This window comes from Chiloscyllium punctatum, chromosome 45 (genome assembly GCF_047496795.1).
Source record: "Chiloscyllium punctatum isolate Juve2018m chromosome 45, sChiPun1.3, whole genome shotgun sequence".
Lineage (NCBI taxonomy): Eukaryota > Metazoa > Chordata > Chondrichthyes > Orectolobiformes > Hemiscylliidae > Chiloscyllium > Chiloscyllium punctatum.
In genome coordinates, this window is record NC_092783.1 from 62,136,401 (window position 1) to 62,259,031 (window position 122,631).

At 42.0% G+C, this 122,631-nt stretch overlaps 1 protein-coding gene across 2 annotated transcripts; it reads left to right on the plus strand.

The window, feature by feature from the left end:
• Positions 1 to 30,614: 30,614 nt before the first annotated feature.
• lrig2 (leucine-rich repeats and immunoglobulin-like domains 2) lies at positions 30,615 to 102,260 on the plus strand. Of its 2 annotated transcripts, none has more exons than XM_072563909.1 (19): positions 30,615 to 30,829; positions 58,973 to 59,044; positions 59,144 to 59,218; positions 63,330 to 63,464; positions 66,588 to 66,731; positions 68,146 to 68,289; positions 69,835 to 69,978; positions 70,979 to 71,122; positions 74,204 to 74,284; positions 78,456 to 78,527; positions 79,338 to 79,406; positions 80,842 to 81,005; positions 85,347 to 85,667; positions 87,011 to 87,292; positions 88,460 to 88,909; positions 90,291 to 90,443; positions 90,794 to 90,952; positions 91,338 to 91,622; positions 97,337 to 102,260. In XM_072563909.1, exons 1-19 carry the CDS (start codon positions 30,633 to 30,635, stop codon positions 97,567 to 97,569), a joined length of 3,324 nt encoding a protein of 1,107 aa, XP_072420010.1. In that variant the 5' UTR covers positions 30,615 to 30,632; the 3' UTR covers positions 97,570 to 102,260. The 2 variants fall into 2 exon arrangements, with proteins under 2 accessions (XP_072420010.1, XP_072420011.1); XM_072563910.1 differs by having other exon boundaries at positions 91,338 to 91,520.
• The last annotated feature ends 20,371 nt before the right edge of the window (positions 102,261 to 122,631 follow it).

Below are 122,631 nucleotides of genomic sequence, written 5' to 3' on the forward strand. Positions count from 1 at the left end.
GCTATCTAACAACCTACTTAATTAGCATCCCCCCCTTACCCACCTGGCACTGCACTCACTTGGTGTCCCAGCACTCTCCCCCCAACACGACATTACGTACTTATACTGTCACAGAGTCTGACTACGTGGCTGAACATTAACACCTTAGAATACACATTGACTGCTATGAGAAAGAGGACATGGCTTGACTTCCCTCGACTATCCTGAATGGGAGGGACCAGTTAGACTTAAAGTGCTCTCCTCATTTCTGTACAGAATCTCCGATTTGATTTGATTTATTATTGTCACATGTACAGTGGAAAGTTTTGTTTTGCATGCAGTACAGGCAGATCACACCATACAAAGTGCATCAGGAACAGAGTGTGGAATACAATGTTACAGCTGCAGAGAAGGTGCACAGAGAGTGTGATCAACATTAAATTTAAAATTTGGGAGGTCCATTCAGCAGTCTAATGACAGCAGGAAGAAGCTGTTCTTAAACCTGTCAGTACATGTGTTTAAGCTTTTGTATCTTTTGCCTGATGGAAGAGGTTGGAGGAGATTATGACTGAGTTGGGAGGTGTTTTAATGATGTTGGTGCCTTCCCGAGACAGTGAATCTCCTGTCAGAAACACACAGCTCCTTCTGCAGGTAATAAAGGAGCAGAGGAGCAATCTGCAAATGATTGCATCTCTCCAAAACTCTATCCCAATATTTTCCAACAACTCTCCTCCTTATTTTAATCCTTCAAAGACTGTAGACAATTTTGATTTGAGAAAGAAAAATTTGGGCATTAATTATTTCGTAATATGTTAAAAACTGTAACAAACACAGAAGTTGCTGGAAAAGTTCAGCAGGTCTAGCTCAGCATCTGTGCAGAGAAGTCAGAGATAATGTTTCGGGTCCAGTGACCCTTCCTCAGAAGCTCAGGTTCTGATGCTGCCAGACCTGCTGAGCTTTTCCAGCAACTTCTCATTTTGTTTCTGATTCACAGCATCCGCAGGTCTCTGGGAATTTGTGTTAAAAGCTGCCTCTGCCAGTGCAGTACCAAAGGAGTGCCACACCATTAGAGACGGCAACTTCTGGATAAAACATCACAGTGAGGCTCTGCCTGCTCGAGCAACTGGATATAAAAGATCATTTGGAAGAAGCGAAGCAGCTCTGCTCAATACTTATCCTTCAAACAGCATCACATCGTATGGTCATTATCATAACGCTGACTGAGAGAGCTCACTGGGCACTGCCTTGCTGCTCTGGTTATAACAGCATCTACACAACTTGAGAATTTTGTCAGCTGCAAAACTTTTTGGGAATTCAGACGTAGTGAAAAGTACGGAATAAATGTAATGTCTGTTTTAGTAACAGGATAAAGGAGGATATGGGGTGACAAAGTGGGAGGGATTAGGGGGTAGAGGATATGGTGGGAGAGGATACGGGGGAGAGGACATGGGGAGAGGATACAGGGGAGAAGATGTGGGAGAGGATATGGGGGAGAAGATACAAAGGGAGAGGATACAGAAGAGAGGATACAGGGGAGAGGATACAGGGGGAGAGGATACAAAGGGAGAGGATACTCAGGAGAGGATACCGGGAGAGGAGACGGGGAGAGGATGCAAAAGGAGAAGTTACAGGGGAGAGGATACTGGGGAGAAGATACTGGGGAGAGGATACAGGGCAGAGTATACAGGGGAAAGGATACAGGGGGAGAGGATACAAAGGGAGAAGATACAGGGAAGAGGATACGGGAAGAGGATACAGGGAGAGAATACAGGAGTGAGGATACAGGGGAGAGGATACTTGGGAGAGGATACAGGGAGAGGATACAGGGGGAAATGATACTGGGGAGAGGATATGGGGAGAGGATACGAGGAGAGGATACAAAGGGAGAGGTTACAGTGGGGGAGGATACTGGGGAGAAGATACTGGGAGAGGATACAGGGGAGAGAATACAGGGGGAGAGGATACAAAGGGAGAAGATACAGGGGAGATGATATGGGGAGAGGATACAGGGGAGAGGATACAGAGGGAGAGGATAGTGGGGAGAGGATACAGGGAGAGGATACAGGGGGAGAGGATACAAAGGGAGAAGATACAGGGGAGATGATATGGGGAGAGGATACAGGGGAGAGGATACAGAGGGAGAGGATAGTGGGGAGAGGATACAGGGAGAGGATACAGGGGGAGAGGATACAGGAAAGAGGATATAGGGGAGAGGATGCAGGGGAGAGGATGCGGGGAGAGGATATAGGGGAGAGGATACAGGGAGAGGATACAGGGGAGAGGATATGGGGAGAGGATGCTGGGGAGAGGATACAGGGAGAGGATACAGACAGAAAGGATACGAGAGGAGATGATACAGGGGAAAGGATACGGGGAGAGGATACAGGTGAGAAGATACAGGGAGAGGATACAGGGGAGAAGATACATGGGAGAAGATACGGGGAAAGGATACAGGAGGAGAGGATACGGGGGAGAAGATACAAAGGGAGAGGATATGGGGGAGTGGATACGGAGGGAAAGGATACGAGGGGAGAGGATACCAGGGGAGATGATACGGGAGAGAGGATACGGGGAGAGGATACAGGGGGAGTGGATACAGGGGGTGAGGATACAGAGGAGAAAGGATACGAGGGGAGACGATATGGGGAGAGGATACAGAGGGAGAGGATACAGGGTAAGAGATTACGGGGGAAGGTTTATGCAGAAAGGATACTGTGGGGTGAGGATATGGAGGGGAGAGGATACGAGGGAGTGGATACAGAGGGAGAGGAACTGAGGGGAGAGGATACGGATGGAGAAGGTATGGTGAAAGGGAACACAGTGGGAACTCGTCAAGAAATAAAGAAAGAAGTTGCATTCATGTAGTGCCTATTACAAACTCCAGCCCTATCTTTTCCAGCTCTGTATCTCCTTTGGTAGATGATTAATAGTCAGGCCAGGACAGCCGGTGATGGATAAATAATGGGACCTTGCTACTTGCATCCCTGTCCCAAGTACGATAATGATCTGTATTTATATATCACCTTTAAGATGTGATAAATTCCCACAGGTTTTCAAAGAAGTGACAGTCAAACGCAACATAAAATCAATCACATTGAGGTAAGTTTGGGGCGGGTTTGGTTCAGACAAAGATCTGGGTCTTGGGGAGGAGTGAGAGGTGGAGATGGTGAGAATTTAGGGAGAGAATTCCAGAACTAAGGATCCAGGGAGGCATCAGAGGTAGTCGAGAGGCCAGAATTGAAAGATCACAGATGTTGTAGAGAGTTCCAAGGCTGGAGAAGATTATAAAGATGGGAACACCATGCAGAAAATTAAAAACAAGGATAGAAATTTTAAATAGAGAGGCTGTTCAACTGACAGCCAATGTAGACCAGCAAGCCCAGAGGAAATAGGTGAACAGGACTTGGTGCAAGTTAAAAAATATTCAAAGTTTTATATGAGCTCCGGTTTGTGGAGAATCAACATATTTCAAGCAGTTGTTATTCGCTCCAATTCACCCTTAGCTGTTGTGCATCTTCCACTAAAACAGTGGCGGTGTGTTAAAAAATATTTAATGAGACATAAGACCTTTTGAGACATTCTGATGTCACGTTATACAAAACCACGTGTATTCCTTTATTGAGCTGATTTAACCCATTTGTTACCAGAACTCACATGACACCAGGTTATAGTCCAACAGGTTTATTTGAAATCACAAAGTTTCAGAGCACTGCCCCTTCATCAGGTGAGGTGAGAGAGAAGCGCACAGGCACATAATTTATAGGCAGAGAAATCAATGGGCAGAGGATCAAAATATCACATAAATAGTGTGATTGGAGTGATGAGAGGCTGAATAATAAGTCTCTGCAGGTGATCGAAAGTGTAAGACAGTGTGAGTAAAGTGTCAACAGCTGAATAGTAAATGAAGGGATGACCAGTCATCTGATTAATTGAGGCAGAGATATAATTATAAAAAATGAAAAATAACGTAGTGCTGGACACAAACCAAATGACTGGAAGAGTATGATAGGGATAAGAGTCACATACTGAGAGTCTAACCAAAGTAACAAGTAATCCAAAACAGTACAAGCTAATTAAGGGGGAGATACCATAACAAGATGATGGTGTCATAACAGAACATAAGTTGCTCATGTTGTCCCCCTGTACAAGAAGGGTAGTAGGGATACTCTGAGGAACTACAGAGCCTAACATCAGTGGTGGGAATGTTGCTGGACAAGGTACTGAGGGATAAAACCTATTTATATTTGGAAAAGAATGGGCTTATCAGTGATAGGCAACATGGTTTTGTGCGGGGGAGATTGTGCCTTACAAATTTAATATTGTTCTTTGAGGAAGTGACCAAGTTGATGGATGAAGGAAGGGCCGTAGATGTCATATACATGGACTTTAATAAGGCGTTTGATAAGGATCCCCATGGTAAACTAATGGAGTTCTTTGAGGAGGTGACAAGACAGGTTGACAAAGGTTGAGCAGTGGATGTGGTGTATATGGACTTCAACAAGGCATTTGATAAGGTTCAACTAGGAGAAAGTGAGGACTGCAGATGCTGGAGACCAGAGTTGAAAAGTGTGGTGCTGGAAATGCGCAGCAGGTCAGGCAGCATCCGAGGAGCAGGAGAATCGACATTTCGGGCATAAGCCCTTCTTCAGGAATGAGGCTGGTTTGTCAAATGGGTTGAGATAAAAGGTGGGGGAGTGGGGGATTTGGGGGAGGGGTGCTGGGAATACGATAGGTGGAAGGAGGTGAGGGTGAGGATGAGGGGTGATAGGCCGGAGAGGGGGTGGGGGCAGAGAGGTCGGGAAGAAGATTGCAGGTCAAGAGGGCGGTGCTGAATCCGAGGGTTGGGACTGAGATAAGGTGGGGGGAGGGGAAATGAGGAAGCTGGAGAAATCTGATAAGGTTCCCCATGGTAGGCTCATTCATAAAGTCAGGGGGCATGGGATACAGGGAGATTTGGCTCTTTGGATTCAGAATTGGTTGGCTGGCAGAAGGCAGAGAGTGGTTGTAGATGGAAAGTATTCTGCCTGGAGGTCAGTGTTGAGTGGTGTCCCGCAGGATTATGTTCTTGGGCCTCTGCTCTTTGTATTTTTTATAAATGATTTGGATGAGAAGATTGAGGGGTGGGTTACTAAATTTGCAGATGACACAAAGGTTGGAGATGCCATTGATAGAATTGAGGGCTATTGCAGACTGCAGCATGACATTGACAGGATGCAGAGCTGGGCTGAGAAATGGCAGATGGAGTTCAACCTGAATAAATGCGAAGTGATGCATTTTGGAAGGTCGAACTCAAGTGCTGAATATAGGATTAAAGTCAGGATTCTTGGCAGTGTGGAGGAACAGAGGGATCTTGTTGTTCAAGTACATAACTTCCTCAAAGTTGCCACCCAAGTGGGTAGCGTTGTTAAGAAAGCATATGGTGTTTTGGCTTTCATTAATGGGGGATCGAGTTTGAGAGCCGCGAGGTTTTGCTGCAGCTCTACAAGTCCCCGGTGAGATCACACTTGGAATAGTGTGTCCAGTTCTGGTCGCCCTATTATAGGAAAGATACAGAGGCTTTGGAGAGGGTGCAAAGAAGGTTTACCAGGATGCTGCCTGGAGTGGAGGACTTCCCTTATGAAGAGAGATTGACTAAGCTCAGACTTTTCTCTCTGGAGAGAAGGAGGAAGAGAGGTGACCTGATCAAGATATACAAGGTAATGAGAGGAATAGATAGAGTCAATAGCCAGAGACGCTTCCCCAGGGCAGAATTGACTGGCACGAGGGGTCATAGTTTTAAGATATTAGGAGAAAGGAATAGAGAGGATGTCAGAGGAAGATTCTTTACGCAGAGAGTTGTGAATGCATGGAATGTGTTGCCAGCGGTGGTGGTGGAAGCAGAGTCACTGGGGACATTTAAGCAACTGCTGGACATGCACATGGAGAGCAGGGAGTTGAGGGGTGCGTAGGTTAAGTTATTTTAGTTTACATTAAGATTAAACCTCGGCACAACATCGTGGGCCAAATGGCCTGTTCAGTGCTGTACTTTTCTATATTCTATGTTCTATGACATGAAGATTGGTGGACTGTCAAAGAATACAGAATATACATAGACTGGCGAGTTGGGTGGAGAAATGGTAGATGGAGTTCAATCCAGGCAACTGTGAGGTGATGCATTTTGGGAAGTCTAATTCTAGAGCGAACTATACTGTAAATGGAAGAGCCTTGGGAAAAGTTGATGAGCAGAGAGATCTGGGAGTTCAGGTCCATTGTACCCTGAAGGTGGCTACACAGGTGGATAGAGTGATAAAAAAGGCATATAGTATACTTGCCTTCATCGGACGGGGTATTGAGTATAAGAGCTGGCAGGTCATGTTAAAATTGTACAAGACTTTGGTTCGGCCGCATTTAGAATACTGTGTACAGTTCTGGGCGCCACATTACCAAAAGGATGTGGACGCTTTGGAGAGGGTGTAGAGAAGGTTTACGAGGATGTTGCCTGGTATGGAAAGTGCTAGCTATGAAGAGAGGTTGAGTAGGTTAGGATTATTTTCATTAGAAAAAAGGAGATTGAGGGGGGGACCAGCCTGAGGTTTACAAAATCATGAAGGGTATCGACAGGGTGGATAGAGACAAGCTTTTTCCCAGGGTGAAGGATTCAATAACAAGAGGTCACATGTTCAAGGTGAGAGGTGGAAAGTTTAAGGGAGATACATTTAGAAAGTACTTTACACAGAGGGTGGAACGCGTTGTCAACAGAGGTAGTAGAGGTGGTAGAGGCAGGTACGGTAGATTCATATAAGGAGCATCTGGACAGATACATGAGTAGGTGGGGAGCAGAGGGATACAGATCCTTCGGAATTGGGCGACGGGTTTAGACAGTGGATTTGGATCGGCTCAGACTTGGAGGGCTGAAGGGCCTGTTCCTGGGCTGTAATTTTTCTTTGTTCTTTGTTTAACACTAAGGTCTTTTTTACAAATATAGAACAGTGGGGTTACATGTAGCGTGACATGAATCCAAGATCATGATTGAGGCCGCCTTCATGGGTATGGAACTTGGCTGTCAGTTCCTGCTCGGCGATTCTGCATTGTTGTGTACCTTGAAGGCCACCTTGGAGGATGCTAACCCAAAGATCAGAGTCTGAATGTCCCTGACCACTGAAGTGTTCCCCAACTGGGAGGGAACATTCCTGTCTGGGGATTGTTGCACGGTGGCCATTCATCTGCATGGCCTCACCAATGCACCATGCCTCAGGGCATCCTTGCCTGCAGCGTATGAGATAGACAACATTGGAGGAGTCACGTGAGTATCTGCCGTGTACGTGGGGGATGGGGTGCCCACGTGTAATGGTAGTGTCCATGTTGATGATCTGGCATGTCTTGCAGAGGTTGCTGTGACAGGCTTGTGTGGTGTTCTGGTCAATGTAGTCCTAACGGCTGGGTAGTTTGCTGCAAACAATGGTCTGTTTAAGGTTTGGCAGTTGTTTGAAAATGAGAAGTGGAGGTGTAGGGATGACCATGGTGAGGTGCTCATTGTCATCGATGACCAGTTGAAGGCTGGGAAGAACATGGCATTGTTCCTCTGCTCTGGGGAAGTACTATTTGCCAAAGGGTACTGTATTGGTGGTGTACTGCCATAGAGTCATAGAGATGTACAGCATGGAAACAGACCCTTCGGTCCAACCAGTCCATGCTGACCAGATATCCCAACCCAATCTAGTCCCACCTGCCAGCACCCAGCCTATATCCCTCCAAACCCTTCCTATTCATATACCCATCCAAATGCCTCTTAAATGTTGTAATTGTACCAACCTTCACCACATCCTCTGGCAGCTCATTCCATACACGTACCACCCTCTGTGTGAAAAAGTTGCCCCTTAGGTCTCTTTTATATCTTTCCCCTCTCACCCTAAACCTATACCCTCTAGTTCTGGACTCCCCGATCCCAGGGAAAAGACTCTCTACTTATCCTATCCATGCCCCTCATAATTTTGTAAACTTCTTATAAAGGTCACCCCTCAGCCTCCGACGCTCCAGGGAAAACAGCCCCAGCCTGTTCAGCCTCTCCCTGTAGTTCAGATCCTCCGACCCTGGCAACATCTTTGGAAATTTTTTCTGAACCCTTTCAAGTTTCACAACATCTTTCCGATAGGAAGGAGACCAGAATTGCACACAATATTCCAATAGTGGCCTAACCAATGTCCTGTACAGCTGCAAGATGGCCTCCCAACTCCTGTACTCAATACTCTGACCAATAAATGAAAGCATATCAAAAGCCTTCTTCACTATCCTATCTACCTGCGACTCCACTTTCGAGGACCTATGAACCTGCACTCCAAGGTCTCTTTGTTCAGCAACACTCCCTAGGACCTTACCATTAACTGGATTAGTGGTGCTGGAAGAGCACAGCAGTTCAGGCAGCATCCAACGAGCAGCGAAATCGACGTTTCAATTTGCCTGAAACGTCGATTTCGCTGCTCGTTGGATGCTGCCTGAACTGCTGTGCTCTTCCAGCACCACTAATCCAGTATTTGGTTTTCAGCATCTGCAGTCATTGTTTTTACCTTACCATTAAGTCAATCCAATCGTTGACAGAGCTCAGTGCAGAGTCGAAAAGGGTGGTGCTGGAAAAGCACAGTAGGTCAGGCAGCATCTGAGGAGCAGGGGATATCAATGTTTTAGGCCTAAGCCCCTCATTAGGAATGTGATAAAGGGCTTATGCCCAAAACATTGATTCTCCTGCTTCTCGGATGCTGCCTGATCTGCTGTGGTTTTCCAGCACCACCCTTTTCAACTCTGACTCTCCAACATATGCAGTCCTCACTTTCTCCGAGAGGTCATTGCTAACACCAGGCGGCGCTGCAGCATCAGATAGGACAACCACTGGTGTAGACAGAGTTTATTTCTGAGAACTCTTAGTAATAATACCAATGAGAATTTCTTTTTTCCAGAAGAGACTTCAAACAATAAAGAGTTGAGGAGGCAGGAGGGGTGAAACCAGACAAATCTGTGGAGATTTACTGCTGAGAATCTTTATTTCCAGAACAATTCTTCCCTTTAAAACTGCAAGGGTTTGACTATATTCTCTAAAAGTCTTCTGCTATAAAATATATGTAATGTGTTTAAGTTATTTTAAATTATTTATTTAATATTATTTCAGTATACGGCAGAACAGGTTGGATTGGCTGAATGGTCTACACTTGCATCGCTTTTATTCCAAAAAGATGTTGATAGGTTGGTGCAGAGGGTAGATGGTCGGCAGGTGAAACCCAACACAGACAAGTGTGAGGTGATACACTTTCATCAGAGGAACATGGAGGCACAGTATAAAACAAAGGTACAATTCTTAAATGATGAACAGGAGCAGAGCGCCGAAGTTATTAACAATAACAGGACAGGTGAAGGGAGCAGTGGTAGAATACATTGTACCCGAGGTGTTATTAATGGGCCTTAGAGTACAGGGGCAAGGAGGAAAGAACAAAGAATAAAGAACAAAGAAAATTTACAGCCCAGGAACAGGCCCTTCGGCCCTCCAAGCCTGAGCCGATCCAAATACTGTCTAAACCTGTTGCCCAATTCCTAAGCATCTGTATCCCTCTGCTCCCCACTTACTCATGCATCTGTCCGGACACATCATAAATTAATCTTCCGTGCCTGCCTCTACCACCTCTGCTGGCAACACATTCCAGGGACCTACCACCCTCTGTGTGAAGTACTTGTTATGTGTATCCCCCTTAAACATTTCACCTCTCACCTTGAAATCGTGACGTCTCGTTATTGAATCCTTCACCCTGGGAAAAAGCTTGTCTCTATCCACCCTGTCTATACCACAGGAGTTGTTGAACATGTATAAGGCAGTGGAGTGTCCACAGCTGGAGTATTGTGTACAGTTCAGGGGGCCACACTTTGGGATGTGGACACATTAGGGTGAGTGAGGGAGAGATTTATGAGAATGAATCCGGGGACAAACAGGTTTTGGTTATGATCATAGATTGGACAAGCTGGGACTGTGCTCCTTGAGGAAGACAGGACTAAGGTCTGATAACAGAGAGTAAATGTTCCCAATCATGGAAAGATTGAGAATTTAGAAGGATTCAGAATAAGTCATCATATAGAATCCCTACAGTGAGGAATCAGGTCATTTGGCCCATCAAATCCACCATGACACTTCAAAGAGCATCCCAGCCAGACCCATCCCCTACCCTATCCCTGTAATCCTGCATTTCCCATGGCTAACACACTGAACCTGCACATCTTTGGACTATGGGAGGAGCCCAAGGCTGGAGTCAAACCTGGGTCCTAGTGCTGTGAGGCAGCAGAGCTAACCACTGAGTCACCGTGCCACCCTATGTGGTTCAACATTTTCATGCAAAACTGGTCAAAGTCTGGAAGGTACTGCCTGAGTCATTGCTTGGGGGCATTCGGAAAGGAGTTAGACTGTGATCTGTAAAGGAACAACGTGTAGGGTTCTGGGGAGAAAGCTTGAGAATGAGCCAGCAAGGACACAATGGACCAAATGAACACCTTCAGCCTTGTGACAATCCTGTGCCCCTACGTTTAGTGAGTTTAAATCACCAGGAAAGTTTTGGACTTTTTAAAATTGGAATTGTTTTATTTTAGCTGATGAGCTAATTCCAGCTGAGTTTGTTAAACTTCCGCAGGCTCTTGCTTTTAAACTCATCAATGGATCAGAAACACAGGCATTCATGAACAGCTTCATTGTGATGAGCTCCATGCACCTGTGTAAGACTTCTCACTAACACAGCCTGGACAAAGTCAGAAGTCACATGACACCAGGTTATAGTCCAAACGGTTTTTTTTAAACTCACAAGCTGATTTGAGCACAGCTTCTTCATCAGATATGGCTGGCTTCTGACTTTCTCCACCCCATTCCAACCCCAGCACCTCTGCATCAACACAGCGAGAGTGGTCCTCACTAAAAAGAAAATGGACAAGGCAGGGTTCCTCTGCAGCTGACCCTCAGCACTGGGACCTCAGTCCAAACCCTGTATTCTGATCTTGTGGAGAGCTGCAAACAATACTGCAGTTCCTGAGGAGTACTCACTCTACAGAGTCAGCTTCCGGGCATGTGCATGGGTTAAATAAATATCAAGAAGTACCATACAACAGAAATCAGGAGAAGAGTACATGATTATTTCTGACAGTGCAGTTTGAGAACAAGAGTAGGTAAGAGGTTGACAAGAGCCAACAAGATTCTATGCCATGCTCTGTCATAGAAAAGAGCAAGACCTAATGAGCAAAGTGACATTAGGATATCTAAAACATTCTTTCACTCCTTGATCCCAAATAGAGATTGACTGTAGAGTGAAAACCAACATCTTCCACACACATCATCCCTCCAGACAAGGTAATGGCGTAGTGGTATTATCGCTGGATTATTAATCCAGAGATACAGATAGCATTCTGGGGACCTAGGTTCAAATCCTGCAACGGCAAATGGTGGAACTTGAATTCAATAAATATCTGGAATTAAGAATTGAATGATGACCGTGAATCCAGTGCTGATTGTTGGGGAACAACCCATCTGACTCACGCATACCTTTGGGGAAGGAAACTGCCATCCTTATCTGGTCTGGTCTACATGTGATTCCAGACCCACAGCAATGTGGTTGACTCTTAACAGTCTTCTGGGATGGGCAATAAATGCTGGCCTAGCCAGTGACGGCCTCATTCCTGCGAATTAGTTAAAAAGCAAGGGAAGAATTGACAATAAAAAAGACAGAGCTGTGCTGGCCAGGGTACTAAGCAAGAGAAATGATCAATAAGAAATGCTCTCTAAATGAAGTCTGTATTATGGCAGAGATTTTCAAGTAACCCAGGCAACATCAGCAAAGCTTTCAATTAAGAACTGTGTGGAATTTGCACATTCTCCCCGTGTCTGCGTGGGTTTCCTCTGGGTGCTTCGGTTTCCTCCCACAGTCCAAAGATGTGCAGGACAGGTAAATTGGCCATGGGAAATTGCCCCATAGAGTCCAGGGATGTATAGTATAGGTGGATTAGCCATGGGAAATGCAGGTTTGTCGGTATGGAGCAAATTGAGATGGGATGCTCTTTGGAAAGTTGGTGTGGAGTTGTTAGGCCAAATGGCCTGTTTCCACACTGTCGGGATTCTATGAAGAACGTGCATTTTTGTAGGATCTTTCACAATCTTAGCCTGTTTCAAATGTGCATTGCAACCAATTAATAAGATCTGAAACCTGATTTCTGTTGTAAAGAAGGGAGTATGACAGACAATTAATACACAGCAAGATTCCGCAGAAAGCAGTGTGATAGTAGGCAAACAATTTACTTTCAGTAAGTGTTGGCCACAGGATAAATATTGGCTGGAGGTCTGGGGAGAATGCTGCTGTCCTTACAGAGGGATCGTTCACACCCACACAAGGACCTTGGTTAAAATCTCATCTGGTGGATGGCACTTCTGACAGTGCAGCACTCCCTCGGTGTGGGAACTGGAACTTGCAGATTGAGTTTTATCACTAGGTTTGAAGATCAGACTCAGAAGCCTGATAGTGCTACCCTCTGAGCCACCACTTCACAGGGGCTTCTCAATTCCAAAGGCCAACAGGAATAAAAAAGGCAGGCTTTGCTACATTCTGCATTTCAGAAAATCTGTGTGACTTTGCTCTCTGTCTCCGCACTGTGCACTTCCTTTCTGAAATGAAAAAGTCTCACTTGTTTTTTTTGCAGATGCTCTACAGGAGTTAATTAATGGGAACTGTGTCCCTTTACAGCAATCCACTGATTGTTACAACTCCATCTGCTGCTCTCCTGCTTGTTAACTGACACTAATCATCACTAAAATCAATTAGAAAATGGTCATGGAGGGGAAAGAAATTATTCACATTTTCGGCAGTTTAACACAGTTCGACTGAGTGAGACTTTTATTAAAGGCGTGTTGCTATCATTGACATCTGAGTTGAAAGCCAAATGATTCTCCTCACTAACAGGCAGTGCGCTGTAAAGGAGAGGTGTTTGAGATTATTTGCAGCATCTGCCACCTGACTGGGTCATGGAGAATCATTCCAAGTGTCCACCCTGGTGAGGTGAGCAGTTTTAAAATCAATCTTTACATCACAGCTTTTGAAGTAGCTCTTTAATATGGGCTGATAGATCATAGGTCTACGCTGGTGGATTGGCACATACTCTCCAACTTATAGACAAAGAGATCCTCTGCCTGTGACGACACAGGTCAGAGTTCTGCAAGGGTTTACACAGAGCGCTGATGCTACATTAACTGTTTCCTCCCCCTCAATGTGATTAAGTCAGAGACTTAAGTCTGTCTACCACCAGGGAATATAACATTTAGCGAGAATCAGCCTGCTATATCTGGATAATGATCATTGGGTGCCCAGCATAAATAAATTAATTGTTAATAAAAAAAGTTTCAATTTCTAGTGTAATATTTAAAGTCCAGGCTACAACCATTGGACTTATACTACAGGGTTAATGTCCCTACCTTTGGGGTATAAGGCTCTAGTCCTACATGCTCCAGACGTGTCTGAAAGGTTATTTAACAATACAGTCAGTTCATCTATAATGTCATGGTTGGGTTCTTGTGCGACCCTGTGTAATAGAAAATCATGCTTAAAGTGTTGGTGATGTAATTATGTTACAGCCAACACATGTTTTAAAAGTTCACGCTTTAGAAACAGTATCCCCAATTTGACACCCACGATACAGTGAATTCGCATTGATGAAACGTGCATTGTAGTTGAACAACCTGTATCTCCAATCTTTGGCTCAATGAAAGGAACTTTTAACCCACTGCTCAGTTCAACATTTTGGAAGCGAGAACAAAAGAATAGAACATTATTTAATTAGAGAGAAACTGTAGAAAGCTGCAACACAAAAGGACTTGTGGGGACTTGTGCATGAAATGCAGAAAGCTGCCACACAGGGGCAGCAGGGAGTGAGGAAGGGTAAAGGAATGTTGGCCCGTATTTCTGTGGGTCAGAGTATAAAAGTAGGGAAGTGTTACTGCAACCGTACAAGGTGCTGGAAAACCAGATCTGGAGCACTGTGAGCAGTTTTGTTCCCCTTATCTGAGGAAAGATATCATTTCATTGGAGGCAGATCAGGGAATGTTCACTGGGATGATCCCTGGTGTGGAAGGATTGTCTTATGAGCAATGGCTAAACATGTTGGGACTCTACTCACTGGAGTTGAGGAGAATGGGAGATGATCTCACTGAAACATGTCAGATTCCTAAGGGGTTTGACAGAGTCAATGCTGAGAGAACATCTCCCCTCATGGGAGAGTCTAGGAACAGAGGGAACAGTCTCAGAATAAAGGGGCACCATTTTAAGACTGAGATGAGGAGGAATTTCTTCTCTCAGAGGGTTATGAGTCTTTGGAACTTCTGGGAGAAGAATCCTTGTCTATATTTTAGGCTGAGATCGAGAGATTCTTGATCATTCGGGGAAAGAAGGGCTATAGGGATAGGGCAGGAAAGTGGATGAGAGGAATGTTGAAGCAGCCATGAACTAATTGAATGTGTGGAACAGGCTGGAAGGGCTGAATGGCCTACTCCTGTTCCTATTTCTTATGGTTTTATAGAAGGCATGGGTTTTGTCCCATTGGCTCCAGACATGTCTAAACAGGTTATCTAACTACGACTATTGGGTCATTTGAAGGATGTTTCAATACCAACCATTCATCCCACTGTCCCATAATCCATTTCAATGTAGCCCTCAACCCACCTCACTGTTTCTCACTACAACATAAGATAAAGGCACTGCAGGGAAAAAGTCCCATTAGAGAGAGCACGCTGATGGTTGTTTAACCTGAGGGTCACTACACATCAGGCAGGATTGAGAAAGTGGGACTTCTAGTAACCTCAACTAGTCTAGGAATTGAACCTGTGTTGTTGCTGTCATTCTGTATCATAAACCTACTGTCCAGCCTACTGAGCTAAACCACCCCTATCGTGATCCTTAACCCAACCACCCAGCTTGCTATAACCTCTCCCCACCTTCACTATTTTGCTCCAGTTTTGCCTGTGCTCTTTCTTGCTGTATAAGAAGGCTCTGGCACTGGGCGAATGTGAACTTTCTTTTAGCAAATTTCATCAGAGCGCGGACTCTCTCTGTTAGTCTTATCACAGCTACAATATCCTAGTTCTCACACTCTTTGTCAGACCCTGAGTATTAAACAGGGATTTTGCTACAACTCTGATGGAGAAACACTGACAGATTCCATGGATCAACTGAGGGGCTGAGATTTATACAAATAATCTGCAGTGTCAATGGTCAGCTCTTCAAAGGAGTTTTGGTGGCTAGCACATCATGCTGATGTTCTTAACAATGTTTAACTCTTTCTCATTTAGTTTCTGATTAGACACAAAACCCACAGTTCTACCTGGAGGGTACTGTCATTCTCATTTACACTGTCACGATGGTGATATTGGACCAGCCTGATCCCACAACGAAACCAGCTTTGCAGGTTGTATACTAGACGAACAAATACTGAAAGAACTGCAGATACTAGAAATCTGAATCAAAAACAGGAATTGCTGAAAAATCTCAGCAGGTCTGGCAGCATCTGTGGAGAGAAATCAGAGTTAATGTTTGGATCCAGTGATCCTTCCCTCAGATGGTAGCTAGGAAAAATGTATTTTTATACAGAAGACGGGTTTGGGGGGAACAAAGAGAACAATGAGAGCAAAGAAAATTTACAGCCCAGGAACAGGCCCTTCGGCCCTCCAAGCCTGAGTAGATCCAAATGTACTGTCTAAACCTGTCGCCCAATTCCTAAGCATCTGTATCCCTCTGCTCCCCACTTACTCATGCATCTGTCCGGACGCATCATAAATGAATCTACAGTGCCTGCCTCTACTACCTCTGTTGGCAACGCGTTCCAGGCACCCACCACTCTCTGTGTGAAGTACTTGCCGTGTGTATCCCCCTTAAACTTTTAATCTCTCACCTTGAAAGCATGACTTCCCGCTAATGAATCCTTCACCCTGGGAAAAAGCTTATCTCTATCCACCCTGTCTATACCTTTCATGATTTTGTAAACCTCAGTCAGGTCCCCCCCTCAATCTCCTTTTTCCTATTGAAAACAATCCTAACCTACTCAACCTCTCTTCATAGCTAGCATCTTCGATACCAGGCAAAACATCCTCATAAACCTTCTCTGCACCCTCTCCAAAGTGTCCACATCCTTTTGGTAATGTGGCGCCCACAACTGTACACAGTATTCTAAATGCGGCCAAACCAATGTCTTGTACAATTTTAACATGACCTGCCAGCTCAACTTTTCCCAAGGATCTTCCATTCATTGTATAATTCGCTCTAGAATTAGACTTACCTAAATGCATCATCTCATATTTGTCTGGATTGAAATCCATCTGCCACTTTTCTACCCAACTCTCCAGTCTATTTATTTTCCCCTGTATTCTTTGACAGCCCCTTATGCTCCACCAATCTTCATGTCATCTGCAAACTTGCTGATCATACCAACAGTGCCCTCTTCCAGATCATTTATGTATATTACAAACAACAGTGGCCCCAACACTGACCCCTGTGGAACACCACTGGTCACCTTTCTCCATTTTGAGAAACTTCCTTCAACTACTACTCTCTGTCTCCTGTTGCTCAACCAGTTCTTTATCCACCTAGCTAGAACACCCTGCACACCGTGTGACTGCACTTTCTCTATTAGTTTACCACGGGGAACCTTATCAAACATCTTACTAACGTCCATGTATATAACATCTACAGCCCTTCCTTTATCTATCAACGTGGTCACTTCCTCAAAGAACTCTATTAAATTGGTAAGGCATGATCTCCACCGCACAAAACCATGTTGCCTATCTCTGCTAAGCCCATTCTTTTCTAAATATAAATAGATCCTATCCCTCAGTACCTTCTCAGCAACTTTCCCACCACTGACGTCTGTAGTTACTCAGAATATCCCCACTACCCTTCTTGTACAGGGGGACAACATGAGCAACCCTCCAGTCCTCCGGCACCTCACCTGTATTTAAGGATGCCACAAAGATATCTGTCAGGGCCCCAGCTATTTCCTTTCTCGCCTCCCTCAGCAACCTGGGATAGATCGCATTCGGTCCTGGGGATTTGTCCACCTTAATAACCTCTAGTCTACCCAATACATCTTCCCTACTTATGCCAACGTGATCCAGACTAATCAAACTTCTATCTCTAATCTCAACATTCATCATGTTCCTCTCCTCAGTGAACAATGAGGAAGGTGAGAGAGAATTTTTTTCTCTCTCTTTGGATTCTATCCCCACCTAGCATTTATTCTTGCTCCCCTCCCCCACTCCAATTTCTGTATAAAAACCGTCCTTTTCCGAGTTACCATCATTCTGAGGAAGGATCACTGGATCTGAAACGTTAACTCTGATTTATCTCCACAGATTCTGTCAAGACCTGCTGAGATTTTCCAGCAATTTCTGTTTTAGACTGGTTGTACATTTGACTTTTTACAGTTGGTTAGTGTGGTGTATAATCATTGAAACATATTCATTAGAGGCTGCATATGTTCTTTAACAACAGAACAAATGTTTATTTTACAAAAGAGAGGCTTCAGTCAAGCAAAATGATAAATATAAACATGAAAAATTTTAACAAAAAGTGCCAAAATGATGTTTCAATGTGTTTCACAACTCCATCTATTTACAGATACTCAGTTCCACAAGTTATCACTCATATCCCCAACTCTTCAAGAGTTAACTTTTAAATCTTACATCTCTGATTCCTCCTAATTCCTTTCCCTTTGACTAAGGAGACTATTTTATGAATCATGTTTAAGTCTAAGGCATGAATCTTTCACAATGCTGACAGCATGGAGTTTTTTTTTCAGTTCTAACAACTTGAAAATTTCTATCCAAACTCCCCTGGCTTGGAAACTTCACAGACTAAGACAGCTCAGTAATGGATTACCCTGACCTGAAACTTAATTCTCTTGCTGGAAGAAATTGTTTTTTTCTCCTGAACTGAACACCTAATTCTTCTAAGATGAAATGAAAAGTTAAAACTAATGACATTTTGGTCTGTTGTAAACTCAGCAGTGTAAACATTCTGTCCATTAACACCACAGGAATTCTACCAGGTGCTTAACTGAAATCATGTGCTTTCTTCGAACTGACACACTGAGGTCACTGCTCGCCATGAGTTTCTGACTTGTTGCTTAAAAAAGAATTACTCTCACAGAACTGACCCACATCCATCTGCCTCCAGGTTAAAATCCAAATGCCAAAGTAAAAGATATAATACACCTTCCATCACAAAATGAAATGGATTAACAGAAGTTAATAGCATTGTTTCTGCAACATATTTTACTATCCTGTGATACCCAGTATAGCTCTTATTAGAAATGCAACAACTACCATTAGGTACAAAAGGCAGCAAAGGAAGATCCCACAGACAGCAAAGCGATCATGACCACGCTATCAATGTTTCTGATGTTGATTGAGAGACTAATTTTAGTTCCAGTGCCAGGAAAATGAACGGAATCTATTCCATCAGTTGGGACCACCTGAGACAGCATCTCTGACAGTGCAGCATTCCTTCAATGAAGCACAGTGAGTGTCAGGATGGGTTAAATGGCCCAGTCTCTGAAGTGGGACTTTAAACATGTAACCATGACTCAACAGCAGGGGAGATAGTTGTGGGAACTGGTAGTGTAAAAGCTGACTGCTGCATTTCCAAAATGATGGGAGTGACTGTACTTCAAAAGTGCTTTGTTGGCTGTGAAGCATTTTGGACAACTGAATGCAAATGCGAGTCTTTGCTTTAATCTCATATTCCCATGAAGTCACAAACATGGAGGGGGCAGAGAGAGGGTCCTCTCCAAGTGGATGTTTCTGGCACAATGTCATGAAACATGCTGGGTGCCAGAAAAGTGTAAGGAGATGACACTGAAGATCCTGACAGGTTTCTCTATGGGAGGATAGGCAACAGCAGAGCCAGGTCACTGCCACTCTCATCTCACTATCATCAGTCAAGTCCAAACTGGGGGAGGGGATTTCATAAAACAGTATAGCACAGGAATGGTCTCTTCAGCCCACCATGTCTGTGCCAACCTTAGTGCCATTCTAAACTAATCCAATCTCCCTGCACATGCTCCCTCTCATTCTATTCCCCTGCCTATTCATGTAGGAGAAAGTGAGGACTGCAGATGGTGGAGTTGAGAGCGTGGTGCTGGAAATGCACAGCAGGTCAGGCAGCATCCGAGGAGCAGGAGAATCGACGTTTCAGACAAAAGCCCTTCATCAGGAATGAGGCTTGTGGGCCGGGGGGCTGAGAGATAAATGGGAAGGGGGTTGGGCTGGAGTGAAGATAGCTGAGTGTGCGATAGGTAGATGAAGGTGGGGAAAAAGGGGACAGGTCAGAGAGGAGGGTGGAGCAGATTGATGAGAAAAATGATGGACAGATCAAGAGAGTAGTGCCCAGTTGGAGGTTTGGGACTGCGATAATGTGGGGTGAGGGGAAATGAGGAAACTAGTGAAATCCCCATTAATCCCATGGGGTTGCATAGTCCCAAGGTGAAAGATGAGGCATTCTTCCTCCAGGCGTTGGGTGGTAAGGGTTTGATAGAGGAGGCCCAGGACTTTGACGGAGTGGGAGGGGGAGTGGGAGTGTTCAGCCATGGGGCAGTGGGTTGGTTGATGTGGGTCTCCCAGAGATGTTCTCTGAAACAATCCACAAGTTGGCGTCCTGTCTCCCTAATGTCGAGGAGACCATATCTAGAGCAATGGGTACAGTAAATGACATTTGTGGAAGTACAGGTAAATTTCTGTCGGATGTGGATGGATCCTTTGGGGCCTTGGATGGAGGTGAGGGGGGGAGGTGTGGGTGCAGGCTTTACACTTCTTGCAGTGGCAGGGGAAGGTGCCAGGAGTGGGGTGTGGACTGGGGAGGGTGGGGGCCTAGATCTGATGTGGGAGTCATGGAGGGAATGGTCTCTCAAGAATACTGATAGGGCTGGGGAGAGAAATATGTTCCTGATGGTGGAGTCTGTGTATAGGTTTCTTCCTCCGTTTCTTCCTCTCCCACCATCCCAACCAGTATCCAACCATCGACACCCTCATCTGCTTGACTGAACTCGTCCTCACCCTTCACAACTTCTCCTTCCAATCCTGCCACTTGCTCCAAACCAAAGGGGTAGCCATGGGCACCCACATGGCATCCAGCTTTGCCTGCCTGTTTGTTGGGTATATGGAACAGTCCACCTTCTGCAGCTACATTGGCACCATTCCTCACCTTTTCCCCTGCTTCATCAATGACTGTATCGGTACTACCTCATTCTCCCACAAGGTGCTTGAACAGTTCATCAACTTCACTAACACCTTTCACCCCAACTTCAAATTCACCTGGACCATCTTGGACATCTTTGTCCCCTTCCTCTCCATCACCACCTCCAGCAACTGACCAATCACAGACATCTATTACAAACCCATGGACTCCCACAGCTACCTGGACTACACCTCCTCCTAACCTGCCTCCTGTAAAAACACCATCCCTTATTCCCAATTCTTCCGCCTCTGCCGCATCTGTTCCCAGGATGACCAATTCCACCTCAGACAGTCCTAGATAGCTTCCTTTTTCCAAGATCACAAGTTCCCCTCTCACATGGTCGATGATGCCCTCCAACTCATCTCCTTCACTTCTTACACCTTCGCCCTCAAACCCAAACCCTCCAATCGCAACAAGGACAGAATTCCTTGGTCTTCTCCATCCACCCCACTAACCTCCATATACATCACATCATCCTCCACCACTTCTGTCACCTACAAACAGATACTACCAGGCATATATTTCCATCCCCACCCCCACAAGTGTTCCAGACAGACCATTCCCTCCATGACTCCGTCGTCAGATACACACCTCCACCCTCCCCAGCCCACACCCAACTCCCAGCACATTCCCCTGCTACCACAAGAAGTACAAAATCTGCACCCACACCTCCCCCCCTCACCTCTGTCCCAAGGCCCCATGGGATCTTTCCACATCTGACAGAAATTTACCTGTACCTCCACCAATGTCATCTACTGTATCCGTTGCTCCCGATGTGGTCTCCTCTACATCGGGGAAACAGGACGCCAACTTGCAGGTTGTTTCAGAGAACATCTCTGGGAGACCCATACCATCCAACCCACTGCCCCGTGGCTGAACACTTCAACTCCCCCTCCCACTCTGGCAAGAACATGCAAGTCCTGGAACTTCTCCATTGCCAAACCCTTACCACCTGATGCCTGGAAGAAGAACACTCATCTTCCCCCTTGGGACCCTGCAACCACATGGGATCAGTGTAGTTTTCCTCATTTCCCCTCCCCCCACATTATCCCAGTCCCAAGCCTCCAACTCAGCACTGCCCTCTTGACCTGTCTATCGTTTTTCCCATCTATCTGCTCCACCCATCTCTCCGATCTATCACCTTCTTCCCCGCCTTCATCTACCTATCTCATTCTCAGTTACCTTACCCCAAACCCCACACCCCTCCCATTTATCTGGCCCACAAGCCTCATTCCTGATGAAGGGCTTATGTCCGAAAACTTCGATTCTCCTGATCCTTGGATGCTGCCTGACCTTTTCAGCACCACACCCTCGACTCTGCCTATTCACGTGTCTGTCTAAATGCCCCTTAAATGTTGCTATTGTATCTGCTTCTACCACCTTCCCCTGACAGCACATTCCAGGCACCTATCACCCTCTGTGCAAAAATGTTGCCTCACACATCTCCTTTACACTGTCCCCCTCTCACCTTAAACCTATGCCCCCTAGTATTTGACATAACCACCATGGGAAAGAGTTCCTGTTAGCATTAAGCCATTCACAATGCCAAGGACATATTAACAGATAATACCTCTCTTAAGGGGTAATGTATTATTAGAACTGGGACTGAGTTACTCTAATATTTTTTATATTGTTCACACAATCTGTTATTAAAGACCCTTTGTCATTAACGTGACACCCCATCCGATTTTCCAGGGGAGTGTAAAATATTTTGTGGCACACTTAAAAGATGAGCAGTGACCTACCCAATCTCTAAGCTCAAACAGCTGGCCATTAATTTAATTCCTCATCTCGACTTTGGCTGTGCACAGTTGCTACATTTGCAAATAAAACTACAATAACAACATTTCTAAAGTTAAGAATCACACAACACCATTTTATAGTCTAACAAGTTTATTTGGAAGCACTAGCTTTCGAAATGCTGCTTCTTCATCAGGTGGTTGTGGAGCAGAATCATAAGACACAGAATTTATAGCACATTTCTAAAGTCCTTCAATGTCCGTAAAGCACTTTGGGTCATCCTGAGGTTGTGAGGGCACTATGTAAATGCAATCAGTTTCTTTCTCTCTCTGTTTTATTGTTGAGCTTTGATAATAAGGTACTAGGTGAGATGGAGAGTTTTGTTTCCATAGTCCCCATCCCCAATTATAATGAAAATTATAACCATTTCTCTTCAGATCTCAGCAGCACGTCAGTACTAAATGAACTAAAAGTTTGCAATTAGAGAGTAGCAGATGGCTGTCTCTTGATAATGATTGTCTGAAACATATCAGACCAATCCGAGGCTCAAAACCATGCCCTGAACGTGGTAATTATATAATGAAATAGATAAAGTGATAGGTTAATGAGAATTTCATATTGGAGACCTAATTGTCAAAGCACAAGTTTGTAATACACTTTTCACATCCTCCGAAGTATTTTACAGACAGTGGAATGCTTTAACTTAGGAAATGTGGCAATCATTGATGGCTCAACAAATTTCCAATCTTCTAATGGCCACCCTAATCAGATCTGCTTAAGGAATAAATATTAACCAGAATACCAATGATAAAACTCCCATTATTCCTTTGGAAAGGACAGACAGGACCTCCACTTAATTCCTCAGTTGAAAGACTGAACCTCTAACGGTGTAGTATTCTCTGAAGAAGGGTCACTAGAGCTGAAACGTTGACTCTGTTTTCTCTCCACAGATACTGGCAGACCTGCTGAGTTTCTCCAGCAATTTCTGTTTTTACATGTAGATTCTGTCAGTACCCCACTGGAAGTGTCAGCCTAGGTTGAATGATTATGGTCGGATTCAGGATTGAGAGATCTAATAACAGAGGCATGGCCAGCTCTTGGTATTACAAAGGAGTGCGGATTAGAGTAGTGAGGACTGCAGGTGTTGGAAACCAGAGTCTAGATTAGAGTGGTGCTGGAAAAGCACAGCAGGTCAGGCAGCATCTGAGGAGCAGGAAATTTCGGGCAAAAGCTCTTCATCAGGATTCCTGATGAAGGGCTTTTGCCCGAAACATTAATTCTCCTGCTCCTTGGATTCTGCCTGACCTACTGTGCTTTTCCAGCACCACTCTAATCCAGACTCTGGTTTCCAGCATCTGCAGCCCTCACTTTTGCCTATTACAAAAGAGTGTGGTGACTTTAGTCAGGTCAGAGTTTAATTGTGTGCCTGCTTAGTTCTATGAGATAGTTGTTTCTTAACAATGTTGAAGAACTAGTCACAATGACATTCACTTTGTAAATACTACCATGTAACTAGGCAGTCAAATTGTGTAATGATATCTGTCTGTCTAGCCCAATCAGTACAGCATGGGAATCTTATTCCATCCCACTGCTGTACGTTCAAGCCCCATGCTTGCCAATGAATCATTTCCACTGGTGAAAAGAATGAGATTTGAAGTAATTGGCAAAAGCATTATGAGAAAGTACTTGTTCCACAGCTCTCAGTTAGGTTTTGGAATGCACGTTGAGTGTGGCACAGACACATTCAAAAGGTGTCGAGAGTGTGGTGCTGGAAAAGCACAGCAGGTCAGGCAGTGTCCAAGGAGCAGGAGCAGGGCCTGATGAAGGGCTTATGGCCGAAATGTCGATTCTCCTCCTCCTCCTCGGATGTTGCTTGACCTGCTGTGCTTTTCCAGCAACACACGTTTGACTCTGATCTCCAGCATCTGCAGTCCTCACTTTCTGCTAGCACATTCAAAGGGAGTCAGACTATTATTTGGAAAGGAGCAATGTAGAGTGAGAAGGCAGAAGGATAGCACTCAGTGAAAAGCTCATCCAGAGAGCTGGTGCAGATCCAATGGCCTGAAAGGCCTCATTCTGTGTTTAATAGTGCTAAGATGTTTATGACAAAAAGGAGAGCCAGTGATACTCTCACAAGAATCACTCACTGAAACAGAATGAAAAAGTGAAAAACCCTTGCATTTGCATTGTGCTTCTTGCAACCTTACGATGCCCAGAAATGTCCTATACAGGAACAGACTTTGGCCATTCATTCTCTCATTTCGATAAGATCATGACTATCTAATTTCTCCACATTCCCACTTACCTTCCAATAAAAAAAGACTCTTCCATACCAAAAATCTACTCACCTCTGCCTTAAAAATATCCAAAGTCAGAAGTCCCACGACACTAGGTTTATTTAAAATCTGAGCTTTCATAGAATCCCGAGAGTGTGGAAGCAGGCCATTCGGCTCTTTGAGTCCAGACCAATCCACAGAGAGCACCCCACCCAGACTCACCCTCCTACCCTACCCCTGTAATTCATCTAACCAGCACATCTTTGGACTGTGGGAGAAAACCCACGCAGATACAGGGAGAACGTGCATATTCCACACAAACAATTGCCCAAGATTGGAATCAAACCCAGGACTCTGGCTGTGAGGCAGCAGTGCTAACTACCGAGTCACCGTGCCACCCCTTCATCAGGTGAAGTGGAGGGAAGCACATAGGCACAGAATATATGACTGTGAACGGTTAAGTACAAATGGTATCAGTGGAGTGGCAACAGGCTGAACAGGCAACAGTCTCTGCAGGTGATCAAAAGTATCAGACAATGTGAGTAAAGTATCTACAGCTGAACAACAAGTGAAGGGATGACTATGAACTAATTGATTCAGGCAGAAAGATAATTACAAAAAGTCAAAAATCAGATGGTGCTAGAGACAGACCAAATGGCTGGAATAACATGAGTTATTCAAAGATTCTACTCCAACTGTCTTTCAGGAAGAGAATGCCAAAGAGTTGTGACCCTCTGAGAGAACAAGACATTATCCTTGTCTCTGTCTGAAAGGAGACATCCCCTATTTTAATTCTCCCACAAGAGAAAAGATCCTCTTCACATCCATGTGGTCAAGTCCTTTCAGGACTTTACATGTTTCAAACAAGTTATTTTTCCAAACTCCAGTGGGCTCAAGCCTTTTGTCATAAAACAAACCCCATATTCCAAGTGTGTGGTAAATCTTTTCTGAACTGTCTCCAACAGATTTACAGCCTTCCTAAAAGAAAGAGATCAATACTGTTCACAGAATTAAGAGTCTAATGATGACCATGAAACTATTGTCTAGTGTCAGAAAACCCCATCTGATTCACTAATATCCTTCACTAGTTTAGCCTACATGTGACTCCAGACTCACATTTACCTCTTAATAATAAAAATAAATAAATAAATAAACAAATAAATAATAGAGGCTAGCCTACCCAGTGCCACCCTCGACCCTGTGAGTGAATAACAGAAAATAGTACCAAAGACTTATGCCCCAGAATTGGCTTCTTTCCTAGCCAGGCTATTCCAAGTTACAATACTGGTATCTACCTGACAGTGTGGAAAATTGTCGAGGCATTTCCTGTACAGAAAAAGTAGGTCAGATTCTATCCAGCCAATTACAGCTCCATCAGTCTACTCTCAATCATCAGTAAAGTGATGGAAGGTGTCAGTAACTGTGCTATCAAGCAGCACCTGCTCAGCAATAACTTGCTCAGCGACACCCAGTTTGGGTTCCACCAGGGCCACTCAGCTCCTGACCTCATTACAGCCTTGGTTCAAACTTGGACAAAAGAGCTGAATTCCAGAGGGGAGGGGAGAGCAAAAGACTTTGACATCAAGGCTGCATTTGACCAAGGGAAGGGTAATAAATGCTGGCCCAGCCAGTGATGACCAAATCCCATGAGTGAATAAACAAACCCCCACAGTAATGGGTTTTACACTAAATGGAACAGCAGGAATAAGAGGAGACCAGTTCGCTCTTCAGCCTTGTCCATATTTCAGACTGGTTATTGTTTATGTGTCCTGGAACTCTAAAGAAGCATTGTTTCAATGCACACATGCAGGGAAATGCAGAACACCAATGGAATAGATGATCAGTGCTTCAGTGATCTTGGTACAGATGCTCTTGGACTTCTAGATGTTTACAGCATAGAAGGAGGCCATTCAGCCCACCATGTCCATGACTGTCAGCAAAGATCTGAACTACACGAATCCCATTTTATGACCCATGGCCCTGGAGGCTATGGCAATGCAAGTGAACATCTAAATACTGTTTAAATGTTACGTAGCTTCTGATTCAACTACCTTTTCAGACAGTGAGTTCCAGATCTCCATTACTCTCTGGCTGAAAAACGTTCTCCTCAACTGTCCTCTTAGCATTCTGTGTCTTACCTTAAATCTATGCCCCCCTGGTTACTGTCCATCTACTACTGGAAAAAAAGTGCCTTCCTATCCAATCCATCAATGCCCCTCACAATCTTTTACACCTCTGTCAGATTCTCACTCAATCTTTGCTGGTCTAAGGAAAACAACTCCAGCCCATCCAATCTTTCCTCACAGTTCAGACCCCTCCATCCGGGCAGCATTCTGGTCAATCTCCTCTGAACCATCTGTCGTGCAATGTTATCCTTCATATAATTGTAGTGAGTGCAAGGAGGTCAACCAGGTGGACTTCATAGAATATGGGTTCCCTGATCAGACCTGGTCCAAACAGGGAGCCCTGGCTGATAGAAATGAACAGCAGTGTCAGACAGCCTGTTCACTCTGAGAGTTGGCTCAGAGGGAGCTGGATCAGTGTCAAGGACTCTCCATGTCTAAATAAAGGGTGACTTGGTGGTGGGATACTGGTCCCTGTGAAGTTATTTCAGTGGCAACAAGAGATAAACACACTCCTGAAGACGTTCACTCACAACGGTTGTTTTGAGTTGGGGTAAGCATTTCTGGCATCATGCCTTTATTTGGGAAGCTCGACACATTCAATCCTACTGTCAAAGACCGGGCCCAGAATATGGAAAGAATAGGTTATTTTTCCCAGGCAAATGATATTGGGGCAGATGAAAATCACAAGTAATTCTCCTGACAGCTTGTGGAGCTGCAGCTTTTTAGGTTATTGGCAGCCTGACTTTCCTTGAGGCACCAGATACTAAAACATTTCAAGAGTTGATGGATTTACTTAAGAAATATTATTACCCTAAGACTCCTCTAATTCTGAGATGCTATCAGTTTTACTCAGCAATTTGACAATTTGGGCGGCACGGTGGCACAGTAGTTAGCACTGCTGCCTCACAGCGCCGGAGACCTGGGTTCAATTCCCGCCTCAGGCGACTGACTGTGTGGAGTTTGCACGTTCTCCCCGTGTCTGTGTGGGTTTCCTCCGGGTGCTCCGGTTTCCTCCCACAGTCCAAAGATGTGCAGGTCAGGTGAATTGGCCATGCTAAATTGTCAGTAGTGTTAGGTAAGGGGTAGATGTAGATGTAGGGGTATGGGTGGGTTACGCTTCGGCGGGGCGGTGTGGACTTGTTGGGCCGAAGGGCCTGTTTCCACACTGTAAGTAATCTAATCTAATCTAAAAAAACCCGGGGAATCCATATTGGGACTTTTGACCAGGTGAAGACGACTGGCAAAGGCATTTGACTTTGGTCTAACCCTAAAATAGATGTGAGAGACTGTTTGGTATGTAGGATTAATGATGCAACCATACAAAAGCACCTATTAGCTGATACCCAATTGGACTTCAAACAGGCATGATAACTGGCTTCATCATTGGAAAATGCAAGAAGTGAAACATATGAGTTGCAGGATACTCTGATGAAAGTAGACACTCTCACCAGTCTGACTGAGCTTGGGGAACACCAGTGCAGGGAATTGCATAGCCTCACTCTTGCTAGCCCACAGCAAAACCCCAAAACAAAGCCAAGCCTCGGCCGAAAGGTTAACATTTTTTTCAGGATCCGAAATAGCTAGCCATTATAGTGGATGTCAGTATGTGGACTGAGGGCAGTAAAGAGTTCCACCAGATCTAAATTGAATAATATGATTCATAGATCGGTAAAAAGGAGAATGCACACCCTGGAAATATCTGGTTTGGAACAGTTAAATTGCTTAGCAACATCCAAATCAAAACCAATCAAAACAAGTGTCTGTCTAAATGGTCACCCAATTTTAATGGAGGTTGATATCAGTACGGCCATTTCAGTGATTGCAGAACAACTCTTCAAAAAATTTGCATGGGACTCCAGCCCATAAGTTTGTGTAAGGCCTCAGCTAGACTGAGAACTTACACCAGGGAACCTTTACAGATTAAGGGTACAACTTTGGTTCCTGTCTCCTACGAGAAGCAGCCAGTTCGGTCACCACTGATTATAGTAAAAGGTTCAGACACAAGCTTGATGGGGCAAAATTGATGGAGAAAGATTCACCTAGATTGGTTCGGCAATTTTTGATTAGAAAATGTCTGTGTGAATGAAGTCTTAATTAAATATCCAGAGTTTTTCAAGAAGATCTAGAGATTATCAAAGGTTGAGAGTGTGGTGCTAAAAAAGCACAGCAGGTCAGGCAGTATCCGAGGAGCCAGGGAATCGATGTTTCAGGCATGAGCCCATTTCCTGATGAAAGGCTCATGCCCAAAATGTCGATTCTCCTGCTCCTCAGATGCTGCCTGACTGCTGTGCTTTTCCAGCACCACACTCTTGATTCTGATCTTCAGCATCTGCAGTCTTCACTTTCTCCTCCCAGATTATCATGACCACCTTGCATGTTGTCCAAGAAGCAATTCCATGATTCTGCAAGACCTGCCCAGTGCAATTTACCTTATGGCCAAAAGGTCGGCATGGACCAGTTTGGGCCAAAGGGCCTGTCTCTATGCTGTAGGACCCGATGTCTCTAGAGGCAGAAATCAAAAGATTAGAAAGTGAAGGAATCATCAAACTAGTCCAGTTTGTGGAATGGGCAGCACCAGTCATACTGATTGTGAAACCCAATGGGTCAGTTTGCCTTTGTGGTGATTTTAAACAAATGGTAAACTGATTTTTGCAGGTGAATAAATCCCCAATCCCTTGCTTAGAGGATTTATATGCAAAACTGGCAGGGAGGAGCTGTCCTTCATGAAACTGGACGTGAGCCATGCATACTTGCAATTGCGGTCAGATGAGGATTCCCAGAAGTATGTTATAATTAATACACATAAGGGTTTGCACCAATATACAAGACTGTCTTTTGGATTATCATCAGCCTGAATATTTTTTTCCAGTGAACGAAGAAAACATTTTACAAGGTCTGCCCCAGGTCACCGTTTATCTAGATCATGTGGTAACAATCAGAGAACTTGGACATAGTCCTTAAACATTTCTCAAAGGCCGACCTATGGCCTAAGAAGCAAAAGCTGTGTGTTCCAGGCACCCCAAGCAACCTACTTGGGCTACAGAGTTCACAAGATTGAATCACAACCATTGGAAATTAAAGCGAGTGCAATCAATGGTGCCCCTACTCCCACCTCTGTACTGGAACTTAGGTCTTTCTTTGGGCTGGTAAACAATTATGGAAAGTTCATATATAACCTGGCTTCCATCCTGCAACTTTGCATCAACTCTTAAAAAAGGGTCAGCCTTGAAAATTGTTGCATTGCCAAGTCAAAGCCTTCAGAGAAGTGAAGAAGTAGCTATCATCCGCTAGGTGTTAGCGTTAAATGATCCCAAATGAGACCCGGTATTGACATGCGATGCCAATAAGGACATTGAATAGTCATTGGATAGACATATGGATGAAAATGGAATACTGTAGTGTAGATGGGCTTCAGATTGGTTCCTCAGGTCGGTGCAGCATCAAGAGCTGAAGAACCTGTACTATTCTATGTTCAATCTCTGGCTTAAATTGGCACCCTTCCAAGACGATGCCCTCTGGTCATAGACGCTCCCATGAAGGGAAATATTCTCTTTGGCATTTCCCATTTAAGAATACTATACACTTTAATGAGATCACCTCTCACTTTTTAAGAGTATAGTCCCAGGTGTGATCTTATGAAAGTCCTTTAGATATTTCATAACCTATTCAGAAAGACATTATGACAAGCCTCTGGAGCAGGTGGGACTTGAACCGAGTCTCCTGCCTCAGAGGTAAGGACACTACCAGTGTGACCCAAGAACCTCCACTCTCAAGGCTCTGCTTAACTGCAAGCTGCATGCTCCAGGTCTGAACTGCTCTTTGATGAGCTGTCACCTGCGAGCGTGGCCTTGGCCTTTAAGAAGGCGGGTGCTCTGCGAATGATTGACGTCGATCCCAGCCAACCACCATCCAAGTGTGGGATCAAACCCCCATTGGGCGGGCCCGCAACTTTGATTGGCGTCGATGCTACGCAATGGGAGGTCCGAGGCCGGCCAATGGCGACGGGGCGGAGGCGGGACTCGGTTCGGGCACCCCGTGGGCGGGGCCGGGACAGGGGCAGGCCGCGGTGAATGGGAGCTTTGTGCCAGCGGTAGCCGCGGCGGATCCGAGGGTCTTTGGGCATCGGCGGAGAGCGGGAGGCGTCAGTGCGGGGAGCCGCGGTGTTATACGGCGGGGGGTGGGCGGGCAGGGTATGTGTAGGGGCCGGGGGCGGGGGGTTGTTGTGTTTTTTGTCGGTGGGGGATTCTAAGATGGCGGTGGCGGGGCCTCGGCTCGCTCCCTGGTTACTCGCGGCCGCTCTCCTCCTGGCAGCAGCAGCAACAACAGCAGAAGCAGCTTCTTCCTCGGCTTGTCCCCCGCAATGCTTCTGCGACGACGGCCTGGTGGATTGCAGCAGGCGGCGGGCGGCGGCGATTCCCCAACAGCTTCCAGTCTGGGTCAAGCAACTGTGAGTGTCGGGCGGGCGGGCGGGCGTGAAACTGCAATCAGGGGCGCGGGAGGGCCCGGCACACACCGCAGAGAGTATCAATGTATCAGCCTGAGCCCAGAGCAGGACAGGCACTTACACCCTCAGTAACTATTGCACCCTCAGTAACTATTGCACCCTCAGTAATTACTACTGAACATCCCCATTTACAAAAAAATAAATAATTGCTGGAGATCACAGCAGCTAGGGAGAGAGAGAGAGCGTTGAGTGCAGATTCCAGCATCTGCATTGATTGTTCCTACATCCCCAATAAAAACCTCCATTTGCAAACTTCATCAAAACGCTCGGCCTTCCTCTCCTAAGGTGTCAGTTTTGACCTTTCTCGCCAGATAGGGCTGGAGTGGAAGGTCATTAACGCCCCCCCAACTCTGTCTCACCACAGACGCTGCTTGACCCCCCCCAAGCACTTTCTCTCCATTACCCATTTCCAGAAGCTGCACTGGTTTGCTGCTTGTTATTTTGCAAGCTTTGTACGGTTTCCAGTGTTTAAGGGGAGTGGTGTGCCTCTGAGGAGATGCAAGATATCACCCAGAATGACCTGGCATTCCACCCTTCCCCCCCCCCCCCCCCCCCGAAGCCCTGACATTTCCCTCTTTCCCCCGCCCCCCCCTCCAGAAACCATGACATTCCCCCCCCCCCCCCCAGAAACCCTGACATTTCCCTCCCCCAACCCCCAGAGGTCCTGACATTCCCCTCCACCTTCCCAGAATGATCTGATGTCACCCCATACCCCTAGAATTATCTGATGTGTAACCCCCCCCCCCCCCCCCGCATTCCCCAGAATGATCTGGCTTTCCCCCTCATCCCCAGACTGGTCTGATATTCTTCTCCTCCCCCAGAATGATTAACAGCTCTTGTGATAAAAATAGAATTTGCAACCCCACTCCTCTAACCAGCAAGCTAGTGGCTGTGTTCATTTAGATTTGTAACTGAAATGTTTAACACTTTGTGACACAAAACATTGAACTTCCAGGTAGCCTCCCCATAATGAAAATTACATTTCCATTATTCAACCCCCCTCAGAACTGCTTGCCATCAAAAATAAATCCTATTTATTTCCCAGTTGCAGTTTCTGCAGTGAATCAAATCCATCCGAGCCAGCAGCTGTCATGATGCATATCAGCCCTAGTAAAATTTTATGATCTGGCTGACTCCCCTGATGGTGATTTGATCTCCCAATGCCGGCTGTGTATGAGCACATCCTGATACTTTCCCAGCCCCTTGTCACTGTTAAGTTGCAGTTTGGTCCTTGAGGGTATAGTAAATGGATTCTAATTGTTATGAGTTGGAGTGGATTGCTTAAGAGGGTAGTGGAAGCAGATTTAATAGAAACTGATTTAATAGTAACTTTAAAAAGGGAATTGGATAAATACTTGAAGGGATGAAATTGTAGAGGAGTGAGACTAATTGGTTAGTCCTTTCAAAGATCCTTTAATTCTCTAATGTACCAAGTTTGTTCTGATCAGTTTGTGTAGGTTTCTGTAAGACAGCATTCCTCTCCATAATGTTGGGGAATTTAATTATGGTACATGACAAATTGCCTTCCTACACTTTAAGGCTCTGTGATTAGTTGTGGAGTGGGTACAAATTCGTCTTTATTGTTAACTGCTTTTTTCTGAGTGTTTCATATCTTGACCTTATGTTGAAGTACATTCACTGTTAACATGTAGAAAAATGTGGTAACCAAATTGTTCACAAATAAGAATAGGCTATTCTTTTCTTTGCAGAGATCAACTTTGCCCAGAGTTTCTTATTAAAATACTCATAGTATTCAGAATAACTAGTTTACTGATGAATGTTGGTTTTTGTTTGACACATTGGAAGTTTTAACCCCAAGTAAGAGTCTCGAAAGGGAAACTGGATTGTGGTGTGGATTAATCTCATTTGATAACTTCCTGTTTTATCGACTTCCTCAATTCTGATTCCATTCATTCATGCTGTCTTAAGGTTCCACGTTTCATTTAATCAGTCCTGTGCAAAAATTTGTTTCAACAAAAATAGAGCAACACATTGCATATACCTGGAAAAGCAAAATCCGATTGCGTTCATGTTCATGATGAGTATCTGGTACCCTTGCCAAGTAAAAATATGAAAGTTAAATGTGAGCAGCATCTAGGATGATGCCCACCACAGTTAAATGCCCTGTAACTCACATATGAAGAGTGGTCAGTTGTGAGTTGCCTGCAGGATGACTGGTGCTCGCTGAATTTTACTAGAGCACAGTTTTTGCTCTATTCTTTATTTTTAACCCAAGTGATAATGTGTACAACTGCTTAAAATGTTTTTGCAGAGCCTTGCAAGTGTTTTTCTTCTGTTTGGATGCCAGTGTCACTGGCTAAGCCAGTATTTATTGCTTATTCCTATTTATTGTTGAACTGAAAGACGTGCTAAGTTACTTCAGAGGACAATTAAAAGTCAGTCACATTAATGTAAAACAAAGAATCCTGGATGATGGAGATGTGAAACAAACAAAAACAGAATTTGCTGGAGAAGTTCAACAGGACTGGCAGCATCTATAGAGAGAAAAACAGAGTTAACATTTCAAGTCCAGTGAACTTTCAGAACTGTCCAGAATTTCTGAATTTCTTCCAAGAATCAGTCACATGTGAGTCTGGAGTCACAAGTAGGCTAGAACAACAAGTGTAGCAGGTTTTCTCCTTAAAGATCATTCATGGACTTTTAGGTTTTTACAACAATGACAGTAGTTACATGGTTGTCATTTTAATTGCAGATATTTATTGAATTCACATTTCACCATCTGCCATTATATTAGACTGGGACTCCGGATTACTAGTCCAATGGCATTCCATGACACCACCATCTCCCCGGCTAACTTAGAGTGACTTATGTATAGACTGTGCAAGGATCTTTGGGTGTCTATATGGCCATGCAACTTACAGGAAGCATTGTTTGGGGAATAAAGGAGCTTTCATGTTTTAATTAATGATATGCTAATGTTGATATCTTTCTGTAAGCCACAATGTTTAGCAACAAATTCTCTCTGACCCCACAGTCCTAACAGTAAAGTTTAATTAGGCAAGTTTTAGCAGGTGTAGTTATGAATGGCTAACTTGGTGCAGAGCAGAGATCGATTGCATGAAGTTCCTAGTGTACAGCAGTTACTCACTGAACATACTTGCTGTTTGAAATGGAATTACTTTTAAGTATCAGTAGATTAAAAAGGAAAATTGTGCTTTTATCTGTCTTCTTTCATCATTTAAGGATGCCCCAAAATGCTTCACAGCCAACAAAATGCCTATGAAGGGTGCATCCTTTTGTAAGGTAAAAGAAACACAGCAGTTAATTTAGGCACAGCGAGCTCCTATTAACAGAAAGCGAATAGGTTAATGATGAGATTTTTAATGTTTTAGAGATAAATATCAGCTGGGAGAATGCAGTATGTGCAGAGGTTGTGGTCTCAATGTGGACACCTAAGCCTTCAGAAATGGGCAGGCCTATGGCTTTCTATCACGGATGTACTGAGAAGCCCTTCAGTAAGATTTTATTTTAGTTTTTTGAAGTATGGTTAATGGCTACAATTTTTCCACTTGTGCAGTCAACAGTTCAGATCTGTCTACTAAAATAATCTAATGGAGGAAAGACTGCAAGCTGGCGATGGCAGAAGGGGGAATCATAATTTTTAAGAGTACTGGTGTGTTGTAAAATAGCAAAGTGGCACTGGGTGGATATTAAATCTAATATTTCATTTATTTAGCTGCTTTAACATTGTAAGACACCGATATTATCTGACAAAATTTGACATTGATTCAATTTGGAGTTATCAGGCCGTATAACCAAAAGCTCTGTCAAAGAGACAGATACTTTACTATCTTTAAAGGAGGAAGATGGACATGGAAGATGTAGAATGTGGGGAAACAGATGGTGACATCTTGAAATATGTTCAAATTACTGAGGTGGAGCTGCTAGATGTCTTGAAATGCATAAAACTGGATAAATCACAAAGACCTGACCAGGTGTGCCTGCAAATGTGGTACTACTGTCTAAGAAAGGTGGTAAGAAAAAGCCAGGGAACCATAGACTGGTGAGTCTGACATCAGTGTTGGGCAAGTTGTTGGAGGGAATCCAGAGGCACAGGATTTACATGTATTTGAAAAGGAAAGGACTGTTTAAGGATAGTCAGCATGGCTTTGTGCCTGGGAAATCATCCAAGGAGCAGGAGAATCAATGTTTCGGGCATAAGCCTTCCTTGTCTTGGACCTAAGTGGTATCACCTTTATTTTTAAATTGTGCTTCCGAGTTCTGGGCACTCTAACCAGGAAAAATGTCTTGCCTGAATCCACCCTCTGTATCCCTATAAGTACTTAGTAAGTTCCAGTGAGAACATCTTTCACTCTTCAAAATTCTGGAAAAACAAGGCTAAATTTGCCCATTTTCTTAATAAGACAGTCCTGCCATCCTAGGTAAAAGTCATTGTTCTCCCTCAGACAATAATGTGCTTCCTGAAATAAGCAGACAAAAACTGTACACAGTACTCCAGGTGCAGTCTAACCAACTCCTATACAATAGAAGGAAGACTTCACTACCCAATGAAATCTAATTATCCAGCCCTACTGTGTTTTCAGGGTTGTGGGAGCAAACTACTCGAAAAGCTGAATGTCAGTACTAATGTTTTACTGCAAAACTGGTTAACTGTTTCTCTGTACAGTAATAAGCTATCAGCATGAATAGAAAATTTCATCTAAGATATCAGGTGAAGAATGTTAAGTTTTATAGAACAAGTCAAATTCAGTTTGTCGAGAGTGGAGTGCTGGAAAAGTACAGCAGGTCAGGCAGCATCCAAGGAGCAGGAGAATCAACAAATTCAATTTGTGTCATATGTGTGCTTTATCATCCATCTCAATAGCTATGGATCAGTGGTGTCTCTCTGTTTCTACTGAGGAAGAAGGTTGTGGGGTTCAAGTCTTGCTCCAGATACTTGAGTGCACAAATGTAGACTGATGCTTCAGAGTGCCATCTAGTCCCTCAGGCAGATGCAAAAAAAACCCATAATCATAGCTTGGAAAAACAGGCAAGCTTTTTGGTGCCCTCAGCCAAAACAGATTATCAAACTTGTTATCACATTGTTGTTGTAGGATCTTGCTTTGTTCAAAAAGGCTGCCATATTGCAGACAGTGGGACCTTGTTGTGGCTCTTGTTGCTGTGTTCATTCTTCGGTTCTGTATGAAGGGAATACTGCACGAAATGTGCTGCTGCTTTTTGGAAAACTGAGGCCTGAATTGTCTTCTCTGGTTATCAGTGAAGATCCCCACAGAATTGATTCAAAGCAGAGTGCATGTCTGAAGCCAATATTTATTTTTATTTCACTTTTCAAAAAGAACTGAATATTGTTATGTTGCTGTTTATGGGAGCTTGCTCTGAAAATTTAGCTGCTGTGATCCGACATTGCAATTGGGTCTTCTTTTCAATGGGAACCTTTTAAAGCACTCTACAACCAAAGACCTGAAAGACGTAAATGAATTGCAAGTTTTTCTTTCCTGAAGGTTCTTACATTTTTCACAGGCACTGGTTTTCAAAAATTTTTTTAATTCTAACGTTGATATTGTTCTGCATTCTACTCCTGTAGTTCTCAGAGCCATATGAGCAGTTGTTGCTTGTATGATTTGCTGCATTAACTGTGGAAGTTAATGTAAATTAACCAAGGCTGTAAGTGGAGCTTGTCTACTCCATGTTTCGAAGTACCAGTGTATACGAACATTGTTTTTGCTAATTTGAAATGGACTGCTTTTTTCCCCTGTTTTGTTAATTGCAGATTAAAATGGTTTAGTTTTAATTTTTGTTGCAATTATTAATTTAGCTTTGAAAATGTCATCAGGCAGCAAATGTTTGTAGATTAATTTGTTGTATTGGCAGATACAGTTCTGTAAATGGAGGGATATGTTTTAAATTTTTATTGTGGTGGCAAATACAGCAGGCTAAGATGTTGTTCAACAGCAGTAGCACTTTTATATATAGCAGTCAATCATTACAAATTATTCACAAGACTTGACAATCAAAGCTACCACCTACTGGATATGACAATGTAATTGTTACATTTCTGACTTTGTAATCCAGATATCTGAGCAAATAGTCAAGAAAACATGAACTCTCTCGATATTATATGACTTAAAGGAATTGAATTTAGTTTTTAAACTCTACAAATAAAAAAACTGGCGACTGTGAAGGTGTTCACTAAACTATCTGATTATCTCACAAAGACAATTGGTTAACCAATGGCCTTTTAAAGGAGTGCATCTGCCATTCATGTTTGACTGGTCCAGTCCAAATTTGACTCCTGTCTCTTAGCCAGTTGACCTCAAAGCCATCCACATGTATTGAATATCTATATCAGGCAAATAGAAATGGGTAATAATCTTGGTCTTGACAGTGAGTCTTTTTAAAAGTTAAGCATTTAATTGCTTTGCACATTATTTTAAATCTGTGTTGGGAATATTTTGCTGTTTGAGTTTTACCTGCTGTGCTTATTGCCATCTTCTATTGGATAGTGTCATGTCAGAATTTTGATTATTATTTTGGTTGTTCTGTTCAAGTTCCAGACTACTTTGTCTGGATTGCTGCATGGTATTGTTTGATTTCAAACCTCTTGATCTGAGGGCTCTATAACTTCATCAGATAGGCTTTCTTCGGTGCCGTTTTAATGCCTAAGTAGACTTTATTGTTATCAGGCAGTATTAAGACTTCTGTGGTGTGAATTTTAATAGCTCTGCATCAGATATCTGTGATCTTGGCAGCTTTCTGTCAAGAACTTTGAACTCATAATTTAAAGGGCATGAAGCTGTCAGGTTAATGGAAGCTGGGTGTGTTTGGTTTATTATCTCAACTATGAAACTCAATGGGATTTACAGTGTGCACTTGAAGTGACCTTTGAAGGAAGCAAACCAGTCTTTTTGTAGGGCTATAAAAAGAATCTGTCAAATAGTGCAATATGAACTTAGTATGATCTGAAGAAGAATACTTTGGATGAGTAGTTGCCTACACCCGAGTTGTGAATTAATGATTATAGATCACAAATGTTGGGGTAGACATTAAGAGGCATTTTGTTAATTGTAGAATGGGTGAGTGGATTGAAACAAGGGAATTTTCTTGGGTTCTGACAATTGGGCTTGCAATAAAGTAAGTTTTTTGTTTTTCTAAACTCTGGTGTAATCTGACAGCCTCCAAGATTATAAAGTGTGAATAAAAACTGTGACTGGTTAATGAGATGGCTTATTAGAATACAAATTAAATTGAATCACAAAAATTGAAGTGACAAGCTTATGGAATAATTCATTCAACAGGGAAGAGTTGCAGTTAGAATGTGAAATTCTTGGCCACAAATTGTTGAACTAGGCTTTTTTCACTGGGGAATTAAATAGTTGGATAAAAGAACTGTTAAATATTTTGAACAGTGGCAGTAGAGTTGTGTGCAACAGTTTATAAAGAAAAGCTGGCACAAACTTGCACAAGAGTTAAATGCTGAACATCTGAAATAAAAACAGTAATGCTGGCAATAGTGGAACATAAACTCAGAGCATGCAGCTGGTCAAGTCCACTGTACCATTCACTTCAATCATGATTGATCATCTACCTCAATGTCACTTTCCTGTGCTATGTCCATATCCCTAATGGCATTAACTCCAGAAATCTACCTTTCTGTCTTGAACATGCTCAGTGAGCTTCCACAGACCTCTGGGGTGGAGAATGCCAAAGATTCCCCACTGTCTGAGTAGAATGTTTCTGCTCATCTGATTTTTAAATGACCTTCCCCTTATTCTGAGACTGTCTCCCTTGGTTCTAAATCACAGCCAGGAGAAACATCCCATCCACATATACCCCTCTCTATGGCAGATAGATCTTTCTTTAGATAAGCAGACCAAACTGTACACCACTCCATACGTGGTCTCACGAAGACCCTATATCATTGCAGCAAGATGCTATTACTCATATATTCAAGCTCCTTTGCAACAAAGACCAACGTACTGTGTGCCTTCCTTATCGATTGTCCTACCGGCATGGTAACTTTAGTGACTCATGAATAGAGACATCAAGGTCCCTTTGGGAACCAACAATACTTAACTTTACACTATTTTTACATGCTACTTTTATTATCTACCAAAGTGGATAACTTCACACTTTATCGTACTCTATTCCACATGCCCATGCTCTAACCCATTCACTTTACCTGTCCATGTCTGCTTAAACCTCTTTACAACCTCTTCCACGCTCTTTCTCATCTTTTTTTGTATCATGAGCAATTTAGGAAATATTCCACTTGGAATATTGTTCTCCACACTGAAGTTTGCAGACTCAGCAGGTTTAGCAGTATCTGTGGAGAAAGAAACAGGGTTGATATTTCTGATGAATGATCAACCTGAAATATTAACTCTGGCGTGGTGCCTGATTTCTGGCTTAAAGGGCAGTTTCGATGGGAATGCTGAAGAACCATCTCAGCCCGTATATTGTGGTATTTGTTTCATTGTCAGTGTTTTATAGAAAGGTGTGTAGCAGTCTTCCTCTTATTCTGTTTTTATTATAGTGGAGACATTTAAGTTCCCATGGTGTTGCTGTCAGAATTTATGACTGCGGAATTTTAGTACTGTTTCCAAATTCTGTAATATTTTGCAAGTATTATACAAAGAGAAGTATAACACAGGAACAAGCTCTTTGGCCCTCCAAGCCTGTGCTGATCATTGTGCCCTAAAGTGAAAAAACAAGCCTTCTGCCCTTATTCAGTCCGTATCCTTCTATTCCCTCCCTACTCATGTAACCATCCAGAAGCCTCTTAATTGTCACCAACATACCTACTTCCACCATCTCTTCTGGCAATGCGTTCCAGGCTCTTACTACTCTCTGCATGAAAAACTTCCCTCTCACATCTCCCTTAAACCTTTCCCCCTCTCACCTTGAACCTGTGCCTCCTTGTAATTATGGGGGTTGTGGTTAAATACAGGTTCCAGCAATTGGCCTGAACATATCTAGAAGGTTTACCTTGGGAGTTGCAAGGAAACTGAATATCAGAAATCAAGAGCTTTGTCAATCCATTTGAGTATTATTACATCAAGTACACCTGAAGAAGTCAGGCTCTATCCCAATATGATTTTACTCCTTTAAAAACTAATGGTCTTTCCTTCTTTTGTTCACTTGGCTTCTGTTGCCGGTGTGGCTGAATATTGTGGGGAAGTGCACTTTATGGTCTCTTTTCAATGCGTTGATGTTTGTCAATACACTAAAAAGTGAGGAGTGGTTGAAAGTATGATCCACAGTGTGTGAAATACTAAGCATATTGTTTGAAGAATTTATTCTCAAATCAGGCCAGTACATTGATGACTGAAGAATGAATGATGTTTTCATAGAGTCTTAATTTGTTAAAAATAAATTATGGATTAGAGGTGCTGGAAAAGCACAGCAGTTCAGGCAGCATCCGAGGAGCAGTAAAATCGGCGTTTCGGGCAAAAACCCTTAAGGAATACAGGCAGAGTGTCTGAAGGGTGGAGAGATAATTGAGAGGAGGGTGGGGGTGGGGAGAAAGTAGCATAGAGTACAGTAGGTGAGTGGGGGAGGAAATGAAGGTGATAGGTCAGGGAGGATGGTGGAGTGGATAGGTGGAAAAGAAGATAGGCAGGTAGGACAAGTCATGGGGACAGTGCTGAGTTGGAAGTTTGGTACTGGGGTGAGGTGGGGGAAGGGGAAATGAGGAAACTGTTGAAGTCCACATTGATGCCCTGGGGTTGAAGTGTTCCGAGGTGGAAGATGAGGCATTCTTCCTCTGGGCGTCGGGTGGTGAGGGAGCGGCAGTGAAGGATGCCCAGGACCTCCATGTCCTCGGCAGAGTGGGAGGGGGAGTTGAAATGTTGGGCCACAGGACGGTGTGGTTGATTGGTGCGGTGATGTTCCCTAAAGCGCTCTGAGAGGAGGCGTCCAGTCTCCCCAATGTAGAGGAGAACGCATTGGGAGCAACAGATAGAATAAATGATATTGGTGGATGTGCAGGTAAAACTTTGGATGTGGAATGCGCCTTTAGGGCCTTGGATGGAGGTGTGGCACAGGTTTTGCAATTCCTGCGGTTACAGGGGAAGGTGCCAGGATTGGAGGGTGGGTTGTAGGGGGGCGTGGACCTGACCAGGTAGTCACGGAGGGAACGGTCTTTGCGGAAGGTGGAAAGGGGTGGGGAGGAAAACATATCCCTGGTGGTGGGGTCCGTTTGGAGGTGATATTTCCTAAAGGAGCCTTCCACATCCATCAAAGTTTTACCTGCACATCTACCAATATCATTTATTGTAGCCATTGCTCCTGATGCGGTCTCCTCTACATTGGGGAGACTGGACGTCTCCTTGCAGAGCGCTTTAGGGAACATTTCTGGGACACTCGCACCAATCAACCACACCGCCCTGTGGCCCAACATTTCAACTCCCCCCTCCCCCACTCACCTATTGTACTCTGTTACTTTCTCCCCACCCCCACCTTCCTCTCATTTATCTGTCCACCCTTCAGGCTCTCTGCCTGTATTCCTGATGAAGGGCTTTTGCTCGAAATGTCGATTTTACTACACCTCGAATGCTGCCTGAACTGCTGTGCTTTTCCAGCACCTCTAATCCACAATCTGGTTTCCAGCATCTGCAGTCATTGTTTTTATCTTATTAAAAATAAAGGTAACCTAAGTACATTACAAGTTGAATTTGCCTTTTTGACAATGAATATTAGTGTATGTCACCTACAAAATTATAAAGATTACATGTGAGCTATAACAGCAACATGAGAACTTGTTAGTGGTCTGTCTTTCTTTGTTTCCTCCAAATGCTTCACAGCCAATAAAATATTTTGAAGCATTGTCCCTGTTGCAATGTGAGAACTGTAAAAGTTAGTTTGTGCACTGCAATCTCTGGCATACAGCTCTGAAATATTGATGATAGGAGCAATAAATGTTAGCAAGAGCACTAGAGAGACCTCTTCTGCTCTTTGCGTAATGCATAGCTCTTACGACCACCTAAGACGGTATGGGAGCTCAGTAAGGGCGCTAGTACTGAGCCAATTGGTCATTAATGTTCTGGGTGTAGGTTTGCTCGTTGAGCTGGAAACTTCGTTTTCAGACATTTCGTCAACATACTATGTAACATCTTCAGTGAGCCTCCGGATGAAGTACTGGTGGTGTAGCCCGCTTTCTATTTATATGTTCGGGTTTCTTTGTGATGATGTCATTTCCTATGGTGATGTCATTTCCAGTTCTTTTTCTCAGGCAATGTAAATGGGATCCAAGTCAATGTGTTTGTAGATAGAGTTCTGGTAGGAATGCCATGCTTCTAGCAATTAGATTAGATTAGATTAGATTAGATTACTTACAGTGTGGAAACAGGCCCTTCGGCCCAACAAGTCCACACCGCCCCGCCGAAGCGCAACCCACCCATTCCCCTACATCTACCCCTTACCTAACACTGAGGGCAATTTAGCATGGCCAATTCACCTGACCTGCACATCTTTGGACTGTGGGAGGAAACCCACGCAGACACGGGGAGAACGTGCAATTCTCATACGTGTTTGTGTTTGGCTTGTCCTAGGATAGATGTGTTGTCCCAGTCGAAGTGGTGTTCTTCCTCATCCATATGTAAGGATATTCGTAAGAGTGGGTCATGTCTTTTTGTGGCCATTTGCCATTTCTCAGCCCACTTCCCTAGCTGGTCAAGGTCTTGTTACAATTTGATAACCTTCCTCACTGTATGCGATACCGCCTATTTAGTGTCATCTGCAAACTTATTAATCATGTCTTGGACATTCTCATCCAAATCATTGATATAGAAAACAAACAGCAATGGGCCCAGCACTGACCCCTGAGGCACTCCACTGGTTGCAGGCCTCCAATCCGACAGACATCCTTCCACTATTGCCCTTTGCTTCCTACCATCAAGCCAATTGTGTATCTAATTTCCCAGCTCCCCTTGGATTCCATGTAATCTCACCTTCCAGAGCAGCCTACCACATAGAACCTTATGAAAGGCCTTACTGAAGTTCATATCGACTACATTTACTGCCCTGCCCTCATCAACCTTCCTGGTCACTTCATCAAAGAACTCTTAACAAATTTGTGAGGCATGATCTCCCATGCTCAAAGCCATGCTGACTATTTCTAATCAAAGCCTGTCTTTACAAAAGCATGTATATCTTATCTCAGAATTTTCTCAAATAACTTACCTACCACAGATGTTAGGCTTACTGGTCTATAGTACTTAGAGTCATAGAGATATGCAGCATAGCTCCGAGGTTTTCTTTGCAGCCCTTCTTGAGTAAGGGCACAACTTTCACTACTGGGACCTCACCCATGCCTAATGATGCAGAAATGTCAGCCAGGGCCCCTGCAATTTCTTTTCTAACCTCTTGCAGTGTTCTTGGATATATCTGGTCAGGGTCAGGAGATTTATACACCTCCATACATTGTAATATATCCAACACTCTACTCTACTGTGATATGTTCTGTCCCCAAGATATGACTACTAACTTCCCCAAGTTCCCGTGTCTTTCTCCATGGTAAAATATTCATTGAGGACCTCTCCCATCTCCTGCAGTTTCACACATACATGTCCACTTTGGTCCTTGAGGGGCCCTCTTTTCTCTCTCTAGTTATTCTTTTTTTCTTTAATATACTTGAAGAACCTCTTTCGAGTCACCCTAATCTTCTCAGCCAAGGTTATCTTATGCCCCCTTTTTGCCCTCCTAATTTCTTTCTTCAGTAAACTCCTGTATCTCCTATATACCTCTGGGGGTTCCCTCGATCCCAGCAGCCTGTACCTGAGCCATACCACCATTTTTCTGGTCAAAGCCTCAATCTCTTGTTCTCCAGGTTTCCTTTTTCCTGTCAACATTGCCTTTTACACTCACAGGAACACTTAGACCTTGAACTCTAGCTATCGCGCTTTTAAAGGCACCCCATTTGCTGGAGGTCCCAATGCCTGCAACAAATTATTCCAATAAACCCCTGTAGGTTCCGGTCTAATTCCTTCAAAATTCACTTTGCCCAAGTTTAGAACTTGAATGTGAGGACCAAATTTGTCCCTTTCCATAAATATTGTAAAATTAATAGAACTATGGTCACTGGTCCCAAAATGTCCCGTTTCTCCTCCCAGTCACTTCACATTCTCCTGTCCTGCCCTATTTCCCAAGGATAAGTCGAGTTTAACCCTTTCCTGAGTAGGATCCTCTGTAGACTGCACGAGGAAACTTTCCTGAACTCACTTAAAGCATGTGGGAGGCTTTCTTCTAATTACAATATCTAGATTTTGTTTTCAAATTGGGACTGGAACTAATCAGTTCCTGCATGTTGTTGAGTGCTTAGTTTGTGGACTATTTTGAGCTAGTTTGGATATTCCTGCTCCTCTGATACTACCTGACCTGCTGTGCTTTTTCCAGCACCACACACTCGACACATGTGCAGGTATTTGTTATCCTAAATCAGGCTGCAGTTATTTTGCAAAGCAGTGTGTGTCAGCAATAGAGTCATAGAGATGGAAATAGACCCTTTGGTCCAACCCGTCCATGCCGACCAGATATCCCAACCCAATCTAGTCCCACCTGCCAGCACCCGACCCATATCCCTCCAAACCCTTCCTATTCATATATCCATCCAAATGCCTCTTAAATGTTGCAATTGTACCAGCCTCCACCACATCCTCTGGCAGTTCATTCCATACATGTACCACCCTCTGTGTGAAAAGGTTGCCCCGTAGGTCTTTTTTTATATCTTTCCCCTCTCACCCTAAACCTATGCCCTCTAGTTCTGGACTCCAGGGAAAAGACTTTGTCTATTTACCCTATCCATGCCCCTCATAATTTTGTAAACCTCTATAAGGTCATCCCTCAGCATCCGACGCTCCAGGGAAAACAGCCCCAGCCTATTCAGCCTCTCCCTGTAACTCAGCTCCTCCAACCCTGGCAACATTCTTGTAAATCTTTTCTGAACCCTTTCAAGTTTCACAACATCTTTCTGATAGGAAGGAGACCAGAATTGCACACAATACTTAGATTGAATATGAATGTCTCTCTGTTTTTATCCGTAGCATTGCACCATATTTATGTATTAACTTTAGTAATGGTGCTTTGTAAACTCTTGTTGGTAAACAGCTTTTGAGTGTGTCTTGATATTTTTAGCTTGAAAGTAAAGTAGCTTGCCCTGCTACAAGTTAACTTCGGGCTTGGGTTTCTGGCAAGATTTCAATAAGTTAAACTGTTTTCTCTCCATTTTTAAAAAAAAGGTACTTCCTTCACAATTAAGCATATACAGTAGTGATATCAAATCATCTAACAAGTTGTATTAGTGTAGTGCGTTTCGTGTAACAAAAATCATCTACACTTGGCAAGTTCATTAGAATCCAAAAGTTGATACATGAGGTAATAGGACACAATAATTTGCTTTGGTCAGTTAGCTTGAGTAAACCGAGAAAATGTGTGAGTGAGATAGATGCACAAAGGTTTAGGGAGGGAATTTGAGTTTATAGCCATGACTGCTGATGGTAAGCTGAAGGCACTTTTGTGTTGTGCTCAAGTCCAAAATTAGAGCACAATGTCAAAAGAATTATGTGCTTGGAGGAATTCAATATGGAACGTAAGATAAGTAGTACGCAATTAGATTGAATGCACCTGCTGAACCATTAAATAAGAAATTGGCAGATCTAATCCTGGTCTTAACTCCATTTCACTGACTACCATCTTCCTCCTTTTAAACCTTCTGCTTCTTTGTATATCAAGACCTGTCTGACTTGACCTTGAACATATTTCATAGCCCAGCCCCTCTGGTCTCTGATGTAAGGAATTCATTTCATTTTGACATCACTTGGATGAAGTACTGGGGGTAACAAGGGGGCAAAATGTGGGAAATATTCTTTTTAAGTTTGTTTATGGCAAATGGGCAATGATAGTCATGTCTTGCCCTTCCCTGGTTGCACTAGAGAAGGTGGTGAGCTGTTGATTTTGAGTACATGTGGTATGGATGAGCTCTCAATGCTGTCAGGGAGGGATTTCCAGGATTTTGATCCAGTAAAACTGAACAAACAACAATATATTTTAAAATCAGGATGGTGAGTGATTTGGATGGAAACTTGTCCCATGTACGAGATGAGTAAAAGCAGTGGAGATGAGGAATTGATTGAATGTTTTCAGGACAGTTTCTCAGACCAACATGTTATAGCACAAACCAGAGAATGGGGGTTTTGACCAATGAGATAGGCTTAATTACTGACCTCATAGTGAAAGCACCCTTGGGTAGCAATGATCAAAATATTTCTGAAGTTTACATACTGTTTAAGGGAGAAAAGTGAGAGTCCAAGACTACTATTTTAATTTAAACATGAGCAATTATGAGGGCATGAAAGCAGAACGAGCAAGATTCAGCTGGCAGTTTAGATTAAGACTCCAAAAAAAGACATCATTGTGCAAATATAGGTGGCCGGTCAGAAGAATGGACTGAATATTAAAGAAAACCAAAGTAAAAGTTCTAAAGGAAGTTAGTCAAAAATATAAGAATACATAGGAAAAGTGTATTCACATGAATTAAAAGAAGTTAACAAAGTAAGTGTCCGTCCATATAAAATGAATCTGCCAATTAGTAATGGATGGGAAGGAGATGGCAAACAAATTGAACAAACGTTTTGAGTCAGTCTTCACTAGAGACAATACGAGTAACATTCTGGAAATAACTGTAAATCAGGAATCGAAAGTGCAGAGGCAATTCAAAATAACCAGGAAAGTAGTACTGAGTAAGTTGTTGAAAAGGCAAATTGACAAGTCCCCAGGTCCTAATGGATTTCGTCTTAAAATAGCAGCCCATAAGATGCTTGATGTGTTTGCTTTAATTCTCCAAAACTTACCAGATTCGGGATAGGTTCATTTTATATTAGAAGACAGTCAATGTATCTCCATTATTTGAAAAAGAAGAGAGGTAGAAAGCAGGAAACTACAGGCCAGTTATTTTAACACCTGTCATAGGAAAAGTAATAGAAGCTATTATTACGTTATGACAGGACACGAGTAAATTCAAGGTAATGCAACAGAGCCAATATGAGTAGAAAGCAGGAGCAGGAAACTGAATTAGATGATCAGCCATGATCATAATAAATGTTGGATTTGGTTCAAAGGGCCAAATGGCCTATTCCTGCTCCTATTTGCTTTGTTTATATTATCATTACATAATGCTAATCTCCTGCTTTTCCCCATCCCTTGCACACTACTACTGTCCAAATAACCACACAGTGTCCTCTTGAATGTCTGAATCGAACTTGCAGATCAGGCAGCATCCGAGTAGCAAGAGAATCAACGTTTGGAGATTCCTGATGAAGGGCTCCGGCCCGAAACATTGATTCGCCTGCTGCTCGGATGTTGCCTGACCTGCTGTGCTTTTCTAGCAACACACTCTCAACTCTGATCTCCAGCATCTGCCGACCTCACTTTCTCCTCCTCAATTGAACTCTCCTCCATCACACTTCCAGACAGTACCTTCCAGACCCTGACTACCCCCAAGTGAAAATGGTTTTTCCAACATCACCCTTGATTCTTTTGCACATCATTTTATGTCTATTCCCTCATATTCTTGTTCCTTTTGCCAGTAGGTACAGTTTCTCTCCCCCTCTGTCCAGTCCATTCATGATTATGAAAGCTTCTATCAAATTCCTATCACTGCCTTCTCTCCAAAAACAGTCCCACCTACTTCAATCTATCTTCATAACTAAAGTTTCTCACTGCTGGAACCATTCTTGTAAATTGATCTCTTCATTCTCCAGTGCATTCACTTGTTTCGTTTAATGTAGTGCCAACAACTGTAGACAGTACTCCAGCTGAGGGCAAACAAGTTCAACATCACCTCCTTGCTGTTGCATTCTATGCCCCTGTTAATGAATGAAAGGACACTATACTCTTTACTGTTCTTGCTACTTGGTCCTGTCACCTTCATTGATCTGTGCACATATAAACTCAGGTCCCTCTGCACTGCACCCCTTTTAGAATTGTTCCACTTACTATATGTTATCTTTCAATGTCCAAAGTACACCCAACTGTCACATCTCTTGTCATCTATTCGCCCACTCTTCTAATTTGTTGGCGTCCTTTTGGAGTTCAACATTGTCATTCTCACAGTTTGCGATTCTTATTGGACTAGCCATATAAATACACTGGCTATAAGAACAGATAGGAGGCTAGGAATCCTGCAGCGATAAACTAACCTTTTGACTTCCAGTGCCTGTCATCTGTTTATAAGACCCCAGTTCAGTTCCAGCAACACTCAGGAAGTTTGACACCATCTGGGGCAAAGTAACTGCATGAGCACATCACATCTTTAAATATTCACTTCCCACTACAGACAAACAGTGTCTAAGACATACTACAGTTCTTCAAGGTTCATTAGACAGCATCCTCCAAATCCTTGACAATTGCAATCTGGAAGGACAAGGGCAGCAAATGTCTGGGAACCACCACCTGCAAGTTCCCCTCCAAGCCGCTCGCCATTCTCATCTGGAAATAAATCACAATTGCTTCATTGCTGTATCAAAATCCTGAAACTCCCTCCCTAGGTAGTACATGTCTACCTACACCAGATGGACTGCAGCGGTGTATGAAGACAACTTGCCGCCACTTTCTCCAGGCCAATTAGGGATGGCAATAAATGCTGACGCAGCTGGTAAAGCCCACTATCTCCGAACAAATTTTTTAGAAGATCTGTTTTAAATTGATAGTCCCTTGTTCTGAAACTCTCAATTCCTCCATAAGGTGAAACATCCTGTCACCATCTATTCTTTGAGATTCATTCCAATTCTGATATTTTTCAATACAATCATCTTTCATTATTTAAACAGCAGTGACTATAGTTGCAAACTGCTCAACTTGTCTCAAAAGGCAGTCCCCTCCTTCCAGGAATCAACCAAATGAAACTTCTCTGGTTTGGCTCCAAACCAATTAAACTTGAAGATCACAATTGTACAATTGGTAGCAAGACCTCGCCTTCTATATCCCATTCTCCATGCAGTAAAGACTAAGACCCCATTTATCTTTGTAATTACTTGCTATACCAGCATGCTAGCTTACGATTTATATACAAAAACACATTATTCTGTTGATAACTGTGTAGTCTGGAATCATTATCAAATATAGTGAAAATTCATATTCACTGCATTTACCATTTCCCCTTTTTAACCACCCTTCTCTTTACATCTTCTAAAATTAGTCAGGCATCATTTTCCTTTCTTAGTTTTTCGTGTTAATTCTGTTTGATTGTATTGTGACTTTCAAAATGCCATGCCACTGCTTCCTCAATGGATTTCAGCATAAGAAGGGGATGTTCCTCAGTACTCCCAGTGAGGCCCCAATGATGCTTAGAATGTTCAATTGTTTTCTGTAAACAGTTGTTGACAAAATGTCCATGATCTATTTTCTGCTATTGAATGTGTTTCTACATTTTAAAAAAGGTATGATTTGAGCAGGAAAGTGGGATTTGTCCAGGGGAGGAGACTAATGGTATTGATGGGCCAAATGGTATTCTAAGATTCCGAGTATGTGAACCAGTCCTAAGTTTGCACACATCACTGCTAAAAGCTCAGTTTATTTGTAAGAAGTACTTTGGGTTGGATTGCAGTCCTCCACAAAGTGTCCTTATGTTACTCAAACAGATTTGTACTTGCCGTGAGCTGCAAATGGTTTCAGGCAATCGCCTGTTGAATTTTTGGTGTGCTGTACATTCAGCATTGGTTATACTGAGCCTTTTTTCTAAAAGCAAATACATAAAGTAGCACAAAAATTTCTACATATTCAACAAAATAAAGCTTTTTGACAGATATTGATGATTATTTCAATAGTGGCAGGCACATTGAGAATACGATACAGTAGTGGATGTTTGGTTCATCGTGCCTCTGGTGTTGACAGTTTTTCAGCTGGAACTATCTGATTATGATTCCCAGTGTTGTTTTCTCTTTTTTTTTCCCCCCACCAGTTGTCTAACTTAATTAGAATTACTTATCCCAGAATTGAAACACTGCAATTGTCAATGCTTGACCTTGTCTCTTCAAACAGCGTTCAAATAGTTTTGCCAATGCTTGAAGGAGAAAACATTGTCAAATTTTGATTAATTCATCTGTGTCACACTAACAAAGTCATCATTTATTTCCCATTACTAAATGCCCTTGAAAAGCTGCTGATTAGGGCACTATAAACCTACAACCACTGGCATCTACCTAACAATGTGGAAAATTGCCCAAGAATGTTCTTTGGTGTAAAAGTATGCAGAAATGTTGCAATACTGTTCAAAGCTTTTAGTTGCCGCTAACAATTTTTAGCGTGTGGTGGTATTGACCTTGGGTCCACATAGATTCAGCCAGATACACTCAAATTATATGTCGACTTATTATGCTAGCTTCAGTGAATAAATTGCTGACTGAAGTAAAACTTTTGCTCTAAAACAACTTCTTTTCCACCATGTTGACTGTCTCAGGTGTGATTAATTTCCAAAAAAACTCTTGTTTTATTTCTGTCACTAACCCTCTATAGATAAAGATACCATAACGGGCCATCTAGTCTCATTGTAGACGTTTCAGCTAGTGAACGAGAGATTTAGAATTCCAAATAGTGTTAATTTACTATTTCTCCACGATGAATTTGTTCAATTCTGTGGCTGTTAAGGCGTTTCTGTTAAGGCGTTTTATACAAATGTAATTGTAATCATGTAAGCTTGTTGGAGGAAGTTGTTCATTGTCAATAGGAAGTAATTAGACATCTGGAGTAACCATTGGAAACAGTTGAAATTTGCCAAAGCAGCCTCCTTTTTCCTTTGCAATCTGCAGTAAAGCATCTAGAAAAACTTTGTTTTGAAGAAGAAAATTTTTATTATCTACTGCTTTTGAAAATCCAGCACTCCTGTATATTGAAACTTCTTTAACATATACATGCATCAGTACATTGTTACTTCCCCAGAGAAGGCTGGTTGAAATGTTGCTCCCTGGGTCTTCATTTCTTTCTGTATGTTGTGATGAACAGCTAAGGAAACCTGCCTCACTAAGAACTAAATGTTTATTCGACTGGCCGCTTTAACAGAATCAGTGATGCATTGTGCACTTGTTGGCGCATTTTCTGCAACTGGCTGGGACCCAGGGTGAAGAGTGGAAGTGAAAACCACCGATATCAGCATTCCATGTGCAAAGTTAACTTCCCTTTCAGATATCAAATCCATTATCCCTTTTTCCCTTTTCTTAAATTGGTCCTGAAAGGAAAGTGCTGACTTGTGATTTTTTTCAGAGGCTGGAGCAGTTCTCTAATAGATTCCATTAGTTGTTTCATCTAGTGAGTTTGTACAGATAGTTTAATTGCATCACATCCAAACCTGATTCTATTTTACCCGGACTCCCATGAGCATAATTTCTAGCAAGGGTCAGTGGATAGAAATCAGGCAGAGCAATAAAAGCAAAAAATACTGTAACCACTGGTTTGGCAGCAACTGACATCAGAACATAATGTTAGTTTAAAAAAAACAGGGTGGGGGGGAAGATCTGTGATACAGTGGAGGTGAGGATTGATTACATGACAAAGATGTCGTTAGTAACAGGGCAATAAATAAGCACAAGATGGGGGGTGGGGGTAGGTTTGGGGAGGTTCACCTAAAACATCCCCACTGATAATAAAAGGAATGTAGACTGGATAATTCCAAAAATAACCCTGCTCTGATTTTTAAGAGACAGAGAAAGAAATGATTCCAAAGCAGCGTGTTGGAAAAGTGAGTTTTTATTTCAGATTTTCTGCATCCACAGTACTTTGCTTTATTTAAGAAAGATCATTCTTATTGTCTGACATCATGCAATAAAATTTAATTAGAAAAAAACTGGGAGAAAAATGAATATCAGTACGTGGGAGGAATGCTGAGGAAGGTAACTGAAAGCATGATCAAAGATTGACTTTTGAAAGAAGCCCTGGAAAGAATTGTGGGTGGGGGGGGGGGAAGGCAAAAGGCAATGCTAGAGCATTGGCTTTTGGCACCCAAATGAATGCCTGTAAGTGTTGCAGCAAATTAAATTCTGGAATTCCCTACCTCACAGCATTACGGGAATACTTCACCATAACAGGATCTCCAGTGATTCAAGAAAGCAATCCACAATGACCTGAAGATGAACTTGGGATGGACAATAATTGCTGGTTGTTTTGCCACCAGTGCTCATATCCCAAGAGTTGACATTTCGAAATGTATGGAAAAGAAATGTGCAGATTGAAATAATTGCAACTTGCAACTCAGGCAGCAGTAAAATGTGTACTTTAACTATTTTGCAAATCATTCTTTGAAACCGATGTATTAAAAATTGGCGAGAAGAGGCATTTGTGTTCAGAAAGGAATCAGCCCTCACCTGAAAGTTGGAGCTCTGGATAATGGCAGACCTTTTAAAGCTTAGAATCAGTAAGCTAGTGTTTCCCAGACACTTTCTGTGCTTCCAGTATCTGAATAATTCAGACATTGATGGCACTAAAAGGCTACATTATCAGCACCTGTGCCCTGTGTAATATCAGAGCTGTGAATAATTTATGACTCTATGCAGTTATGTACATGGAACTAACTATTGGTTCTGTAGCCACTTATTCAGAATTCAAAGCATTCTTCTATTAATTTATTATAAACGCTCGAATAATTATCTAATATTATTGTTTCTGTTCCATGGTAGGTTTAAGGATGCAAGAGTTGGCTTGTATGTTTAGAATATCCTCATTATTTAAATGTGGGACCATTTTGCATTTCCTCCCTGATGTGTTCAAATCTGATTAAGTCTCTGATTTATTTGTGTGTCAACAGTTATGTTGCATTTCCTGTGTTGCTCCATTTATAATGTAGAATATAAGAAAACACGAGTACAAAACAGGAAGGATTTTGTAGGCCATTAATACTGCTCTACAATATGTTCTTGCTGGATCACTGACTTTGCCTAACCTATTTAATCTCCTGTGTAAAGAATTCTTGATTCCTGAAGGTAATAAAGCATTTATTTTCATAACTGCTATTAAACCCCAGCTTGCTGTAATGGTTAGGAAGTACAGTTCCTCAACCTTGAACCCCTTTTAAACCATTGTCATATTTGAACATCGTGAATCAGGTTGTGCCTTTTTGAGTCTACTTTTAAAATGAGTTAATCAAGAAGGGTTCTGCTCTTATTGCTCTTATAACAAGCATTTTGTTTTAAATATCTGTTTATTTAAATTTGAGACTTATGTATTAGGTTCTGTTAGTTATATGTGTGAAACTATTCATTTTATCTGTATTCATTAAAGGAGCTTAAACTGTCATCAATAACTTGTATTTGATAAATATGACAGTGGTTCTTGCAGCTGAGCAAATCCTCACTCTATATAGACATCAAGCCATATGCCATCACTGGACCTACAGATTGTGAAATAATGTGATATCAAGAATTGGCGTGAATATTAGTCTCACTGGATTGCCACAGAAATGATTTTTCATTAGTTTAGTGTAAACAGTGTTCTGATTCTTTAGAAAAATGAACTCATGTTGTAATATGATATGTCGTATAAAGTTTCATTTGGGAGTTGAACTATGAAAAACCTAGAGGCTTTTAAGGGCTTTGTCGGTTTTTCAGCCATTGGTCAAAGCATGTTATGTTACAAATATACAGCCTTGGCCCAGTTGTAGCTCTCATCAGGGCCAGAAGGTTGTTTGCTCAAGCCACACAAAAGACAGTACCTTATATAGGCTTCAGTGCAGTATTGCAGGAGTGCTGCACTATCGGAGGGTTTTTTTCTACATTCTTGAATGGGATGTGGGTATAACTGGCAAGACCAGCATTTGTTGGCTATCCTCATTTGCTGTGGAAATAATTTGGCTTTTAGGGCATTTCAGAGGCAAATCTATTTTCAGAAGACCATCTCACATAGGAGCAGAAATAGGCCATTCAACCCATTTTGTCTGGTCCACCATTCAATCATGACTGATAGGTTTCTCAATTCTGTTCTCCTATCTTCTCCCTATAATTTTTGATCCCCTTACTAATCGAGAACCTGTCTACCTCACCCTTAAAGACACTCATGACTTGGCCTTCACAGCCCTCTGCAACAGTGAGATTCATCAACCTCTGGTTGAAGAAATTCCTCCTCATCTCTGTTCTAAATGGTCGTCCCTTCACTCTGAGGCTGTGCTCTTGGGTCCTACTCTGTCCTAGTGGAAACATCTTCTCCATGTCCAGTCTGTCTAGGCCCCCCTCTCCTGTCAGTTTCAACTTTCGGCCCAGCGTCGTTGTCTCTCGGCCCGGCATGATCTTTTGGCAGTATGTGGCGGTCTCTCAGCCCAGTGTGGACTTTTGAGGTGATTCCTCGAAGTTTAGTCCCACTGTAGCTAAGTGCTTAAGAAAGACTGTAATGTTTGAACTTTAAGCTTAATTTCTGTATTTTCTAATAAGGTCTGCAATGTGTAACTTTTAACCGTATTTCATATGTTTTACACTATACTATAATTACAAGCTTTCTACCTTGTTCTAAAGGTTCTGTACCTAAGCAGTTGTATTTAATGTAGCGCCTTGTGTGGCGACATTAAACACTTTTCACCATACTTTTTGTATTTGAGTGCATGTAAAATAAAATCAAGATCCCCTCATCTTTCTAAACTCCGTAGAGTACAACCGCAGGGTCCTTAACCACTCCTTGTATGGCGAGCCCTTCATTCTTGGGATCAGTCCTGTAAACCTCCTCAGGACCCCTTCCAAGACCAGCATTTCTTCGATATGGAGCCCAAAACTGCTCTCAATGTTCCAAATATGGTTTGACCAGACCCTTGTACAGCTTCAGTAGAACGGTCATGCTTTGTTTTCTAGCCCTCTCGAAATGAATGCTAAGATTGCATTTGCTTTCCTAACTGAGTCTGCGTGTTAATCTTAGGAGTCCGATTATAGGATTCTCTTGTTTCTTTGTGCTTCAGATTTCAGAAACCTTTTTCTGATTAGGAAATAGTTTACCTCTCTATGCTTACTGCCCTGGTTTATAACCTCACACTTGTCCACATTGTTTGCCCACTCTCCTAGCCTGACTAGGTGCTTTTGCAGCCACCCTGTTTCCTCAACTCTACCTGTCCCTGGAAGAGACAGGCACCTTAACTGGATGCAAAATTCTCATGACTTTAGTTGGAAAACTGTGAAGTTCTTTATCCTTGTCACTATCTATTCGTCAAACATTAGGTTGTGTTCTTTATGTGCAAATTAGCAGTCTTCTCCACCTAGGTGAAAATGACTGCTTTGAAAAAGTAAGTAAAGTATTTGGAATGTCTTGAATGATGATATAGATGCAGGTTAGTTTTTTTTTTAAACTGTATCAGTGCAGGTGATTAAAGGATTTTGCTGTGAATACTTTTTTTTTCCCAGTAGACAAATTGAGACAATTCTATACAACTTACTAAGCACTGTAGTAACCCAGTCAGTAAGTCATAATGTTTTAACTTTGTATTTTAGATTTTCCTTGTCTGCATTCCAATGCTAGTGCAGTGTTAGTGATATGGTTTACAGTTTAAAATAGAAAATGCTGAAAAAGAATATATGAAGATAGAGAGTCAATGCTGAAAATATAAAATACTGTAGGCTCTTTCTTAGAACAAAGAACGTTTCAGCACAGGAACAGGCCCTTTGGCCCTCCAGCCCTGCGCCGTTCCACATCCTCTATCTAAACCTGCCATCTATTTTCTAAGGATCTGTATCCCTTTGCTCCCTCCCCATTCATGTATGTCTAGATACATCTTAAATGACGCTATCATTCCCACTGTTACTACCTCCACTGGCAACGCATTCCAGGCATCCATCACCCTCTGTGTAAAGAACCTTCCACATATATCTCCCCTAAACTTTTTCTCTCTCACTTTGAACTCGTGGCCCCTAGTAATTGAGTCCTCCAGTCTTGGAAAAGGTTTCTTGCTATCTACCCTGTCTACACCCCTCATGATTTTGTAGGCCTCAATCAGGTCCCCTCTCAACCGCCTTCTTTCCAATGAAAATAATCCTAACCTACTCACCCTCCCCTCTTAGCTAGCGCCCTCCATACCAGGCAACATTCTGGTGAACCTCCACTGCACCCTCCCCAAAGCATCCACATCCTTTTGGTAATGTGGCGACCAGAACTGTAAGCAATATTCCAAATGTGGCCGAATCAAAGTTTATACAATTGTTGCTGAAAATGTGTTGCTGGAAAAGCGCAGCAGGTCAGGCAGCATCCAAGGAGCAAGAGAATCAACGTTTCGGGTATGAGCCCTTCTTCAGGAATGGCTCCTGAAGAAGGGCTCATGCCCGAAAGATCGATTCTCCTGCTCCTTGGATGCTGCCTGGCCTGCTGCGCTTTTCCAGTAACACTTTCAGCTCTGATCTCCAGCATCTGCAGTCCTCCCTTTCTCCTCCTTTTATACAATTGTTATATGACCTGCCAAGTCTTGTACTCAAAACCCCTTTTGATGAAGGAAAGCATGTCGTATGCCTCTTGACCACACTACTGACCTGCGTTGCCACCTTCAGGGAACAATGGACCTGAACACCCAGATCTCGCTGGACATCAGTTTTCCCCAGGACTTTTCCATTTACTGTATATTTCATTCTGGGATTGTATCTTCCAAAATGCATCATTCCTGCAAGTGAGCACACACTGTATTTTAAACTTTTACCACAGTGTTTTGTTTTACTCTATGCGTAGTTTGCAACCACATACTGAGCATTTTCCGGTTTTTTTGTTTAGTATTTTTTGCCCATCCTTAATTCGTACTTTGTTATGGTGAGATTTAAATTCATGATTTCTCAAAAAAAACTCTAGGGCAGAATTATTGTGGTACTCCATTGGGTAGATTTTACATTCCCTATGATTTTCAACAGGATAAGCATTTGGCAATTAGGCACAATCTGCTGTTTAATCCTGTGTGGGATAGGAACAGAAGATAAATACTTTATCCCTTTTGTGTTGCAATTTGGAAGTTAGCAATGTATGACTTTGTGATAGGTTCCCTGAGCTGACACCTTGCTTCCATTTCAGTCCAGTGTGTGAATGAGTCAGGGACTGGTTAAATGAGCTTCTCAAATGTGCAGATGATCAGCAGTGACTTCTGCCAGCTGCTGGCATAGAAAATTATTCAGCCTTTAGTGCTGTATTTCAGCTCATTTCCTGCTCAAGTCGTGTGTTGCAAGGAGCTTGGAGGTAATAATCCAATTATACTGTGTCAACTAAACATTTAGCAGATTCAGCGTTGGATAGACTTTTGCTAGGTTCCCAATGGGGTAAACTTTTATTTCTAACTATTTAAATATTTGACTGTTGTGTTCAGCTTTTAACTTTTTAAAATTATTTTCCTACTTTGTACTAAGAAGGACTGTAATGTTTAGCTTTTAACTTTGTGTCTTCATTTTTCTACTTAAAATTTTGTACCTTGTAGCCAAGAATGGTGACATTGTACACTTTTCACTGTCTTTATGTGCTTGTATACTTGAGTACACATGACAATAAAATCTAATTCTAAATGAGTAAAGCTGATTTGGAAAGTGATAATATTCATTCTGTTTTGATCCTGACCCCCTTATTTTACATTAGTTTCCTAAGATTTTCACGCTCTTATTTAACTCCGTACCACCACCCTCTATTCTTCCATGTGCAATTCATCATTGCTTGGATGTCCAGGACAGTTGGCCTACTCCCAAACATCCATTAAAATTAGACACTCTTGAGTGGAATGTGACCAACAGCCTGATTTGAATTGCTGCCTTCCGTCACAGCATAATTATAGTTTAGCAGTGATGTGGAGGTGCCAGTGTTGGACTGGGGTGGACAAAGTTGAAAATCACATGACACCAGGTTATAGTCCAACAGGTTTATTTAAAAGTACAAGCTTTTGGAGCACTGCTTTTTCATCAGGCAGCAGGGTAAACCTGCAGTTTTGGGAAATCAACATTTGCAGGCCGATTTCAGGAGCAAAATGTTTTTGAAGGACATTATCACTCTAGAGCTGATCAAACCATATTTAATTGATTTTCCATTCCTCAGTTGCATCCTGTGTTATTTCAGAGATGTCATTTGTATTTAACCAATTAAAAATAGTGTTGAAGCTGGCAGTGAGCCCATGAGTACTGTTGTACCACTGGCTGCATTGGTGGTGTAGCATACTTGGATACTACTTGTTACAAACATCCAACTTCTCTTGTTTTGATATTTGTATGCATGTGGTATATTTTGAATGATTACTTCACTATGTGGTGGTACATAATCATGGGCTGTGTCTGGTACACATGATCTCCATCTCTGGCTTGCACACGTGTTCCCATCGTACAATCCCCTGTAGGTCAAGTGGAGGTAGTTAAAGATTCAAGCATAAAAAAGAAAGGGAGAAAACCAAACTAAGTTTAGAGCAGCTTGGACCTTTGAGAGAGGCTAAGCTTTTACAGTAGACAGCACTGAAATGGTCAATAAAAGTGAAAAAAAATCCAGGTTTAATGAGCCTGTTTTCATCCAAGTGTTGAGTGATATCAGTGTTGTACAGATGAGCATTTTCTTAAGTGAAACGTGAACAGAGACTGAGGGCAAACTCCAGACTATACTTTAATAGAGACATTGTTCATGCATGTTCAGTCTGTCAGCAGCTGTGTGCAAATTGTGACTGTGAGCAACAGACTGTGGCAATCTCATACAGCATTGCCTCAGTTATCCATCTTGCTTTTCAGTCCTGTTAAGATTATGATAGACTTGGACTTGAATATTACAGTCAAGCTGTCAGCACTAGGAGCCGGCTGTCCTCTTTCCAGTAAGAGGTACAGGCAAAGAATGCAGACTTACAGAGTCTTCAATGCTTCTAACCTTCCAGTAAATGAACAGGGCATTTAGCAATTGCTGATGGATAGCTCATTTTAACAATTTGTCAACAATGGTCACTTCACTTTCCAGGGAATGATATATTGACAATTTGCAACAAGTGCACCTGTGCATGAATTTATGAGCACTCCTGAATTTTCTGTGCAGAAACATCATGATATGAGTTCCATGTGCTGGAACTATGGAAATAGAAAATTAATAATGCTGATTGATCCACTTGATTAGGACTGGGAAAATCTTATGAGACTTCAACATTGATTTTAGAATTCTTTCTTATTGCAGAGACTTGAGTCATAATCGATTGGTTTCCACAAAACACCCAGTATTCGAGGGTCTTCACACACTTCTGGAAGTGTAAGTAGTTTGAGATATAAATTCTGTAAATTACGTGAAAGAATTGAATGTTAAATATGAGAAGTTTTTAAACTGATTTAATCATTTGTGTTCTTCAAGGAATATCAACTACAATCTACTCTCTACAATTCCGACACTGGGGTCAGCCACAGCCAACATTACCATCCTGTCACTGTAAGTAAAATATTAGGGCTTAATTCTGAAACCTGCTTTGTATTTGTACTTTTTAAGAGAACATACTGTGTAACTGCTGACACATTTTGCCACTTCGGGGAGAGCTTGTGGGATCACGACATCATGAATATTACAGGGAAAATCTACATCACTAGTTTCAAATGAAGTTGTAACAGTTGTAAAAATCCCAGATCACCATCTCATGACAAATAGCTGACAATGATTTTAACTCCACCATTTGTGCTTTGCAATTGTTTATGACCTCTTTAAGGTGATGAATATTGGCACTTAAAAATGGAACAGTTTCTGTGTGTTTTAGTAGTTTTCCCAAGTCAAGTATGGGACAAGTATGTGAAGAACATACCTCATTTTATTACTGGCTCATCTGTAAGACTCAGCTACCCTAACCCTGAACATATTTTAACTTGCCACAACAACCATAATGTGATATATTTTCCCTGGGTAGCACAAATACTGCTAAATTAATGCTAGTTTGCAATTTCAGTTCTCATAACCAAAGTTTTATTAGATAACTTTGCCTGTTGTTTTGTGCTGGTGTTAAGCTAATCTTGATGCATCCTAATCTAACCAGTTGCTTTGGCATTCTGCATTTTAATTCGGCAGTTTTGAAAATCACTCATTTTATGTCTTCCTGTGATTCTAAGTGTTATAATTGTAACTATTTTTTATTTAGTTAAGGTTCAAAGTGAAAATTAGTTTGATAGATCATAAGATTTTTAAATTTAGTTACCGTAGTGGTCTGTGACTACATAGTCATAGAGATGTACAGCATGGAAACAGACCTTTGGTCCAAATCGTCCATGCCCACCAGATAATCCCAACTCAATCTAGCCCCACCTGCCAGCACCTGACCCATATCCCTCCAAACCCTTCCTATTCATATACTCATCCAGGTGCCTTTTAAATGTTGTAATTGTACCAGCCTCCTCCACTTCCTCTGGCAGCTCATTCCATACACGTACCATCCTCTGCGTGAAAAAGTTGCCCCTTAGGTCACTTTTATATCTTTCCCCTGTCACCCTAAACCTATCCCCTCTAGTTCTGGACTCCCCGACCCCAGGGAAATGATTTTGTCTTATTTATCCTATCCATGTGCCCCTCATGATTTTATAAACCTCTATAAGGTCACCCCTCAGCCTCCGGTGCTCCAGGGAAAACGGCCCAGCCTTTTCAACCTCTCCCTATAGTTCAAACCCTCCAACCCTGGCAACATCCTTGTAAATCTTTTCTGAACCCTTTCATATTTCACAATAGGCTGCCATTTTAACATTTGATGTTCAGTTTTAACAAAAGAACATGAGTTTTTTAAACAAAATAATAAGAAAAAAAATGAAAGAAAAATTTACAAATATCTTCTATGCAACCAAAACGCTCCTTTTTCTGAGCAATATCCTGTACAAACATTCTGCCTGGATGAATGCAGCACTAACAACACTCAAGAACCATCCAGGACAAAGCAGCCCCCTTGATTGGCACCACATCCACAAACATCCACTCCCTCCACCACAGATGCTCAGTAGCTGCGGTGTATACTATCCACAAGATGCACTGCAGAAATTCACTCAGGATCCTTAGCACCTTCCAAGGCTGTCCAAACCCATGACTACTTCCATGTAGAAGAACAAAACAGCAAATACATGGTCACACCACCACTTGCAAGTTTCCCTCTGAGCCATTCGCCATCCTGATTTGGAAATATACTGCTGTTCCTTCATTGTCACTTGATCAAAATCCTGGAATTCCCTCCCTAAGGGCTTGAGAGTCAACCTACAGTATGTTGACTGCAGTGTTTCATGAAGGCAGCTCACCACCACCTTTTCAAGGGCATTAAGGATGGGAAATAAATGCTGATCAGCCACTGACGTCCATGGGCGGCACAGTGGTTAGCACTGCTGCTTCACAGCGCTAGAGACCCGGGTTCAATTCCCACCTCAGGCGACTGTGTGGAGTTTGCACATTCTCCCAGTGTCTGCGTGGGTTTCCACCAGGTGCTCCGGTTTCCTCCCACAGTCCAAAGATGTGCAGGTCAGGTGAATTGACCATGCTAAATTGCCCGTAGTGTTAGGTGAAGGGGTAAATGTAGGGGTATGGATGGGTTGTGCTTCGGCGGGTTGGTGTGGACTTGTTGGGCCGAAGGGCCTGTTTCCACACTGTAAGTAATCTAATCTAATAAAAAATGTCCCATGAAAGAATTTTAAAAAACTAAACCATCACTGGAGGTTTTAGTTGAAATATTCTAGAATTAAATTGTAGCCTTTATGCTAGGGGATTGCAGTTTAAAAATAGGAAGTCTTGCTATAACAGTACAAGGTGTTGGTGAGTCCACACCTGCAGTATGATCTACAGTTTTGGCCCCTGAATTTAAAAAAGCATATATTAGCTTTGGAGATAAAAACAAAGTGCTGGAGAAACTCAACACGCTTGGCTGCATCTATAGAGTGAAAAGCTGAATTAATGTTTCAGTCTGACGAGTATTTGTTTTATTATACTGATGTTGGAGACAGTTCAAAAGAGGTTTCTTAGCCTGATTCCTGGTCTGAAGGATTTGTCATAACAAGAATGACTTAACTTATTAACCTTTGTTCATTAGAGTTTGGAGAAATGAAGAATGATCATATTTAAACATTCAGGATTCTGAGGGGTCTTAGCAGGCAAGGTGTTAAGAAGATGTCTTCACTATTAAGGGAAACTTGAAATAGGAATCATTATTACAGAATGAGGCAAAACCCATTTAAAACTGAGATATGGAAGAATTTCTTATGAATTTAATGAAATTCTCTGCCTTGGTTTGTGGAGGCTAGGTCACTGCAAGTATTCAAAGTCGAGGTAGTTAGCTTTTTGAAGTATTGAGAAGTTGAGGACTATGAGGAGCTGGCACAAGAGTCGAAGCCATGATATTACAGGTTGACTGGACAGGCCTGAATGTCCTCCTGTTTCTAATGTTCTTATCAACCTAATGGACTGGAGTTGAGAGAGTCATTCATGGAAAGCTTTGAACTAACTCTCAATCAATTAATTTACCATTTGATTCTACATAGCTAGGTCACCACAACATTATGCTGCTTGGCAGCTTATGCTTGTTTTGTCAAAGACTAAATTGTGAAATAATTATCTGGCCAGCATGTCGCCATCTTTTGTTTATTTGCCACAGAGTGGAGAAACTTTGTCAATAAGTAGGTCGCAGATCTATTTTTCTATCCTATACTTTAGAATTCCCTCTCTAAATGGCTTCTCTCCATCTCCTTTTCCATTACTTCTAAAAATCTACTCGTTTGAGCTAAAATCTTAGTTTTTTTGAAGATCTGTTAAGTTGGAAGCGTCATTTTTATTGTGTTGTGGAGGTGCTGGTGTTGGACTGGAGTGGGTAAGGTCAGAAGTCACATGACACCAAGCTATAGTCCAGGTTTATTTGAAATCACAAGCATTTGAAGCACTGCCCCTTTGTCAGGTGAAGCTTGTGATTTCAAATAAACCTGTTGGACTGTAACCTGGCGCCGTGTGCTATTTTTGTTTTGATTGCACTTTAGATGTGGGATGAATATTTTTCTTCATTAAAGGCACTGCACATTTTGCTACCATTTAGCCACGTTTGAGCCACATTCCTGATTTAAATTCTTTAACTCCCACAGGTGAAATTTGAGTCACTGACTTGATCTATTATATTGATAAAAAGATATCTACAATATTAGAATATTTAAAGCCAATTTAAACATTTAGAGAAAGTGGTCCTCAATTCCTCTGTGAGGGAAACATTTTTTCTTCAGTTGACCTATTTTACTTACTTTAATTGTATTTGAAAAATATTCTTTGAAATATGTTTTTGGAGTTGTGGCTGTTATCAACCAGATTTTAATGCATTCAAATTATATAGTGTTTTAAAATTGGCTTCACACTCCAAATATCTCCTTCCTTCAGGTTTTCAATGGCAGGTTTTTCTAAACTCGCAGTGGAAAAAAAATGGTAAAAATCCAGGCAGTAATTATGACGTCTTTTTTATTGGAAGCATGCTTGTGATTCTTTGCAGCATTGCAGAATAATTAGTAAGAAAGTTGAACAGTGACTTTTCTGGTATTACCTTTTACTTCTGCAGAACACACAATCGGGTAACAGAGGTAATTGCTGAGGACCTTCTACCATACAGCGCTTTGGAAACCTTGGATCTGAGCTCAAATTTAATTTCAGAAATCAAAACTTCCTCGTTCCCTATAATGCAACTGAGAAACCTGTGAGTAACAGATCTACATTACTTTTCTTCATGTTAGTGCTCCACAACATTGAGTGTGCTGAGCTTCAACAGTTTAGTTTAGGAATCACAGGCAGATAGAGTGTGGCAACATTGGTGATACATTGCAAACTAAGGAAGAGAGCTGCTCGCGGTGAACCAGAACATATTGTCCATATGGGACTGCCTTGCATTCCTCAACAAAACCTTGCCATTTTTTAGGGATATCACTTCATTAATCTGTGCTGTGTCCTGACCAAAAGTAATATCAGTTGAAACTTTGAAATTTACGTTATTTATCTGTTCAGAGACATAATTATGTAGAGTGTGTTTTTAAAAAAAATCGATTCATGTATTTTGTGGGAAAAGGCCAATGGCTAGCTGATAATTCAGCTCTTATATTGATTCTCATGTTATAATCAGCTGCAACTACATCATTATTTTGTTGCAGAGGAGAAAGGGAAAAGGCATGGAACTCTGGAGAGAGTATGTACCATTTATGTATTCCATTTTAGAGAAAATTCTACTAACATGCCTTTTTTTCAAAGATCCCATATGGTAACAATAAATGTCTTCATTTTACAGCATTCATTTTGTTGTTTTTGAACCTAATTCTTAGAATATCAGCTTGTAGACATCCAGGACTCTTGTCCAAAATCTGTTCAGCATTTCAGCTCATATAATGAATTTAAATCATAATGTTGCAGTAAAGATTATTGAATAGAATTTGCAACACAAGCAGTGTTTGTTCTGTACTTCAGTGCCCCGCCAATCAATCTGCAAATAATTATTATTGTGATCCTGTGTCAAACATTTTAAATGTCAAAATCAATTATTTTGCCTTATGTTTGTTTTTCTTTCTAATGTAATTCATTTTAATCTTTGCTTGTAGTCATTAAACATCAGTATTACCCTTATCTGTAGTTTGTGTTTACCATGATGGTGGATTTTCGCGTTGTGATATTTCTTTAAAATAACCATCAACACATTCAGAATAACATAAGCATCAATGAGAGTAACTTGAGCTGAATATTACAGAAGAATATTTCAATTAATTTAAATTATTTTGTAGTTGATTTCTTTTTAAACACTTAATAGACTTGAAGGCAGAAGAATAATCCTGATTCATAGCGGTGGATTAAATAGTATTTGTTGAATTGCATGCAAATGTCATTTCAATTATAAAGTGAAGTGTAAAACTGTCTGAGCTGCATCATGCAACCCATTCTAATGGGCTCTTTGGAGCCCAGTGTACATTATTCTGTGTCTTACCAGTCAACAGATAGCATATGCAGCCAGAACTCTAAGACGCACAGGGGTTTTCTTTTCAAGTGGTATTTTCTGATGTATGATTATCCTTAATAAGCTGGGCATTAAACGCTCTCCATTCACCTTTTGAAGTTTATGACCTGGACATATTCTACAATACATCATTTTTGCACAATGCACCCAGCTCAAAACTGTTTGATATACTGATTTACAGTATAGATTTTTCTCTGTAATCTGCTGTAAAATTTGCGAGTCCTGAGGATTCACAACATGTGCTTAGTTAGCTGAATAGATGACATTGATTCTGGAGGCTAGATGTATCGCCAGCAGTTAGGAGTCTTTCTACATAACACCGATAATAGTGGGTCTGGTGGCCCTTTCTGGACAAGTAGTTGAAAACTGTATGTCTTGTGTTAATAATTTGTCAGTTTAACTGATGAATCTCCAGCAGTGTCTGTTGCACACACGCATACACACGCTTAGCTCTGCTGACCTGAACTTGGACTTTCCGGGTTTGTATTATTGGGGTGTTTTTCTTGACGGAAAATGTTTGCAGTTCATAGGCAGATGAAATTTCTCCCTGTTTTGAATTTGAATAGCTTAATTTTAAAGCCTTTGAGCATGGTGAAAGAATTTAGTGCTTGCCAGGCATCTAGTTCTCTTAGAGTTAAGTGTAATGCGAGATATGTTAAAATCTGTCTGAACTTTTAATCTTGAGAACTGCAGCTTTGGTGCGAGTGGCGCATGGGATTTATGCTCAAGTTGCTGCTTTTTAAATTCATTATTATTGATTTCAAAAAGGAAGGCAAACATGTTTGCACTGTGAAATCCATTTGGGAACATTTGCATTGCCTTGACTAGACCCAGTGAAGTTCTGTACAATGGAACAGTTTTACACTTGTGTTTGAGATTATAAGATGCTTGTTTATAATAGCATCAGTTTTTATTAAAGTTTTTGATTGCAAAAAATGCTGCTTTTGTGGATATGCCAAGCAACATCCCTTGTGGCTGCAGACTTTTTCATTGAACCTTGGCAAACATGAGAAAAGATGTTCACTGCACTGTAAGAAGCAATTTTTTAAAAAATTTGGTATGTCAGGCAAATAGACTACTGAGGTCTGAACCAAGGCAGCAGTGCCCAGGCTTTTTTAAGTAGTTTTATTTTGCACTACTTAAGGTAAATAAAAACAGCAGTAGAGCATGGTGCCAGTTTGTGTCTTTTATTTGCTGAGTGAACTGTGATGGTTTAAGCCTGGTTAAGTCTTGTGTGTCACTTGTTATATATTAATTTCCTGTTGGAGTAATCCTTGTGCTTATCTCTCAAGTGTGATTGCTCATTTGAGCTGGATTAGTAGCTGCAACTCTCAAAAAGCAAAATTGAAGCTGTCCCAGACTCATTTCATAAATGGAATTTACTAACGAGAGAGTGGATATTTTCCCATCAGCGTAGGCTGGATTCAGCACCATAGTCATCAGTGAAAGCACATTATGTTGCCTCAGTAAGTCATCCAGTCATCAGATGAATATATTTAAAAAGGACAAGCAAACACATCTTAACCAGTAACTGAAAGTAATCAACTACCAGTCCTGTGACAGCACCAGTTCAATTCATAATAAAAATTGACTACTTTGTCTGTTATTCAGTGCAAAAGGTAAAATGTTATGGCTACAGTTGCAGACTTATCCCAGTAGGAGCTTTCCGGGTTACTCCAACCTCTATTACATTGGAAAGGCATGCAACTCCTAAGACGTACAGGCAGGCTTTGTTACTTAAGCTTTATTTTTAAATTTTGAAATACAGTATGAATATTTGACTTCCAAAATTTTTTTAGTAATACAGATATGTCTTATTTTCAGACACTTGAATAATAATCGAATTACCATCCTAGAACCGGGCTGTTTTGATAATCTGTCCAGCACCTTGCTCGTCCTCAAACTGAACAGAAATAAAATCACTATCATTCAACCAAAGAGCTTCCACTTGCCTCAGCTTCAATACCTGTGAGTGGTTTTGTGGCTTTCGTAGTTCGGAGTCTAGATGCATATTTCATTGACTTTTTGATTAAAAATATTGTTCCTTACGTAACAGCTTTTGACGGAGATAGAGGCTGGATCATCAAAAAACAACCCTGTGGTTTGTTCTGAGTTGCTTGAGTGCAAGTTGAATTTGTGGCTAACAGGATCAATTATAATATAAACTGAAAACACTGAAGAGTTTAGCAAGTCACCTAGCATCTTTGGAGAGAGAATGCAAGTTAACACTTTCAGTTGATTGTATTTTAACTTAAAGACATTGTCCTGATGATAGTAACTCTTGTCATGTACAGGTACTGCCTCCATAATTATAGTTCAGGTTTTCAGCAGTTGCAATATTTATCTTTATCTTGAGTACAAGATGAACCTACAACCAGTTTATCATGGAGTTTACCATGTAACTTTTAAAAGCTTCACTTTGCACTTGAAATTTTAGTTAAATTCTATTTTGGGAGGGTATCCAATGAATGGACTTTTAGTGCTGCTTTCTGTCAATTGTACAACTGTGTACAGGTGAAGAAGGAATTGTTGTCTTGTGCTGGATCTGCTCCTGTAGTAATTTTGTTCTGGGACTACTGACTAGATTAAAAATTTTCTTCTTGTGTTTTTAAGCATAGAAAAACATTACATTTGGAGCATTTAATAGGGACGAATTAATACTGGTTTGATAGATTTATTTATATCAGGTTGAGGGTAACTGGATTGAAAATCGTTCCAGTGCCTGCAGATATTAAATATTTGTTGCGATACGGTACTTTATCTTCCCCATTGTGAATTATTATAAAATGAGAAGTTTATTAGCGCAGATCTATGTCAGTAATGCTTTTGAAGTTATTGCTGAGCGTCATGAAGTCTAACAGGAAAGCTCTCTTAGCTAATTAAATCCTCTTTGCACACAATGTGAACTATGACCTTTTTGGCATGGACAGCATATGTTAGGCCTGTCTCTAAGTACAACTTGTTTATATTTAAAAATCTTGTCACAAGTGGTCTTTTTGTCCCTGTTCAGCTGTGTGTAAGAAAACAACTCCTAAGTATGTGGAAAAACAAACAGCCAAATGTAGGTAGGATTTAATTCACTGAATATGGCAGTTGTTAGTGCCCAGCCTTGGGGGAGGTGGGGATACTGGTGTGGTGATACCCTGTTGCTAATAATTGCCTCTGTTTTTCTTGTTTCTGCTCCAAAATATTCAAACTATGTGGAAGCCACATTGCAATTAGAATATCTAGAAGTATCTTCCAAAAGCAAATATATTGCAATATGCATTCATTCTTGCCAGTGGTCAATATGTTGGCTTTTTAACTGGTTCTTCATTTTTTTTTTCCCTTTTATCAAGTTTGATCACCACATTTGATGACTTTGAGTTTTATATTTAAACAGGGAGCTAAAACGTAACAGAATGAGAATTATTGAGAGTCTAACGTTTCACGGCCTCGACTCACTGAAGTCATTGAAACTGCAGCGTAATGGGATTTGCGAACTGAAGGACGGAGCCTTCTGGGGGCTGAATGAAATCACGGAGCTGTGAGTCCTTTTGATGACTATGCTGGAGTAATTACTTTTTCCCAGTTGTTGTCTAAATGACATTTGAAGTGCTTTAATGCATAACGAAAAAATGGTAATCTTTCATCTTCCTCCAGTGAGGTTAATGACAGTCTTATAATTTCTGTGCAATCTGGAGTAGTTACAAATTTTAAGCCATTTCTTTCCAACAATGACCAAGATACATATTCAGCCCGTGGAATGTTTGGATGTGGTAATTAACCTCCGAGCATCTGGCAAGGAAGGACAGAATTAGTCACCTGGCTGTCTAGTAGGTTCATTTGTGAGGAGTTACCTGAACACCTTCCAGAATTTCCTATTAGAGTTCAAAGCCAAACCTACATGATTACTCAGGATGAGAAACTGGATGTCACTGAAATTAAACCACATTAAAGGAGAGTTGGAGGGAACCTCCACCTTAAAATAAAACTCTAGCTGGGATACTCTTGATACCACGAGTGTAAAATTAGAACAACCTTAGCTTTTAACCAGTAATTGTATAATATCACAGTAGCTCTGTGAAAGTCTTTGTCAGCTCTTGAACTTGGTTTAAAATCACTAGTCTGTTGTCCGATTGCTTTTGAGTCAAAAATGTCTAAAAAGTAGTCTTGCTAAACTGGGCGTGGGATCTTATTTCATCTGTGTTAGAATATTGGATCTTATTTTTACCTCTGTTAGAATATTATGCAACTAGAACAAGGTGTGCACTATGCAGGGTTGTATCTCAATTCCCCAGGTAAACAAAGGTCTTAGATAATTTTATAGATTTTGAAGGAATATTTGAAGAAATCTGGAGTACTGCATGCAGTTTTGGTCCCTTTGCTTGAGGAAGGCTGCCTTGGCACTGAATGCAATTCAGAAAATATTCACTAAATTGATTCTAGCGATGAAAGTTTTGTCTTACAATGACAAATTAAAGAGTTTTGGCCTGAACTTGCTAGAGTTTAGAAGAAGTTTAATTGATGTATATATGATGCTAAAGAGGATTGATGAAAATGTAGAGCAAATGTTACCCTTTCTGGGGAAATCTCGAACAGCAGGTCATAGTTTTAGGCTAAGGACTGACAGATTTAAAACAGATGAGAGGGAATTGTTTCTCTGTAGGTCACAACTCTAGGAAATTCACTACTTCAGAGTAGACACCAGGACACTGAATAAATCTGAGGTGTTGGGCAGATTTTTAATTAGTAACGGTTTAAAGTGTTATGGGGTGCAGGCAGGAAAATGGAGTTGAGGCCGAGATGAAATCAGCCATGATCGTATTGAATGGTTGAGCAGGCTAGAGGGGCTAAGTTGTCTGCTGCTGATTATGAAAGTATGTTGCAGTTTGATGAAACTGGATCTCGAGTCACTATCAAGCAAAAGGTTTTTGTTCGAATCTGATCAGTTTTGGAATTGCTAACCATTTATTTTGCTAAGAATAATGATATGCATGGAGGCAGCTTAGAAATGTTCCAGTTAGTCTGAAACAATACATCGTTTCTTTTCTCTAATATAGAAATCAGCTGTTTCTTTTTTCCTTTCTAGAGACTTGGAACATAATAACTTAACCGAAGTCACCAAGGGCTGGCTGTATGGCCTCAAACTGTTGCAGCATCTCCACCTGAGCCAGAATGCCATCACCAGAGTCAGTGCAGATGCCTGGGAGTTCTGCCAGAAGCTGACTGAATTGTGAGTTTTTTTTTCCCTTTTTATCCTCTGGCCCTTCATTTCTGGCGCCTCATTCATCTTAACTGTGACAGTCCACCATTAGCAGGCATGCCACTCACTGCCTGAACCATGAGCTTTGAAATTCCCTATCTAAACCCCTCTGCCTTTGCACCTCTCTTTTTGTTTTGTCAGACATTCCTTCAAATCTTCCTCTTTAACCTTTTAGTTACTTGTTCGAATAATTAACAAAAATTTTATTTGATAATTTCTCCATTGAAGTTCCTTGGGGCATTATACTGTCTCCAGGACACTGTTGTAAAAAGATATTGATTTTAATACCGCATAACTGAATCCTCAAGAAAAGGCATAATAGCCGGTTTAATAAAATCTGGGAGCATTGCTTATTCTTTGCATTACTGTGTGTATGCAAATAAGTTACTTAATATCGTAGATTGAGCGCATTTTCATTTGTTGGTAAATCAAATTGGATGGTTAATTGTGACATAGAAGTGATTGATGCAGCTGTGCTTTGCTCTAACAAAATTTGTTCATGTATCTCTCAATAGATTATCATAAGTTCCAATCATTTCATGCCTAGAACACAGCTGAGTCTAATCTACAATGAATTGCTTTTTCTTCAGGACATCAGATTTAAATAAGGAAGCATCAGTTGTTCCTTCTCCAACTATTCTGTTTCTTCATTCATATTGTAGGCAGGAGGCTAGAAGAACTTCATTCATATACTCATTAATTTAATTTGGCCATTTTACATGGAAATTATCACCTACCAAGTGTGCATTGGAACAGAGCATATGATGCTGTCTGCGATAAAGAATCTACCTGCCAAACATAGCACTGAAATGTCAAAATAAGATTGTTTTTGAATCTGTATAACTTGAAATGGTGTTTTGGATACTGTAATATTACTGTATCCAGAACTGGTTGAAGAATTCCTGTAAATAGGATGGACGAACTGGATCAAATTGATTTATGTTGAAATTTTTGTTTCACTTTTATCCAGAGACATGACCTACAATCAGATGACTCGTTTAGATGAGTCTACTTTTGTCGGCTTGAATTTGCTTGAGAGTTTGTACATGGGAGACAACAGAGTAAGTTATATCGCTGATGGAGTCTTTAGCAGTTTGTCTAACCTGCTGACACTGTAAGTACACAGAATAAAATAGCATTATATGATAAATACAGAAAACTAACTTAACTTCAAGGCTGTGTTAGAGCAAATGTCTGTCGATGCTGGAATCTGTAGTGGAAACAAAAAATACTGGAGAGATCACAGTGGCTAGAGCAGCCAGGGAGAGAGAGAGAGCGCAAGCTAGATGACTATTCATCATGTGACATCAGCTCTGATGAAGACTCATCTGGACTCAAAATGTTAGCTTGTTTTCTCGCCATGGATGCTTTCTGACTTGCTGTGATCTCCTGCATTTCTTGCTTTCAGTTTAGAATTGAATCATTTGCTCCCACCCCACTAACTCTTCTCTATAAACTTGGTCAGCTTATAAGCTTGAAATTGGGACTGGAAATCATTGCTGGCCAGTGGGTAGCCAATGAGTCACATGTCCTCCATTAGAAACTACAATGCTCCACTGTAATGGGCAGTAAAGCTGTACCTTCTGCGTCACTTTGCATATGTTGGACTACTTTCTGGACTGAGTTTATGTCAAGATGAACAAACAAAAATCCTATTGTAATGAAGTTTTAAACTTGTGACAATGAGTTTGATCTGTTACTATAATGCATGTTTCTTACTTCTACTTCTGGTAGAAAGTGTAGGAATTGGTACATCTTAGACTGCAAAAACAAAAGAGCGAGGAATTTCTGTACACCAGGACTCACTAGTTATGATCCATCTGGTGTACCCAGCTGTATGAATAGGAATGCAGAGGACGGGCGAAGTTCATGCTGATTACACAAGAGATGAAGTTAACAGGCTGTAGATTGAACTCTAGCTTTATCTTTTCCTGTTTCAGTCTGCACTATCTGCTAGTATATTATAAATGAATCCTCTTTTCTGTTCTCCCACCTGGCCAGGCAACTGCAAGGCAGATATTATGTCAAAAGTCCTTAAGTGAGCTGAAGTGGGAAAAAGAAAGGTCCAAAAATAAATTGGATGGGGATGAAGTAACTTGGAGTTCTTTGTCCTTCGTGTAACCTTTAGTAGTAGAGTGATCATAACTGATCTGCTTTGGTTCAAAGTAACATTAAATGGAAGAACAAAGTAAGTTGTGTTGTTGGGCCCTAGGGGGGAGGCATGTAAAAGGAAATGACTGGCAAGCTTCAGTTCAGGGTCACTGAGTGTATTCATGTTTCAGGGCATTGCTGATTAATGAGGCTCCAACTATTCGTGCCTGACTAGTTGTGAGGAGAAAGGAAAACTAACTGATCAGTGTAAGGGCACGAGGGTGGAATTAATTTGTTTAGTCAAAGTGAAGTTAGAATAAAGCGTGATACATTTATTTTTCCTGCTCAAATTTTTGGACGGATTCATGTAAAGTGTGTATTTTTTGTGCATTGTGGTAAAAATTTGAAAGCTTGCGCTCTTAGTCTTTACCTCTGGCCATGGATTACACAAATCAAAGCAATAGAACATGTTAGGCTGAAACTGTTTCACACCGGTATGAGATTAGAGTGCCATTGACAATTCCTTGCTTATTGAGGGCTTTTTCACGTAAGGTTTACAGAATATGACCCAGAAATTTTAAATTGGAATTCACCAATTACCCCACCATTTCAAACAATACCAAACATGCATCTCCATCCAGGCGCTAGCTTCAGAATTCACCTCCAAATTCTGGCAAAAATTTTAATCAGCGGTGTTCAGGAACTGCCTATTTTACTGGGCTTTCACTTCCATTACAAGTATCTTATAACTGTTGATAGAATGATATAATGGTTACGCAAAAGAGGTGTCCGCTCACCTTGTTGAGTCCACGCCAGCTCACTGCAAGAGTAATTTCTTTGCCTGTTATCCTTAAACTTTTACTATATTTTTTAATCTTCGAGTGCTTATTAAAAAGCCTTTCATGGGTCACAATTAAATTTACTACACTTTTTCTAGGCAATTCATCCCTTGTGCAAGGGTAACTCCTCCCTTTTAAGAAGAAATGTAATTTCTTCAGTATCTATCCTCCTTGCAAGAAAAGGCTTTAACTGCTGCAGAAAGTTTTGTTCAAACATTTGGCTGCTTTGTGAGATGCAGAGGACACTGTTTTCACCGAGAGGCAATACAAATGTGCAATTTCATTCGCAAAGCAGTTGGGATTCCCTTTTGATGACCAGATACAGTTCCAAAATGTTTAGCTGTCTTTGCCATTTCTGATGTTAACAAACTTGTTTCTAACATTGTGTGTATTTACCTCAGACACTCAGCATCTGTGATGCTCTTTAATTTAACTCCTAGTGGTAATGGTATAATGTTATACCTCTTGTAGTTTCACGTTAAATAAATTGCACATAAGAAGCAAATTTGTGGACTATAGTCCAATTATCCTCTGGACCTGTAACTCCTCCTCTGAGATTACACTTGGTCTTGAGTTTTATGGTGGAATGGTAATATCCCTACCTCTGGGTCAGAAGATCTGGGCACAAATCTTATCTGTCCCAGAGCTGTTTCAGAGCATGCCTGAACAAGTTAATTGACTACACATGGTGTTGACTGTGCACATGCAATTTTTGAATTGTGATTAATTTTCAAACTTATTTTTCTGTCGTATAGTATTGGTATCAGAATTTGGTCTTTTGGTACCATTACATAGAGAGGATATTTTCAATTGTTTGAGATAAAATCTGGACTGGAGACTGCGAAGTGGGGATCATAAACATGAGAGTCACTGATCAAGCCAATAAAATTTCAGCAGAGTCCTTTTTACTCCGAGTAGTTAAAATGTGGGACTGGTCACCATAAGAAATATTGGAAGTGAATAATAGGTGAATTTAATGCAAAGATAGATAAACAAAAGGATGCAGGTTGAATGAGATGGAGAGGGAGATATGTGTGAAACATAAGTGCCATCATAGGCCAATTGGATTGAATGGCCTGTTTCTTGACCTTTTTATCAGTCTACCAGTGTGCTGGGTTGCTTGCATTCAGTTTGATGTCTCTTTTGTATTTTCAATTTATGCATGGTACTGTATTATTACTGTGGTCTGTGAAAATTGGTAAACTTTTAGATTATTTGATTGTCCTATTTATAAAAGTAGAATAACAGCAGTTTTCTTCTTGCAGTGATCTCAGGAATAATGAAATTTCATGGGCCATTGAGGATTCAAATGGTGCTTTTACCGGATTAGCCAAGCTACGAAAGTTGTATGTACTTGATAAACAGAAATTACTGTGGTTCATGGTGCTTTAATTTTAAATCCGTACTTTTGTACATAATAAAGAACAATACAGCACAGGAATAGGTGCTTTATCCCACCAAGCCTTCACAGATTGCTAATCCTTATTTAGACCTGCTATTTATTGCCCATACGCTTTTTCTGTCCATCTGTTCACCTCTCGTTCATGTGCCAATCAAGTATGGCCTTAAACAGTGTTAAATTGCCTGCTTCCACCAATTCCACTGGCAGTGCATTCCAGGCACCCACCACTCTGCGTGATACAATTTCCCCACAGTTCTCCCCTAAACCTTTCCTCCTCACCTTGAACCTGTCCTGTCTTGTAGTTGACCTTTCCACCCTGGGAAAAAGCTTCTGATTACCCACCTTATCTATGTGTCTCATAATTTTGAACATATCTATCAGGTCATCCCTCAGCCTCTATCTTTCCAGGGCGGTAGAGTAGCTCAGTGTTTGGCACTGCTGCCTCAGCACCAGGGTCCCAGGTTCAATTCCAGTCTCTGGTGACTATCTGTGTGGAGTTTGCACATTCTGCTCCTGTCTGTGTGGGTATTCTCCGACAATACAAAGTTATGCAGGTTCGGTGAATTGGTCATGCTAAATTCCCCATAGTGTTCAGGGATGTATAGGTTAGGTGCATGAGTCATGGGTAAATGTGAGGGAATGGGTTTGGATGGGGTACTCTTCAGAGAGTCAGTGTGGACTTGTTGGGTCGAAAGGCCTATTTCCACACAGTAGGGACTCTAATTCAAAACATTGAGTTTATCCAACCTCTCCTCATACCTAGAACGCTCCAAACCAGACAGAATTCTGGTAAAATTTCTTGGTACCCTCTCCAAATCATCTACATCCTTCTGGTATTGTGGTGACCAGAACTGCACACACTATTCCAAATGTGGCCCAACTAAAGTTTTGTACAGCTGTAACATAACTTGCGTACTTGTATATTCGATGCCCCAGCCGATGAAGACAAGCGTGCAGTATGCCTTCTTGACCACCTTATCCACCTGTGTTGCTAGTTTCGGTGACCCTGTGGACCAGTGCACCCAGATCCCCTCTGTATGTCAGCGCTGCTAAGGCTTCTGCCATTTATTGTGTAATTCACACCTGAATTTGATCTTCCAAAATGCATCACTTCGCATTTAGAGTCATAGAGCTGCACAGCATGGAAACAAAACATTCAGTCCAATGTTGAAAAATATGATGCTGGGAAAAACACAGCAGGCCAGGCAGCATCTGAGGAGCAAGAGAATCAACGTTTTGGGCCTAAGCCCTTCTTCAGGGCTTATGTCCGAAACGTCGATTCTCCTGCTTCTCGGATGCTGCCTGGCCTGCTGTGTTTTTCCAGCAACACATTTTTCAACTCTGGTCTCCAGCATCTGCAGTCCTCACTTTCTCCTCCATTCAGTCTAATGCTGACCAGATATCCTGAATGAATCTAGTCCCATTTGCCAGCATTTAGTTCCTATCTCTCTCAACCCTTCCTATTCATATACCCATCTAGATGCCTTTCAAATGTTGTAATTGTACAAGCCTCCACCACATCATCTGGAAGCTCATTTCAAACGTGTGTGACAGAGTTGGCCCTTAGTCCTCTTTTAAATTTTTCCCATCTCACCTTAGTTTTGGACTCTCCCACCCTGGAGAAAAGTCCTTGCCTATTTATCCTATCCATGCCCTTCATGATTTTATAAACCTCTATAAGGTCAACCCTCAGCCTCCGTGCTCCAGGGAAAACGGCCCAGCCTGTTCAGCCTCTCCCTGTAGCTCAAACCCTCCAACCCTTGTAAATATTTTCTGAACCCTTTCAAGTTTCACAACATCCTTTCTATAGTTGGGAGGTCAGAATTGCACACAATATTCTTAGATCAACTGTGATGTCCAGATACCTGAAACCAAACAGCAGACGCACTCAGCTGTGCAGGTTTATTTCACCATTTGATTCACTTCCCACGTAGTCACTGTCTTTATCTCTGTTCCTCCTCTTTAAAGTGCTGTTCTTTTGATATTTTTTCCCCAAAGTTCCAAAATAATGCAACAGCTTATAAAACAATAATTACTGCTCCTAGAATTTGAGGAAATCTGCCCCAACACGTAAAATACCTCAAAGGAGCAGCTCTTGCAGCCACATTTTTTTTCCTGCCTTCCACCTTTGTCTGAATTAAACTCCACCTACCATTTCTCTGCCGAAATCTGCAATCTATCTATATCCCATTGTTTCCTTTGATAGTCCTTCTCACTATCTGCAACTCTGCCAATTTTGGTTTCATCCACAAACTTACAAATCAGGCCACCTACATTTTCCTCCAGATCATTTATATATATATATATATATATATATAAAACAAACAATAAATGTGTCAGCACTGACCCCTGTGGAACACCGCTGGTTACTGATCTCCATTCTGAAAAGCACCCTTCCACTGCTACACTCTCTTTATTCCAAGACTAAGCCAATTCTGCAACCATCTAGCCAGCATACCCCGAGTCACATGAAACTTTACTTTTTATACCAGCCTGCCATGAGGTGCCTTACTAAAGTTTTGGTGGACAACTTCTACTGCCCTTCCCTCATCAATCTTTCTTGTCACCTCCTCAATAAACTCAATCAAGTTGGTGAGACATGACCTTCCCCACACAAACCCATGCAGCCTATAACTAACAACTCCATTCGCTTCCAAATGTGAATAAATCCTGTCTCCCTATCTTCAGCAGCTTCTCCACCACTGATGTCAGGCATAAACTTGCCTACTTAGTTGCCACCTTTTCAAATCCATGGCTGCAGTAACCTATTCCCCCATTGCTCATGTTAAGCTAAGTGATGCATAATTTTAGAAGGACAAAAACTATATCCATCTAACTTGTGTTTTTTGCTGCTGCTAATGTGAAACTATGTATAATGTGGTCTTTTAAAGATGACAAGGTCCAAGTTCCTGAAGTTAAATATAGGCTGCGGTGTGAGTGGGCTTTATTTGTGTTTTCAAATACCCACCATCATCTTGCTGCTACTTATCTCTGAAATCTCCTCCAGGCCCACAACCCTCCATAGTTTCTGTGCTTCTCTAATTCTGGCCTCTTGTGCATCCCACTCGTAATTGCTCCATCATTGACTGCTTAGGTTCCAACTTCTAGAATTCCCTCCCTACACCTCTGAGCTGTAACCTTGCTTGTCTCCTTTAAGAGAGTTTATATTACCTACCTACTGCACTGTATCATATGTTGTTTTGCAGTGCTCCTCTGAAGCACCTTGAGACATTTAATTAGTTTAAAAATTACACAACACCAAGTTATAGTCCAACAGGTTTATTTAGAAGCACTAGCTTTTGGAGCACTGCTCCTTCGTCAGGTGGTTGTGGAGTATAAGATCGTAAGACACAGAATTTATATCAAAACTTTACAGTGTGCTGTAACTGAAATTATATATTGAAAAAGACTGGGATTGTTTAAGTCTCTCACCTTTTAGAATGAACATGTTGGTTTCAGTTCTTTCGTATGTAAATTGAAGAACTTTTTTAAAGTTACATTCTCAAGTGAACTTTAACAATTGGTGTCATGTCGGCCCAGATACTGCATTAGTTAGGTTAACCTTCTGACTGTGGAGGCGAAACAGTTGGATATGAAGTTCCCCTTTGACCAAAATCTATAAATGTATACTTTATAGCTGGCTCACAGCTGAGATCAAGGATGAGAATCTTGAAGAATTTTTATTTTTCTTGCTTTTCGCACCTAATCTAGGGATGTAAACGCCATTTGTGGTCTACGCATTATTGCTCTGCCCTAGACTTGATCTTTTGCTCAGGTTTGTTCTTACTGAAAAATTGACAGTATATTCAGTGCTTGGTCTTTTTCTCAAAAGGCCTATTTGGTGCCAGTTGTATTTGGCTACAAGAGCTGCTTTTCTGTAAATCCAAGATGCAGTTTCCAATGTTTTTGTTAGACCTACTGTCTTGGTTGTCTTCATCTACATACGTACTCAGGAATGCATGCGTAATGGCACATACTGCATAGGGAACTTCAGAACCAAAGTTACAAGAACCATAAAGAGCAGCTAGTGTGGGAGAATATCTAGAAACCTTCTCTTTTGTAATGGTACTAATCCAAGGAGTATGATTTGATAATTACTGTTTCATTCTTTGTAGAATCCTGCAGGGCAGCAAAATAACATCCATCACAAAGAAAGCATTTTCTGGGCTGGAAACACTTGAATATCTGTGAGTATCCACTTCAAAATAGTCCTCCATTGTATAGTCACGTCACCAAAATAAAATTTAAAAGCATGTTCTTCTGCATTTATATTAGATGATAAATTAGTCCTGGGAGTTTCCATTTCTAATTGCACTTTGTCAAATAATTCTGTGGATGAAAGATTTCTGTGCCAGGTTTTAACTCCTCATGGTTGCAGCCTAGATCCTATGGTGTGCCAGTTGTTAAGGCAGAATGACACTGATATGTCACTGCTTATTGAACAGGAGGCAGAACATGAGAATTTAGATGTGGATCCGATTTTGTCATAAAGTGTTAATACTTTTTGAGCTTAAGCAGTGACCATTGTTTAATCATCATTGCCCACTTTAAGTTGCCCCACACAGCAATTGAGAAGGTACTACACCTTGCATTCTCATCCCCTTTAAGATGCGGTACAAGATTAGCACCACAAAATAATTTAAAGATATTTTGCAACAAAGTGAATAGGTCACACGTGTAATCATCCAGATTAAATGTTCACCAGTGAGATGAACTGACTCAACAAGCACTATTTCAAGAGGAGGTGGAAATTCTCTGTGTGTTCTGGTCAAACCCCATTCCCCTAAGCCACCAGAAACCAAATATTAACTAGTCCTTCAGCTCATCAAGTTTTTTTAAGATTTCTTGCTGTATGTAAAATGGTTGCTGACCTTTTGTGTATAAGTCACTGCACTTTAAAAATGAGCCATTGTGTGTGAAGTGCTTTGATATGTTAAAACTCTGGTATTCCTTTCAACTTCTAGTTTTTAAGCAAGTTTACTTTATCTCTCTTTTAGAGATTTGAGCAACAATGCCATCATGTCTATTCAAGAAAATTCTTTTGCCCAAATGAGCTTGAAAGAACTGTGAGTATTAAAAAGATTCTATTAAATCAATCAGTACAGCATGAAGTAATTTAATTAGAAAGCCTTTTTGTGGATGAATGCATTCCTCGTTCTTGTGTATAGCCTTCTCCACTGAATCCTGAATGATGCCAGCTCATTATTTGAGAGTTGTTGGGTTTGGGAGTGGGGCGAAGAGGGAAGGTAGGAAGGCAGATGGTCTTTGTACATATCCGAAATCAGGAGTAATGTCAGTAAGTTGGATGACTTTTAGCAAGTGTTTGAGTGGTGAGTGGTTTAATAAGAAATGTTGAGTGGCTAAATAAAAGGGGTTGCTTTTGCTTCCTTATGCAGTTCACCACATGCTGAGGAGGTTCATTTGGAATAATTGTTGTCTTTAAGGTTCAGTAGTAAAGGTGACTGAGTTGGGGTGAGCAGGTGTTGAAAGAGGGCAACATATTACACGAGTAATGCAAACGCCATAATTGCCAAGCTGTATTTTAAGAAAGACAGCTGTGGAGTCGAACTTGCTGGTTAAAATGTCAACTGAGGTTGGCTTCTCAGTTTCGGGGATGAGCAAATTCTGGTTTTTGAGTTTTGTTAATGGGATTTGAGCTTAAGAATGCTTAAATGTCCTTAATTAATCCACTTATTTTAAGAGGATTAAGGCCTCCATTAAATAGACATATTATTTCAAGGCGCCAGCAATTTTAGCAATAGGTTGCTACAAGTGGGTTGACCTGAGTGACTTGCTGGTGAGTTCCACCACTTGAGCCGATTTTGCTGCTTTCAGTGAGATCCGTTTCTGTATCTTCACTCTGTTTTCCTGCCTTGATTTGATATCCGTAGGTATCTTGTATGCACAAAATAAATTAATGGGAAGCAGCTTGTGTTTTGTTACACAAGTCTGTTGTTAGTTGTTATTAGTACAAGTGTTGGACACATGATCACTCAAAGATGTATTATTCAAATTGACTAACACCACCTTGATGTATTGAGGACTTGGCTACAAACAGTGTTCTTTTTGCAGTTTACCCTGTGCCAATATGAAGACTAATTTAAAAAGAGGATTGCAGTCTGCTGTCAGTGATATTGCTGGGAGGGTCCTTTTGTTTTCAATCCATAAACAAAATGCTCCTGTTCGAGCATTGCTAATGCTGTGCAGTGTGCTTATCACTTATCTACTACTAAATTGCCAGTTACTGTCATACATATGCATAACATCACATGTTGTGCCACTTACCTTGGGTTCAGTCCCCTCTTTGTTGAAGAGTAATGTCTAAATTAAATGTGGTCCAAGCCCTGACAGCAATTATTCCTCTGCCACAAAACCACTTTGTCTTCACCTTGTGATGAGTTAATTATTTTCTCAAAAGACTCCTGTAATTCACTGCCTCGCATCCAAATCTTCACTGTTACACATTTCTGAAGGATGTATATTTTTATTTGCTCTGTGCAGGGGCCTGAACACATCCAGTCTTCTGTGTGACTGTCAGCTGAAGTGGCTGCCTCCATTTCTGGTGGAAAAACAGTTTCAGCACATGGTCACTGCCAACTGTGCTCACCCTGTATGGCTGGCAGGGAGAAGCATCTTTAATGTTGATGCAGAGGACTACATTTGTGGTTTGTATAATTCATGTTTATTATGGCTTAATTCATAGCTCAAAGTCCTAGCAAGTGCCTGTCTGCCTCAGCTTGTTTTGTGATCTAGTTTTCTCTTACTCTTTGCTGAATCTGCAAAGTTAAATGAATGTGTCAATAATTGGAAGGTGCAAATTGAGCTGAATAACTGCTGGTGCTTATGATGTAACTTGTTACAGACATTGGATTGAAATTAAAAGACGTTAGACGACAGCTGTTTGTTTGAAATAACTATGTATGGGAAACATATTGACATTATCTCATTTATTCTTAAAACTACAGTTTGTAGAATAAAAGGGATAGTAGCAACATGGGTACAAAATTGGCCGTGTAATAGAAACAGGCTATTGGTCAATGGATAGTTTTCAGGCTGACAAAAGGTTTTTTTAGATTAGATTCCCTACAGTGTGGAAACAGGCCGTTCGACCCAACAATCCACACCAACCTTCTGAAGAGTCATCCACCTAGCCCCATTCCCCTACATTTACACCTGACTACCTAACACTATGGGCATTTTAGCCCATTTCACCTGACCAGCACATCTTTGGATTGTGGGAGGAAGCCAACGCAGACACTGGGAGAATGTGCAAGTTCCCCACACAGTCGCCCAAGGTGGGAATCAAACCCGGGTCCCTGGCACTGTGAGGCAGCAGTGCTAACCACTGTGCCACCCTTTGTAGTGAATGTCTCTGGGGTTAATGCTGGAATCTTTTTCCTGGTATATTTGAATGATCTAGAACTTGATATGCAGGGGACAACTTCAGATCTTGAGGATGATGCAAAATTTGGAGGCAGTATAAACTGAAGAGGGCGGTGAATAATTCCAAGAGGACATTAGCAAGTTGTTGGAGTGGACTGAAAGATGGCAGTTAAAATTCAATGCAGAGAAGTCTAAGGTTATGCATTTTGATAGGATGAACATAGACAGACAGTTGAAAATAAGAGTAACGATACTTGAGGGTGCTGGAGAAGACAAACCTGTGCAATGATCACTGGTGGCAGGACAGGTAGATAGTAGTTGAATGAAGTGCACAATCCTGAACTCTAAAAAAAATGCCTAGAGTACAAGAGCAAAGAGGTTATGCTGAACTTGTTAGACATTCCCTTGCGTATTGTGTACAATTCTGGTCATTGCGCTGTAGGAAGAATATGAACGCATTGAAGAGAGTGCAGAAGAAATTTAGAAAAAATTGCTCCAAGGATGCGAAAGTTCAGTTATGAGGATAGATTGGGACCGTTCTACTTGAAGAGAAGAAAGCTAAGAAGAGAGAAAATAAAGTTTTTAAGATCATGGGAAATCTGTAGATGGGGCAAAACTGTTCCCACTCGTAAAAGGATCAAGAATGTGATGATGCAGATTTAATGCATTTATAAACATAGCAAATGTAAAATGAGAGGGGGAAAAAAGTACTTTACACAAAAATTTGTTCAGACATGGAATGCAGTGGGTGGAAGTGTGGTGGAGGCAGGTAAAATTGAGGCACTCGAGGGCATTGAAGGATTATTTAAATAGAAATAATGTATATGGGGAAAAGGTAAATGGGTGGTTCAAAGTCATAATGCTCTTTGAAGAGCTGGTGCAAGCACTGGTTGAATGCCCTCATCCTGAACAGTACCAATCTGTGCTCTTGTAGGTTAAATCTAATCAATGTATATATTTATTCCCTGACTTGGCGAAGCTGTTATCTATGTATCAGGGTCATATTACATTCAGTGTTGGAAATTTCATATGTTCTCAACAGAATCTCTTCTGCAAACTTCTGTGTTCCTACAGTTAACTGATGATGATATTGTACATTAAGGCATGAAGACTGGTTGCACAGATTAGTCTTCCATTCCTTTTTAGTGTAGAAAATTAAGGGTCTTCTAACTGATGTTTTGAGATCATTAAAGGAATAAGTGCGACCTATTTTCTTTTGTGGGAATTGGAAAGTCCAGAATAAAAGTGGCATGATCTTGAAAGTAGAGCTAAGTTGTTCAGGATTTATGTTCTAAGTACTTTTAGTGTAAGGGTAAGTGAAAATTTGTAATCATCTTCACCAAAAAAGCTGATGCAGGAGTTCACTGCAAAATGGCAAAAGTGAGATTAGTTTTGTGCATAATGTGGGGTATGAACCCAAAGCAGTGACATTAGGATACAGATCCCTCATGATCCATTTGAATAGTGCAGACACAAGCTAAATGGCCTCGTCCCACCCTCATGTTTCTGGTTTCCTCTACTTGGCATGTTTAGTATGTCTTATTAACTATTTGGCATTTATATTGAATTTGCTTAGATGCCACTTAGAACATGTTTTATGTATCAGAATTTTGTTTTTCAAGTAAGCTGTACACACAGCAGCCCAGATGAATGTGTTGAAAATTATACTGCTGCGTGTCTTGTTTCAATGTACACTTCACACTTTTCATTTGATGGTGCTCAAGTCATTCCTTTTGAAGACCCAAACTCCATTTTGACTGAGTTTTCCCTTGTTAGGACCTTTCACCTGGCATCAGGGTCCAACCATTCCACAGTGGTTCAAGTACTAGTTGTAGCTCACCCACCTGATTTTTTTTAATGGCTTGAGTTATTCATTATCCAGTTATATCCAACTGACGAAGCTTGGATAATGTTGATGTGCCTGAGGAAAAATAAAGCAAAACAATTTTTGCATGCCGAATGAACTCTGGAAATATGCTTCGTATTTGCATGCATAGGATGTAATTGGTCAACAGGTCAAACTGATATTTTTGCTCCGACTTTATTTGTAATTATTTAGCTAATATCCATCTAGATTATGTATCAAATACTGAGATTTACACAGTTCCTGTCAACTTTTTCCTTCAATTTTCTTGTGCCCATTTATAAAGGAAGCTGTCTGTGTAAACTTGTAAGTGCAACCTTTCAACTATTGGGGGTAATATGACTACACTAATGACAAGTTAATAAAGATATTTTTTAGGGTTGAAAACATAAAAGGGTAGAATGTAACTGAGCCACATTTTGCACATCCTGGCCTAATTACCCATGGTCCTTCCCACCAGTCCACTCCACCCTCCTCTCTGACCTATCACTTTCATCCCCACCCCCATCCACCTATTGTACTCTTTGCTACCTTCTCCCCAGCCCCCCCCCCCCCCCCCTCATTTACCTCTCCACCCTGGAGGCTCCCTGCCTTCATTCCTGATGAAGGGCTTTTGCCTGAAATGTCAATTTTCCTGCTCCTCAGATGCTGCTGTGCTTTTCCAGCACCACTCTGGTTTCCAGCATCTGCAGTCCTCACTTTTGCCTAATTATCCATGGTTTCAAATTCTGCTTTACCTAAAGACTTGTGACTGTTCTTAATTTGCCTGGGATCAACTAATTCCTGATGGACCGAATACAGTTTTCTAAAAGGAAGTGTTTTACAAATAAAATTACTTTGAAGACATCACGTCTTTAGACAACATAATGTTTCAGAATAAAAGCAATTTAAGGCTGATAGAGATATAACTAGGTCACAATTATCCCAAGATCATGAAAATGTAGAGCAGCAAATGGGGAAGAGGATTTATTAAATCATAGAATCATAAAGTTTCTACAGTGCAGATAGAGGCCATTCTGCCCATCAAGTCTGCTCTGAGCCTCCGAAAAGCATCCCACCCAGGAACTCCCTGCATTTACCATGGATAATCTATCTAGTTTTCACACTTTTGGACACTATCACATGGAGGAAACTCACACAGACGTGGGGAGAATGTGCAGACTCCATGCAGACAGTCGCCCAAGGCTGGCATCAAACTTGGGTCCCTGAAGTTGAGGCAGCAGTTCTAACAATGTGCCCCAAATTAAAAGAGTTGGACAAAGATGATATGTGAGATGAATTTACTTATACATTCTATGGTTTGAATTTGCTGAATTCGTATGATCAGATATTGCAAATCTTTTGGTGCTGAATACCCACTTGTCCTGTTTATCTGCCTGTATTTGTCTAATTGGAATGTTTGAAAGTGACTTCACATTACTATCAGTTGACAGTAAAGAGTCAAGTGTCAAGGGTATGGTGCTGGAAAAGACAGCAGGTCAGGCAGCATCCGAGGAGCAGGAAAATCGACATTTTGGGCGTAAGCCCTTCATCAAGAATGAAGGCAGGGAAGCTTATGCCCGAAATGTCGATTCTCCAGCTTCTCTGATGCTGCCTGGCTGGCTGTGCTGTTCCAGCACCACACTCTCGTCTCTGACCTCACCATCTGCAGTCCTCGTTTTTTCCGAAGAGTCAAGTTGTGTAAAACATAAACAGGTGCAACCTGTTTTATTTTGTACTGTTGCCTAAAATTTTAGTGTTGCTTTTTTTCACTCTGCAGATGCTTTCCCTCGGCCAGTGATCACTGTCCATCCTGAAACCACTGTGGCATTGAGAGGAATGAATGTCAGCTTTAGTTGCACAGCTTGCAGCAGCAGTGACTCGCCCATGGCTGCTGCGTGGAGAAAGGACAGTGAATTATTATACGAAGCTGAAATCCAAAACTATTCTAGCTTGCAAGAACAGGATGGTGAATTCGTCGAATACACCACCATACTGCAACTACGGAACATCAATTTCACAGACGAGGGATGGTACCAGTGTGTCATCACAAATTACTTTGGCTCCAATTACTCTAACAAGGCAAAGCTAACGGTGAATGGTATGTTGATTTGTTTGCAGGCTGGGGGCGGAGAGGTGCGTAGTTTTTATGTCCTGTTCAACTATTTGCATTTTGCTCCATAACCTTATATGTGAATAGACATATCCGAAAGCAATAATGCAAATTTTATTCATTCAACCACTGAATCTAAACGAAGTTCAAGTTCCTGCTGGAAATCAGGTCTGTAAGTCTTATTAAATATTTTGTAGCTGTACTATCAGGTTTATTATGTTTTAAACAGTTTGGACAAACTCAGTTATGCCCAATTTTATATTTACACTTTCTCCACATTTTAAGGCATATTTTCATTTTCACTAAATCCCCAGTTTCATTCTCATCTCTCCACATTTAAACTGGTTCTTTATGTTAATCCTAAAGACATGAAAACAGAATGGATGAAAACAGACATGAAAACTTTCTCAGTTTCATTTTGTTTATCTTTAAAACTGTCCCTTGCTTTCATGTTACTCTTCCTTCCAGAAAAGAGTGAGTATAAAAAGTTGTAGATTTATCACCCAGCCTTTTTATTCCATCTTTGTTGAAACACCAATATATAGGTATTAATGAGCTGCCGAGTGAATTAAAGACCATGGCTCTACTAGTGATGTATCCATTAGTACATTCACAAAATGTATACTCGTAATAGGTCAAAAACAAAATGCTAAACTGAATGCCCAATGAATTAACATAAAATTATATGGTCATTGGGGCTATTGTGTACCTGCAATTGTATAATATAAAGTCTGTTCCCTTTTACTTTTTGGATTAATTTTTAGTAAAAATAGATATGCATTTATGGTTTGGAGGAATGCATAATGTGATACCTGATCTCTCAGACCCAAAACGCACATTACTGACCAACAATTTTCTTCAACTTGGATAATATTCAACCGATTAAGCAGATTTTCATTATCTTTAAAAACAATGCATTTTATTGAATTGTTGGAATCCAGGTATATCGACTTTCGGTTTCACTTGGGCTCCCGTGTTTGTTCTTGATTTTTATTCCCAATGCCACTGGAGAATAAACAAGTAGACAAGTTATAGATAAGATTGTTGTCCCAGTAAGCTTTAAATTGAAAAGTAAACAGATACTTGCCTCCAACCACCTGGAAAGCTCTGGAATTCTCCATCCAAACACCTCTAACCATCGTTCTTCTTTTAAAGCCTATTAAAATCCATGTCTTTGAGTAAGCTTTTGGTCATCTGAGTTAGTTCCTCAGTGTCAAATATTGTTTGAATGTGGTCCTGCATGGTGTCTTGATATTTTCTATATTGTGGTAAACTAATGACAGTTTCTTGTTGCTGACATAATTGTTTGCTGCTTGTTTTGTTCCTATTAGAACTCCCCTCATTTATGAAAACCCCCATGGATTTAACAATCCGGACGGGTGCAATGGCACGACTGGAGTGTGCTGCAGGAGGTCACCCGATGCCACAGATTGCTTGGCAGAAAGATGGCGGCACAGACTTTCCAGCAGCACGGGAACGGCGTATGCATGTCATGCCAGAGGATGATGTCTTCTTCATTGCAAATGTTAAGATGGAGGACATGGGCATGTACAGCTGTATGGCCCAAAACGCAGCAGGGGGCATTTCTGCAAATGCCACACTGACTGTCCTAGGTGAGAGGTTGGCTTTCATGAAAAATGTTGTTAACTTAAAGGCTACAGCTGCTTGAAAAAGTTAGTATCTAAATTGATAAAGGAGCAAAGTAATTCCAAATACAAGCGCACATTAAGATTGAATTTTGGCTGCTTGCTAGATTATTGTAGCCTTGACCAATATTTACTATATCTGACAGGGGAAGTATTCTTATTTCATAAAATAGATTAGATTACATTATATTACAGTGTGGAAACAGGCCCTTCGGCCCAACAAGTCCACACCGACCCGCCGAAGTGCAACCCACCCATACCCCTACATTTACCCCTACAGTAGCTTTGTGTCATCAGCAAATTTGGATATACAGAGGAATCGCGATTATCCGAACGAGATGGGCGGGCACTACTTCGTTCAGATAATTGATTATTCAGTTCATTGATTAAATGCCTTTCCTCTGGGACTGGGAGTTTTCTGTTAAGTCCACTGCCTGTTCGGGAGACAAGGCAGCAGCACACCGCTAGTGAGCACTCGCCCCCCCCCCCCCCCCCCCCCCCCAACACTGCACCCCACCTGCCATCCAACATTGCCCCGTCTGACCCCCATGCACCCTCCCGTTGGTCTCTGCCCCCTCTCCCGGCAGCCAGACTGCAGCTGCCTTTTGGAGGGGTGAGTCTCAGACACACGCAGCCACAGCCCTACACACAACTTTTTACTGCAACTTTTTGACAAGTTCCACCTTTGCCCTGTACAGGACAATGTTACAGAGATTACCTGGGGAAGGGGGATTCAGGGACATGCCTATGTCGAACTCCAGGAAATGTGTGGTGGGGGGAGAGAGAGAGGGCAGGAGGTCAGTCATTTAGAGACTGTGCCTGGGCTCCCATCAGTCCAGGACTGTTCTCTGTTGCATTTCAGGAAGTGGAGTTCACTTTTAATCACTGTAAACAAAAGACGCGATCAGTGTTGGAAACACTTCTTTTGATGTATGTTTCTATCGGGACCTCGAGATTTCCTTCAGATAATCTGATATTTGGATAATCAAGGTTCCTCTGTATAACTTTCTATGCCATTATTCTGGTTGGCAATAAACATTGTGAATTATGTGAACCTGAGGTGTTCGCAAAGTTCTTAACCCTGTTACCAGGCTGGACTAATCTGATTCCTCTGTTCCCTTCCTCTACCCTCAGAAACTCCCTCATTTGTGCGGCCATTAGAAAATCGCACTGTTGCGAGAGGAGAGACTGCAGTTTTACAGTGCATAGCTAGTGGTAGCCCCACTCCACGCCTGAATTGGACCAAGGACAATGGCCCTTTAACGGTAACAGAGAGACACTTTTTTGCTGCTGCCAACCAGCTTCTGATCATTGTGGATGCTGGCCCAGAGGACATTGGGAAATATACCTGTGTCATGTCAAACACACTTGGGACAGAGCGAGGGCACATTTTTCTGAATGTGATTCCAACTTCCAACTGCGACTCCATGCAGAAAACTTCTGTATTTGGAGATGATGGCTGGACAACGATTGGAATTGTAATCATAGTCGTGGTGGTTTGTGTGGTGGGCACTTCTCTGGTCTGGGTGATTGTTATCTATCACATGAGACGGAAGAGTGAAGATTACAGTATTACAAATACAGGTACACACATTTAAAACTGTTTTCATGTCTCCATAAAGTACTACACCATGACATTTTTATTTCTGTTGTAAGTTCTTACGTCTGCATTTATGATTGAAGTTACCTATGTAAATATTCACACTGTAACTACAGCCTCCTGATGGTGGTAGTGCTGCAGCACGTTTATATATGAACTCTAATGTAAATGCTGACTTAGACCATTGCGGTGAAGTCTGTGTGGGCTAATGCTCTCTGTATTCAGACTGGAACGTGAACAGTCTGTATGGTTCAGTAAAACGAAGCATCTACACCAAGATGCTAACCTACTATTCTTCTCACCAGATACTGTGTAGTTTTTCTTTTTCCTGTAGTGCCTGGCCTTATCCAGTTGGAACTCAAGTCTGCACTTGCTTTTTGTGCACAATGACAAAAAAAGAACATAGATGTGGTTTTATTATGTGCGTAGACAGTGTAGAAAAATATTGCCATCTGAGGAAAATTATAGACGTGTTAATAGATTCCAGGTGGTCTTAACTCAAGTTAGAGTCTGGCCACATGATAATTTCTTGGAATGAATTACTACAGAAACTGTGTTGAGGGCTACAAAAAGCAATAACAAATGTAATTTTGGTTCTCATCCTTTAAGTGGAGTCTCCAACCCATCCCTTGCCTGCTTTATCTAGTGAAGCAGGTATGGTGCAATATAATTTGCATAACTACATTGAATGGTCATGTTGAATTAACAATCAGCAAGGGTCCCCTCCACTATGGAGGATTATCGAGTATTTCTGTCGAAGGATGGTGTTTGTACTTGATAGATGACAGGAAAAAGTGAGGACTGCAGATGCTGGAGATCAGAGCTGAAAATGTGTTGCTGGAAAAGCGCAGCAGGTCAGGCAGCATCCAAGGAGCAGGAGAATCGACGTTTCGGGCATCAGCTGAAGAAGGGCTGATGCCCGAAACGTCGATTCTCCTGTTCCTTGGATGCTGCCTGACCACCTGCGCTTTTCCAGCAACACATTTTCAGCTTTGATAGATGATAAACTTGTCAGTAGTGATTTAAGGGCTTAGCTTGTAACTGGACCACTATCTCTGGCTATGTGATACACTTTGATGTGTAAAGCAGTTAGTGTACTCTTTGCTGACCCTGTAAGGAATGCCTCTTGTTTAAAAATGACATACCAAATTAGTTCAGACTCTTTAGTAAGAATCTGCTGAGACTTACACTTTTGTGTAAATTGGTGACTTTGAAATAAGACCAATGTTATTTTCTATATCAGTGGATGAACTATCCTGGTATAAAGAAAGGATCTCTTCAAGTGCAAGTTGTAATAGATGGACCTAAAGTATACATATTATTGCTCAGTGTAATGTTTTAACAAGCTCATTCTGTTCCTCCTAGATGAAATGAATTTGCCCGCTGACATTCCAAGTTATCTATCATCCCAAGGAACGCTGTCTGAGCCTCAGGAAGGCTACAGCAACTCTGAGGCCGGCAGCCACCAGCAGCTGATGGCCTCCACTGCCCATGGCTCCGTACATAAAGGAACTGATGGTGAGTCAGGTTGGCTGTTCTGATTTGTGCCCCAGCATGTTGGGATGGTGATTTGACTTCAGTGCCACAGCATTCTGACTATAGTTGATAGATTCAAACAGGAAGAAAGGTAAAAGTGGAGTTAGACATACAAGGGTACCTTCTTCACACACAGCTTAATAAAGTTGTGGAATAAATTACCAGTATGGGATTTTTGAAGCAAACAGGGGTGATGCAGGCTGGTTCAACATGTTCAGTGATATCTTCCTTCCCATTTGGGAACTTCCCCAGGTGAATGGATTTCTATTGTTCCAGTATTCTTAAATGATGTACTAACATAGCCTTTCAAACTTGTTGTTTTTCCCAAATAGGTATTTGCTATGTGGATACTGGGAGTGAGACGGATGCTGATTTGCTGACCACTCCCCTTGGTACAAATCTGCATGGGAGAATGGGATGTTTCTATGCAGGGCGAAGCAGCTTCCACCCGAGTGAGCCTCGTGAAGGACTGGCACAGCAGACCAACCCAGGTGTGTATTACAGCTGCTGTTCATGTTTGGGGGAACCAAGTAATACATGTTTGGACTGTGTAAACTGCAGCGCAGTAAAACCAAAATCAGCAGCCCAGAAAAATTAGTCTGTTTCAAAGACTCGCATGTTTTACTTCACTATTGGTTTGGCTAATTTATTTTAAACGTACTGGTTCAAGTATTAATCAAAGACTTAAAGTCAAGAGACCTTGTGTACAAAATAACAGCTGCTTTTGCCACTGCAGCAACTCTGAATGTAGTTCTAGGTGGTTATTAAGATTAAATTGTAGATATTTCAGTTTTACTAAGAATCCAAGAAAAACTGCCAACCAGAGAATTGGTGCTTAAATTATTTACCTTTTAACCCCTAAATCTGTGTTTTCAGGTGGTACTTCTGGGCCATTAGTGATCTGCTCAGACTGTTATGACAATGCAAACATATACTCAAGGAACCGAGAGTACTGCCCATACACATTCCTTGGAGAGGAAGATCCCCTGGAACATTCTCTGACCAACATTATGGGTCAGCTTCCAAAGGACAGCTTCACAGTACATGCTCAGCATGAAGGTATAGCCATAGACAGTCTGATGACAGAGGCCAACATGTCCGTTTATTTAACAAATCACAATAGGAAAAGCAATCCAGCAAGTGTACAGCAGCACCAGAAACGTAAGTTATTTGTTTCACTTATGAAACTTGAGTCTCTCCAGCAACAGCCAACTTTGAGGCAGAATGACAAAAAAATCTACAGCCCACATCTTACAACAAACATAGTTTAGAGGATGCCACTGTTATTTGTTTAAATTGAGTTTGAATATTGACAGATGGGGACATTGAGCTATACGGTTGTAATGTCTGAGTTTGAATTATCTAAAATGGAGCATAGATTGCTATCTGGTCATCTTCATTCTCTAACTTTAAGAGTTTGGACAGGCTAGATATCCTGGATGGAAATGATACCAGGTAAACTGGAGCAGTGGGCTAGCGTGGAGTAAATGATACCGGGTAAACTGGAGCAGTGGGCTAGCGTGGAGTAAATGATACCGGGTAAACTGGAGCAGTGGGCTAGTGTGGAGTAAATGATACCGGGTAAACTGGAGCAGTGGGCTAGTGTGGAGTAAATGATACCAGGTAAACTGGAGCAGTGGGCTAGTGTGGAGTAAATGATACCGGGTAAACTGGAGCAGTGGGCTGGTATATCTTCAGGTCCAGTTGGGCTTCATCCTTACGTCACAAGATTGTTTGCTGATGAAATAGTAGATTTACTGATAATTTTCCCAAATTCACTTGATTTAGTAAAAATTCCATCTGACTGGACAACAGCAAATTCAAGAAGAGAGGAAGCTAGGAACTAAAGACATGTTAGCTGGACAGATGTCACAGGGGATCGATTGTTCGTGAAATTATTGCTGGATATATAGTAAAGTTCAAGGTAATCAATAGTCAGCGTAGTTACCTTAAAGGGAAAAGAGTATTATGAGCAGAGAATACATTAGTTTGATGCTAGAATGCATTTAATAAAATGCCATGTTAAATGTTATTTCAGAAATGAAAGCTCATGCTATATGCTGTAACACTAACATAGATAAATTGGTAGACAAAAAACAGAATACAGTCTCCAGGTTCTATTGTGGTTCCATTCTGGAGTCCATTCACATGTTGAATTGTACTTTATCACAATACAGTGCAGGATAATATAAAGTAGTCATTTATACGTCCATAAAACATTTGTAATGTTGAATCTTTAAAATTGTGTCCGTGTACAGCATCACATTCATAAGTTGGACATTTGTAAATCGGAGAGCCCTTGTTTGCATAAGTGGGTCTTTGTCTAATTGGTCATAGGTTTTTTGAAAGAAAGGAATCTTATCAGGGGTCTCTGTTCAACATTGATTTAGATGAGGAAAGCTAAATATGCAGATGCGATCAAGATACGTAGAAACATACATTGTGAAGAAGACAAGAATTTGTAGACTGACATAGATTAAATGAGTAGGCAGAAAGCTGGCTGATGGAGAATAATGTGCGAAAATATGAAATTGGTCCACTTGGCAGGGAGGATGATCAAAGCACTTATTTACAGGGCGAATAATTGTAAGATTCAAACATACAAGGTTTTGGTGTCACAAAACATTCATGTGCATGTACAGTACATAATTGAAAAGGGTAATGGGTTACTGTCCTTTATTAGTAGAAGAAGGAAATCAGCATAAAAGATGTTATACTTTAGTTATAGAGGACATTGGTTGAGACTGCATACAATCATACACCACAGAAACAGACCTTCAGTCTAACCAGTCCATATCAAACATAACCTCAAACTAAATTACTCCCACCTGCCTGCTTCTGGCCATGTCCCTCCAAACCTTTCCTATTCGTATACTTGTCCAAATGTCTTTTAAACATTGTAATTGTACCCACATCCACCGCTTCCTCAGTGTGTAAACATATTTCCCCTCATGTCTTTTTTAAATCTCTCCTCTAACCTTAAAAATGTACCCCTTAGTCTCAAAATCCCCCATTCTTGGGAAAAGACAACTACCATTAACTCTATCTAAACAGTCATTATTTTAGAAACTTCTATCAAGTCCTCTCTCAACCTCCTTTGCTCCAGTGATAAAAGCTCCCAACCTTTCTTTATAACTCAAACCTTCCATACCTGGCAACATTCTGGTAAATCTCTTCTGAACCCTCTTCAGCTTAATAATATCCTTCATATAATTAGGTGACCAGAACTGGAGACCTAAGAAGAGGCCTCAGCAATGTCATTGAGATGTACAGCATGGAAACAAACCCTTCGCTTCAACTCATCCATGCCAACTGGATATCCTAACCTAATGTAGTCCCATCTGCCAGCACCCAGCCCATATCCCTCCAAACCCTTCCTATTCATATACCCATCGAGATAGCTTTTAAATGTTGCAATTGTACCTGTTTCCACCACTTCCTCTGGTAGCTCATTCCATACACGTACCATCTTCTGCGTGAAAATGTTGCCACTTGTGTCTCTTTTATATCTTTCCCCTCTCACCCTAAACCTATGCCGACTCGTTCTGGACTCCCCCACCCCAGGGAAAAGACTTTGTCTATTTATCTTATCCATGCCTGTCATGATTTTATAAACCTCTATAAGGTCACCCCTCAGCCTTCGACGCTCCAGGACGAACAGCCCCAGCCTGTTCACCCTCCCCCTATAGCTCAAATCCTCCACCCTTGCCAACATCCTTGTAAATCTTTTCTGAACCCCTTATAGATTCACAATATTCTTCCAATAGGAAGGACACCAGAATTGTACACCGTATTCCAAAAGTGGCCTAACCAATGTCCTGTACAGCCACAACATGATCTCCCAACTCCTGCACTCAATACTCTGACCAATAAAGGAAAACGTACCAAACGCCAGCTTCACTATCCTATCTACCTGCGACTCCACTTTCAAGGAGCTATGATCCTGCACTCCAAGGTCTCTGTTCCGCAACACTCCCTTGGACCTTACCATTAAGTGTATAAGTCCTGCTAAGGTTTGTTTTCGCAAAATGCAGCACCTCGCGTTTACTTAAATTTAACTCCATCTGCTGCTACTTAGCCCATTGATCCATCTGATCAAGATCCCATTGTAATCTGAGGTAACCTCCTTCGCTGTCCACCACATCTCTAATTTTGGTGTCATCTGCAAACTTACTAACTATACCTGTTATGTTCACATCCAAATCATGTCCTGTACACCTCAACATGACTTCCCAACATCTATAACCAAAAGACTCAGCAAGTGGGATACTGTGCAGTTTTAGTCTCCTTATTTAAGGAAAGATCCAAATGCATTGAAAGCAGATGAAGAGAACCTCAGAAGAGGTTTTTTTAAACGGATTACTTAGTGTGGAAACAGGCCCTTCGGCCCAACAAGTCTACACCGACCCGCCGAAGCACAGCCCACCCATACCCCTACATTTACCCCTTTTACCTAACACTACGGGCAATTTAGCATGGCCAATCCACCTGACCTGCACATCTTTGGACTGTGGGAGGAAACCGGAGCACCCGGAGGAAACCCACACAGACACGGAGAAAATGTGCTAACTCCACATAGTCAGTCACCTGAGTCGGGAAATGAACCCGGGTCTCTGGCACTGTGAGGCAACAGTGCTAACCACTGTGCCACCGTGCCGCCCACTACTGGCTGTGCAGGAGTGCAGGATCATAGCTCCTTGAAAGTGGAGTCGCAGGTAGATAGGATAGTGAAGGTGGCGTTTGGTATGCTTTCCTTTATTGGTCAGAGTATTGAGTACAGGAGTTGGGAGGTCATGTTGTGGCTGTACAGGACATTGGTTAGGCCACTGTTGGAATACTGTGTACAATTCTGGTCTCCTTCCTATTGTAAGAATATTGTGAATCTATAAGGGGTTCAGATAAGATTCACAAGGATGTTGGCAGGGGTGGAGGATTTGAGCTATAGGGAGAGGGTGGTACATGAGGATAGGACAGATTGATCTGGTTTTCACTGATGTTTAGAAGAAGGAGTGACTTAATTGGTGTGCATAAAATTCTAAATGGCCTTGACAAGGAGGAAATGGAAACGATGTTTCCTTTTGAGGGTCAGTCCAGATATAGTGAATGCAGTTTTAAAATTGTGTCATCCTTTTAGGGCAGACATGAGAAATGTTTTAGGGTTGAGAAGTTTGGAACTCTGTCCCAGAAGGCAGTGGTGGTGAGGTCACTGAACAAATTTAAGACAGGTGGATAAGATTCTTTCTAGGGGATTGGTGTAGATGGGAATGTGGAATTTTCAGTGAGCAGATCAGCTCTGATTTTATTGAGTGACACAGGCTTGAGAGGCCAAATAGTGTACTTCTCCTATTTCATATACTTGCAGGTTATATTAAAAAAAACTGACAAGTACTGAAAATTAGATTATATAGGATTCCCTATAGTGTGGAAACAGGCCCTTTGGCCCAACAAGTCCACACTGACCCTCTGAAGAGTAACCCATCCAGACCCATTTCCCTCTGACTCATGCACCTAATGCCATGGGCAGTTTAGCATGGCCAATTCACCCGACCTGCACATCTTTGGACTGTGGGAGGAAACCGGAGCACCTGGAGGAAACCCACACAGACACGGGGAGAACGTGCAAACTCCACACAGTCAGTCGCCTGAGGCGGGAATTGAACCCGGGTCTCCGGCGCTGTGAGGCAGCAGTGCTAACTACTGTGCCACCGTGCCGCCCATATATAGCATGAAAATGTTAGGAATTCAGTGTCTTAAAAAGTGGATTTGTGTTTATGGTAAAAATTCTGACATGAATCTAAAATAACATCATCATTCCTTCACCATAAATCAATCAGCATAAAATGCTTTGACCTTAACATTGGGAAACTAAATTCCTCTGTATCACAACTGCTGCACATTTTCGGGTGCTTTAAGGTTTTTTCCTTATCACTGCATACTTGTGTAGGTGTGCACCATACCTTTAAGAGAGACTGGAAGCTGGAACGGACTCGGAGAGGCACAGAATGTGATGAAAGAAGTTAAAATGTTTGACTGTGAAACCAGATGAGTTGCCATGATACAAACACAAATTCAAATTTGGCCAATCAATTTAAATTATGCCCCAGATATGAAAATCCAATTAAATATGAATTTAGTATTTTGACAACAACACACCAATGAAATGATCCAATATTTTAAGGGTATAAAACTAGACTTTTGAACAGTTAGGGGGAGAACTGTCAAAAACACCAACAAGTATAGACCGCTAGCTGAAGAGCTCTCCCAAAGGTACATGTTCATATGAAAGACCTGTGAAGCAGAATACCGAAGAAAAGATGACAGAAAAAAATCTACAGAGGAAAATTGACAAAGCTGACTGGTTTTGAAACCTTTTTTTGTAAATCTGAATCGGGGTTTTTTTTTATTGGACCAGTATGGTAGAGTGGAGGTAAAAGATAGGTTGAAGTGAAAGGAGTTGTAAATGGTTGTCTAATGTTCTCTTGTGGTTTTAAAGAATAAAGTTATTCATTTTTACTTAAATTGTGAAATCTGTGATAGTTCTTAGCCTCTCAAAATGTAAAAGATTATGGCACGAGGTGAGCTTCTGTATGTGTCGGATTTAAATTAGCAGAGGGGTTTACTCTGTGTCGTAACAAATCATAACACTAATTGCAATTTCTTTGTTATTTCTGATGCTCACTGAAATAGTTCAGTACAGTAAATAGTGTCTACATATTGAGTTTAATCATGTTCTAAGCATTGCTTAGGATAAATGTGTACACATATGAGGCTGAAAATTATTTCGTGACTTAATTTTAAGAACTAATGTTGTGTTAGAGTTAATTGTTGCATATTTATTTTCTCATTGTCTGTCTGTCTTTGCCTTTTTTCATTAGAATCCTGCCCACAGCCTCCTTGGGGTTCGAGTACAGATTCAGGACATTCTCATTATTCACAGCAACCTGTGACTATCCACGAGAATCCCCAGGCTTTTTTGGAAGGTGACAATGAGACAGAGGATGGGGCTGAACTCTCCGTAGCTAAAAGCAGACTGAGCCAGAGAAGCCTTGAGCAGAGCACTGGCAATGAGCGGACTTTAGACATGCAGGCTTATGGTGCCACTACGTAGATCATGTATGTGACGAATGCACATGTACTGTTGGTCCCCTGGGCATCAGAAACTCCATTCACTACCTCAAAGCATTGACACTGAGGCCAGAACTGGCTATGTATGTTTATGATTAGGCTTGACAGCTTATCTTCATATACAGCAATCCTTGGAAGGAAGCAACAAAGAATGGTTCGTTATTGAGTACATTTTTCTGGTGTAAGCCACATTAATATGAGACTCTAGTATTTCAGCCACTATCCTAGGGCAAAGATGACAATTGGAGTTGTGGAATGCTCCCTGAAATATTGGCAAACCTCTTGGAATCCCATAATAAAAATTAAAATTGCCTGCAAGCATTGGCTATGGAAAATGCTCCCTCCTGCTAAATAATTGGACCCCTTAATTTTCTCCCTGTGTACTCCAAAAATTCATCTTGTGTTCAGCTCAGTGTCCTCCTCCGTATAAGTCCAGCTTTGGAACACTAAAATTAGGTTACTGGATATCTATTTCATAGTTCCAGTGAATGCAGTGTGCCGAATGTTACTGACATTGTGCTGTCGAAACTGCAGAAAGTACATTTAACTGATTTGAGAGCAGCAAATGGATGAGTAATCATATGTAATTGTTCTCCTGTCTGAACTGACTTCACAGGAACACAATTGCGAGGTTTCCAGCTCCAGTTGGGATTTACCAATTAGCCTTTCGAAAAGAATCTCATCTTTGCCAAGACAGCAGTTCTCCGTTGTAAATGCATCCAAAAGAACATTCTCTCTTCTCTCCCAAGTGTGACAATTATGTAGGCAGTCAGCTGGCAGATACCACACTGAGTTATTAGTTATAATCCAGCTTCAGTGCACCAAATACAGAGCCATTACAGTATCTGGACTGCGCTTATAATGTAGGATATACTGATTGAATTGTGAGTTTTTGCACTGCTGCCAGAAGAAGATTTATGATGCTACATACATTCCTTTTTTTTTAAATCATTGGAGTTTTAAAAAGAACTTGCAGTGCTCCAGCTACAATGAACTGTGTGACATGACTGTTGTGTCTCGCCTGCAAGATTTGAGCAGGACGATTTTTGGATTGGCACGGGACTACTACTGAGAAAAAAGATTGTCTTCGACTGCCTGTCTGAGTGTGTGAGAATTTTAAAATGCCGGATATTGGTTGGCCAGCTGATGTGTTCATGCTTGAGGTTGTCCTTGGCTGTTCAAGACTTGAACTGGAACTGAAGCAGTGACAACAGCTGCACTTAATGAAATTGAGTGGCAAATGCAGTGAGCCTCTCCTCCTCGTGGATTGCCATATAATCTTGGCATGATAATCATAAACATACATGCTTGGATTTCATTTTGGCCCTACTGGTGATTCCTTGTTGGTTAGCGAACAGGAGAGAACGTGTTGGTGAGGGCAATGTCAAAGCATTAAATGGTTCCATGTGGCTGATAAAACTTTCCTCCCTGGTCACAATGTCCTTGTCTATATTGGAACCTTTGGTATAAATTGACTGTTGCATTTATAACTTTTATATATATTATATATATATACTATATATATATATATATATATATATATATTCTATACATATGCACATGTTAAAATCAAACGTGGAGCCTTACATATTGTAAATAAGTTTCCTTTTTTAAATTATAGATTTGAAAGCTTGTTGTGAGAACTGGTGCACATGATATACATAGCTGGGCCAGCATCTTCACTCCCACAGTCTGCATTGTCCTGAGTTAGTCCTGGTAGCTGCAACTTTAAACGATAGTTCCAGTTATTGATAACCAAATACTACAGGACAATGGAACATAATGAACAGTGGAGCTATTCACCACTTCCATGCTCAATTTGAGCCCTGTGCATATAACAACCTGAATGTTTCATAATTACCTGTGATTTTGAAGAGTGCAATCCCATGGTGTTAAAACATCAGTGTGAGATGGCAGCTGAAAACATCCATCTGAATCATCAGCTTCAGAAACTTTTAAATTCTCCCATTGAATCAGCACCTGTTAAACTTCCTGCATCTACATGGACCCACTCTTAATATCGATGTGATCATATTGAAGTTGTACAGTAGCGCCTGTTGCTAAAACTAAACATTAATGTTTCCATGTAGCTCAGTAGCAACAGTTGCATCTGCAGTCAGTGTGCTGTGTTGATGAAAGCAAAGTGCTGAAATAGAACCAGAGCATGCTGGAAATTCAGTACTCAACAGGTCAGGTAGTGTGTGAGGTGAGAGAAAAATAAACCAAGTTCATATTTCAGGCCAATGAGCAGTGAAAGCAATTCTGATGGAAGGTCACTGGCCTCAGATATTTAAACTGTAAAATGGAGGCGAAGAAACCATGGCTAGACCCTAACTTTGTTTAAGCCCTTCAGGATTTAAACTATTGTTGGTCACATTGCAGGGTATTAACTAAATAATCAATCCTGACTGAATGTTGCCTTCAGATGAACATCATTCTAATTATGGTCAAAAAGTCAGTTTTAGCTTAATATTGATGAACACCACATGTTTCTTGCAGGGAAGGCTGAAAAATCACTCTCGATACCATACCATGCCCACCATCTTATATAGCATTAGGTATTGCATAAGTCTGCATGTGATAGGCAGTATCCAAGTCTGAACATGTGGATACATTCATCTTGTTGTTCTAGTACAGGTCTCCAAATGTTTGGAGATTGAATTCAATAAAACTGTAAACTTGTGTTTTTAAATAGGAGAATTGTACAAAAACTTCCCAATTATTGTGGAAATCCAACAGATTGACTAATGTCTGTCAGAGAAGGGAAATTGCCATTCTTGCATCATCGGACCCTACACATCTTTAGCTCACACTGTAGTTGACTCATCATGCTTTATTAGTGTCACCCATGTCCATACAATTATCAGTCACAAAGCTGGAAAACCACAAACTGCCAGCAGACTATTTTTGACAAGTGATGTCTGTAATGGTCATCAGTGAACTAATTGGGTTTTTGTTTTGTGACAATCCAACACCTTTATAATCAGTTCATAATGTTTTCAAGGAATTTGATTTCATGTTCTCTGAATGTTTATTACAGGCTGCTTTTACTACTCTAGGAACAACTGCACCCATGACCAACCTGTTTGTTCTCTGTAGTACTTGCTTTTGACTGTCCATATCTTAATGTCTTTGCCTTGCTCTTGTGACAAGCTGCTACCTGATAATGTGTTAATTGCAATTTGCTTATTTCTGTTTTCTCTCTACTTTTGAACCACAAGTTGAGGAAATGATGTAATAGAATTTCATTAATAATTCTTCAAAGTTTTGTGGGTTTTTAAACAAGCCAGTGGTAATGATTAACAGCATATTTATTTGACCCGATACTGTCAGTGACTGTAGTACACTGATTTATTTCATTGATGTCAGGGTTTGTTTCAGTGATTAATGATTTACTTTGGCGAATTATTACATAAATATTCCATTCTAAAACATGCATTTGTGATTGTGAACATCTGCTAAGGTGGATTGGCTGGTTAGTAATAGATTTCTGACTTCTTCTTTAATTCATCCAAATTTCGGAATTTGACAGACAGGCCATTCAGCCAATTTGGTCTTTGTTAACGTTTATGTTCCTGAGCAGCTTCCCTCCCCTGACCCTACTTAATCTAACACAACTAGCAGAACCTATTTTGTAACCTTTCTGCTTGTCTAGCTTCCCCTTTAAATGTTAACAAATTCCATATTCTAAAATAAAGTATTGCTCTTGAGTAAAGAGGTTTCTACTCAATTCCCCATTAGTTACCATCTTCTGTTTATGGGTACTAGGTTTAGATTCTGCTCCACAAATTGAAACAACGTTGTCAAATCTGTCAAATACTTTAACCAGTTTTAAAGAACTCATCCAGTTGTCCCTTAAGTCTTCTCTTCCTCCAGAGAAGAGACCGAGCCTGTTGGCTTATTCCCAATAATTAGAATTTCTTGATTTTACATCCATCCTTGTAATGTAACGTTTGTGAAGTTTAATTTCTTTTAAAATCTACAACATTTCTCTGCTATTGAGATTGATAAAATGTGGAAAAAAGTTTGTTCAGGGACTGTCACCTGTATTACAGAGGTGGCCCTGTCACTAAAGTCAATTGGTTTCTGCCATCTAATGTCTTTGAGATGTTAACACTTTAACAGTTGTACTGTCGTTGTTGCTGAGCTTTCCTCTCGTTCTTTCTCAAGCTGAGTCTATTCTTGGTAGGTTAAGTGTGGTCTGGCCCTGACCACAGATACTGTCTGCATTTATTCACATTCTTGCCCTGTAAATTCCACCAATTTACATAAACCCATGCGCCTCACCCACAAGCTGTTCCATAGAAATTTTGGCAGGCCTGTCATTCCAGCTCTTCAGTATCAAGATATTCACTCATGACTAAAGGTCCCTTTATGACCTTGCCTCCTCTGCCCAACCTCTTGAACTACCTCTCCTAACAGACCTCCTTTGAAACTCCTCGTGAATAGGTACTGTGTTGTAAATCCCTCTTCCCAGCTACTGGATTCAGTGTCCCTCTAGAGATCATGTGCTGTGGGCCACCTGCAACTGCTGTGTGCGATGTGTGATCAGTGTCTGTCCTTGTGTATATTTGTTGCTCCGCAGTTATCTGTACATTATGTAAAGCATGTGTAAAATAAACTTCCTGTAAAATATCTTGTATTTCTGCATACAGTAAAAAATATGAAAACTGAGCTGTGGGTATTTGGAATGCTTAAACCACCTTGTGACATGGTGATCAGACACAATGGGATTAGAAGGTGAGAATTAGTTGGCCTAACGCGCACAGGCTATTTGATTTTATGTAAATGAGATGAAATTGTTCTTGTAGTCTTATCTGAGGGGTAATCTAAAGTATTTAAAATAACAAAGGTTTCAATGGGTAGATTAAAGATAAATATTTTTTCCTGGTGGAAATACGGAATAAGAGTGCAAAATCCTAAATTTAGTCATCGTATTTAGGAAAGACTTTTGCACACACACTTGAGAAATCTGGAATTCCAACAGGCAGTGAATGTTCGGGTTCGGTGAAATTTTCAAGGTGAGGGAATGTGGACAAAGTCAGAAGCCACACGACACCAGGTTACAGTCCAACAGGTTTGTTTGGAATCTCAAGCTTTCAGAGCACTGTCCCTTCACCTGATGAAAGCTTGTGATTTCAAATAAACCTGTTGGACTATAACCCGGAGAAAGTGAGGACTGCAGATGCTGGAGCTCAGAGTCGAGAGTGTTGTGCTGGAAAAGCACAGCAGGTCAGGCAGCATCCGAGGAGCAGGAGAGTTGATGTTTCGGGCATAAGCCCAGTGTGGTATGATTTTAAATTTTGCCCACCCCAGCACCTCCACATCATGGAATACAGAGCAAAGGAGGGAAGCAAAGTTGAGGGGAGGGTTTAGCTGGGATTTAATTAAATGACTAAGTGGGTGTGAGGCACTAAATGACCTTTTTTTTGGTGGGGATGGGGGTGTAGTGTAAAAAGGAGAAGGATGAGAGTTAAATTAGAAACCCAAATGCCTTTTTGCATGCACTACATAATATCCTGCAGCACACAATCCCCGCTCCCCCACAATGATAGAAAAGGACCCAGGACTGCTTTAAAATGGGGTTCTTCTGATTTACATTTCATTCCCATTTAATAAAACTATTGGAATTCACAAGGTAACTGATGAGCTCATTATGCCTGTACAAATGACAGAACCATCCGTTTTGATCCATTTCCACTTTTTTTTTCCCCATAACCCTGCAAATATCCATCCCCTTCAAGTATGTTTTCTCTAGAATTTGGCTAGTTAAGGATTCTTAAGGCGTGGAAACAGGCCCTTCGGCCCAAAAAGTCCACACTGACCCGCTGAAGTGCAACCCACCGAGACCCATTCCTGTACATTTATCCCTTCACCAAACACTATGGACAATTTCCCATGGCCAATTCACCTTACCTGCACATTTTTTGATTGTGGGAGGAAACCGGAGCACCCGGAGGAAACCCACGCAGACACTGGGAGAATGTGAAAACTCCACACAGTCAGTCATCTGAGGTGGGAATTGAACCCAGGTCTCTGGCGCTGTGAGGCAGCAGCGCTAACCACTGTGCCACCGTGCCACCCACAAGGAGATCTGATTGAAGTCTTTAAGGTATCAGCTAGAAGAGAGCAGGGACATAAACTGTTTTTACTAGTTGGAGATTCTATTGGCATGGTCTGTGAATTAGAGCCAGACCGTTCAGGAGAGATAGTCACAGAGATGTACAGCACGGAAACAGACCCTTCGGTCCAACCCATCCATGCTGACCAGATATCCCAATCCAATCTAGTCCCACCTGCCAGCACCCGGCCCATATCCCTCCAAACCCTTCCTATTCATATACCCATCCAACTGCCTCTTCAATGTTGCAATTGTACCAGCCTCCACCACATCCTCTGGCAGCTCATTCCATACACGTACTACCCTCTGTGTGAAAAGGTTGCCCCTCAGGTCTCTTTTATATCTTTCCCCTCTCACCCTAAACCTATGCCCTCTAGTTCTGGACTCCCAGACACCAGGGAAAAGACTTTGTCTATTTACCCTATCCATGCCTCTCATAATTTTGTAAACCTCTATAAGGTTACCCCTCAGCCTCCGACGCTCCAGGGAAAACAGCCCCAGCCTGTTCAGCCTCTCCCTGTAGCTCAGATCCTCTAACCCTGGCAACTTCCTTGGAAATCTTTTCTGAACCCTTTCAAGTTTCACAACATCTTTCCAATAGGAAGGAGAAACAGTGGCCTAACCAATGTCCTGTACAGCCACAACATGACCTCCCAACTCCTGTACTCAATACTCTGACCAATAAAGGAAAGCATACCAAACGCATTCTTCACTATCCTATCTACCTGCGACTCCACTTTCAAGGAGCTATGAACATGCACTCCAAGGTCTCTGTTCAGCAACACTCCCTAGGACCTTACCATTAAGTGTATAAGTCCTGCTAAGATTTGCTTTCCCAAAATGCAGCACCTCGCATTTATCTGAATTAAACTCCATCTGCCACTTCTCAGCCCATTGGCCCATCTGGTCCAGATCCTGTTGTAATCTGAGGTAACCCTCTTCGCTGTCCACTACACCTCCAATTTTGGTGTCATCTGGAAACTCACTAACTGTACCTCTTATGCTCGCATCCAAATAATTTATGTAAATGACAACAAGAGGGCCCAGTACCGATCCTTGTGTCACTCCACTGGTCACAGGCCTCCAGTCTGAAAAACAACCCTCCACCATCACCCTCTGTCTTCTACCTTTGAGCCAGTTCTATATCTAAATGGCTAGTTCTCCCTGTATTCCATGAGATCTAACCTTGCTAATCAGTCTCCCATGGGGAACCTTGTCGAACGCCTTACTGAAGTCCATATAGATCACATCCACTGCTCTGCCCTCATCAATCTTCTTTGTTACTTCTTCAAAAAACTCAATCAATTTTGTGAGACATGATTTCCCACGCACAAAGCCATGTTGACTATCCCTAATCAGTCCTTGCCTTTCCAAATACATGTACATCCTGTCCCTCAGGATTCCCTCCAACAATTTGCCCACCACCGAGGTCAGGCTCACTGGTCTATAGTTCCCTGGCTTGTCCTTACCACCCTTCTTAAACAGTGGCACCACGTTTGCCAACCTCCAGTCTTCCAGCGCCTCACCTGTGACTATCGATGATACAAATATCTCAGCAAGAGGCCCAGCAATCACTTTTCTAGCTTCCCACTGAGTTCTCTGGTACACCTGATCAGGTTCTGGGGATTTATCCACCTTAACCCATTTCAAGACATCCAGCACTTCCTCCTCTGTAATCTGGACATTTTGCAAGATGTCACCATCTATTTCCCTACAGTCTTAATCTTCCATATCCTTTTCCACAGTAAATACTGATGCAAAATATTCATTTAGTATCTCCCCCATTTTCTGTGGCTCCACACAAAGGCCACCTTGCTGATCTTTGAGGGGTCCTATTCTCTCCCTAGTTACCCTTTTGTCCTTAATATATGTGTAAAGACCCTTTGGATTCTCCTTAATTCTATTTGCCAAAGCGATCTCATGTCCCCATTTTGCCCTCCTGATTTCCCTCTTTAGTATACTCCTACTTTCTTTATACTCTTCTAAGGATTCACTCGATCTATCCTGTCTATACCTGACATATGCTTCCTTCTTTTAACCAAACCCTCAATTTCTTTAGTCATCCAGCATTCCCTATACCTACCAGCCTTCCCTTTCACACTGACAGGAATATACTTTCTCTGGATTCTCGTTATCTCATTTCTGAAGCCTTCCCATTTTCCTGCCGTCCCTTTTACCTGCGAACATCTGCCTCCAATCCGCTTTCGAAAGTTCTTGCATAATACCATCAAAATTGGTCTTTCTCCAATTTAGAACTTCAACTTTTAGATCTTGTCTATCCTTTTCCATCACTATTTTAAAACAAATAGAATTATGGTCACTGGCCCCAAAGTGCTCCCCCACTGACACCTCAGTCACCTGCCCTGCCTTATTTCCCAAGAGTAGGTCAAGTTTTGCACCTTCTCTCGTAGGTACATCCACATACTGAATCAGAAGAGTTTAGCTCAAAGCTGGTTATAAAGCAAGATCTTGCATTTGTGTTGCACAAGTTCCCAGAACACTTCGCACCTCAATGAGTCATAGAGATGTACAGCACAGAAACAGACCCTTCGGTCCAACTCATCCATGCTGACCAGATATCCTAACTTAATCTCGTCCCATTTGCCAGCATTTAGCCCACATCCCTCTAAACCCATCCAAATGCGTTTTACAAGTTGCAATTGTACCAGCCTCCACCAGTGCACCTGGTGAAATACATTGGAATAATGACCACTAATCAGATAGCCCTCTGTATCGTTCTGAATTAGGAAGCAGACACTCGGACTAGTAAGAGTTTTGAAATTTAAAAGCTAAGAGCAAAAACATTGTAAACATAAGTATGAATCAGTTTTGTCCAGTAGTTCTCTAAATTGAAACTAAACTTTTATCAACAACCTGTCATTATCTGCCTCCAGGATGGCTGGAGGGTAGTCATTAGCAGTGAATGGAAGTTTCCTTTGTTCACACACTCGTATGGTAGTGCGGAACTCATACATTGCTGGGAGAAAATATACACTCAGCTACGCTCTCAGTGCATTCCAAATTCCCACCACCCTCTGGGCGGGAAAACATTTCCTCCAATGCCATCCAAATCTTCTGCCTTTCAGCTAACAATTATGCCCCCTCATTACTGAGCCTTCAACTAAGGGAGGCAACTGCTTCCAATCCAACCTGTCCATGCCCCTCATAATCTTATACCTCTCACCCACCCAAGTCTTCTCTACTCTAAAGAAAATAACCCGAACTTGTCCAGTCTCTCTTCATCACTGAAATGGTTCATCCCAGACCAACATCCTGGTGAATCTTCTCTGCAGTCACTCCAATGCAATCACATCCTTCCTATAGTGTAGTGACCTGGATTGCACACTATACTTCAGTTGTAACTGAAACAAAGTCCGGTACAGAAAACAACAAATGCTGGAGATCACAACGGGTCAGACAGCGTCCATGGAGAGCAAGAGCAAGCTAACGTTTCAAATCTTGGAATGTTAGTTTGCTGTCTGACCCACTGTGATCTCCAGTATTTGTTGTTTTCGGTATATATTCCAGCATCTGAAGTAATTTGTGCCTACAAAATCCTGTACAGCTCCAACATAGCTTCCCTGCTCTTATTTATGCTGTGACTGATAAAGGCAAATCCTCCATATGCCTCCACTGCCCGATAACCCGATACCTGCCTTCAGGTATCTGTTGGGCTTTTGCCCGAAACGTCGATTTCGAAGCTACTTGGATGCTGCCTGAACTGCTGTGCTCTTCCAGCACCACTAATCCAGATTCAGGTATCTGTTGGCAAAGCCCTTCTACACCTTTGAGCTTCCTAGTGTCCTGCCACTTGTGAAGTGCTCGCTTGGCTTGTTACTTCCAATGAGCATTGCCTCATAGTTATCAGGATTAAATTCCATTTGTCCAACCAGTTGAAATTTCTACAAACGTTTGCTCATAGCCAAACTTTTACAGTTCGAAGTTTAAGAATAGCTGCTTACTACTGAATCGTTTCCATGTTGTATTGGCCAAGGCTGGGGGCACAAACAACTCATTGTTTTGTTGAGGCAGATTGTTGGATGGCTCTTGTGTCGGGTTTCTGGTGCAGATAGGGAGACCGATTCTTACCTCTGGGGAAACCATTGTCAAGGAATTTCTGTTTACAGTTGGAGATAAGTCTCTTGTGATGCTGCTTGAGATAAATACCGTCTGGTTTCAATACTTATTGAAGCCACAAAGGTAATCATTTGGTTCTGGGAACCATTTTATAAGATCCCCTGTGTATATTTTAAAGCCAAATTAACTTTTTATTTACAAAATATATGATTGCACGTTCATGATCGTGCATTTCATATTCACAGTTTAGCAGACTGGGCTTGTTTTCACTGCAGTTTAGAAACATGAGTGGTGACATGGTTAAAATGTATAAAATCCTGAAGGATCGTGTTAAGAAGGTGAATACAGAAAGGATGTCTCCCCATGTGGGTGAGTCCAGAGTTAGGGGACACTATTTAAAAATGAGTGTTCATACGTTTAGCAAAATTATGGAAACACTGAAAGGGTATGTTGGCTAAATTCAGACTGATTTCAGTACGGGTAACTGAGTAAATATGTTTTAATTCAGAAAGTAAACAACAAAATCAGGAAGAGTGGAGGTCCATCTAGTTTTTGGGGTCCACGGTTACATACAAACAGGAACAAAACGTCTGATGAAACGTTAAGACTTTGTACTATAGCCCCTAGTCACAGGGGAGGCGGAACCTTTTCGGAGTGTTGTGTAACTTTGGAACACTCTGCCTCAGAAGACGATGGAGGCAGGGTCATTGAACATAGTTAGGTGGGAGACAGATTCTCCTTAGGCAGGAGAATTAAAGTCATCAGGGCTTGTTGGGATTGGAAACGCAAGCAGATCAGCTATGATCTTATGGAATGCTGACACAGGTCTGAGGGACCGAATGGTCTCCACTACTCCCGATTTATATGTGACTACAGCAATTCCGTGGCTGCTCTGGACATTAATTTGTTCCAGGTTCCCTGGCCCAAAAACCCTTTTTATATTCTTAGATTCTGAAAATATAAACAATCTCAGTTTTTAAATCATTTCATGGGAGTGTTCTACGCTTTTATCACCCTATTTGTGAGTGTTTCTTAAATTCTGTCTGGAATGATCTGGCTCTGGTTTTAAGGTTATTATCCACTTGTCCTAGACCATTAACCATCTACATTCCAGGATACAGAGGCCCAATCTTAACTCTTACAGCCTTGGTAACGTTCTGTTGAATCTATGCTGTGTGTTTTCAGGAGCTTGTTTGTCCCTTCCATGGTGCAGTGCCCAGGACTGTAATGTACACGGTGTTTTATGGGAACTAACCAGGTATGTAGCTGAATCAAAACTACCTCCCTCTGTGACTCAGGGGCTACAGTACAAAGTCTTAACATTTCCTTTGTCTTTTTTATTCTTGATTACTACTGTTTCCATTTATCTGTGGACTCCTAAATCTCAACGGACGTCCACCCTTCCTAGATTTTGTTATTGCCTTACCTGGACTGAAATAGATGACCTCCATTACCTACACCGAAATCCAGCTGTTGCAGTTTAGCTGATACTTCATCAATGTCTCCATAATTTTGTGCTCTGGTTTGTACGCTATTGCCTACGCAGTGTTCAAAGTGACTTCCACAATTCCCTGTCTGAACACTGTCTGCACTTAATCAAATGCAGGTGTAGATTGTCACCTGCTGTCAAAATTTATCCTTTTTAGCCCCAATTTGTTCTGTAGGCTATCTTGCCATTGGATAGCTAAGAATGTTATAAATTAGATTAGATTCCCTACAGTGTGGAAACAGCCCCTTCAGCCTCACAAGTCCACGTCGACCCTCTGAAGAGTAACCCACCCCAGGCCCATTCCCCTACCTTTACCCCTGACTAATGTACCTAACAGGAGAACAGGACCTAACACTATAAGCAATTTAGCATAGCCAATTCAGCTAATGTAATCTTTGGATTGTGGGAGGAAACCCACACAGACACGGGGAGAACGTGCAAACTCCACACAGACAGTCACCCGAGGCAGGAATCGAACCCGGGTCCCTGGTGCTGTGAGGCAGTAGGGCTAACCACTGAGCCACCGTGCTGCCCCTTTATCTGTGGACCCTTAAATCAGTTTGCAAATGTCAGTTTGTAACCTAACTTGCAGAAATAGAACAAGGGATTGCCTTGAAACATGGAGGAGGTAGGTTTAATTGAGACATTTGAGAGAGTATTGAATTTTTTTTGGATTGTAATGGTATATGAGGAATATGGGAAAAGAAAGAAAATTGACACAGGATAATAGAGCCAGACTAAATAAGGCCAGTGCAAGCACAATGGGCCAAATGGCCTACTTTTGCACTGGAATGATTTTGTGACTTTAGTAAAATGTTTTTCCCTTTACAGGGGGAAAGGATTGTGTGTTCCTGTTGTAGCATTTCCCTTTAAGATCTGTTTCAATTTGCATGGATTATCAGTCTAGTCCCTGTAATAAACTATTGCATTCAAATTCATATTGGTTCCCAGCTTCATATTAATCTTCCATAGATTAGGTTCAATTGCATAATTCTGTCAATGTCAAGCATTGCTATTTTAAAATTCAGAAATTTATATTCTGTGAAACCTGGATAACTCAAAATGAGCATATTGGGAATAGTTTGTGAGATGTCTTCTGTGAGAAGAAATTACAATCGTAGGAAAGAGGAGCTGCAGTAGGCCATTCAGCCCATTGAGCCATTGCTGTCAACAAGATTTTGATGGATATTCAAGTTTCAAATTCCACATTCCCATCTGTCCCGAATAACGTCTGATTCCCTTGTCCAGCAAAACTGTATATACCTAAATCCTGAGGTTACAGTAAGAGCACTTACCAGGGCATGTACAACACAGGGTTAATTGCAGAGTAAGGCTAATAATAGGTATTTTTAATCAACCTATCCATTGATGTTATTACACCCATTTGGACCAGATGGGACCTGAACCCAGGCCTGCTAGCTCAGAGATAGGGATACTACCGCAGTACCCCAAGAGTCTAGTCAGTACTTTGTTATTTCAGGCTGGAGGGATGTCGGAGCTAGAAAGTCTGTATTAGTACATTAGAAACCTCACAGTTCTGTTGTTTTTGAAGCTAAAGTTCTTCGCAGCCGTTTGAAGTTGCTGCTGCAATGTGGGAAGCACAGCATTTACCTTGCACACAGCCACCCTTCCAAACAACAATGAGATTCGGCAGGAGATCGTTTGTAGGTGTACATTCAGGTATGCATGTTGACAGAAACGGAGACAAAATCCCCTTTGAAATACTGCCGGGGGATCAATTGTGTTCAACTGTCTAATAAAAAGGCAAACTTGGAAATTTATTCATAACTTCACTGACGAAAGGATAGAGTAAATAGAAGGAGATGGTTAGGGAGTCACAAGGAGGATAAGGCAAAACATAAGATCCAGAACAAAGGAAAGGAGAACAGTCTTCACATAATACTTGGAGGTTGATTGCAAGATTGTGGTTGAGAAACAGACCATCAACATCCAAGATTAGATTTGACAGCGCAAATGTAAGGGCAGATAAATATGATTAGTATTATTTGATTGTGAGAGGGGGAAGGGTTAACGAGTACTCAGTGGGACAAATGACCAGTTTCTCAACTGTTACTGTTCAGCGTTTTTCTATTTAATTCTTGGTGTAGTTTTGAATCCCATGAGTGTTGTAACTTCAGTGGGGTAGAGCTAACACCAACACCAAGCCATGGCCTGGCGTTGATTTGAAAGCTGTTTTTGAGGTTTTACTGGCTGGACACAGGTGAGGGAGAGTAAACATTGGACCATAAGCCTTGCCCACAATGACACTGAACAGGACTTGTCTATTCCCATTCATGTCCCATCACCCCCTGCTGTACCTCTGCTGTCTTGTGGTGCTGTGAGCATGTCCTGGGTTCAAGTCCCACATCAGACTTGATTATGTGGGTTCAAGTCTCACATAATCACAGAAGGTGGTTCATGACATGGATAAATAAATTCACCATCAATCCAGAAACCTTCCTGTAGCAGGTGGTTTGACCTGAAACGTAAACTCTGATTTCTCTCCACAAATGCTGCCAGACCTGCTGAGCTTCTCCAGCAGTTTCTGTTTTTGAATCTGCCTCACTAACTTTCAACAAAGAGGGTCTGTATGGTGTGTCAGTACTTACAGGGGTCGCAGGGGGAGTGTGTCAGTATTTACAGAGAGTGACCCCGGGGAGTGGAGGTGGTGGGGGGTGGGGGGGGGGGGGGGAGGACAGAGTGTGTTGGTATTTACTGGGGGTCCCTGGGGGGAGTGTGTCAGTATTTACGGGGGGTCCCGGAGGGTGTCAGTATTTCCAGGGGTGTCTCTGGGGGAGTGTGTCGGTATTTACTGGGAGTGCCAAGTAGAGGGGGTGGGGGGAGCATGTCTTTAATTACTTAGTCTCCCTCACCCCATCAGTAATTACAGAATGTCCCAGGGGAGTAGGGGAGCACATCGGTATTTACCTTCCAAATGTTCGCTTGAAACCATATTTATGTTAAGTGTGGTGCTGGAAAAGCATAGCAGGTCAGGCAGCATCTGAGGAGCAGGAGGGTTAAAGTTTCGGGCTAAAGCCCTTCATCAGGAATGTTGGGGGGGGGGGGGTTTGCCCAAGGGGGCTGAGAGATAAATGGAAGGGGGTGGGCTGGCAGGGAAGGTAACTGGGTAGGCGATAGGTGGATGCAGAGGTTTGGGATGATAGTGATAGGTCAGAGAGGAGGGTGGAGTGAATAAGTGTGAAGGACGATGGACAGGTAGGACAGTTCAAAAGGATGGTGTGAAGTTAGATTTGGGACAAGGTGGGGGAAGGGGAGATGAGGAAACTGGTGAAATCGATGTTGATGCTGTGTGGGCGGGGGTTCCCAAGGTGGAAGGTGAGGTGTTCTTCCTCCAGGCGTCGGGTGGCTTGGATTTGGTGATGGAGGAGGCTCAGGATTATATGTCCTTGGTGGAGTGGGAGGGAGAGTTGAAGTGGTCGGCCACAGGGTGGTGGCGTTGTTTGGTGCATCTGTTCCCTGAAACATTCCGCGAGTTGGCGTCCTGTCTCCCAAATGTAGAGACTACATGGAGAGCAACAAATACAGTAGAAAATATGTGGTGGTGCAGGAAAATCTCTAATCTCTGACAGATATGGAAAAATCCTTTGGGGCCTTGGACAGAGGTGTGGGCGGAGATTTTGCACCTCCTGCAGTGGCAGGGAGACGTTACCAGGAGGGGAGGGTGGGTGGGTGGGTGGGGAATGTGATCTGGATTAGTGGTGCTGGAAGAGCACAGCAGTTCAGGCAGCATCTGAGGAGCAGCGAAATCAACGTTTCGGGCAAAAGCCCTTCATCAGGAATAAAAAATGTGACCCTAACGAGAGAGTCGTGGAGGGGATGGTCTCTACGGAATGATGAAAAGGGTGGGAAGGCAGATATATCTCTGCTGGTGGGGTCTGTTTGTAGGTGGTGGAAATGTTGGAAGATAATGCAATGTATCCGGAGGTTGGTAGGGTGGAAGGTGAGGCCCAGGGGGGCTCTGTCCTTGTTGCGATTGGAGAGTTGGGGTTCAAGGACAGAGGTGTGGGGAGTGGAGGAGATGTGCTGGAGGGCATTGTTGATCATGTGGGAGAGGAAATTGCGGTCTTTGAAGTAGGAGGCCATCTGGGATATCCTGGAGTAGAATTGCTCCACCTGGGAGCAGTTATGGTGGAGGTGGAGGAATTAGGAGTAAGGGATAGTGTTTTTACAGTGGGGGGTGTGGTGGGAGGAGGAGGTGGAGTCTGAGGGAGTCATGTTGCCCTATCTTTGCTCTCTTTTCCAATTAGTCATTAAAGGATCTGAGAATCTGTACTGGGAATATCCCTGACCTGTATATTCACCCCAGCCATTGTAAATGCTGGGTAGACAGGCAGGAGATTGGACGAACACAGCGAGCCAGGCAGCATCAAGAGGTGGAGAAGTCAACATTTCAGGTGTAGCCCTTCTCCAGGATTGGGGGGTGGGTGTAGGGGGAGCTGCAGATAAAGGGGTTGGGGGAGGGTTTTGGATGGGGAGGGGCTGGGCTATTGAGGTAGTAAGAGGTGAACACGAGGCAAAGTGAGGACCGCAGATGCTGGAGATGAGAGTCTAAACTAGATTGTTGCTGGAAAAGCACAGCAGGTCAGGCAGCATCTGAGCAGCAGGAGAATTGACATTTCAGGCAAAAGCCCTTCATCAGGATTGTAACACAGACGTGAACACAGGTAGAGGATTCGGCCTGGTTGGTCAATGGGAGAAATAAATCAGGTTGGTAGCCGGATGGATGGGTTGGTCAGAGGAATGGAAGGGAGGTGGAGGGGATGGGAAGGAAGGTTATTTGAAATTGGAGAACTCAAAGTTGAGTCTTCCGGACTGTAGGACTCAGGCAGAGGGTACGACCTGGTACGGCCAATAAATACTGAGCCAAAAATGAGCATACAGTTGCACAAGCCCCCACAACCCTAACTCAGATCCAGCAGCCCTGAGCATCCCAAACCAGAATTTTGATCTAACCTCACTGTCTGGGACTGTTTGGAGTGGGGTATGATGATCTGAAACTGAGGTAAAAAGTCCCCATTGTGCCAGTCACACAGTCACACAGTACGCAGCTCAGTGACTGAGGGAGTGTGATCGCCACCTGCTGCTCTTTGTCTGAAACTGCACATCACCCACCAGGAACGATGAAATTAATCAAAAAGCAAATGATCAAATTCTGACAAAACAGGGAATGTGAGAAATACAGCAGGTCAGGCAGCCAAAGGAGGCAAGTAATTAATAACTTGAAAGGTCATGTTGCAGAAAAGCTGACAAAGTGGATCAAAATAAAATTTTCTTAACCATCATTTTTTTAAAAAACTGAAATTTAGCCAGACCTAAATGGTTCAGATTACCCATTCTGCTGGTAACCTTGGATAGTCTGACATTGACCCCTGACTTTAAAAAGACCCAGTGATGCTGACACACTTCCACAGCGAGACAGCACTCCGCGGCTCAGCCACCAAAGAAGTATTCTTGGTCATTCATGTTTGTTTCTCAAAAGGTTTCCCAGGTCATAGGGGAACAGTCAGGAAAGGGATTTGATGTTACAGATCTGTCTGTCACATTATGTGAAAGTTACACGTTAACCTTTTGTAAAATGCTTAGAGGGTGGCACGACCACCTCTATGTCAGATGATCGTGAGCTTAGTCCAGAGAATTGACTTTTAAATCCCAGCTGATGATCCCACTGCAGTGCTCAGGGAATGTCGCACCTTCAGAAGGTCATTACTGACGGAGTGCCGCACTGTCGGAGGGTCAGTGCTGAGGGAGTGCAGCACTGTCAGAGGGTCAGTACTGAGGGAGTGCCGCACTGTCGGAGGGTCTGTACTGAGGGAATGCCGCACTGTCGGAAGGTCAATGCTGAGGGAGTGGGCACTGTCGGAGGGTCAGTACTGAGGGAGTGCTGCACTGTCGGAGGGTCAGTGCTGGGGGAGTGCCACACTGTCGGAGGGTCAGTTTTAAGGAATGCTACACTGTCGGAGGGTCAATGCTGAGGGAGTGCCGCACTGTCAGAGGGTCAGTCCTGAGGGAGTGCTGCACTGTCGGAGGGTCAGTGCTGGGGGAGTGCCACACTGTCGGAGGGTCAGTTTTAAGGAATGCCACACTGTCGGAGGGTCAATGCTGAGGGAGTGCCGCACTGTCAGAGGGTCAGTCCTGAGGGAGTGCCACACTGTTGAGGGGTCAGTAGTGAAGGAGTGCTGCACTGTCAGGGTCTTGTCTTTCAGATAAAATGTTTAATTTAGGCTCCTTCTAATCTTCCTTGTAGACATAAAAGATCCCATGGTACCTTAGTCGGGTGATGGTGTAGTGGTGATATCAGTGGACTTGTAATCCCCCGACCTGAAGACGTGAGTTTGAATCCCACCATTGAGATAGTGAAATTTGAATTCAGTAAAAATTGGGAATAAAAGACTAATCTGCTGATGAACTCATAGCAATTTTTGTAAATTCCCATCTGGTTCACTAACATCCTTACAGGAAAGAAACTTTCATCCTTACCTGGTCAGGCCTACATGTGACTCCAGACCAACAGCACTGCCCTCTGGGTAGTTCAGGGTGGGCAATAAATGCTGGTCTTGCTCATGTCCCTCAAAACCTGTAAATGAAAAACTATTTTTTAAAATCAACTGTGGGACTTGTCTTTAGCTAATTTTCTAACTCTCAACATCAAATGTGCAAATCCATCAGGGACGTGAATTAGATATCACTGGTATCTTTGGATTTTACAGTTGTCTACACAAGAAAATGTGTGTGTGAATGTCACTATTAATTTTGATGCTTTCTATAACAAAACAAAGAACTGGAGATCTGAAACAAACAAAAACTGAAATTGCAGGAGAAACTCAGCAGGTCAAGCAGCATCATGGACAGAAAAAGAGAGTTAACATTTTGAGTCCAGTGACTCTGACATCACTATTTCCCTCTCCACAGATGCCACAAACCTGCTGGGTTTCTCCAGCATTTTCTGTTTTTGTTTGTTTCAGAAGGCAGTTAAGATTTATTGCTGTGTGTGAAGTCACTGCTAGTCCAAGCTACACAAAAAAGGGGTAGATTTCCCTCCCTAAAGGAAATTAGTGAACTCGTGTGGTACTTAGAACAATCCAACATCATTATTTCCACCAGATCAGCATTTTTATTGACATAGAGTCATAGAGATGTACAGCATGATAACGGACCCTTCGGTCCAACCCAATCTAGTCCCACCTGCCAGCACCCGGCCCATATCCCTCCAAACCCTTCCTATTCATATACTCAACCAAATGCCTCTTAAATGTTGCAATTGTACCAGCTTCCACCACATCTTCTGGCAGCTCATTCCATACACGTACCACTCTCTGCGTGAAAAAGTTGCCCCTTAGGTTTAGGGTGAGAGGGAAAACCTATGCCCTCTAGTTCTGGACTCCCCAACCCCAGAGAAAAGACTTTGTCTATTTATCCTATCCAAGCCCCTCATAATTTTGTAAACCTCTATAATGTCTGCCCTCAGCCCCCTACACTCCAGGGAAAACAGCCCCAGCCTGTTCAGCCTCTTCCTGTAGCTCAGATCCTCCAACCCTGGCATCTTCCTTGGAAATCTTTTCTGAACCCTTTCAAGTTTCACAACATCCTTCCGATAGGAAGGAGACCAGAATTGCATGCGATATTCCAACAGTGGCCTAACCAATGTCCTGTACAGCCACAACATGACCTCACAACTCCTGTACTCAGTACTCTGACCAATAAAGGAAAGCATACCAAACGCCTTCTTCACTATCCTATCTACCTGCGCTCCACTTTCAAGGAGCTATGAACCTGCACTCCAAGGTCTCTTTGTTCAGCAACACTCCCTAGGACCTTACCATTAAGTGTATAAGTCCTGCTAAGATTTGCTTTCCCAAAATGCAGCACCTCGCATTTATCTGAATTAAACTCCATCTGCCACTTCTCGGCCCATTGGCCCATTTTTTAACATCACAATTCAAATATTTGGACAGTAGTGGTGGGATTTGCTTTCTGGATTTTTGGCTCAGTTCTCTGGGTTATTTTCCATAAAATACCTTTGCAGTAGTGTTTATGGTGCTTTACAAATTGTAATTATTTGTCTTCTTCTGATTTAACAGCAGGTGGGGCTATTGAGCCACTAGTTGCCAAATCAAATGAAAGCTGTTTTTATTCTGTATATTCTTTGTGAAAGTTTTAATTACATTTGCCAGTCCACCTTCTCCCAACCCTTCAATGCTGTCTGAGAGGAAATAATGTGGAGATGCTGGTGTTGGACTGGGGTGGACAAAGTTAAAAATCACACAACACCAGGTTATAGTCCAACAGGTTTGGAAGCACTAGCTTTCAGAGCGCTGCTCCTTTGTCAGGTAACTAGTAGAAATGACAGTCAGTAAAATTTGTTGGGCTGGATTTTCACCCCATCAAATCCCTTCTTGATGAACTTGACACAATCCAGGACAAAGCAGCCAGTTTGATTGACACCACATCCACAAAACTCCACTCCCTCCACCACCGATGCTCAGTAGCAGCAGTGTGTACTATCTACACGTTGCACTGCAGAAATTCACCAAATATCCTCATACAGCATCTTCCAATACCATGGCCACTTGCATCTAGAAAGACAAGGGCAGCAGATATATGGGAATACCACCCCCTTCAAGTTCCCCTCCAAGCCACTCACCATCCTGACTTGGAAGTATGTTCCCGTTCTTTCAATGTCGCTGGGACAAAATCCTGGCAGTCCCTCCTTTGAAGCATGCTTATCTACCTGCAGCACATAGACTGTAGCGGTTCAAGAAGGCAGCTCACCCCCACCTTCTCAAGGACAATAAATGCTGGCCCAGGTAAATGCCCTCATCTTGTGAATAATAAAACAATTATGATTTTTAAAATGATTCTTTCATAGGATGAGAGTGTGTTGTTTATTGCCTATCTCTATTTGCCCATGAGGAGGCAGTGGTGAGCTGCTGCAGTCTCTGTGATTACACAAATTCTCAGTGTATTCACATGCTCACACTTGGACTCTGGCACTTGAATCTCATGTACTCACTTTCACACGCACATGGACTCTCATACATCTTCTCACACCCACACCCCTGTGCGCGCGCACACATACATGCACTCAAGTACTCACACACATTCACCAACTCTCACATTAATGCACATTGAAATGCAAATCCATAATGAATGTGTAGTGATTTTAACACGGTCAGCAAAGTGGACCTCATAGAATCTGGGTTCCGTGTTAGGGCTGTTAATCAGGGAGCCCTGGCTGACAGATGGAAACAGGAGTGTCAAGGGCTTTGCTCACTCTAAGAGCTGGCTCTGGGGCAGCTGGATCAGTGTCAATAAAAATAAAGGGGGACTTAGTGATGGGATACCAGCCTCTGTGCAGTTATTTCAGAATGCGGAGAAGGTAAAAAGGTTTGGTACAGAGTAGATGTTCAGATGAAAAGAAGAAATAGACACAAGGGTGAAATGGTTTGAAGTTGTTGAACTCACTGTTGACTCCATCAGGTTATGAAGTGACTAATAGGAAAATTAGTTACTAACAGTACCCCTCTGTTTGCCTTCTGTTCTATGACACTCCAATTGTCCTCACCCCCTAACTTTCCCTGACCCACCATTCCCATTCATTTATTGCCTCACCATCCTTTTCAATGGCATAAACCTGACATTTTTCCAACTAAAACAGAAATTGCTGGAGAAACTCAGCAGGTCTGACAGCACTTGTGCAGAGAGAAAGCATAATTAACATTTTGACCCAGTGATCTTTCTTCAGACGGTGGTCTGTCTGCTGAAAATGTTCAGGGGGGAGTTGGGGACGGTAAAGGAGTAATCAATAGGTGAATATGGAGCCCAGGGAGAGAGAAAGACAGTGAGGCAGACAAAGGGATAGATGACAGAGAGCGAGGGAGAGCGAGGTGCTGCTAATAGATACCATAAATACGTGAAGGAGAGTCACATTAGGATTGTGTAAATTGCAATGTCAAGTTGAGAGTCTATATCATTGCAATAATTGTCCTGGAATCTCTGGGAATGAAAGACTGGGTCCCAGGGCATTGCTGTTGGAAACAGCCGTGTGAGAAAACAATATGAGCACCATCAACCATGACATACAGTTTCTTTATGTGCTCCATAATCAGACTGAAATCTGTGCTGTTCAGGTCACATTCAAGTAACCAAGAACATTTATTTGCATAACATAAAATCGACTTTGATCATTGCAAGTGGGTAACAAAGCATCCTTGAATCGTTTCTCATTTTTCTGTCCATTAGGGAATAGTCTCTGACATATTTAAGTGGTGGTAACGTGTCAGTTTAATTAATTCAGGGGAAATAGAGTTTATCGCTGAAAATAATCAGGGTGTCCAGTTCATACCCCATGCGTAAACTGTTTAGAAAAGGCTGAGAATGACTTTAAAACACTACATGGAGCTATTTAGTAATTTTATGAGTACATACTAATCAGTTGCTTAGCAAATCAAATAGATGCTGACACCTGTCAGCCTGTGGAAATGAAGATAAATTGAAAACTTTCATGACAGGATATCATAATCTAAATGGAAGCATGTCCTGGTTTTGTGAGTGAATTAAAATAAAGAAATCACTGAAAACACAGAAAGGAACATTTCTTTATTATTCACACTTATTCACACTGACTTATTTTGAGCCAGTTAGGTTGAGACAGATTGCCCAGTATAATAAGCTCTTGTTTATTAAGATCCCACCTCAAAGGACCAGGAGAACAGATACATAGGAGCAGTGCCATCTGCAAACTTCCTCCCCCTGAGCCCCTCACCATCCTGACTTCACCCAGAGACTGAGAAGCCTGTGGAATCCTCTGCTGCAGACAGTGGGGTTTTTTTTATTCATTTATGGGATGTGGGTGTCACTGGCTGGGTCAGTATTTTATTGCCCGTCCCTAATTGCCCCTTGAGAAGGTAGGGGTGAGCTGCCTTCTTGAACCGCTGCAGTCCCTGTGCTGGAGGTAGACACATAATGCCCTTAGGGAGGCAATTCCAGGATTTTGACCCAGCAACACTGAAGGAATAGCAATATATTTCCATGTCAGGATGGTGAGTGGTTTGGAGGGGGACTTGCAAGTTGTGGTGATCCCTTGTCCTTCTCTAATGGAAGAGGTTGTGGTTTGGAAGGTACTGTAAGAGGATCTTTGGTGAATTTCTGCAGTACATCTTGTGGGTATTACACACTGCAGCTACTGAGTATCATTGATGGAGGGACTGGTTAGCAAGGTTAGATCTCACGGAATACAGGGAGAACGAGCCATTTGTTTTTCAGACTGGAGGCCTGTGACCAGTGGAGTGCCACAAGGATCGGTGCTGGGTCCACTATTTTTCATCATTTATATAAATGATTGGGATGTGAGCATCAGAGGTATAGTTAGTAAGTTTGTAGATGACACCAAAATTGGAGGTGTAGTGGACAGTGAAGAGGATTACCTCAGATTACAACAGGATCTGGACCAGATGGGCCAATGGGCCGAGAAGTGGCAGATGGAGTTTAATTCAGATAAATGCGAGGTGCTGCATTTTGGGAAAGCAAATCTTAGCAGGACTTATACACTTAATGGTAAGGTCCTAGGGAGTGTTGCCGAACAAGAAGACCTTGGAGTGCAGGTTCATAGCTCCTTGAAAGTGGAGTCACAGGTAGATAGGATAGTGAAGAAGGCGTTTGGTATGCTTTCCTTTATTGGTCAGAGTATTGAGTACAGGAGTTGTGAGGTCAAGTTGTGGCTGTACAGGACATTGGTTAGGCCACTGTCAGAATATTGCATCCAATTCTGGTCTCTTCCTATCGGAAGGATGTTGTGAAATTTGAAAGGATTCAGAAAAGATTTCCAAGGAAGTTGCCAGGGTTGGAGGATTTGAGCTACAGGGAGAGGCTGAACAGGCTGGGGCTGTTTTCCCTGGAGCATCGGAAGCAGAAGAGTGACCTTATAGAGGTTTATAAAATCATGAGGGGCATGGATAGGGTAAATAAGCAAAATCTTTTCCCTGGGGTGGGGGAGTCCAGAATGAGAGGGCATAGGTTCAGGGTGAGAGGGGAAAGATATAAAAGCGACCTAAGGGGCAGCTTTTTCATGCAGAGGGTGGTACGTGTATAGAATGAGCTGCCAGAGGATGTGGTGGAGGCTGGTACAATTGCAACATTTAAGAGGCATTTGGATGGATATATGAATAGGAAGGGTTTGGAGGGATATGGGCCGGGTGCTGGCCGGTGGGACTAGATTGGGTTGGGATATCTGGTCAGCATGGACAAGTTGGGTCTGTACATCTCTACGACCATGACTCTATGACCGGATATTTGTGGGTGTGGTACCAATCAAGCAAACTGCTTTGTCCTAGATGGTGTCGAGCTTTTTGAGCTGCACCCATCCAGGCAAGGGAGGGTATTCTTCATACTCCTGACCTGTGCCTTGTAGGTGGTGGACAGGCTTTGGGGAATCAGGAGGTGAGCTACCCATCACAATATTCCTAGCCTCTGACCTGCTTTTGTAGCCACTGTATTTATGTAGCAAGTCCTGTTGAGTTTCTGGTCAATGGTAACCCCCAGGATGTTGATAGTAGGAGATTCAGTGATGGTAACACCATTGAGTGTCAAGGGGTGGTTGTTAGATTATCTTTTATTGATGATGGCATTTGTGTGATGTGAATGTTACTTGTCACTTGTCAGCCCAAGCCTGGATATTGTCCAGATCTTGTTGCATTTGAACATGGACTGTTCCAGTATCTGAGGAGTTGTGAATGGTGCTGAACATTGTGCAATCATCAGCGAACATCCCCACTTCTGACGTTATGGTCGAGGGAAGGTCATTGATGAAGCAGCTGAAGATGGTTGGGCCTAGGACATGACCCTGAGGGACTCCTGCAGAGATGTCCTGGAGCTGAGATGACTGATCTCCAATAACCACAACCATCTTCCTATGTGCCAGGTATGAGTTCAATCATTGGAAAGTTTGCCCCCGATACCCAATGATTTTAGTTTTGCTAGGTGCTCTTGATGTCACCCTCTGCCGAATGCAGCCTTGATGTTAAGGACTGTCCCTCTCCCCTCCCCTCTGGAATTCAGCTCTTTTGTCCATGTTTGACCCAAGGCTGGAATGAGGTCAGGAGCTGAGTGACCTTGGGGGCACCCAGGTTATTGAGCAAGTTATTGCTGAGCAGGTGCTGCTTAACAGCACTGTTTACTGACACTTTCAAACACTTTTCTGATGATCGAGGGTAGACTGATGGTTTGGATTTGTCCTCCATTTTGTGTACAGGACATACCTGGGCAATTCTCAACATTGTCGGAAAATGTTGGTGTTGTAACTGTACTGGGAGAAATTGGCTAGAGGAGCAGCAAGTTCTGGA

Coding starts and splice junctions, on each gene's coding strand:
- lrig2 (XM_072563909.1), top strand. CDS start 30,633: ATGGCGGTGGCGGGGCCTCGGCTCGCTCCCTGGTTACTCGCGGCCGCT. Junction 63,465..66,587: donor ATAATGCAACTGAGAAACCT/GTGAGTAACAGA, acceptor TCTTATTTTCAG/ACACTTGAATAATAATCGAA. Junction 78,528..79,337: donor CTGGAAACACTTGAATATCT/GTGAGTATCCAC, acceptor TCTCTCTTTTAG/AGATTTGAGCAACAATGCCA.